Source organism: Schistocerca cancellata, chromosome 9 (genome assembly GCF_023864275.1).
Source record: "Schistocerca cancellata isolate TAMUIC-IGC-003103 chromosome 9, iqSchCanc2.1, whole genome shotgun sequence".
Classification (NCBI taxonomy): domain Eukaryota; kingdom Metazoa; phylum Arthropoda; class Insecta; order Orthoptera; family Acrididae; genus Schistocerca; species Schistocerca cancellata.
Window position 1 is genome coordinate 355,879,520 of NC_064634.1, and position 144,179 is coordinate 356,023,698.

The following is a 144,179-nucleotide window of genomic DNA, read 5'->3' on the forward strand; positions in this document are numbered from 1 at the left end:
CTAACGATCACGACCATTACAGCGTGTATTTAAAGCAAACGTGAGTTTTTATCCCCATAGTGGCACTACTAGCGCCACTTAAGTGGATGGCGCGAAATTTGAATTGACGTCATCTTTCAGATGTAAAAACACGCCTACCAGCTATCGTTTATATCGCACAGCCCCTTCTGCTGCCATTTTTTTCCGTCAGTGTATTTGCAAGGTCAATATTTCCGTTCCGTAAGTATTCTATCCACCAGCTTACAATACTTTTATAGATGTACCCGTCATACACGAAGGATATTTCGCTTTAGTAGGGCACTGAAGAATGCGCCCAGTGTGATCAAAATCCCATCACTTAAAAGTAATTCAGTATCTTCGAGCTACAGCTGGTAGGTTACTAAGACCAGGAATATCGAAAATACTCGCAAAGAAAGGCATGCTGCACGCGTTACCGCAGTATGTATACATAGTCTTCCTGTCTGTAGGTGAGTGGCGAGCAAGCCTTCCCTAAGCTAACTGTGGAGGCAACGAGTCTGGGTGGTGAACTCCTGTCTGCTCGTCTGACGAGATGAGGTTTGTTGCCTCTGGCTTCGTACACATACCCCTCAGTCATCCCGCAAAAAACTGATGACGCCAAAACAAACAGCCGGCACACGTCAGAGCACACGTCAGTCATACACCCCAATCCAAGCAGACCGTCATCGTTATTCTACGCACTTTGGTCAGCGAAAATCTTTGTTTCTTTTCAAAGGTCAAATACAACTGACCAATAATAACATTGACACTGTCCCACTGAAACACAGTCATTTTTAAATAGGCACTATTTCTCGATGGAATACGGAGGCAGTATCTTCTACGAGGGTTATTTCGAAAATCCTGCACATTGCGCATGTGCGATCGTTACTGTAGCGTGATCAAGTTAAAATTCATGACAGTCCTGAGCAAGATTTTAGACGTGACGGACGTATATGTAATTACTGGTTCGCATGGCTGTATAGTTAGTAAGTCAATTTTAAAATGGAAGCTTAAACCGAGTCAGGTTGGATTACAGGTAGTGACCAGCGTTCGTGCATCAAAATCGAATCCCTACGTGGAAAGAACACAACAGAAATTTACAGCGCCTTGAGAGAGATGTGTGAGACTGTGATGTAGTGGACCGTATCACAATGGTCTGCTCCTTTCTGTGAGGATCCCGTAATTACTAAGGGCAGGCCAACAAGTGGAAGACCATCAACAGCAACAGACTACACTTTTCACGTTATTGTTAATGATATTTTCAGAGAAGATCGACGAAAAGCATGTGAGGAATTTACGTATGAGGCCAGAACGTCTGTCACTTCAGTTTACAGAATTGTAACTGAAAAGTTAAAGATGAGAAACGTTCCTGCCAAATGGGGTCCGCATGATCTGAGTGAAGAGCAGAAGGTCGGTCGCAAAAGAACCGCAGAATAATTGCTGCAACGTTATCGAACAAAAGGAAAACAGCTTCTGAAAAGGACTGTTGCACTTGATGAAAGCTGGATACGAGATTTTGAGCCAGAACTGAAGTCTCAGTCACAGTGGAAAAGACCCGACTCCCCACGCCAGAAAAAAATATCCGCAGTCAACAATCAAAGGTGAAACTAATGATATCTGAATGGTGCGAAGAGTGGCAGTTGACCCTAAATAACGAAAAGTGTGAGGTCATACACATGACTGCTAAAAGGAACTCGTTAAACTTCGGTTACAGGATAAATCAGTCTAATCTAAAAGCCGTAAATTCAACTAAATACCTAGGTATTACAATTACGAACAACTTAAATTGGAAGGAACACATAGAAAATGTTGTGCGGAAGGCTAACCAAAGACTGCGTTTTATTGGCAGCACACTTAGAAAATGTAACACACCTACTAAGGAGACTGCCTACATTACGCATGTCCGTCCTCTTTTAAAATACTGCTGCGCGGTGTGGGATCCTTACCAGATAGGACTGACGGAGTACGTCAAAAAAGTTAAAAGAAAGGCAGCACGTTTTGTATTATAACGAAATACGGGAGAGAGTGTCACAGAAATGATACAGGATCTGGGCTGAAGTCATTAAAAGAAAGGCGTTTTTCGTTGCGACGGAATCTTCTCACGAAATTCCAATTACCAACTTTCTCCTCCGAATGCGAAAATATTTTGTTGAGACCGACCTACATAGGGAGGAACGATCACCATGATAAAATAAGGGAAATCAGAGCTCGTTCGGAAAGATATAGGTGTTCATTCTTTCCGCGAGATTGAAATAATAGAGAATTGTGAAAGTGGTCCTATGAACAATCTGCCAGGCACTTGAATGTGATTTGTCAAGTATCCATGTAGATGTAGATGTAGATGTAGATTGTCTTTGGGTATGACCCCTGAATTGCTACAAATTCAGTGCCTCAGGGAACGTCAATAACAGATGTATATTATAAGCTGTTTCTGTAAAATGTCAAAGAAGGCCTGACATGCTTGGAGCCGGTTTCCTCATTTTGCACGATAATGCAATACCGCATATTGCCGTACCAGTGAGAGAAAGAGAGAAACGCTCGACAAATATGTACGGGATATACTTCCCCGCCCACCACACAGCCGAGCGCTGTGGCCGAACGGTTCTAGGCGCTTCAGTCCAGAACCGCGCTGCTGCTACGGTCACAGGTTCGAATCCTGCCTCGGGCATGGATGTGATGTCCTTAGGTTAGTTAGGTTTAAGTAGTTCTAAGTCTAGGGGACTGATGACCTCAGATGTTAAGTACCATAGTGCTTAGAGCCATTTGAACCATTTGAAACCACCACACAGTCCTGACATGAGCCCACCAAACTGTGTCTTGTTTCCCTAACTGAAGGAACTACTCCGTTGAAAATGTTTGATACAACTGATGAAGATTCCAGCGAGGTGACCCGAGTAAACAAGACAGCTCAGCAATGAAGGGTCCCTGTCCGAAATACAGAAGTTGCCAAACCGTTGGGAAGTGTCATAAGCAGAACGGAGATTATGTCGAAGGTGTGTAAAGGTATTTGGTATAATAAATTATTTTATTCACTTCTGTCTTACAGTGTGTAGAATTTTTGGAGTGACCCTCTTATACTCATCTCATAGCGTGCGCAGAGGGAGGTTCAGAAGATGAGGATGGGTGATGTTGCAGCTAGTTAAGCTCTGAGCGCCGGCCGTTGTGGCCGAGCGGTCCTAGGCGCTTCAGTCCGAAACCGCGCTGCTGCTACGGTCGCAGGTTCGAATCCTGCCTCGGGCATGGATGTGTGTGATATCCTTAGGTTAGTTAGATTTAAGTAGTTCTAAGTTGTAGGGGACTGATTACCTCAAATGTTAAGTCCCATATTGCTTAGAGCCATTTTAAGCTGTGAGCTGTGGGCATACCTTAGAGAGGACTAAATGCTTCGACAGTGAAGCCACAAAATGGAATACAACGGGCCCGTTCCAAACTAAAAGCAGGTTTTCAATGTTATGACTGTGTCCCCATGCAACCAACCCGTCTTGAGAAAAGACATTAGTATACGTATTATTAGACACTCTCGTCATACTGCTTCATTTCTTAAAATTTCGTCATTCATTACCTTAAATGTATTTACTATAACGATTAAATCTTTGTGTGTGCTTCTGGATTTCACTATGTTCCTATCATTTTAAACTGAGTGTTTCAGTCTCACAAAGACACTCTAGTTCGACATATTTATTTGTAGTGTATCAGTTTTGAATATTTCGACATGCATAATCTTTTAAATGTTTCTTGTGTGTTTGAAGTTAGGTTCTATTTTAAGGCTAAAATTTCATGAAAAAGCTTTACAGGCCAGTCTGTTGAATGGTTTTGATTAAATGTTCGAACTGGGCACTCCCTCGATTTTTTCATATATAGTTTATATAATTTTGGGCATTAGAAAGTTACTAGACCTGTATGTTTCTTCAAATATTTCTAATTTTTTCCCTCCGTAATTTACTACTCTACATATACTTTATCTATTCTCAATCTTTTTCTCTTTTTAATTTGCTCTAAGCAATTTTGAAGATTTTTTTTCTGTAGAGTCGACTTCAGAAAATTCATCACGCTATTCTTAATCTGAGAGGCTCCCTTTAATCTCTATGGCCACCTAAGGCTTTACAGTACTTGACCCACTGGTCTTCAGCCGTTTGTACCATATTCTTGTTAGTGTGTTTCGAATTTTAATAGGTGAAATTTATTTGTAGGTGTTATGCCGGCTGATCAAAAAGTCAGTATAAATTTGAAAACTGAATAAATCACGGAATAATGTAGACAGAGAGGTACAAATTGACACACATGCTTGGAATGACATGGGGTTTTATTAGAACCACAAAAATACAAAATTTCAAAAAATGTCTGACAGATGGCGCTTCATCTGATCAGAATAGCAATAATTAGCATAACGAAGTAAGTCAAAGCAAAGATGATTATCTTTGCAGAAAATGCTCAATATGTCCACCATCATTCCTCAACAATAGCTGTAGTCGAGGAATAATGTTGTGAACAGCACTGTAAAGCATGTCCGGAGCTATGGTGAGGCATTGGCGTCGGATGTTGTCTTTCAGCATCCCTAGTGATGTCGGTCGATCACGATAGACTTGCGACTTCAGGTAACGCCAAAGCCAATAATCGCACGGACTGAGGTCTGAGGACCTGGGAGGCCAAGCATGACGAAAGTGGCGGCTGAGCACACGATCATCACCAAACGACGCGCGCAAGAGATCTTTCACGCGTCTAGCAGTATGGGGTGGAGCACCATCCTGGATAAACATCGTACGTTGCAGCAGGTGTTTATCAGCCAGGCTGGGGATGATGCGATTCTGTAACATATCGGCGTACCTCTCACCCGTCACGGTAGCAGTCACTGACGTTTTGCTGTCCAGCGCCATCTGTCGGACATTTTGTGAACTTTGTCTTTTCTTTGTTCTAATAAAACCCTATGTCATTCCAAGCATGTGTGTCAATTTTTATCTCTCTATCTACATTATTTCGTGGTTTATTAAGTTTTCAAATTTATACTGACTTTTTGATCACACGATACGTAATAACCATGACATTTTTTACAGTTTCTTCAAATTCTTCATTCCAGATCCTCAAGATATACTCTGCTTCTTATTTTCTTCCTTTTCGCTTTAAATAAATTTTATTAAATGGCTAGTCACTATTGCCTTCCTTTTTAAAGAGCCCTATTTCCGAGACACTATCTACGAATTGTGTAGCAGAGGCAACAGCAGGCAAACAACATCACAAGCAAGACACCTGTCGTAAGCGGATCACTAAACAATGTTGGTTAGCGAATCACTGACACTTGTAACGACACAGAATTTGTACTGTACCACCGAGGACTTTGCCACCGACGCGATAGAGGGTTAAATACAGATACATGGGTGCATCTATGAATAAGTTAATGATTTATCATAATAATAGTTATTGACAGAAGAACTACACTGTTTGCTTTCGCTTTTTTTGCACATACAGGAGATGATCAAGTATTGGAAACACCAAAAACAGAACACATTACCATTGTGTTGGTGGAGAAAGACCATTGGTATCCAAAACAGCTTCCAGTATCTCAGAATGGACAAATACAGGTCCTGTATGGTTTTCAACAGAAGTTCATACCATTCTTCCGACGAAATAGTGATAAGTTTAGGTAACGATAACGAAGGTGGATAGCGATCAGGCACGATTCTCTCCTAAGTTGACTACAAAACCTCAATAATGCTGTGATCAGTTGACTGTGGTGGCCAGGGGAGATACGACAATTCGTTGTTACAAAGCCAGTCATAGGCGATAGGAGATGTTAGAACAGTGGTCCTGTCGCCTGAGAACACAGCACCACCACAGGGGAGCAATCATTGAACATGGGATGGGCCTGATCTGCCAAAATGGTCACGCAATAGTTGGCAGTAATTCGACCTTTCAGAATGTTCGTGGGGCCAATTGAATACCAGTATATGGCTGCCCAAATCATCACAAAACCATCACCATTTTTCGGCCAGTGTGGAACAAGATTCATCCCACCAAAATTACTTTCTTCTATTGCTCCACAGCCCGGGTTTTATGGCTTCGGCACCAAGTTTCCCTGTTACGGGCATCTGCAGCACTGATGCCTGGTTTTGGAATTGCAGCTCGTCCTACAGTTCGCTGCTTATGGAGTTCTCTTCGTGTTGTTTTGATGATGACGGGACTCGCGAGTTCGACATTTAATTCTGCAGTGAGTTTCGCAGCTGTCGTCCTCTTATTTTTCGTCACAGTCCTCTACAACGACCGCCGTCACGATCTCTAAGCTCACAATTTCGTCTGCGTTCTGACTTAGCGTATGTTTTCCCGATTTCCCTGTATGCGGTATACATCTTCGGTACGGCGCCTCTTGAAAACCCCAAACATTTAAGCTAGCTTGGTTACGGAAACACCACATACGACCACTAACAATTTTACTACGTTCGAATTCTCTTAGCTCCGTCATAATCCACCCACAACCGAGCAGAAAGCTGTTCTGACCTCGACTGACACTTGCTACGTACTGAAAACATTGCACACGTGACGTTCGTGGTCAAACACAACAGCGCAACGCGAAGGATTGGCTAGCACCTACCATTATCTTCCAAGCGTACATTTCACGCGGTGTTTCCATATTTCCGTCCATCCCCTGAACGTTGCGGAGATCTCGCGAGCGCGGAAGGTCTTCTTCGTGCGGCACGGAAATTTCACGTCGCCATATTCAGTATACACGTGGTTGACGCCGTCGCTTTCTACATGAAGCCTTAAGTCGTATCGCATCTCCTGCGACAATTTTGATTGTACAACGAAATAAATAACTATTATAAAACATGCTGAATGTTGTTTATGTTGTAAAATTTGTTACTGTGTTCCAGAGGATGTGTGCTCCATCTGGTACAAATCTATCCATGCAAACGTAGTTGACAAAGTATCAAACGAAACGTTAGGCTTACTACAGGTCGTCTGTAATCTATGAAACTTGTAAGATTCTACCAGCTCGCAGGCATAGAGCCACCATATACTCGTTGTGAAGTAGCTGCCAACGCGTAGAGAACAAATCAAGCTCATCGAGAAACCCATCCATTACATGAACAAGTTCCAGCAGCCCCAAGGTTGAGGCCGGAAGGGGTGGCCGAGCGGTTGTAGGCGCTACAGTCTGGAACCGCGCGACCGCTACGGTCGCAGATTCGAATCCTGCATCGGGCGTGGATGTGTGTGACGTCCTTAGGTTAGTTAGGTTTAAGTAGTTCTACGTTCTGGGGGACTGATGACCTCAGAAGTTAAGTGCCATAGTGCTCAGAGCCATTTGAACCCAAAGTTGAGGTCCAGAAGACGTTCCCTCAAGACAACTTCAGCACCTACAGCAAGGAAACAATTGTGGATTTGACGACTTGAGAATAACTCTGCCTCTGCCCTTCCACCTGAGCATGAACAAAATTGGATAGTGTGGAGGTCACGCAGCCGTCTTCGATCTAGAGTTGGAAGATCCAGAGCAATCTGGGTGGCCAAATCATTCACTCGAATTGCCCAGTGTGTCCTTCAAACCGATCGCGAACAATTGTGGCCCGGCCACATGGCGCGCTGTCATCCACATACATTCCACCGTTGTGCGCGAATATGAAGTCCATAAATGGCTGAAAATGGTCTCCAAGTAGCAGGAAATAACTATATCTAGTCAATGGTCGGTTCCGTTGTTCTAGAGGACTCAGTCCATTCCATGTGAACACAGCAAACAGTATTATCAAGTCACTAGCAGCTTCCACAGGACCTTCTTTCAACCTTGTTCCATGGCTTCGTGGGGTCCGAGCCACCCTCGAGCCCTACCATCAGCTCTAACCAACTGAAATCGGGACTCATCATCTGACCAGGTCAAAGTTTTCCGGTTGCTAGGATTCAACGACATTGTCAAGAGCCCAGCAGAAAGGATGTCGTGCAGTTAGCAAAGGCATCGCGTCTGTTGTCTGCTTCCGTAGCCCTTTAACGCCAAATTTTGCCCCACTGTTGAATCTGAAACGTTCGTCGTACGTCCCATATTCGTTGCTGGGGTTATTTTACGCAGTGTTGCTTTTCTGTTAGCACTGATAACTCTTCGCAAGCGGCACTGCTCATGGTCGTTAAGTGGAGAGCGTCGGCTACTGTGTTGTCCATAGTGAGAGGTAACGCCTGAAATTTGGTATTCTCGGCACATTATTGACACTGCGGACCTGGGAATATTGAATTCCCCAACCATTTACGAAATGGAATGCCCCATGCGTCTAACTGTAACTACAATTCTGCGTTCAGAGTCTGTTAATTCCCGTCGTGCGGCCATAATCATGTCGGAAACCTTTTCACGTGAATCGCCTTGGTAGAAATGATAGCTCTGCCAATGCACTACCCTTTTATACCTTGAGTACTCTATACTACCGCCATCTGTATATGTGCTTATCGCTATCCCACGACTTTTGTCGCATAGGTGTACATATGCTCCCTTTTTTAAAAAACTAAGTTACAAACCAATATAAACCACACTATTCGCAGTCACCCGATATGGTAATCAAAAGTGTAGCTTAGTATCGGCTTGGAACGCTGCTCTTTACAGTGTATACCAACAATGACCAGTAATGTCGTGACTGTGTATTAGATTAGGCGACATCGACAACAGTTCACAGTGTGGTTCGGGTCCACGCAGCCAATACACCCTACAAAACAGTTCGCAACACCTGGGAAGGGCAACAGTATCTGTCGTCAAAGTCTTGTGCATACAAATATTGTCAACAACTCAGCTGAACACTCGAAAGCCATTAACAATCACTCTGAGAAAACCTGAGTGGTTACACATATATGCAGTTTCCTAAATGGGATACTGAATATGCAGTACCTGACAAATGCTTCTGAGGTCTATTTGTTTTTCTTTTCTCTGGCGCCCGTTCTGATACTGTTCTCGTGTTCATAGCTCGTACTGGCTTTCTGACAGTGGTCTTTGGAACGTGCCGGAGAAATGAAGCGGGGCAAAGGCGCCGCCTAGAGAGGAACGCGGAAGAGCCAGGCACCGCGCCCATGTCGATGCCGGCTGCTAACATATGCAGGCATTAAATGAGAACCGTCCTACGCACAGTAATCACAGTCCCAGACACGCACTTGTGATTTCTGATTGCAAACAAAATGCGTCACGTCAAGAATGACATGTTGCCAGATACGGCACTGCGTCATTGTCGAACATCGGATTAAGGCGAGTGCGATCCATATATCGACTCTGGGAAGCTAATTTTACAATGTGATTCTGGACTAGGTGATTTTGGACTATTAAGTCATTACCGAACATAATGCTATCCTTCCATACAGAGAGCAGCATTGAAGCCTAGCCTTTCCTCTGGAAAGGTGAGAGGTAACCACCACATCATACGTATCAACAATATAAAAATTTTAATTTTTTTCTGATAAAACTACACCTAACTGAGTGTGTATATACTTCTGATCGACTGTAGCGTGTCAAGGAAGATTGTATCACTATTGTACTATTGGTGAATTTAAAGAACTGAATGCTTCGTTTATGTATATAGATTGCTAATTGTAGAAGAAAGTAAAATAGGTTAACAGTAATTTTATCTCGAAGCTCTTCCATTGCTCTGTCTTTGCATGCAAAAACAAGAATATAGGATTTGGGTCCGGCTCGATGCAAAACATTTTTGTTACTTATTTATTTATTACCAAACTAGTTTCAGCGACAAATATCGCCTGCATCAGCCGGTTCTTTGATTCTAAAACATGCAGAGATAGCATACGTATGAAACATTGTAAAACATGATTACATATGCACTGTTTGGATCCAAATACTGTTTTCTGTTAATAATTGCATACTACCTTATTAACTATACGGCTCAGCATGGTTTACGATTGCTGCCGCTGTTTCCGGCATATCATCTGTTTGGCCATTTTTCTCGGCGTACATACATAAGTTCACATTTTTGTATTTATTTATTAACAGTCTCTCACACGGCTGCAGATGACGTGATGTATGCTGAGAAAAACGGCAACAAAGAATACGCCGAAAGTATGCTGTAAACAGCTTCAACAATCGCAAAACATGTTGTGACGTACTTAAATGAGATATTAGGGAATTATTCACAGAAAACAGTATTTGTAACCAAACAGTACAATTGTAAACATGTTTTACAATGTTTTATAAGTATGCTATTTCAGCGTGTTTTAGAATCAAAAAACCCACTGATTATGGCGATATTCGTCGCTGAAACTAGTTTGGAAATGGATATATGAATAACAAAAGTGTTTTGCATCAAGGCGGACCCACAATCCCATATTGTTGCTAAAATAGGTTATACTCATTACATCTAAAGTGTGATTGACTGATCAACTTCCAATGAATTTATAATGTGTTGAATTCATTGTTGTAAATATCATCCACGTAAGCTGGGGAATCACAGTGTCTTAAACGTTTTGTGTGTAGTTTGGGTGACCTTGACGCCCATATTGGCCGAGGAGAGAAGCGAATTGGTGGTAGAGAGAGACTGGCTTTAAGCAGTGAAGTATCGCAGTCGGTGTTCTGAAGCGTCTAGTTAAAAAATATTCCTTATTGTGCGACTTAATTCTGGTAAAAGGGATAAGTAAATGGTGTGGCAATGATTTGCACTGTTGTAAGTGGTCACAACAAAATATTTCTCTGATGCAAGAATTTCCGGAAATAAATTGTAGCGATGTACTGTAATTGCACCACTGTGACGTCAAGTCAGTGACTCTCTATGCCGTGATGACGAGAGTGAAAAAATTATGTAACGTCATTCGTCACCACAAATTACCACGACCTATCTGGTACAAGGCAAGAAATTTTATGCATTCACATATCTGGAAGTGTATAGAAAGAGTCAGTCACATTAGTCAACGTATCCGAAAAGAGAATTTTCGAAAAATATGCAGGGTGATTCCGTGATGATATTACAAACTTTCAGGGATCATAGGGAGGAATAAATGTATCATTTTGGGTAAAGGACCTCGGTCCTCAAACGACTGACTCGAAAATCATTCTGATACCTCTGACGGTCGACCAAAATCTACTGCAAACTCTTTACTTACCGAGTTTTGAGAGGATTTATGCGACTTAACTTCTAAGGTCATCAGTCGCACTATGCGACTTAACTTCTAAGGTCATCAGTCGCCTATAACTTAGAACTAATTAAACCTAACTAACCTAAGGACATCACACACATCCATGCCCGAGGCAGGATTCGAACCTGCGACCGTAGCGGTCGCGCGGTTCCAGACTGTAGCGCCTTTAACCGCTTGGCCACCACGGCCGGCTGAGAGGATTTAGTGTCGACGAAAACAATAAGATATTGTCTAATAAACATGGGCTCTAAAATGCTTACCTGAGGAACTATGATCACATGTTCAGTAGAACAGATGTGTTTCACAATATATAAGATGAACAAGCGCTCGTTCCCCTTAAGGTATGCAATTTAGATCCCATGTACAGTGGACTTTTTTTCCCTTTCTGTGATCCATAGTACTTCCTTCCAAAATATGGCCATTAAAGATCTTGCGGTAGGTAATATCCACTGTTCAGAGGTGCCAGAATGATTTATTTTTTTTAACTCGGTTGTTTACAGACAGTGGTCCTTTACCTCAACTTGATACATTTACCCTTCTCTACCATTCCTGAAAGTTTGTGACATCATAACTGAATCACCCTGTAGTTTATCAATTCAAAGTAGTTTTCTATTTCAGTAGTACCTGCAAACGATTATTATCCTGTTTCCTGCGTCATGTGTTGTTGAAGAACTGTGATACACTAAAATTTTACGCTCGGAAACAACAGTAATAATATGTAAATATTCATATTAACGAACAATAATGAGAAAATCTTTGTGGAGTCGTCACCTTTCAACTTCCTATGGTTAAAGTCGTTTTGCTGTCTTTTTCAAGTTTATCGTAAATAATTTTTCTTAATTATTTCAAATCCGTTTATCGAACTTAGTAGATACAAAACAATGTAGTGAAATTTTACTGGCATTCACCTTGGTTTCGAGTAACTTTGCAATAATAAAAGAAAAGATTTCAGTCGTGAGTTTCAGTTCATTAAAAAGGTAATGATCAGAATTTGCGCCCTCAGGACTGGTGACGTTATATTTTATATTCAGTATCTATTTCAGATTGAAATTATAACGGTAAGTTAGCTGTTGCCGTCCTACTGACGCTGTGCACAAACGTTGTTTTGTCGGTGGATGTAACTCAGTACTCGAGGTGATAATGCAGGAACGCAGAGCAGTGGATTGCAGTGCATTGTAAATGTATTTTAGATTGGAAGTGTAAGCTTTCCATGTTATTTATATACGTATGAAATACTGAATATGCTAATGGTACAATGTTCACGTTATCTTAAAAAAGCAACACTGTTTTTCTTTGATTGGTGTGATCTTCCATTCTTTAGATGCTTTGGCTTTTGCTGTTTATTCTGAGGGTGTATCGTTGCCTGTCGTTAGTTTTAAGCTGTTGCACATTAAAATAAACTCAGCACAAACAGGCTTATTTTCGCGCTTCATTTATTGCGCCTGATCACAGGTTATGGGCCCCGGTGCATAAGTCTATTTTTCAGCGTATTGGCAGAGATTTGTTTGGTGGTGTCGTTCGTAACAACAAAATTTGACGTTAGCAGCACAGTGTTGGCGTGGCGCAATGGGACAAACAGAATACTTTGCGATAACCAGAGTAGCCAACCTTCAGAAGCAAAAAATATCTTGCTCCTCTGAGCGACTGAATCTCCTTGGATCCACAGACGTCTGCACACCAGTTCAAGTGGGGCATTAGCACTTGACGAACTGACAGTCAAAGGCAATGGATGTTGTTTACCTGTGACAGAGTCGTCAATGAAGCTAACTCCTTTACGTGACAAAAACTCGTTCACACGTGTACAACTTTTTATGCTAGACACTCAAGTTTTCAACACTTTTAGACAAATTTATCGGGTCACTATCAATATTGACTGACGAAAGTTCGCTAGTGTCATTATTGTCAACCACAGTGTGTGTCAAAGTTTCAGTGTTTAGTTGTCTGGAGAGGACAATGGAGCGGTGAGGAAATTCCAAATGAAAGTGATATTCAGAGGAATGGGCGTTTAAGGTATTGTCAACGTCATTGTTATTAAACCACCACAGCAGAAATAAGATGAAGTAAAAACATGGCTGGAAAAGAGTGCAAACGCCCAGGAACTCATTGTGACGCGGATGGAGGTAGCAACGTCAGCTGGCGTGTGGACGAAACCGAAGACTGCATATTAAAAAGAGTCTGCAGTGAGTATTCACCTACCTCAAAAAGTTTTTCTCGTTCCAGTTTGGTGATGACCCGGTTGTTACATTAATGTCGAAAGTAGAAGAAACCAACACAAAATTGAAGCAAGCTGGTGAACCACTTTCAGATAAAGTGATAGTAGCAAATGTGTTAATGTCATTGCCAGAGCGATATAAACATTTCCGTTCAGCATGGGAGTCCATCCCCTTTGAGAAGCAAACGCTTAATGAGTTAAATTCAAGATGTTCATTGACGAAGAGAGAAATGATCAGTCCCATCAGCTGGAGGTATCTTTGGCCAGTGTAAGCAGGCAGCAAAAAATTACCTGCTGTGCTTGTGGTAAGAAGGGCCGTTATGCAACGGACTGTAAAAGTAAAGCGAAGAGAGAACCGTGAAGCTACAGTTATTGTAAGAAAAGAGGTCATTGGAAATCAGATTGCAGACTGTTGGAATCGAAGGAAGGCAGAAAGGCTCAGGATGTAAATGTCTGTATGTATGAATCAAGGAGAAGATTGTTGGGTCATAGATACAGGTGCTAGCGAGCATATGTGCAATAAGAGAGAACCGTTTACGAAACTGGACAGTGTGCAAAGCTCAATGAAAATTACTATTGGTGGCAGTAAACTTCTTGATGTGACTGGGCGTGGTATTGTGGAACTGTATGTGTGGAACGGGGTTAAATTTATCAAATCATTACTTATTAGAGTTTTTTTTGTGCCTGAACTGAAATTCAGTCTGTTTTCTGTAGGAACTGTGTTAGACAAAGATGGGTGTTTAAGTGTCAAACAAGGAACAGTGTGAATACTTGAACAATAAAGGTGAAGTCCGTGCATTATCCAAACGTCTCAACAAAATCTGTCGTATGTTGTTTTCAGTAACCGGAACACAATCAAAACTGTTAATGGCTTCTTAGACGTGTGTGGATGAAAAACACACTGTAGTTGACAGTAATGACACTAGCAAGCTTTCGTCAGTTAGTATTGATATTGACCTGGTCAGTTTGTCTAAAAATGTTGAAAACTTGAGAGTCTTGTATAAGAAATTGTGCCATCAGTGCATTTCACATGTGAAAGAGTTTCTGTCACGTAAGGGAGTGAGCTTCATTGACGACTTTGTCACTTGTGAAGAATATTTGGCAGATAAACTACGTCGCTTGCCTTTCCCTGTCAGTTCGTCAAGAGCTAATGCCCCGCTTGAACTGGTTCGTGCAGACGTCTGCTGACCCATGGAGAAGCATTCGCTTGGAGGAGCAAAATAGTTTTTTCTCTTGAAGATTGACTATTATGGTTATCACAAAGTATTCTTTATGAAACAGAAGAGTGATTTTAAAGGTTTGATTAGGAATTTTATTGGAAAATTTGAGAGAGAAACTGGTCTGAAAATTAACGTTATAAGGAGTGATAACGGACTGGAGTTTACGAATAGTGACGTAGGTACATTTCTGAGTGAAAATGGCATAACACATCAAAGAATTGTTGTCTACACACCACAGAAAAATGGAAAAGCTAAAAGGAACATGCGCACCTTGTTTGGTTCAAGGTGTTCGTTCAATGATTTCAGGAATATCCAAACATATCTGGGCTGAAGCAGTTAACACAGTGGCTTATGTACTACACCGAACTGGTTCAAGTTGTGTAGAAGGTGAAACTTCTATTGAAGCTTTTTATGGCAGAGAATTACCCTTGTCAGATTTGAAAATATTTGGAACTCGTGTGTCTGTCCTTGTACCCAAAGAAAAGAGACTGATACTAGACCCCAAAAACAAGATAGCTTTATTTATGGGTTACGATAATGATGTGAAGGGGTAAAAAATATTTATACTTCCACAAAGGGAATTGAGATGCATCGAGATGTAATTTTCTTGCAAGCAGCAGAATCTGAAAAGGAGAAGAAAACTGACGTTCATGTAGACGAATTCAGATACGATTTGTTGTGATGAAGAGAACATAGATAAAGCTTCAGATGCAGAGGATCAGTAAGAAGAAACAGGGAGTGAGGTTGTGGAAGAAATGAAAGGCAGCCTAGGGAAGAGCAAGAAATCAGTGAAGGCAGTGAACACAGAGACATTTCTTTATAGGATGCACAGGAAGATGTAGTTTTTGGTGACAAGAAGACATACAATCTTAGGCCCAGGAGGAAAATTCAACACCCAAATTACTTGTAGGATTACAAGTTGGGCCTGTTTACAGCAGTGAGAGATGAAGACCGCAGCACCTACGCTGAAGCAATGTCTTGTAGTGAAGCTAAAAGTTGGAAAGATGCCACAGCAAGAGAGCTGCAAGCCCTGGAACAAAACATGTTATTGACACAAAGTGGGCTTTTAGGGGGAAAAGCGATGAAAAAGGTACTCTTATTTCTTATAAAGCTCATTTTGTAGCAAAATGTATCTCGCATAGCTAGTCTTACTGAAAGATATACAGCCCAGCAGCAAAACTAACTTCAGTGAGACTTTTTCTGGTTTTTGTAATGAGAATAACTTTCCCATCTACCAACTGGATGTTTGTAGTGCGTTTCTCTAAGGAGAGACAGCTGGAGACTTTTATGTTAAATTATCTACTGGACGTTGCACTAAAATGAATGGTAAAGTTTGTAAACTTAGAAAGGCTCTGTATAGTTTAAAGAACCAACCCAAAAATTGGAATGTTAAATTTCACACAGTTGTAACTGGATTAGGATTTGTAAGAAGTGATTTTGAGTATTGCTTGAACATAAAGACAGAAAACAGCCATAAAGCATACATACGTGATTACATTGATGACCTGCTGATAGTTAAAGTATACCTTTCAGAAATCACTTACCTCACAAAAATCTTCGTTACTCGAACTACTGCAATACAGCGAGCGCCACTACTGCCAGCTAAATAAAAGATTCAAACTACTGAAGGCACTAACTACTGATAGGGATAGTTAGCAAATGAAAGATATTAATAGAGAACAAACAATGTATTTACCTTAATATTCATAATTGACATCCAGTATTACAAATTATCAAAACTCCGCCATCTCTCTCCCCACATCCACCACTGCTGGCGGCTCACCTCCAACTGTGCAACGCTACGCGCTGTTAACAGCCAACTGCCCCTCTACAATGGCAGACAACAATGCAAACTAGCCACAGACTGCACACAGCACAGCCAGTGATTTTCATACAGAGAGCGCTACGTGGCGGCGGCGTTACCAATATAAGAACCTAAACAGCCTACTTACATAAAGAAAACATAAACAGCCTACTTACATAGCCCCCATGCTCACCACAAAAAATTTTACAAATTTTGTTGGGCAGTGGCCAATACAGATTTGAAAAAATTTTCATAATCGTAATTACAATAACAAAGAAATCAAATGCTCACACTTATTGATACAATGTTGGTCAAAAGCTAAAATTTTCTCACAGTCCATAAAGATAGTCCTGATCATTCATCATAATAGGAATTACAGTTTTGTTTCTCAAAGTCTGATTAGTAAAAGAAATTGTACATAGAAGTAGTGGATTTCCATGCAGTCTTGAAGAAGTAGTGTTGTCCTTCCAACGGAAAGACAGTGCTGACTCTTGACATGCTGACAGGTAATGGGCCACAACAGAGCAAACCCACAGCAGAGTCATTCGACGTTTTGAAGAAGATTGTTAGGTAGGTCGTCACAGAGCAGACCCACTGTAGTCCTGGTAGAGATTACGGTATTGATGGGCCACCAGAGATGCAGACCCACTGTAGTCCTTGTAGATATGGCCAGCAGCCATCTGCTGCGACTGTGCAGGTGCACAATCACCATTGAATAGTCTTGCGGATAATATAGCAAGTCCATAACCACCACTTGTGCACTCACGAAGTTTTTGGAATTGTCTTTAGAACGAGCAATGCTGTTATCCAGTCCCTTGCTGAATTATCAACACACATGCAAACACTAACAGTCCCTACTTCTCACATATTGTCCATATACTATGACCAACAGAAATGTGTGCAGCGAAATGTAACATACAAGTTACTTAATTAGATGAACTGGTGTCAATTACAATATTATAACATAAGAATACAATTACAAAGATACAAAATACACCATTAAAAACATAATAATACAGATAACATTTGTGGTAATATGGGCTTTACAAAAGAATTGAACTAACATATACATCAGTGTCCTATCTAAGCCTGCTTTCTGTATTCTGTTCACATCCTCTGTCAAAAATAGTTTTTCTCCACTGTACAGTATCCTTTTTTTTTTTGCCAGACCATTTGCTGATAGCTTCTCAATGCATTTCTTATAAATTCATCATAGTTAGTTTCTTATGTAGTCTACCCCCTCTTAAGCTAACTTAAATCTACTGAGCTCAGATGCTAAACTAAGGGACGAGGCAATGCAGCAGCATACAACAAATCAACACAAACAGCAATGACAAAAAATGCCAATTTGCAAAGCAAGCAGCAGTAAATCTAAATTAACAGAAAAAATGCAAAATTACAACTAATATGAGCCAATGTGCAGCAACAATAAAAATAAATCAATAGTAAAACTAGCTTAACAGAGTAATACAAAGTGAAATTTAGTAGCACTATGCCTGGCAAACAGCAGCAGAAATAACTTATATCTAAACATGACATACCTCAAGCAGAAAAAAACATTACACTAAAGACAATAATGCAGACAAGGGAAATGCATATTCACATCTTAAAGTCTATGTAATTAAAGTGGTCATCTTAATGTCTATGTAATTAAAATGGTCATCTTAATGTCTATGTAATTAAAGTGGTGCACCACAACAACTTATTGTAAAAAGAAATATTACCATGTACTTGAAAAGAAAATTATGTGTTACTGTTACTAGTTCCTTCTTATTGTTCTTTCCTTTCCAAGTGCTCCTTTTTTTAAAGAATGTGGATCATAAAATAATTATTTAATAGATCTGTTGACAGAAAGTGTTCACATTAGCAAATGCATTTCATTTTATAAAAGCAATGCTGCAAAACAGCTGGAAACCAGATATCAAATGAAATAAGCAACTATGAAAAGCAAAGCATAAAAATATCATTCAGTAGTCATGTGACATTTCATAAGTTAGTAGAAATTCTCTCAACTCTCATAGAAAGACGCTTGTCATAATCAGGTATGCATATGTAAAAATATTTCTTGTCATTTTATTAGGCATTTCAGTAAATATCATAAATTAAGAGCTCCACAGTGTTATCATATGTTTTTAATTTCGACCAAGTCGTTTTTGCGATGCTTTCTAGAAACGAATGTCATTAGCGGAAGTTTAGGCCTCCTTTTTTTTTCTGCCTGTGCTTCCGGAAAGGCACACCCTAATGGCTTGTTCTCCAGGTGTCTGACACAGCTGTGTGCCGACGACGCACGTGCAGGTGGTCACTTAACATTCTTATGGAAATATTTACGACATGTTTCCGCTACAGAGACAGTCTCATATAAAAATATTTCACAGGTCAAGAATTTGCGTTGCAAATGTGTAGTAACAAAATCTTATGAATATAACAGTGTCCAAAAAAATTTTCGCCGGCATTGTGATACATTCACGCATTTACACACACATTTCATAACTCTTAAAGTACGATTCTTGGTTTCCAACATCCTTTTTCACAAGTCAAGAGTCCCTAACTTCTATTCATTATTCATATTCATATAAACACGTAATCACATTCCTCATATATGGTAGCATCATCTTATTGACATAAACGTACCTCAACAGCATAATACACATCGTCGTCGTAAAAATAACATCATAACACCTCAGTCAAATCTCAAAAAAGTCGTAGCTTTCTGCAATAATTTCAAACCATAAAAAATATTCTCTGCTCATTTCAATAGTGTCATCTGCCTCAAACGTACTTTAAAAATCATGATCTCATACCAAATACATCATTCAAATCTCTCATAGTATCACAATGGGTCTGAAGAAATATGAACAGTTCACAAAGTACAGACAAAATACAATTTCGTAAATGTGAAGTTATCCAACGGTGTATCACGTAAACATCTGTCACTGACGTAGTAAAAAACATGTTTATCTCTCAGTTAAATGATCAGATAGCTGTGTAATTTATGTTTTAGATAAATATGGTACCGATATGTAAAGTTGTATAAGCAAATACCATATTAGCTAGGGTTCCTTGTGCTTGCCAAACACATGATACACAAAGTAAGCATGTACCCCCCTGAGGATTATTGTAATTATACCCTCAGGTGTTACAGATTACAGCAATGGAATGAAATGAATTATGGAAAACCTTTGTATCAATGTATTTCAAATATCTTTGAAAATAAATGTTTTTAGTACAAAATTAATCACTCAAATACGTGTCCTGTAGCGCTAAATGTGCATCTTGTTGTAAGATAATCTCTGTGGAAGTGTCGTAGTTATTGTCCTCCAAAGTTCTGCAGAAGTCAATGTACTGACCTCATGATAAACAAAGTGAAATGCTTTGCGTATAGATATCATACTTATTACGCTTATTGCCGTGATGAAGAAAGTACTGTGCTGTAACGTATTGTTGTCCTACGGAAAAGGCTGTCTCCTTGTAGCAATAGCACAAAAGTTACTACTAAAACATGTTTTACTTTATAGAAGAATTCAGAAAAACTGTGCAGATATCAAACAGATACACGGCAAAAGCAACATTGTAAATTGTCACTCATTAGTAGCGTCGTGATAAAATCGTGTAGCTGTCACATAAACTAACCACTGTCTCATCTGGTATCTCACAGAAAGTACCTTAAATCCAGAGTCCACTCTCAAGCAAACCAAAATGTTGCATGAAAATTTCATTAGCAGTGCCGGTATATGTTCCAAGTATGTGAGCCTTATAGTCGTTACATAATCGTGCAACTAACAAGCAAGAATGCACACACACAATAACACTGTGTCGCCTGTTCACAATAACAATGCATTCGTAATTTCTGTTTAAATAAGTTCTCTTGGTTCTTGACTGGATATTTAACTTCAAACATTGTTGCATGTTAACAGTTTCTCAGTGTGACAAATTGTACAAGTAGCGTGAAGTGAAAATTGCAAAGACTTAAAAAGCAGATTATCTGTCAGTAAATGGTTTTACATGAGAAATGTGGTGTAAACCTTTACTCTTCCTAGTACGCAGAGTTCTATGTAAGTAGGCTGTTTATGTTTTCTTTATGTAAGTAGGCTGTTTAGGTTCTTATATTGGTAACGCTGCCGCCACGTAGCGCTCTCTGTATGAAAATCACTGGCTGTGCTGTGTGCAGTCTGTGGCTAGTTTGCATTGTTGTCTGCCATTGTAGAGGGGCAGTTGGCTGTTAACAGCGCGTAGCGTTGCACAGTTGGAGGTGAGCCGCCAGCAGTGGTGGATGTGGGGAGAGAGATGGCGGAGTTTTGATAATTTGTAATACTGGATGTCAATTATGAATATTAAGGTAAATACATTGTTTGTTCTCTATTAATATCTTTCATTTGCTAACTATCCCTATCAGTAGTTAGTGCCTTCAGTAGTTTGAATCTTTTATTTAGCTGGCAGTAGTGGCGCTCGCTGTATTGCAGTAGTTCGAGTAACGAAGATTTTTGTGAGGTAAGTGATTTCTGAAAGGTATAGTTTAATGTTACTCAGGGCCATTCTTTTGCAGGGATTTTTGATAGTCAGATTGCGTTGCGCTAAAATTATTATGTGTCAGGTTAAGCACAGTCTTGTATAAATTGTTCTAAGGGGACGTTTCAATAGCTTCAACTTCCCAGAGTAAAATTGAAAATTTACAGCTATTATTGAGTGATAACTATAAAATGAAAGATTTGGATATGATTAGAAACTACTTGGGAATGAAAATTGTTAATAATTTAGGGGAGGGTACTATTACTATTCGCTAAAGTACGTATCTTGAAAAAGTCTTGAAAGTTTTTGATATGTTTGTATGTAATTGCTTTTCAGCCCCCACGATCACAGTATGTTAAAAAGAAAAAACCTGAAAATGAAGACATTCAGAAAAGGTGCAGAAAATTGATAGGGTCACTGATGTATGCTGTGTTAGGTTCCAGACCAAATATTTGCGTAGTTATATGTAGTCTAAGCGGCACATGTCAATTATGTGCATGTCTGGATGTGTGAAATATTTTAAAACGTGTCTTGCATTACATTACCGGAACCCTAAACCTGAGTCTGTTTTATGCTAGGGATGAAAAGTGTACTGACCCTATAATTGATTTTGTGAACTCTGATTGGGCTTGTGACAGAGTAGACAGAAAGTTCAAAAATGGCTATCTTTTTAAAGTTTTGGTCATAGTGTTTCATGGGCTTCTAGGAAGCAATCCATAGTGCCTCTGACATCAACAGAATCTGAATTTATAGTCTTAAGCATGGCAACCAATGAAGCCAGTTGGCTCAGTTATTTGTATCATATTGTTTCTGACAGTCAAAGAGCTGTTGTGTATTACGAAGACAATATGCCAGTAATAATCCTTTGCAAGATCCCACAATTCCATCATAAACTGAAGCAAATAGATGTGAAAATTTTATTTGTGGGAGAGAAAGTTTTTGCTAAGAAAGTTATGTTAAACCACATTAGCACAAATGACCGACAAGCTGATGTTCTAACAAAGGCACTAGATAAAATAAGATTTTCAAAATTTAGAGCCTCGTTAGGACTTACTTAGAGCTTTTAATTTGTTTTTGTGACACTGATAACTTACACTGAAAGAGGGGGTTAATGTTATCTTAAAGAAGCAACACTGGTTTGTGTCATCTTTCGTTCATTACATGCTTTGGCTTATGCTGCTTCTTCTGTGTGTGGATCGTTGTGTGCCGTTAGATATAAGCTAATGTAACTAAAATAAACTTTGCACAGACAGTCTTATTTTCGCGCTTCATTTACTGCGCCTGATCGCAATATATTCTAGATCAAAAACTTTCTCCTCGTGTAACGCGTGCGTAAGATATCGTATTCAACTGCTGAGCAATGCCGTTTGTTGGTTAGCCCTGTATTATGAAATGCTGAATATAAAATAATGAAAATGGATCTAATTTAAATCCCAAAAGAAACTAATTGTATACTTAGTGAAAACTATTTAACTGAACATCAATACTGAAGTACGTTATGGAAGTTATGTAACATGAAGTGCAATGTCTGACTTGAAATTTCCACAGAATAAAAAGACTGCTCAGCTCGAAAGAAAATAACTGATTAAGATTACTTTACTATTCATTGTAATTAATCTGCTTACTTAGCACAACATCTGAAAATTCTGACTATGTACTGTTTGCCCACAAGAATGCAAAGTGTAATCTACCCTAAAAGAAAAGTAGCAAGTAAAGGAAAATAATATGCTCACTACTAAATTCGTTTTTTTGTTGTCAGAAACAGTCTGTGGCTGCGTATGACACAGGAATAGCGAAAAAGAGCGGTCCTATCACATTCCCCTGGGGGTCTCCTGCTGATGCCCTTGTCTTTGATCAACAGTCGTCATCGAGAACAATGCACTGGGTTCTGTTACAGAGGAAGGCTTCGACCCACTCACATATCAGGGAACCTAATGCATATGCCGATACCTTCGTTAACAGTCTGCAGTGGGGCATCATGTGAAGTGTTTTCTGGGAATCTAGGAATACAGGATACGTCTGTTGCACTTCATCCATGGTTCACAGGATACCATACGAGAAAAGGGCAAGTTGAGGTTCAAGCGAGCGATGCTTTCTGAATTCGTTCTGATTTGTTGACAGAAGCATTTCTGTACAAAGGATATTTATTGTATTCGAAATAAGAATATTTTCAAGAATTCTGCAGCATACCGACGATAAGCATATGTGTCTAATTTTGCGGGTCCGTTCTTTCGCCCTTCTTATACACAGAAGCTCGTTGAATTCGGGGAGCACCCAACCAGCATCTCTCATAGAATGCTGCAGACTACCCCTCGTATTTGAAACTCCATACAAGTTCCTCAGTACAGTCGAGATTCAGTAGAAAGTGGTGTAGGTGACGTACATTATACTCGTCAAGTCTTCCTACTGGAGCTTGCGCTACATAAAATGACCCTTTTTTGGATTACCTTAGTGCATCGTCGCGTAGGATTTCCTGCTACCTGTTCTCTGTGCAGCTCTCGTAGATGAAGTCCCAACTCGCAGATCTTGTAGGACAATGGATTCTTGAGAAGGTGTAAGTAGGCGAACTGTGATTCTAATGACACAGAGGACAGTTATGTCAAAAGAAGCCATAAATCATTGAATAAATGAAATGTATTTGCGGTTCGAATATGCACAACGATCAGCTGTATAATGGCACGATAACAGCGAAGATTTGTGCCAGACCGGGACTCGAACCAAGCTTTCCCGCTTGTCGCACTTCGGCCCGGAGGGCACTCTTCGTTGACGTCACACTGAAGTTTGAGTCTCACAGTCGAACTCGGATAGCCAAATGGTAAGGCGATCTCTCGCGATAAACGGGGAATTCGAGTAAGAGTCCCGTTCCGGCACAAATTTTCATTGCTGTCGTGCCATCATGCAGCTGATGTATGTCCATGTTCGCAACTGCAAATACATTTCATGTATTTCACCACGGCCGTAGTCGCCGCGTGTCAGGAGGAACTTTGCATCGTAATTTGGAATAACACAGGTTCTCCCGCGTCCGTTCACCCTGATTTAGGTTTTCCGTGATTTCCCTAAATTGCTCCAGGCAGATGCCAGGATGGTTCCTTTGAAAGGGCACGGCCGACTTCCTTCCCCGTCCTTCCCTAATATGATGAGACCAATGACCCCCTGTCTGGTCTCCTCCCCCACAGCCACCCAACCCAACCAACAGGTTCCTCTACATCTTTACTGTCGAGTAACATCCGTTCTCAATGCTCACGTTCCCTTCTCTGCTCTCATGATTCACCATCGTGCCATGTCGTCCGGACGCTACCTCTCAATCCAGGATTCCTACTCACTGCCGACTTATTCTGCAGCACTGCTTAACAAGGCGTATTGACTTCGGCTATCTGCCGACTTTCATTAAATGTAAAATTTGGAAAAATAAATATCCCTCGAAACAAAGGACACCCCACAGTGTGGAAGGCAAGAGGCGTGTCGTCTGGGCCGAGGTGCCATTTTAGTAGAAAATTTCTCATGTCAGTAGTAAGTAAAAAACATGTCGTGTGATTAGGGCCTCCCGTCGGGTAGGCCGTTTGCCGGGTGCTCGTCTTTCGATTTGACGCCACTTTGGCGACTTGCGCGTCGACGGGGATGAAATGATGATGATTACAACACAACACCCAGTCCCTGAGCGGAGAAAATCTCCGACCCAGCCGAGAATCGAACCCGGACCCTTAGTACTGACATTCTGTCGTGCTGACCACTTTTTTTTTTAATTTTGTTCATTGGTGATTCTTGTGTTTGGTCGTTGCGGACGTCACATGACATCCGTTCAAGTTCGTTTGTTGATCCTTCCACTCAGTTTTTTTTTTTTTTTTTTTTTTTTTTTATTGCAGAGGCCAACCAGCTCTCTGGCCGAACACGCTGAGCTATCGTGCTAGGAGTTTAATTTGTGATGCGGCTGTAACTCGAACCCTGGTCTGCGGCCGGGAATTTTGCTCGATTCTGTAAGTTGCATTTGTTCGGTACGGATGTCTCATGACACCCGTTCAAGTTCAGTGTTGAGCCGTTGACTCGGTTTTTATTACAGAGGGCAGCTAACCATCTGACCGAACACGCTGAGCTACCGTGCCGGCGACCACTCAGCTACCGGGGGAGGACAGTAGAAGTGATCCTCTACAACCAGTCACGGCACTTCTTCCAGTACGCTAAACACAAAGAAATCGAAGGCCTGTTTGTCACCGGCTGGATACTTCATTGAATCGTTTCTGATATTCTATGGATGATGATGTTTGGTTTGTGAGGCGCTCAACTGCGTGGTTATCAGCGCCCGTACAATTATCCAATCTTTGCTCAGTCCAATTTCGCCACTTTCCTGGATGATGATGAAATGATGAGGACAACACAAACACCCAGTCATCTCGAGACAGGTGAAAATCCCTGACCCCGCCGGGAATCGAACCTGGGACCCCGTGCTCGGGAAGCGAGTGATATTCTAGGTGAGAGTTGATGTGTAGCGAGTGTCCACACGCCCAGCAGGCAAAGGCCTCGTAGCAAATCGCGGACCCAGAAGAGTTCGACACAATGTTCGATGAGCGAAGTGGCCTTGTCAAGGTTTAACTAATGTAAATAAAGTCCGTTTGTTTGAGTCGAAATTTGAGTATGGCGTTTTACTCAGTCAGAATTGGCCTTGGAAGACCCAGCAGTACCTTCGGTACCGACCGACCGTCGTGTCATCCTCAGACCATTGCGTCACTGGGTGCGGATATGGAGGGGCACGTACTCAGCACACCGCTCTCCCCGCCGTTGTCAGTTTTCGTGACCAAAGCCGCTACTTCTCAGGCAAATCCTCAATTGGCATCACAAGTGCTGGGTACGTCCCAATTGCCAACAGCAAAAATTCGCAAAAGACACAAAAGAGAATTTGAAGGATGACGAGAAGATTTTATACCGCATATTAAACAACAGAAGTAAGCAAAAGAGAAAATAATTGGAAAATAATCAACAAAAAAGGAAAATCGGTGTGACTGGAAACAAAAGTTTTGAAAGTATGGAAAGAAAACTTCCAAAACCTATATGAAGGACAGGATGAAATAAATGAATTCATGTAATGAAGTAGAGGAAGGCTAAAGAAACACCATTACACAGGAAATAGAAAGAGGAGATCTGCAGATGCTGGATGTAGCGAAAGCTGTCTTAGAAACGAAAAATGACGAAGTTACAAGAGCAGATAACAACAGATCGGAAAACCAAAGACACAGGGTCTGTCGGCATACAGTAGCTGCTCGGAATAATGAGGACAGTATGGACACAAGGAGAGATTCCTAATCAGTAGGCAAACGCAGTTATTGTCCCCATTTTTGAGAAGGTTCAAAAATGGCTCTGAGCACTATGGGACTTAACATCTATGGTCATCAGTCCCCTAGAACTTAGAACTACTTCAGCCTACCTAACCTAAGGACATCACACAACACCCAGTCATCACGGGGCAGGGAAAATCCCTGACCCCGCCGGGAACTGAACCCGCGAACCCGGTTTTGAGAAGTGTCATAACGCATTTTGTGAGGACTACAGAAGAATAGAATGACTGTGCCATTTCATGAAGATTTATGAAAAGAATTTTAATTTTACATAAAAAAATCAGGAGGAATAAGATTAGGGCATTGAGAAAAACAAGGTTTCAATCTGGAAGATCAACTAGAAATGCGATATTTACGACTGGACAAGTAATGGAAAAGAAATTTGGATCCGGGAAACACATCGTAATTCCATTCTAAGATGCACTGTTAGAAGCGAAGAGAAATGGCCAGGTCTGAATAAATTGGAACTGTCAAAAGGAATGCAACTCAGATACATTTATAACAAATACTTGAATCGTGTTAGAATAGATGGCAAAAAATCAGAATGGTTTAGAATAGATAGAGCGGTTCGATAAAAGGTGTGCTCTCACAAACGCTCCTCAAGATTGTCATGGGCAATATCATAAGGAAAGTTCGCCAAGGGTCAACAGCAGGTGATATAAAAATGATAGCATATATGGATGATGATTTGGGAAAATAATGAGCAGAAATTGGAAGAATAGCTAGATACCTGACAGAGAGTAACTGAAGAAGCAGCTTAACAAGAAGTAGTGAAAATCACCAGGAAGAGTGAAATAAATATAGGACGTAAGTTGAAATGCAAAAATTATTAAAGAAGTAGATACTACCAAATATCTAGGAACCAAGAAAGAAAACATCAAGACTCAAATTTCGGAGTGGATAGAAAATTTGTCAACATCTTGTTATTTTGTATCAGGCCTAATTAGGAACTGGAAAACACCTGCCAAAGCAAAAATCTTTTATGTTTAAGTCATATCATCTATCAGTTTTGAACAATTGATCAGAATGCTGTGCAGGGATAAAGAAACATCTGAGTAGAATACAAGCGACAAAGATACGCTTTCTACAGAGATCCGGGTGAGATGAGAAGGGACAAGATAAAGAGTGAAACATTGGGAAACGGGTTTCAGATCAGTACCCTAAAAGAAACTATAGAGAGAAATAGGACGAAATGGTTTGTCCACTTTAAAATAATTGGGCAAGAAATACTTATAAGAAGAACACTAGAATGGAGAGAATCTGAAAGAAGTCCAATCGGAGGACCACGAGCAAGATGGAGAGACCAGGTGAAGGATAACGTGAACCAAAGAAGACTACAACGGGAGGAAATGTTGAACGATAAAGTGTGGGAGAAAAGAGAAGACTGGAAAAGACTCTGAACGAACTGCATAAGCAGAAACGTTTCAGGGAGAAGAAGGAGAAGAATAGTGTAGCAGTGCGGAGTTTCAATCTGGGTCCCCTAATAAACGGTTCGGAGAAAACCTGTGCAGCAATGCGTCGCCTAATTTGTCTGGCTAATCACACATGGTTAAGAGCGTCTGGATTCTGGCCACGGCCGTGTATGGAGGTACTCTATGAAAGCTCCGAGAACGGAGTAATGGAACGTTTCAGAGATACAGTTTTGTAGCAACTTCAGATAGGACGGTAAGAGTGTGCTTTATCTTCATTTCGTTTCCATTCATCTTGCGATGATTTTTCTTCAGGAAAGTCCATTATTGGTAATCGTGTTTGGCTGAACATCTTTTGAAATTTCCACCTTGAGAAAAACATAATTTCTTTTTTTTCTTCACCCAAATACGTTTCGTTGACGATACATCATCATCAGTGTGTTTCCCTAAATTTTATTTCTATATTTATTTCACCTGGCAAGACAATGGCATTGAGGACTTTTATATCTATCTAGATATCCTTAGTGAGTCAACGTTACGATTTGTACAATACTTTGTGCATCCATCCATTGTGGTTAGCACACTGGACTCGCATTCGGTTCAAACTCGCGTCCTGCAAGCCAGATTTTGGCTTTCGGTGGCTTCTATGAACGCTGCAGAAGAATGCCAGGACGATTCCTTTAAAAGGGAAGGGCCGATTTCCTTCCCATCCGTGAAACAATCCGATCTTCGCTCCGTGTGTAATGATTTGATGTAGACGGGACTGTAAACCCTGATCTTAACTTGATTCTAAACACAAACTCCGCAAGCCACTTAATGATGCATGACGCAGTATATGCCTCGGTACGAACCCTAATTTCTCGTATCTTGTCTTCGTGGTCCTTACTTGAAATTTACGTTGTTGACAGCAGAATCGTATGCAGTCAGCCACAAATGCCGGTTCTCTAAATTTTCTGAATGGTGTTTCGCAAGGAGAACGTAGTCTTTCCTCCAGTGATTGCCACTTGAGTTCAAGGAGCATTTCTGCAAAACTCACGTTTTGATCGAACCTACCGGTAACAAATCTAGGAGCAAGGCTCTAAATTGCTTCAATGTCTTCGTTTAAACCGACCTGGTGGGGATCGCACATATTCGAGTAGTACTCACGAATGGATCGTAATATTGTTCTTTACGAGGTATCCTTTACAGATTTCGTCACGAAAAACGAATAACTGTAAGTGTTTATTTATTAGTGTAATAATTATGACGCGGATCGCATATAAAAACAAAAATGTATTACTGCACGTTAAATCCACCGAAGATGCCTTAATGTAAAATGCCTCTGTAATACAAATAAATATATACTGTGGCAAGAAAATGACGTTTTATAAAACGAGTTTGCTGGCGTGAGTGAAATACAGATGGGTGCTATGTAGAAATTTATCAAAAAAAATGGTTCAAATGGCTCTGAGCACTATGGGACTCAACATCTTAGGTCATAAGTCCCCTAGAACTTAGAACTACTTAAACCTAACTAACCTAAGGACATCACACACACCCATGCCCGAGGCAGGATTCGAACCTGCGACCGTAGCAGTCCCGCGGTTCCGGACTGCAGCTCCAGAACCGCTTTTTTTTTTAACCTCATTTTGTTCTCTTTCGTTCGTTGTATCTGCTCGGGGCGGACGTCTTAAGACACCCGTTTTTGGTTCGTTGTTGATCGGTGAACTCAGTTTTTTTATTACAGAGGGCAGCTAACCCTCTGACCGAACACGCTGAGCTACCGTGCCGGCGATACTTTTTTTTGTTCTATATTGTTCGTTGACTTTGTTCGTGGCGGACGTCCTATGACACTTGGTCTGGTTGTTCGTTGATCTGTTCACTCAGTTTTTTTATTACAGAGGATAGCTAAACCCTCTGACCGAACACGCTGAGCTACCGTGCCGGCGCTAGACCACCGCGGCCGGCAGAAATTTATCGATGCTTGTGGAGATTGGAGCTGCATGACGTTGATAATCTATTCCTGGTTTACCTTTTTCTTTCTCAGTCTCAAACTTGGGCTTTGTCAATTTTGACTGCAACGACCACTTCATATGTCGATCGGAGAACCCATTCCTTCTGAACACTATTCGTAGTTGTTGTGAATGTTCCGCGAAGCTCTCCATGTCTTACAGGGTCCGAGAACTACGTAGCGGAGATTATAGCACTGAATTTTTTTCTAGCGAATTGTGAAGCCTCGAAGCGTGAAGACAGAGATCAGTGACCGTGAGTTTTTCACAAATTCTGTGCATTCTTCTATTAACTAACACGTGGAAGAAAGAGAAATAGCTCTAGTCTCTATCTGATTACCTTTTCGTAGGTGGGGTCCACAATCATATAAAATTTAGTAAAAGATATCGTAGTCACCTTAGCGCTAGGGACAGTTTCGTCCTTTACGACATTTCGAAACTAAAAAATCACCAGTCGATGTATTACATGTCATTCTTCCCACCAATTGAGACAGTTCCTTCCTCAGGTTGATCGGATAGAGCGCTTCGCTGTTTAAGTGGGAAGCACAAAATGTAGATGTCCTGCAGTATTAAGTATGTAGCTGACCGCTTTTCGGCTTACAAGATGATCATCAGTCAATTACTAACGTCATCACACACTTTCGGTGAACAACGTTGAAAAAAAAATTATAAAAGGAGCGTGAGATGCAAAGGCGGAGAAAATCTTTTACAGTGCAACTGCAAATTAAGTGAAAATACACTCCTGGAAATGGAAAAAAGAACACATTGACACCGGTGTGTCAGACCCACCATACTTGCTCCGGACACTGCGAGAGGGCTGTACAAGCAATGATCACATGCACGGCACAGCGGACACACCAGGAACCGCGGTGTTGGCCGTCGAATGGCACTAGCTGCGCAGCATTTGTGCACCGCCGCCGTCAGTGTCAGCCAGTTTGCCGTGGCATACGGAGCTCCATCGCAGTCTTTAACACTGGTAGCATGCCGCGACAGCGTGGACGTGAACCGTATGTGCAGTTGACGGACTTTGAGCGAGGGCGTATAGTGGGCATGCGGGAGGCCGGGTGGACGTACCGCCGAATTGCTCAACACGTGGGGCGTGAGGTCTCCACAGTACATCGATGTTGTCGCCAGTGGTCGGCGGAAGGTGCACGTGCCCGTCGACCTGGGACCGGACCGCAGCGACGCACGGATGCACGCCAAGACCGTAGGATCCTACGCAGTGCCGTAGGGGACCGCACCGCCACTTCCCAACAAATTAGGGACACTGTTGCTCCTGGGGTATCGGCGAGGACCATTCGCAACCGTCTCCATGAAGCTGGGCTACGGTCCCGCACACCGTTAGGCCGTCTTCCGCTCACGCCCCAACATCGTGCAGCCTGCCTGCAGTGGTGTCGCGACAGGCTTGAATGGAGGGACGAATGGAGACCTGTCGTCTTCAGCGATGAGAGTCGCTTCTGCCTTGGTGCCAGTGATGGTCGTATGCGTGTTTGGCGCCGTGCAGGTGAGCGCCACAATCAGGACTGCATACGACCGAGGCACACAGGGCCAACACCCGGCATCATGGTGTGGGGAGCGATCTCCTACACTGGCCGTACACCACTGGTGATCGTCGAGGGGACACTGAATAGTGCACGGTACATCCAAACCGTCATCGAACCCATCGTTCTACCATTCCTAGACCGGCAAGGGAACTTGCTGTTCCAACAAGACAATGCACGTCCGCATGTATCCCGTGCCACCCAACGTGCTCTAGAAGGTGTAAGTCAACTACCCTGGCCAGCAAGATCTCCGGATCTGTCCCCCATTGAGCATGTTTGGGACTGGATGAAGCGTCGTCTCACGCGGTCTGCACGTCCAGCACGAACGCTGGTCCAACTGAGGCGCCAGGTGGAAATGGCATGGCAAGCCGTTCCACAGGACTACATCCAGCATCTCTACGATCGTCTCCATGGGAGAATAGCAGTCTGCATTGCTGCGAAAGGTGGATATACACTGTACTAGTGCCGACATTGTGCATGCTCTGTAGCCTGTGTCTATGTGCCTGTGGTTCTGTCAGTGTGATCATGTGATGTATCTGACCCCAGGAATGTGTTAATAAAGTTTCCCCTTCCTGGGACAAAGAATTCACGGTGTTCTTATTTCAAATTCCAGGAGTGTATTTGAGCTGCTGAGTGGACAAATGAGAAGGAAACATAGTACGACACTTTAAGATCAAACATTGAGTCTCAGAATAAGACGCATGGGGAGAAGGGTAATGTGAGCAAACAGAGATCGTCCTACACTGGCATTTGTAATTGTTATAAGTAGTATAAAAAGGTAGGCTTATACATGTAAGTATAAAGATTACACCAAACGCGTGGTAAAACAGAATATATAACAGTACAACTTAAGCTGCAATCAGAAACTTGTGCTCTACACTACTAGACAATAACTTGAAAGTGATACATAAGCAGAGTAAAATATATCTTTAACTGTTGAAAATAGTTAGAAATACACTATGTGATCAAAAGTATCCGAACACCCCCAAAAACATACGTTTTTCATATTAGGTTCATTGTGCTGCCACCTACTGCCAGGTACTCCATATCAGCGACCTCAGTAGTCATTAGACATCGTGAGGGAGCAGAATGGGGCGCTCCGCGGAACTCACGGACTTCGAACGTGGTCAGGTGATTGGGTGTCACTTATGTCATACGTTTCTACGCGAGCTTTTCACACTCCTAAGCATCGCCGGGTTCACTGTTTCCGATGTGATAGTGAAGTGGAAACGTGTAAGGACTCGTGCAGCACAAAAGCGTACAGGTCGACCTCGTCTGTTGACTGACAGAGGTACGGGGTGGCGACAGAAAGGGCATGTGGCCACCCATTAAAATTAACACGCCAAATCCGGGTAACCATAACAGCAGCTCCTGCAAGTTGGGATAAATGTTTGGAAAGAGGGAGAGAAGAAGAGAATGAAAGAAGAGGGGCGCGTTTCTTCACGGATTCGCTTAGCAGGTGCGAGAGCGTCGCGTATAAGCACATACAGTTCCAGCAACAGACGCTACAAGAGAGGCATTTTTCGTAATGGAGAAATTCGCTGTTGAAATTCCAAGAACGTACGTTCCAAGAAGAATGATACAACATATTACGCCCTCTGACATATACCTAGTGAAACGACTATGTCGGTAACATTTTATAAATCCGGATTCATCTCGAAGCTTATCGACAGTCGATCCTATAGAATGTTATAATCTTCCGAATTCTGGCAAATAATGATCTTTTACCAATGACTTTTGGTATGTGCTTCTTTATGCTCCGAATATATATGGGATGTATCTTAAAAATCTATACAGACACAACAGTCTAAGAAGAACATTTATGATGGCTTTATTATGCGTGGGATTTAAACGGCTATGTAAATACACTCTAAGAAGTACTGTCTGAAAAGTGCTGCACAAATATTTAGTTTGACCATAATAATATTTAACTGTAGTGCAGAGATTGGGAACTTGCTTTAAATATATCTTATAACTACACCATCAACGAGTCAAAGCTGTAATCGGTCAAATCATACGTGCAAATAGCTGGTTGGAAAACTTTGTAGGAATATGAAACGGAACGACCTCATAGGCTCAGTCGAAGATAAAGCAGGTGCAATCTTCGGTTTATCGGTACAGTCTACAAAGGAGATTGCTTACAAACCATTCCTGCGACCCATCCAATAACACTGGGCATGTGCGTGGGATCCGTACCAAAGAAGACTAACAGGAGACGTCGAACTTATACATAGAATGGCAGCACAAATGATCACAAGTGTGTTTGACCCTTGGGAGAGTGTCACATAGATACTGAAGAGACTGAACTGGCAAACATTTAGAAACAGACGCACACCATTCCAAAAAAAAATCTGCTCATAATGTTTAGAGAACCGGCTTTAAATGATGACTCTGAGAATATACACTACTGGCCATTAAAATTGCTACACCAAGAAGAAATGCAGGTAATAAACGGGTATTCATTGGACAAATATATTATACTAGAACTGACATGTGATTATATTTTCACGCAATTTGGGTGCATAGATCCTGAGAAATCAGCACCCATAACAACCACCTCTGGCCGTAATAACGGCCTTGATACGCCTGGGCATTGAGTCAAACAGAGAATAGATGGCGTGTACAGGTACAACTGCTCATGCAGCTTGAATGGCGTGTACATGTACAGCTGCCCATGCAGCTTCAACACGATACCATAGTTCATCAAGAGTAGTGACTGGCGCATTGTGACGAACCAGTTGCTCGGCCACCATTGACCAGACGTTTTCAATTGGTGAGAGATCTGGAGAATGCGCTGGCCAGGGCATCAGTCGAACATTTTCTGTAGCCAGAAAGGCCCGTACAGGACCTGCAACATGCAGTCGTGCATTAACCTGCTGAAATGTAGAATAAAGGGTAGAGCCACGGGTCGTAACATATCTGAAATGTAACGTCCACTGTTCAAAGTGCCGTCAATGCGAACAAGAGGTGACCGAGACGTGTAACCAATGGCACCCCATACCATCACGCCGGATATTACGCCAGTATGGCGATGACGAATACATGCTTCCAATGTGCGTTCACCGCGATGTCGCCAAACACGGATGCGACCATCATGACGCTGTAAACAGAACCCGGATTCATCCGAAAAAATGACGTTTTGCCATTCGTGCACCCAGGTTCGTCGTTGAGTACACCATTGCAGGCGCTCCTGTCTGTGATGCAGCGTCAAGGGTAACCGCAGCCATGGTCTCCGAGCTGCTGCAAACGTCGTCGAACTGTTCGTGCAGATGGTTGTTGTCTTGCAAACGTCCCCATCTGTTGACTCAGGGATCGAGACGTGGCTACACGATCCGTTACAGCCATGCGGATAAGATGCCTGTCATCTCGACTGCTAGTGATACGAGGCCGTTGGGATCTAGCACGGCGTTCCGTATTACCCTTCTGAACCACCGATTCCATCTTCTGCTAACAGTCACTGGATCTCGACCAACGCCAGCAGCAATGTCTCGATACGATAAACCGCAATCGCGTTAGGCTACTATCCGACCTTTATCAAAGTCGGAAACGTGATGGTACGCATTTCTCCTCCTTGCACGAGGCATCACAACAACGTTTCAAAAATGGTTCAAATGGCTCTGAGCACTATGGGACTCAACATCTTAGGTCATAAGTCCCCTAGAACTTAGAACTACTTAAACCTAACTAACCTAAGGACATCACACACACCCATGCCCGAGGCAGGATTCGAACCTGCGACCCTAGCAGTCCCGCGGTTTCGGACTGCAGCGCCAGAACCGCACGGCCACTGCGGCCGGCACAACGTTTCACCAGGCAACGCCGGTCAACTGCTGTTTGTGTATGAGAAATCAGTTGGAAACTTTCCTGATGTCAGCACGTTGTAGATGTCGCCACCGGCGCCAACCTTGTGTGAATACTCTGAAAAGTTAATCATTTGCATATCACAGCATTTTCTTCCTGTCGGTTAAATTTCGCGTCTGTAGCACGTCATCTTCGTTGTGCAGCAATTTTAATGGCCACTAGTGCACTACAGGTCCCTACGTATCACTACCATAGGGATTGTGAGGATAATGTTGGATTACTTACATAACGCATGGAAGCTATAAAGCAGCAATTCTCCATACCTAAAAGGAACGGGAAGAAGCCCTAATAACTGGCACGATGGGAAGTACTCTGTACCATGCACTTCACAGTTGTTTGCTCAGTATGGACGCAGATGTAGAAGTGGATATAATGGGCATTTTTTGTTGCAACAATATAACTGTTTTGTCATAAAGATGGCTTTTTCCCTACGTCAATGCGTAACTGATTTCTTCTATGTTTACAGCGAATGGTGGCTGTAATCTGAACTGGAAGGAAAACGTCGTACGTTCTATCTAAGTATCAGGAAAAGTCCGTGAACAAGGCTCAGCACTGTTTAAAGTGCTGGCCACCTGTGCGCGGACAACAAACAGAGGAAGAGTGCGAATGCCTGTTCCGACAGAACGACCGACAATCAGCTTGACGGCTTGAAACTGGCCGCAGTCCAATATAAAGCTGCGTTCTTGGCAACAACTTGGAGTAGAATGAGTTCTGGATCGATTGTTTCCCTTGCACTCGATGTTTTATCCTGTTTAGCGAAGACTCCATAGAAGTTGCTATTCTTTATTGCAAACATACTTTGAATGACGAAAATACCGCAACCATTAAATGAAATATTTTTTATATTTCCCAATTCCGAACCTTGATTATCAAAACTAACAGCACCATGTGTCGTTATGTTCACCTTTGTCGTAATCTGCGCTAACCAAGACAGTGGAGTTGTTTGTGGGGTCGAGAGAAATGGTTTTGTGGTGAAGCACTGGACGGCCGCTAGTCAAATTCCTGTCCGGTCATCCAGATTTAGATTTCCCACAATTTGACCAAATGGGTTAAGAGGATGTTTTCCTGCCTTATACCTTCCCAATCACAGATCGCCTCGTTGTGTATGGGGCGTCAAAGCCTCATCCCTGTTCTTCCTTTTCGTACTCGGGAGTCGAAAGAACGGATCTATCTCCAGCCATCCAGATATACACTCATGCTCATAAATTAAGGATAATGCTGATACGTGGTGAAACAAAGCTCTGGTGGGCGGTTTGCGGGTTTAAATTACCTCGGGGTATGACCATGCGGTGCATTTGACCTGCGGTCGTCTCACGGTGGCGCTGGCAGCAGTCCACATACGCAGAGGTGTGTTGGTGCATGTCAGAGTACAGTGCACCGAGTAACTGTGCAGACGTTTTCAGACGTGCTAATGGTGACTGTGTGTTGAAAATGGCTCAAAGAACACACATTGATGACATTATGAGGGGTAGAGCACTAGTGTGACTGGAGGCTGGTCAAACACAGCAGATCGTAGCACGGGCAGGTCTCCGGGCGAATGAACCATGCCTGTTCAGTCGTCTATAGACTGTGTGTCTGGAGACAACAGTTCCAGTGGCTGCGGTAACCACAAAGTGTGATCTCAAGGTTATGGCAACGATTCCAGCAGACACAAAACGTGTCCAGACGCTACAGTACGGGACGTCCACAGTGTACAACACCACAAGAAGACGGATACCTCACCATCAGTGCCCGCAGACGGCCACGGAGTACTGTCGGTAGCCTTGCTCGGGACCTTACCGCAGCCACTGGAACTGTTGTCTCCAGACACACAGTCTATAGACGACTGAACAGACATGGTTCATTCGCCCGGAGACCTGCAAGGTGCATTCCACTGACCGCTGGTCACAAGAGAGCCCGTAAAGCCTGGTGTCAAAAACACAGTACATGGTCATTGCAACAGTGGTCCAAGGTTATGTTCACAGGCGAGTGCAGGTATAGTCTGAACAGTGATTCTCGACGGGTTTTCATCTGGCGTGAACCAGCAACAAGATACCAACCCCTTAATGTCCTTGAAAGGGACCTGTATGGAAGTCGTGGTTTGATGGTGTGGGGTGGGATTATGATTGGTGCACGTACACCCCTGCGTGTCTTTGGCAGAGGAACTGTAACAGGTCAGGAGTATCGGGACTTTAATTCGCACCAGTATTTCCGCCTTTTCAGGGTGCAGTGGGTCCCAGCTTCCTCCTGATGGATGATAACGCACAGCCCCACCGAGCTGCCATCGTGGAGGAGTACCTTGAAACAGAAGATATCAGGAGAATGGAGTGGCCTGCCTGTTCTTCAGACCTAAACCCTATCGAGCACGTCTGCGATGCTCTCGGTCGACGTATCGCTTCACGTCTTCAAACCCCTACGACACTTCAGGAACTCCGACTGTTGCAAGAATGGGAGGCTATACCCCAGCAGCTGCTCGACCACCTGATCCAGAGTATCCCAACTCGCTGTGCGGCCTGTGTACGTGTGCATGGTGATCATATCCCATACCCATGTCGGTTCAAATGGTTCAAATGGCTCTGAGCACTATGGGACTTAACAGCTATGGTCATCAGTCCCCTAGAACTTAGAACTACTTAAACCTAACTAACCTAAGGACAGCACACAACACCCAGCCATCACGAGACAGAGAAATCCCTGACCCCGCCGGGAATCGAACCCGGGAACCCGGGCGTGGGAAGCGAGAACGCTACCGCACGACCACGAGATGCGGGCACCCATGTCGGGGCACATGCGCAGGCAACAGTGGCGTTTTGTAGCACATGTGTTTCGGGACGGTTTTCTCAACTTATCACCAATACCGTGTACTTACAGATCTGTGTTGTGTGTGTTCCCTATGTACCTATGCTTTTAGCGCCAGTTTTGTGTAGTGCCACGTTGTGTGGCGCCACATTCTGCAATTATCCTTAATTTATGAGCATGAGTGTAGATTTATCTTAATCCTTTAACATAAATGTGTACATTATCGCTTCGGATAAAAAGTAGCAAAATAGAGAAACGGGGATAGCTGAAAAATACATACAGTGCTGTAAAATCCAGATCTAAGCAAAAAAGTGGAGATTTCCTGGGTGACTCCTTAGCCTGCGTAACTTCCTAGCAGAACGAAACTGTTTGCCTGACCGGTATTTGAAACTGGGAACTTTCCTTTTCGACTGAGCTATCTAAGCGCAACTAAGAGTCCGCCTTCACAGATTCACTTTCATGGCAGAGTAAAGCTGTGAGGGCGGGTCGTGAGTCGTACTTGGAAAGATCAGTAGGTAGGACGGCACAGGTCCCGAGTTCGAGTTTCCGCCCTGCACACAGTTCCAATCTACCAGGAAATTTCAAAGGAGAGTAGGCTAAAAAGTGCAATGAGTGTAAGGAGGTCTATACAACGAAAAAGATTTTTAAGATTATATTACAGAAAGAAAAGAGAAAGTAGGGTAAATTAGGCCGAATCGGGTCTAGAGGTGAACCGGATCAGACATATAAATTTCTTCCTGATCGCCATGAACAAAGTGCTAAGGAAAGTGCTGCCGATCAACGGCGACTGTTGAGACTCGGAGTATCTATTGGAAAGGAGGAGATATCCCCAGATGTGTTCATTGTTTTTCTTAAGTTTGAGGAAGATTACAGTGTTTGTGGTGAGTTCCGAAAATATTCTACTTTGTTATGGATTCAGACAGGGGAGTAACTTGGCTGGAACAAGTTGGTCGTTGCCGGGACCCCGAACTTGAGGGGGGCTGGCATCCGAAAGAAAGAAACGATAAAAAAGAAAAAATTACAACGAAAAAATTGTAAAATCAGTCAGTCAAGGGATATCTTAGCCTCTGAACGAGAGCTGAGACGGTTCTGCAAGCGTGTGGGCTGCAGATTCCTCGACTTGCGCCATAGGGTGGTGGGGTTTCGGGTTCCGCTGGATAGGTCAGGAGTCCACTACACACAGCAGGCGGCCACACGGGTAGCAGGGGTTGTGTGGCGTGGACTGGGCAGTCTTTTTAGATGGCCTCGGGCAAGTACAGAAAGGACAACAGCCTCAAAGGGTGTGGGGCAAAGTCAGGACATGCGGGGACCAAGCAGCAATCGGTATTGTAATTATAAACTGTTGAAGGTGCGTTGGTAAAATACCGGAACTTCAAGCGCTGATAGAAAGCACCGAAGCTGAAATCGTTATAGGTACGGAAAGCTGGCTGAAGCCAGAGATAAATTCTGCCGAAATTTTTACAAAGGCACAGACGGTGTTTAGACAGGATAGATTGCATGCAACCGGTGGTGGCGTGTTTGTCGCTGTTAGTAGTAGTTTATCCTGTATTGAAATAGAAGTGGATAGTTGCTGTGAATTATTATGGGTGGAGGTTATACTCAACAACCGAGCTAGGTAAATAATTGGCTCCTTTTACCGACCTCCCGACTCAGCAGCATTAGTGGCAGAACAACTGAGAGAAAATATGGAATACATTTCATATAAATTTCCTCAGCATGTTATAGTCTTCGGTGGAGATTTCAATTTACCAGATATAGACTAGGACACTCAGATGTTTAGGACGAGTGGTAGGGACACAGCATCGAGTGACATTGTACTGAGTGCACTATCCGAAAATTACCTCGAGCAATTAAACAGAGTACCGACTCCTGAAGATAACATCTTGGACCTACTGATAACAAACAGACCCTAAGTTTTCGACTCTGTAAGCACAGAACAGGGAATCAGTGATCATAAAGCCGTTGCAGCATCCCTGAATATGGAAGTAAATAGGAATATAAAAAAAGGGAGAAAGGTTTATCTGTTTAGCAAGAGTAATAGGAGGCAGATGAAAGACTACCTAACAGCTCAAAACGAAAATTTCTGTTCCGACACTGACAATGCTGAGTGTTTATAGAAAAAGTTCAAGGCAATCGTAAAATGCGTTTTAGACAGGTACGTGCCGAGTAAAATTGTGAGAGACGGGAAAAACCCGCCGTGGTTCAACAACAAAGTTAGGAAACTACTGCGAAAGCAAAGAGAGCTTTACTGCAAATTTAAACGCAGCCAAAACCTATCAGACAAACAGAAGCTAAACGACGTCAAAGTTAGCGTAAGGAGGGCTATGCGTGAAGCGTTCAGTAAATTCGAAAGTAAAATCCTATGCACCGACTTGATAGAAAATCCTAGGAAGTTCTGGTCTTACGTTAAATCAGTAAGTGGATCGAAACAGCATATCCAGACACTCTGGGATGATAATGGCATTGAAACAGAGGATGACACGCGTAAAGCTGAAATCCTAACCACCTTTTTCCAAAGCAGTTTCACAGAGGAAGGCCCCACTGCAGTTCCTTCTCCAAATCCTCGTACGAACGAAAAAATGGCTGACATCTAAATAAGTATCCAAGGAATAGAAAAGCAACTGAAATCACTCAACAGAGGAAATTCCACTGGACCTAACGGGATACCAATTCGATTCTACACAGAGTACGCGAAAGAACTTGCCCCCCTTCTAACAGCCGTGTACCGTAAGTCTCTAGAGGAACGGAAGGTTCCAAATAATTGGAAAAGAACACAGGTAGCTCCAGTTTTCAAGAAGGGTTGTCGAGCAGATGCGCAAAACTATAGACCTATATCTCTGACATCGATCTGTTGTAGAGTTTTAGAACATGTTTTTTGCTCGTGTATCATGTCATTTCTGGAAACCCAGAATCTACTCTGTAGGAATCAACATGGATTCCGGAAACAGCGATCGTGTGAGACCCAACTCGCTTTATTTGTTCATGAGATCCAGAAAATATTAGATACAGGCTCCCAGGTAGATGCCATTTTCCTTGACTTCCGGAAGGCTTTCGATACAGATCCGCACTGTCGCCTGGTAAACAAAGTAAGAGACTACGGAATATCAGACCAGATGTGTGGCTGGATTGAAGAGATTTTAGCAAACAGAACACGGCATGTTGTTCTCAATGGAGAGACGTCTACAGACGTTAAAGTAACCTCTGGCGTGCCACAGGGGAGTGTTATGGGACCATTGCTTTTCACAATATATATAAATGACCTAGTAGATAGTGTCGGAAGTTCCATGCGGCTTTTCGTGGATGCTGCTGTAGTATACAGAGAAGTTGCAGCATTAGAAAATTGCAGTGAAATGCAGGAACATCTGCAGCGGATAGGCGCTTGGTGCAGGGAGTGACAACTGACCCTTAACGTAGACAAATGTAATGTATTGCGACTACGTAGAAAGAAGGATCCTTTATTGTATGATTATATGATAGCGGAACAAACACTGGTAGCAGTTACTTTTATAAAATATCTGGGAGTATGCGTACGGAACGATTTGAAGTGAAATGATCATATAAAATTAATTGTTGGTAAGGCGGGTGCCAGGTTGAGATTCATTGGGAGAGTCCTTAGAAAATGTAGTCCATCAACAAAGGAGGTGGCTTACAAAACACTTGTTCGACCTATACTTGAGTATTGGTCATCAGTGTGGGATCCGTACCAGGTCGGGTTGACAGAGGAGATAGAGAAGATCCAAAGAAGAGCGGCGGGTTTCGTCACAGGGTTATTCGGTAAGCGTGATAGCGTTACGGAGATGTTCAGCAAACTCAAGTAGCAGACTCTGCAAGAGAGGCGCTCTGCATCGCGGTGTAGCTTGCTGTCCAGGTTTCGAGAGTGTGCATTTCTGGATGAGGTATCGAATATATTGCTTCCCCCTACTTATACCTCCAGAGGAGATCACGAATGTAAAATTAGGGAGATTCGAGCGCGCACGGAGGCTTTCTGGCAGTCGTTCTTCCCGCGAACCATACGCGACTGGAACAGGAAAGGGAGGTAATGACAGTGGCATGTAAAGTGCCCTCCGCCACACACCTTTGGGTGGCTTGCGGAGTAAAATGTAGAAGTAGATCTTAAACTATATTAAAATAATCACAGCTGGTTTTGGAAATAATTCTGGCGTAAACAGATGCAAATCATGTAGTCCACGCTGTGTTCACAGTGGTTCAAATGGCTCTGAGCACTATGGGACTCAACAGCTGAGGTCATCAGTCCCCTAGAACTTAGAACTACTTAAACCTAACCAACCTAAGGACATCACACACATCCATGCCCGAGGCAGGATTCGAACCTGCGACCGTAGCAGCAGCGCGGTTCCGGACTGCAAGCGTGTGGGCTGCAGATTCCTCGACTTGAGCCATAGGGTGGCCATCTAACGCTTGCTGAAGCACCTAGAACCGCTCGGCCACCGTGGCCGGCACGCTGTGTTCGATGAATCTAAGTATTCGTAAACAACAGTAGATGTAATACGTGGAGATAATGTTCACAAAAATGTTATATGTAATTGAAGTTTAAATAGTGTTAATCCTTTGATATGTTCACTGATGATACTTTTTGCACTCAGCATTGAAATCAAAGGCTGATGGCGATCGAAAACAGCTGAATATCAGTCCGAATACATACAATCCTTTCATTTCTATCGAAATAACTACTCCTGTCAGCCACTGCTCTGAATCTTACAGTGAACGATTAATACTTTATACGCCAGGTCACACAATGGTGTAAGAAGCCATGTACAAATAATATTGCCACAAATTACTCATCACCGAAATGAAACGCATCGTTAAACAATGACGGTGGTGGTGTTAGGCCTATTGCGCACAGAATCATTTTATCACCAAAGCTGGCAGCGAGAAGAATCAACATGTTAGCAGCTCGAACTCCAGCAGCTCTACCATTTCAGTATTTGGGAGGCGAGAAAGCAAGAAAATATGATAGCAATGTACTGGCATTGAGGATACGAACTGCACAGATACAAAGACAAAAGCGGTCTCTCCTTATTTATTGGTAAGCGAAAACATTCCACTTTTCATTTTATTCCGTTTACAAGACACCTATAATTTAAAAGACAAATTACTTTAATGACTAAAACACAACTTAATATTCAAAGTTCTTATAAATATGTATTATTTCTTACAAAATGTCCATTGAAAAGTGTATTTCAAGACACAATGCCGACACACTCAACTTGCCGAACAGTTTCATACGAGAGACTACAGATATCACTTGGCACATAAAATGTAGGGTAAGGTATAATTTGTAGTACTTATTTTTCTTGTAATTACAAGATCTATGAAATTCACGCTTCTCCAACACAAACAGCCGCAGAGAATCCTTGAGAAACAGTCTAGATGACTGGTTCCCAAAATCAGATTATCCTGAATATAACTGCAGTGTCGAAGATCTCCATATTCAGAACATATAAATGGTTGGGAGAATTTTGTTATGTGTCCGCAGAAAGGTGCAAACGATTTGACATCTGTGTTTTGGGTGTGAGGTATTTATGGAACTAAAAATGTTTGCTGATGACTTACCTTCTGACTGCTATCGCTGTCTCATGTTCTTACTGCATTTCACAGGTTTCTTAAGATTTTGCTAACTATAGGCGGACATATTCATTCTTCGGTGATAACCTCGTCTTTGAACGCCTCTAATCCATAAAAGTACTCACACACAGGCACACACACAAACATACCCATGTTGCTCTCCAGTCGCCTCGTCTCGAACTGTTACTAAGTAACGGCGTGGGGAGCTGCTGAGACGCCTGTATTGTTGACAACTGCGTCACGTCGCGATATGTTCGCCGTTTACTTCAGAGGATAAGCGGAAAATAACCGCCATACAATTAAATAAACTATACAACGATAATGGCAAGGGCGCAACTATGTCGAGACGACCGGGGTATTGTCCATACGGTGTCCTGGAAAGAAAAAAAATAGGGAAAAAATAAGGAAAAATTAAAATGGGAAGGAAAAGTGGAAAACAACTTACGTTAAACTAACGTAAGGGCATAGAATTAGCCTCTTTAGCATTTGCTGACGACATGGCACTGATCGCCCAAGACATTACCAATGCACAGAAACAGCTAGAATTATTACAAGAACAGGCAGAAAAAATAGGATTAGAAATTTCATTTGAAAAAACAAAATTTATGACTGACATCAAAGATGCAACTTCTGATCTCAAAATTGGTAATAACTACATCTCTCGAGCAAAAGAATTTAAATATTTAGGTGAATGGATTGCAGAAAATTGTAATGAAAAGAAATCTGTCAGATCAAGAGCCCAGAAAATGGAGACGGCGTTTCAGTAAAGAAAAAACGTTTACAACAAAAAGAGTCTCTCGTGGAATTGCAAAATGCGACACGACACAACAGTAATTAAGCCCGAAGCTCTCTAAGCATCTGAGACAGTAAATTTTGAACACAGAACACTAAAAGGGGAATTAGTAGTGAAAGAACGTAAAATAATGAGGAAAATCCTAGGACCAAGAACTAAAGACGGTGTGCATTATCCAAAACCCAGTGCAGAAATATATAAAAATATCTCCAAAATAAAGGACACTATGCGCATGAGAAGAATCCAATTCATGGGGCATTAGGTTAACGCACAAAATCCATACATTTTTAAAGAGCAAAACTACGAGACCGAACTGGTACGAACAGACGGAAAAAGACCTGAGTGAATTAGGGTCTCCAGATGACAGAAATGAAATCAGAAAAATCACAAACACACGGGGTTTTGAGGAAGAAGGGAGAAAAACTAACCGACATACGTGGCCTGCGCAACGAAAACTAACCCATTCGTTGCATATGAGGAATACTGGGCGAAAAGGAATGCCAACAAATGTTGATTACGCGTGGTTCTAAGTGAGCCATCCGCGAAGAATAAGAAAATAGTGTTTTGGTAATCACACTGCCATAAAGATAATCGAATTATTTACTGCCCTTACTAAGGTAGAAAAACAGTCTGCTTAGGATTCGAACGTTCGTTAATTGAATCTATAGAACGACAGGGACTAGCTGTGAGCCATGATGGAACTTCCTTCATGAGTGGCATACACAGTGTCATGCAGAAAACAATCAAGTCACACTATAGATTTAGCCCTTAGTGGCATCGTAGAGGCTAAGCGGCTGATCAAGAAACAATTGAGAACATCAATTTTTCTGATGCCTGGTGATAGGATTCTAACTCGTTCCGTGAGTACTTCCAATGTAATGCAAAAGACTCCGAATCCAACGCGTTGGGCTGATAGTTAAGAAACCATCTGTACTGTTAACTAGAGATTCATAGATGTTCCTAAGACCACAGTGAACAAAATTCGCAAGTTCAGCAGCAGGTGTTGAAAACATACACTTTTCCTTTTAGGATTCAGTGTAAACCACTAGAAAGAATTAACATACCACTGAGAGTCTGGGCGTTGCAGCTACACGTTAAATCTTAGAAATGGCGCTGTCAGAGGTAAAGGAAGGATGGTCAGGGTTTAACATCATGTCGGTGACGAGGTCAGTCCGTCTCCTTAGCTGAGTGGTCAGCGCGTCTGGCTGCCGTGCAGCTGACCCGAGTTCCATTCCCAGCCGGGTTGTTGTCGTCATCATCATTTCGTCATCATCGACATCCAGATCGACCAATGAGGCGTCGACTGAAAAGACTTGCATCTCGGCGAGCGATCTTTCCCAGGTGCGGACTCGCTGCCATCAGTGCCATAGGTTCCATTTCATTCCGATGACGAGATCATTGGAAAAGTGTAAATTCGGGTAGGAAAAGGATATATGAGGAAATCGGCTGTGTCTTTTTCAAAGGAACCACCCCAGCGTTTTCCTCAAGTTACTTGGAAGAAAACAACGCAAAACCTAGAGAGTTGGGTTTCCTTTGTTTTAGGTGCAATACTCGTTATAGAAAAAAAAAATTTGATCACACAAGACGAGCGAGTGCGATGCTCGTTCTTTTAGATAAAAGGTCCTTAATATAACTGGTCGTTAAATCTGGCCACTGTGCACAACAATAACGCTGTCACAGTGAAAACAATAAACTTAGCTGTGTGCCAGGTTATATTTATTATTAGTGGGTCGCCTAATGATGGAAGAGCTGTAGGAAAATATAAGGGATCTTGGAATTAAGTCAAGACTCAGATTAATAGATATTTATTTGCTCCAATGGCTGACAAAAATTGCTAGAAAAATTAACAAATAACAAATCACGTCCCACACACAATGATTTACACTACTGGCCATTAAAATTACTACACCACGAAGATGACGTGCTACAGTCGCGAAATTTAACCGACAGGAAGAAGATGCTGTGTTAGGCAAATGATTAGCTTTTCAGAGTATATAAACAAGGTTGGCGCCAGTGGCGACACCTACAACGTGCTGACATGAGGAAAGTTTCCAACCGATTTCTCATACACAAACAGCAGTTAACCAGCGTTGCCTGGTGAAACGTTGTTGTGATGCCTCGTGTAAGGAGGAGAAATGCGTACCATCACGTTTCCGACTTTGATAAAGGTCGGATTGTAGCCTATCGCGATTGCAGTTTATCGTATCGCGACTTTGCTGCTCGCGTTGGTCGAGATCCAATGACTGTTAGCAGAATATGGAATCGGTGGGTTCAGAAGGGTAATACGGAACGCCGTGCTGGATCCCAACGGCCTCGTATCACTAGCAGTCGAGATGACAGGCATCTTATCCTCATGGCTGTAACGGATAGTGCAGCCACGTTTCGATCCCTGAGTCAACAGACGGGGACGTTTGCAAGACAACAACAATCTGCACCAACAGTTCGACGACGTTTGCAGCAGCTTGGACTATCAGCTCGGAGACCTTGGCTGCGGTTACCCTTGACGCTGCATCACAGACAGGAGCGCCTGCGATGGTGTACTCAACGACGAACCAGGGTGCACTAATGGCAAAACGTCATTTTTTCGGATGAATCCAGGTTCTGTTTACAGCATGACGATGGTCGCATCCGTGTTTGGCGACATCGCTGTGAACGCACATTGGAAGCGTGTATTCTTCATCGCCATACTGGCGTAACATCCGGCGTGACGGTATGGCGTGCCACGGGTTAAACGTCTCGGTCACCTCTTGTTCGCATTGACGGCACTTTGAACAGTGGACGTTACATTTCAGATGTGTTACGACCCGTGGCTCTACCCTTCATTCGATCGCTGTTAAACCCTACATTTCAGCAGGATAATGCTCGACCGCATGTTGCAGGTCCTGTACGGACCTTTCTGGATACAGAAAATGTTCGACTACTGACCTGGCCAGCACATTCTCCAGATCTCTCACCCATTGAAAACGTCTGGTCAATGGTGGCCGAGTAACTGGCTCGTCACAATACGCCAGTCACTACTCTTGATGAACTGTGGTATCGTGTTGAAGCTGCATGGGCAGCAGTACCTGTACACGGCATCCAAACTCTGTTTGACTCAATGCCCAGGCGTATCAAGGCCGTTATTACGGCCAGAGGTGGTTGTTCTGGGTACTGATTTCTCAGGATCTATGCACCCAAATTTCGTGAAAATGTAATCACATGTCAGTTCTAGTATAATATACTTGTCTAATGAATACTCGTTCATTATCTGCATTTCTTCTTGGTGTAGCAAATTTTAATGGCCAGTAGTGTATATCTGCAGGCCAGCAGATAGTGTATATCTGCACAGAAGAACGGGGTTCTTAAGACATTGGTTCATAGAGCAAGTATTCTGTCAGACCAAGATAGTCTACTAACCGAAATAGAGCATCTTAAAACAGTGTTCTGCATAAATGGATATACTACCAAACAAATTGTAATGGCCCTCCAACCAGTGACTACACCGCAGGTTCCAGAAGCAGAGCAAGATGAAGCAAAGAAGCTGGCGTATCTGCCCTATGCTGTTTCTATTTCTGCCAGAATCAGTAGGACCCTCGGTAACCACAACATCAAGTGTGTTTTCTGTCCATCCAGCAATATCAGGAGAGTGGTGGGAAATGTTAAAGACGACCTGGGTTTACGGAAACCAGGCATTTACAATATACCTTGTCAATTTGGCATGTCTTACATTGGCCATACGACAAGAACAGTGGATACCAGGCTCAAGGAACATCAAAGGTACATCCGATTAAGATAGGTGTCGAAATTAGCCATTGCTGAACACTGTCTAGAACTAGATAATGCCAAGAATTATGTTGAAACCAAGATTCTAGCACAGACTCCCAGATTTTGGGGCAGTGTTATAAGAGAATTGATACAGACATCGCTGGAAAGTCGTAGGTTCTACTGCGGTGACATGAAGTGGCCTATAGCTTCGGTGGAGCGAACTGCCAGCGTGTTGGCTTGCACTTGCCTATATAGCCGGGGCGCGGAGGAATTCGTGCCGATCCAGTTCCGCACACATGTCACGGCGTAGGAAATAGGCCCTTGGCATGGAGAACCTCTGATGAAGCTTGTCCCGCCGTTAGTCGTCATGGTTATGACACGCAGTCTGGGGAGGCAACGCCTTTTGCATATGCAACCTCGTGATGCTTCAATGTCTGAGGGGTTGCCGGTAATGTCGGTAACATGGCACAAACCGGATGAAACATCCATTTTACAGTAATGGGGACCAAACAGTAGCGTTAGTACACAATGTACCCCCTTTGGCGACAACGCAGGCAGACGATCATAAAGGTGTCAAACAGCATCCTGCGATAGATTATCCCAAGCGTCTTGTCCCTTTCGTTGCAATTCGGCAATGGTTCTTACAGGTTCTGGAGAACATGTAAGTTCTCGCTTCATCACGTTCCATACGTGTCCAGTTGGCGAGAGGCCTGCAGATACGGTTGGGCTGGGTAGTTGTACATCACGACCACAACTATGGCCACGTGAGGCAACACTCAGCCTATGAGTTAGAAGATGACTGAAGAAAGACAAACATGTGTTTTTTAACATTTATAGATTGTCAGTGTTGGCTCGAGTACACTCTTTCAAATTCTGAGAGTACCAGGGATAAGATACAGGGAGAAAAAGGTTATTTACAACTCGCACAGAAAATCGGCTGCAGTTATAAGAGTCTATGGACATGAAACGCAACCAGTAGTTGAGAAATAAGGGAGACAAGGTTGTGTACCATCCTCGATATTATTCAGTTTGTATATTGAGCAAGCAGTGAAGGAAACCAAATATCAAAAGAGAATTAAAGTTCAGGGAAAAGAAATATAAACTTTGGTATTTGCTGATGGCACTGTAATTCCGTCAGAGAGGGCAAAAATTTCGAAGACCATTTCGGCACATTTAAGTGTCTTGAAGGAACAGTAAGGGTAATAGAATTAAATCATTTGAGACTTCATTGGTGTCACTTAAATGTGTCGAAATGGTCTCTTTTGACAACAATGGTCATTGGCGAGCAGCATGGATGTCTGTTACGATTTTTGATGAAAAATGGTTCTGCATCGGTGATAGGTGGCGCTAATGGCTGTGTGTTGGTTAGGAGGACACCAGCTGAGGCCCTGCAACCAACCTGACTGTGTGCTAGACACGCTGGACCTATACCTGGAGTTATTGGCTGGGTTGCGATTTGGGATGACAGCAGAAGCACTCTAGTGGTGATCCGATGTACCCTGACTGAAGACTCAGTCTTGTGATTCGACCCGTAGTGCTGCTGTCCTAGTGAGTATTTTCCAACAGGATAACGCTCGCCCACACATCGCTGTTATAAATCAATATGCTCCACAGAGTTTTGACATGTTGCCCTGACCTCCTCGATCATATCGATATCATCGACAAAAAGCATTGACCGTCATTGTATTGACCAACCAAGTGCAACAGGCGTGGAGCTCCATCCCACAAACTGACATCCCACACCAGTCCAGCACAACGCATGCACGTCTGCATGCTTGCAGTTCTGTCAGTTACGCCGGTTATTTATGTACGTTACGCCGGTTATTTATGCACCAGCAGTTCGCGTTTGTAGCGGCTTGTCTTGCGTACATTAAACTGTGATATTGCAATGTTAATCACTTAAATATGTTACCTAGACAAATGTATTCGAGAATTTTCATTACCGTGCATTAATTACATTTTCGTGTTGCTATTTTTCCCGTCATTGTACATAGGTGGAAGTAATATATTGGCTGACGCTTCTGAGGACGTACTCCCTTGATATTTTAATAATAGACCATACCGTGATGCAGAACGCGTCTCTGGCGGGGTCTGCCACTGAAGTTGGTTTAGTATTTCCGTGACGTGTTCTCATTTACTACAAATTGTACAACTCTGCTTCCGCCGTTTGCCGATAGGTGGCGACAACGGTAAGTAGCGGTCAAAAGAAACAGATAGCAGACGTCAGGCAGTTAGCACGGACTTCGGTCAACATAACCTCATTCAAACATTAGTCGATTTGTGTCTGCATCATAAAGTTGTTCTTGATTGAAAATGCCAGTTTACGAGCCTAATTCTCGTCATTTGCAGGAGGTGTTACTGTTTTGTTTCAGTATGAAGAAAACAGCGGCTGAGTCTGATCGAATGCCCTCAATTACGTATGGTAAGGACGCTATTAGTGAAAGAACGTGTCTTGAGTGGTTTCAACGCTTCAAGAACGGTGATTTTAACGTCGTAGACCGGCATAGTGGTGGAACAGAGAATGTTTTCGAAGATGCAGAATTGGAGACATTGCTGACTGAATACTCGCGTCAAACTCAAGAAGAATTGGCACGATTAGTGGGAGTGACACAGCAAGCCATTTAAAAACATCTCAAGGCTATGGGCATGATTCAGAAAGAAGGAACTTGGGTCCCGTGTAAGCTGAAACCAAGAAACGTTGAACGGCGTTTGTGTGTTTGTGGACAGTTGCTTCAGAGGCAAAAAGAGAAGGGATTTCTGCATCGCATTGTGACCGGAGACAAAAAATGGGTTCATTACGATAACCCTAAACGGAAAAAAGTCATGGGGATATCCCGGCCATGCTTCCACGACAACAGCGAAACCGAATATTCACGGCTCCAAGATCATGCTCTGCATTTGGTGGGACCAGCTCGGCATTGTGTACTATGAGGCGTTAAAAACAAGTGAAAGAATCACAAGCGCTCGTTATCGAATGCAGTTATTGCGTTCGAGCAGAGCATTAAAAGGCAAACGGCCGCAATACAGCGAGATGCACGATAAAGTGATTTTGCAGCACGACAACGCTCGACCCCAAATTGCAAAACTGGTCAAAACGTATTTGGAAACGTTAAAATGGGAAGTCCTACCCCACCCGTCGTATTCTCCAGACATTGCTCCCTCTGACCATCGTCTGTTTAGATCAATGGCGCATGGCGTGGCTGACCAACACTTCCGATCTCATGAAGAAGTCACAAATTGGGTCGATTCGTGGATCGACTCAAAAGATGAACAATTTTTTCGACGCAGAATTCGTACACTGCCCGAAAGATGGAAGAAAGTAGTGGCCAGCGATCGAAAATACTTTAAATGATACATGTGTAACCATTTTGTTTCATGAAAGCCTCAAATGTTGGGAGAAAAAGGGCGGAAGCAAAGTTGTACACCTTGTAAATGACTCTGCAAAGAAACGTGCTTCCCTTCTTTGGATCTTCTCTAATTCCTCTATCAGTCTTATATGGGGCGGATCCCAGATTGAACTTACTTTGCTGATGGACTACATTTCCTGCGAATTCTTGCAATGAATCTCAGTCTGGTATCTGCATTGCCCACATTTAATTTTATGTGGTCATTCCACTTCAGATCGCTCCGTATGCAAACTTCTAGATATCTTATGTGATATTTTCAGTGATTGTTCTGCAACTGTGTAGTCATACAGTAAAGAGTCTTTCCGTCTATGTATTCGTGATATGTTACATTTATTTATGTTGAGGGTCAATTGCCACTCCCTTAACCAATCGTTGAACCTCTGCACGTCTTCCTCCATTTCGCTACAATTTTCTAGCGTTTTGTCCGTCCGCGAAAAGCCTCATGGAATTTCCGACGTTACCCACTAGATCATTTTCATCTATTCTGATAAGTAATTGTTCTATAATACTTTGTTGCGTCGCCCCCGAAGCTACTTTTTCATCTGAAGACATGCTGTGCTCGTATTTTGTTCACTAGGCGGAAGTGAGGAACTGTAAAGATCACCTTCCGGCAGTCAAGGAGCACACATTTTCTCTGTAAGTCTATATCTCCTGCTTTAAGGGTCTCGTTAACCAACAGAGCAAGCTGGGTTTCACATGATCGTTATTTTCGTAACCGATGTTGATCATTACAGAGGAGATTTTCGGCATCCAGAAGTGTCGTAATACACGAGCATAAAGCATGTTCCAAAATTCCACAACAGATCGTCGTCTGAGATAGGGATGTGTAGTTTTATACGTTTGTTCAACGACTCTTCTTGAAAATGGGAATGACCTGGACTTCCTTTCAATCATCGGCACCATTCTGCTCTTTTAGAGACTACTGCACGCTGCTCATAGAAGAGAGAGAAGTTCTTACGCATGTGTACAGGATCTAATTGGACTCCCGTCCGTTGGCGTTTCCTCTGCTGAGCGACTTCAGTTGCTTTATATCCCGTCATTTTGTCGTCCGTGCGTCGATTCAGTGGAATTTGTTTTAGAAGAAGACCTTTAGTATTTCGACCTTTTATGTGTTATCCTCTGTGTCTGGATGTATGACTTCAGTCCGTTTACTGATTTAACACATGACCAAAACCTGTTACGATTTTCTGTAAAGTCGGTAGCTAGAATTTTGATTTCGAACTGGTCGAACGCTTCACGCCTAGGTCCCTTTAAGCTAATTTCGGCTTTTTTGTACGTCTGCGAGGCTTTGGCTACGTAATCGCTTCGCAGTGGAGCACTCTTTACTTTCGAAGCAATTTTCTAACACGATTGTCGAACCACGGTTGATCTTTCCCATACGTCACAATTTTACTTAGTGCGTACCTGTCTAAAGTTTACTGTACGATGCTCTTGAACTTCATCCGTTGATGCTTAACACTGACAGTGCTGGAGATGAAATTTTTGTGTTGGCCCGTCAGGTAACTGAAATCTGCCTCTTGTTGCTCTTGTATTCCTGTTTACAGCCGTATTCAGTCATGCTGTAATGACCTTACGATCACTGATTCCCCGCTCTAAGCCAACGGAGTAGAAAAATTGGGATCTGTTTGTCACTAGCATGTCTAACAAGGGTACATTCCTAAGTATCAATAAACGATATTGATGAAACTTGACTGGTGGGTAGAACGGGCAAAATAATGCAATATGTATTTTTTTATCTGTGTCCGATTTCACTTTTAAGGGACAAAATGCACGCCGAAGGGTAATTTGGCATATTAGGTTTGAGGGAAAAATCTTCGGAACTATGATACATAATAAAATGCTTCTCATATAAAAGATTACATGCAATTAATGTTCTTCAAAACTGTATAGACCAATTTTACAATAATATCAAATTGAGCAAAATACACCACCACCTTTAATTAATTTTGAAAAACGAAAATTTTTTACAACGTACTCGTAAAATAAAGAATCTTTCAAGCTACCTACATACATATGTAATAAAGCTGGTTTCTGAAATACCGTTTCTGGAAAATAAGCTGTAAACAAAATGCTGTCAAAGTATTTTCTACATACCTAATCGAAGTATCTAAACATTCATTATTGGTCTAGTTATTTACTTTACTTATATTTGTATAAAGTTTTAAATTGTTGTCTTACGTTATATACTTTGGTTGTCTTTTAGTTTAGCGTTTCACGCAAATGTTTTGTTGACAGAAAATAATAAAGAAGTCATTATTATCATACAAAATCATTACAATAATATAATCTGAAAATAAATTTTAAAAAAATAACGCTTTTTTACACAATGACATAAAATGAACGAAATTTCTTCACATAATGCACACGACAGAGTGCACAATATAAAACGAAATTCAGCAGGAATTCAAGTTGTCGCAGCTGATCCCCCAAATATCTTGATTTGTATCAGCCACATTTCAGTGCCTTGGTAAGCCTTGACGAAAAGTATTGATTATGTGCTGGTGACTACAGCTTAATTACATCTACATCTACATACATACTCCGCAATCCACCAAACGGTGCGTGGTGGAGGGTACCTCGTACCACAATAGCATCTTCTCTCCCTGTTCCACTCCCAAACAGAACGAGGGAAAAATGACTGCCTATATGCCTCTGTACGAGCCCTAATCTCTCTTATCTTTGTGGTCTTTCCGCGAAATATGAGTTGGCGGCAGTAAAACTGTACTGCAGTCAGCCTAAAATGCTAGTTCTCTAAATTTCCTCAGTAGCGCTTCACGAAAAGAACGCCTCCTTTCCTCCAGAAACTCCCACCCGAGTTCCTGAAGCATTTCCGTAACACTCGCGTGATGATCAAACCTACTAGTGACAAATCTAGCAGCCCGCCTCTGAATTGCTTCTATGTCCTCCCTCAATCCGACTTGATAGGGATCCCAAACGCTCGAGCAGTACTCAAGAATAGGTCGTATTAGTATTTTATAAGCGGTCTCCTTTACAGATAAATAACATCTTCCCAAAGTTCTACCAATGAATCGAAGACGACTATCCGCCTTCCCCACAACTGCCATTACATGCTTGTCCCACTTCATATCGCTCTGCAATGTTACGCCCAAATATTTAATCGACGTGACTGTGTCAAGCGCTACACTACTAATGGAGTATTGAAACATTACAGAATTCTTTTCCCTATTCATCTGCATTAATTTACATCTATCTATATTTAGAGTTAGCTGCCATTCTTTAGACCAATCACAAATCCTGTCCAAGTCATCTTGTATCCTCCTACAGTCACTCAACGACGACACCTTCCCGTACACCACAGCATCATCAGCAAACAGCCGCACATTGCTATCCATACTATACAAAAGATCATTTATGTACACTCCTGGAAATTGAAATAAGAACACCGTGAATCATTGTCCCAGGAAGGGGAAACTTTATTGACACATTCCTGGGGTCAGATACATCACATGATCACACTGACAGAACCACAGGCACATAGACACAGGCAACAGAGCATGCACAATGTCGGCACTAGTACAGTGTATATCCACCTTTCGCAGCAATGCAGGCTGCTATTCTCCCATGGAGACGATCGTAGAGATGCTGGATGTAGTCCTGTGGAACGGCTTGCCATGCCATTTCCACCTGGCGCCTCAGTTGGACCAGCGTTCGTGGTGGACGTGCAGACCGCGTGAGACGACGCTTCTTCCAGTCCCAAACATGCTCAATGGGGGACAGATCCGGAGATCTTGCTGGCCAGGGTAGTTGACTTACACCTTCTAGAGCACGTTGGGTGGCACGGGATACATGCGGACGTGCATTGTCCTGTTGGAACAGCAAGTTCCCTTGCCGGTCTAGGAATGGTAGAACGATGGGTTCGATGACGGTTTGGATGTACCGTGCACTATTCAGTGTCCCCTCGACGATCACCAGTGGTGTACGGCCAGTGTAGGAGATCGCTCCCCACACCATGATGCCGGGTGTTGGCCCTGTGTGCCTCGGTCGTATGCAGTCCTGATTGTGGCGCTCACCTGCACGGCGCCAAACACGCATACGACCATCATTGGCACCAAGGCAGAAGCGACTCTCATCGCTGAAGACGACACGTCTCCATTCGTCCCTCCATTCACGCCTGTCGCGACACCACTGGAGGCGAGCTGCACGATGTTGGGGCGTGAGCGGAAGACGGCCTAACGATGTGCGGGACCGTAGCCCAGCTTCATGGAGACGGTTGCGAATGGTCCTCGCCGATACCCCAGGAGCAACAGTGTCCCTAATTTGCTGGGAAGTGGCGGTGCGGTCCCCTACGGCACTGCGTAGGATCCTACGGTCTTGGCGTGCATCCGTGCGTCGCTGCGGTCCGGTCCCAGGTCGACGGGCACGTGCACCTTCCGCCGACCACTGGCGACAACATCGATGTACTGTGGAGACCTCACGCCCCACGTGTTGAGCAATTCGGCATTACGTCCACCCGGCCTCCCGCATGCCCACTATACGCCCTCGCTCAAAGTCCGTCAACTGCACATACGGTTCACGTCCACGCTGTCGCGGCATGCTACCAGTGTTAAAGACTGCGAGGGAGCTCCGTATGCCACGGCAAACTGGCTGACACTGACGGCAGCGGTGCACAAATGCTGCGCAGCTAGCGCCATTCGACGGCCAACACCGCGGTTCCTGGTGTGTCCGCTGTGCCGTGCGTGTGATCATTGCTTGTACAGCCCTCTCGCAGTGTCCGGAGCAAGTATGGTGGGTCTGACACACCGGTGTCAATGTGTTCTTTTTTCCATTTCCAGGAGTGTAGACAGAAAACAACAGCGGATCTACCACACTTCCCTGGGGCACTCCAGATGATACCCTCACCTCCGATGAACACTCACCATCGAGGACAACGTACTGGGTTCTATTACTTAAGAAGTCTTTGAGCCACTCACGTACTTGGGAACCAATCCCATATGCTCGTACCTTAGTTAGGAGTCTGCAGTGGGGCACCGAGTCAAACGTTTTCCGGAGGTCAAGGAATATGGTATCCGTCTGATACCCTTCATCCACGGTTCGCAAGATATCATGTGAAAAAAAGGGCGAGTTGCGTTTCGCAGGAGCGATGCTTTCTAAAGCCGTGCTGATGCATGGACTGCAACTTCTCTGGCTCAAGGAAAATCATTATATTCGAACTGAGAATATGTTCGAGAATCCTGCAACAAACCGATGTTAAGGATATTGGTCTGTAATTTTGAGGATCCGTCCTTCTACCCTTCTTATATACAGGCGTCACCTGCGCCTTTTTCCAGTCGCTCGGGACTTTACGTTGGGCAAGAGATTCGCGTTAAATGCAAGCTAAGTAAGGAGCCAATGCACTAGAGTACTCTCTGTAAAACCGAATTGGAATCCCATCAGGACCTGGCGATTTATTTATTTTCAACCCATTCAGCTGCTTCACAACTCCAGGGATGTCTATCACTATGTCCTCCATACGGGAACCTGTACGAGACTTAAACGGCGGTATGTTTGTACGATCCTCCTGCGTGAAAGATTTCTCAAGTGCTAAATTTAAAATTTCAGCTTTCGTTTTGCTGTCTTCCATTTCCAGGCCAGACTGATCAGTGAGTGACTGGATGGAAGCCTTCGACCCGCTTGCCGATTTTACGTAAGACTAGAATTTCCTTAGGTTTTCATCAAGATCTTTTGCTAAGGTATGACGGTGGTAGTGGTTGTATGCTTCGCTCATCGCTCTTTTTACAGCAGCACGAATCTCTACTAACTTTTGCCTGTCCTCATTCTCTCGATCTTTCTTGTACCACGAGTGCAACTGTCTTTGCTTCCTGAGCATTCGCCGAATTGCGCTGTTAAACCACAGTGGGTCTTTTCCGTCCGTAACCCGCTTTTTCGGCACATACTTCTCCAATGCGTGATTTACAATGTGTTTAAAATTTGCCCATAATTCTTCCACGTCCATCGCACCGAAAGTAAAAGAAGTCGATTCATTTACAAAGTGGGATGCTAACAAGTGCTTATCTGCTCTTTCTAGTAAGAATACTCTCCTAGCCTTCTCGACCGACTTTTTAACTTTCGTAAGCATAGTCGTAATGACAACATCATGATCACTAATCCCTGTCTCAACACCGACACCGTCGATGAGGTCTGGTCTGTTCGTGGCTACCAGATCTAAAATATTTCCATTACGCGTTGGCTGTCGATTTAGCTGCTCAAGACAGTTTTCGGATAACGTGTTCAAAAGTAATTCACACGACGGCTTGACTGTACCACCTGTAATGAATTATATTGTTTCTCAAATTGAGACTGACATCAGAATCATTAAACAGAACTAGAACTGAATATCTTCTCACAAGGTTCTTCCAACATCGAAAGGTGTATACGGACCACGTCTGTACTTGTGCCGTCGAGTACTTTGAGACCATCAGACGAACAAGTTTCTTGTCCTCGGGTATGGTGGCCCCGCTACAGAATGTAACGGTGGTCCTCCGTCGGAAGCTTCATGTGGTCGCGCGTGTAGCACGGCGCCGTCGTCCAAGAGAGCCGTGAAGCTAAAGATACTGGTATAGCTTGACTGCCCCTATTTATACTCGGCAGTGCGCATATGTTTTGCGAATGCGCCTTTTCAAGTCACGCACTGACACACGTTAGGTTAGCGCCAGTGCGCTGGTTTCGTCGGCGGTCTGCGGCAAGAGCTACTCGCGCACGCCGTTTCGGCAGCTCTTGCGCCCATGTCGGCCCGACATACTCTGCGGTTTGATGTTGCACGAAGCTAGTATGAACAAGCCCGCACCTGATTTACGGGTGCGGCTACAATCCACTGCCTCAATTTCACAGTAAAACTACTTTATGCAGAGACGCCGCTACACTTTCCAAAAATGGTATTTCAGAAACCAGATTTATTACGCATGAGCTTGAAAGCTTCTTTAATTTGTGTGGTAACAAACGATTTCATTTTTCAAAATTAATTAGTGGTGGCTGCGTATTTTCACAATTTCAAATTATTACAAAGTTCGATTGTACGTTTTCAAGAATGTAAATTACTTTTGTACGAGAAACATTTTTTTATATATCGTCGTTTCGAAGACATTCCCTCCAAACCCAATAGCCCAAATTACCTTTAGCGGTGAGTTTTACCCTTAAAAGTGAAATTGGGCAGGAACAAAAAAATAATTATTACATCACTTTGCCACCCTCTACACACACAACAAATTTCGTAAAGGTCGTTTATTGAGACTTGGGAATGCTCCCTTGGTTCTCTGATTAACCGCTCCAAGTAACTCTCGTTTAAAGCACTAAGTATCAAATTTTCATTCGATTCTCTATTCCTACTATCCGTCCAGATCACTTGTGTCTCCCTGCACATAGCTGGCAAGTTGACATCTCCACTTTAAATTACAACACGACCCGAAAATTTACGCGAAATATTCTCCAAGTTTCCCGTCAGATGTTCCGTCGCTACTTTTGTTGAAACATAAGGACTATAAAAGTCTCATACGACCATGTTTCACCCCCTTTAACGCTTATCTACATCCAAATTATTTCGCATTCTGAATTTACGAGGGTTATTCGGAAAGTAAAGAACGATCGGTCGCGAAATGGAAACCACAGTGAAAATCCGATGAAGTTTTGCAGGTGTGTCGGGCAGTGTCTCTAGTATGCCCGTCGATAGCATTACGTCGTTCTTTTCAGTTCGGAGCACAAAGGAAGCACATAAAGATACCTAGAACAATAGTGTCTCCCGGCAAGTACGAGAGCCTGGTCAGAAATTTCGCCTGAACCTATGCAGCCAACATTACATAGCTGTCGTGCGTTATCTTCTTCAAGACAATTCTCAGCCGCATTCTGCAGGGGCAATGAAGATGCTCCCGCATCGTTTTCAATTGGAAATGTTTGATTACCCGCAATACAGACCGTAATAGTCTCGCTCTGAGTTTCATCTCTGCTCACATGAATCGCTGGCTATGAAGACAACATTTTGGCACAGACAACGAGCTTTACGCCAGTGTAGAGAATTGACGGAAAATACTGGCGGCTGCCTTCTATAACGACGGTATTGGAAGGTTGGTACAACGCTACGACAAACGTCTAAGTTGTATCGGCGACTATGGAGATACGTAGCTGGAAGATGTAGCTAAATGTTGCAAATAAAACAGTTTTCATTTTCACTGTGGATCCGATTCCATTTCGCGACCTATCGTTCCTTATTTTCCGAACAGCCCTCGTTTATCAGTTTCACTATACATTACCTTACTTTTTATTGGTATAAACCCACCTCCATCACCAGCGTTCAACCTATCCTTGCGATATACATTCCAGTAGGAGTTTAGAATTCCATTCCTAGTTGAATGGGTGTAAGTTGATCAACAGTTGCACTGGGCCGGGTGCAACAGCTTCGCGGGCCTACTGCAACATGATTATTATTAATGAAGTACAAGATCCACGCAGTGAACACCAAGTGAAAAAGCTACTCCTTACGTTTCAGATATAGACTGCCATAAAAAAAATGGGAAGGAATTGTTAATTAGGACTCAGGGGCAAGATGTAGTCTAATTGACAATCGATTTATTGATCTTAAACATGACAAGACAACAAAATTATTAAATAAACATCACACAAACATTTTCATTTAACAAACGCCTTACCAACAGGGGATCTATGGTGGACAAAGTGATTTGCTGGGGATCGACACGTGACACTAACCAGAACACTACTCGCTCTGTCTGACTTCATACACGAGAATCCAGGTTATGGCATCAAACTACGCCACCACCAAGCATCTATATTCTACCACACAAAAAAAAGAAAGATAAATATGGTTCGAAAGAACAGGGTGCTGAGAAATAGATATTATAGTCCTACGTCGCAGCAGCGAATACTTTACCATCCTACTGGTCAAAGCGGCACACCACGATGCTTCGGCGACTGAAGTGATGGACGGCGGAATCTGTTATTAAATGCGCGTTCTCGAAAAATGCAAGACCGGGTCTCACGTTCGGTTAATTCAGATCGCAGGTACTTCCCTAAAAGCCTCTGAAATCCCGATGGATTCCAGTGTGCAGGTGGATGCATTTGCTGGTCTGCCAAACCAATTTGACTCCGTGCCATGACTGTGCAAGTTGGAATACGTCAAATGTTTAGACGACCGACTTAAGACAAATAAGTATACACACACGTCACTCGTTGTGACCGTGATGATACAAGCAGTACCTCTGACGGTTCAGAAGGTGACTGGCACACGCTCTAAGTCGCAACCTATCAAGGGACACAAGTCTCACCGTTTAGGTAGAGACCTACAGTTCTTTACTAGCGAAGCGCCAGTACAAGAGACTTGTACAAGAGTGCCTTTCCTCTTTTCTCCATATTTCCTCCTCAGCTCTGTTCCAAAAGCACATTTCTCTTTTTTGACTTCCCCCACTTACACACAAGCCAATCATGAGCTGGAGCCTGGCATTCTAAACTCGGAGAATGGTCTTTGCACTGCAAACCGATATGACCAATCAGAGACTTTAAAGTTAATGGGCAGAAAACGGTAAAAAATTCACCTTTGCAGCCTCTTCCCACGCGTTTGCCGTGTCTTTTGCTAACACGATACAGGGTGAAAGCACAGCCCTCTGTAAACAGCTTGTTATCTCCCCTGTTGCATCCATTTCAAAGTTTGCAAAGAACGGCCATAAACTTGCATTGACAGAACATGTTTTGAAACCAAGTCCGGACGTCTGGGCGCCAGTTTTCCTGTCCCACGGACATTTGCAGAACTTTTGGCGGCTTGCTCGCTAACAAGGCCTACAATTCGCTGTCGGCGACTTTTCGGCGCTAGGCCGTATACCTAGACGTCTGCCCCCTGTCTGGTGCCAAAGCTAACGTGTTTTGCACAATGCAACCGCTGCACGTGGCCGTCTGGAAATGTCTCTTCATCGTTCCCCAGACAAAACGCGCGTTGTCAGCCCACCAATGCCATGCTTTTACTGCAGTCGTTTAAGTCGGTACCCTGTTCCTTTGAACGCAGGTAAAGTTTAGCGTACTTCTTTCCCTAGAGCACACAAACAAGACCATAAAGTGCTGCCCACCATTTCATCACCATGTATGAAGTCAAATCGCCATAGATCGTATTTCCTACACCGAATCAGAAGTGAGAGTGCCGTGCAATCTCTCACTACCTCTACCAGTAACGCAACGCAGTTTTGTAAACGACTCTATGGCTACGCCACAGGGTTGTCACAGCTCTCTAGGCGGCTACTATTTTTACTTGCAACCGTTAGAGCTTCGCAGTTGAAAACTGGTAATAGCACTGCGAGCTGTCAGGAATTCTCTTAGGTTCCCCAGACAAAACGCGCGTTGTCTGCCCACCAACGCCATGCTTTTACTGCAGTCGTTTAAGTCGGTACCCTGTTCCTTTGAACGCAGGTAAAGTTTAGCGTATTTCTTTCCCTAGAGCACACAAACAAGACCATAAAGTGCTGCCCACCATTTCATCACCATGTATGAAGTCAAATCGCCATAGATCGTATTTCCTACACCGAATCAGAAGTGAGAGTGCCGTGCAATCTCTCACTACCTCTACCAGTAACGCAACGCAGTTTTGTAAACGACTCTATGGCTACGCCACAGGGTTGTCACAGCTCTCTAGGCGGCTACTATTTTTACTTGCAACCGTTAGAGCTTCGCAGTTGAAAACTGGCAATAGCACTGCGAGCTGTCAGGAATTCTCTTAGATCGTCTCGACTATAGTTCCAGGACTGTGAATTTCAAAAATTTCCCGGTGAATTAAATGTTCAAATAAATCTCGAGCTAGGCAGTCTTTGGTGGCTCATGTGAACATGACTGGCAAATGCCCAGTGGAAATATCTTGCAATGAATTAAACGACGAATTGCTGCAAGTCGTAAATTCGTACGAAGACTCCTGCTGTTAACTAATACCATACTAACATTTTTCTTTCTCCTATGTGCCATGACGAATGCTATTCTGCCTGGGCTCAGAACGCGTCTTTTCGGGCCTGTGAAGGGATTTCTCTATTCTATAAAGCACAACGAGGCTGTTCACTAAAGACTAACAGAAAAATAGTCTCGTTTGATGGCAGTAAGGACTTGTTTTCCACTTAGTGTAATGAATTACTGCTGTCTTGAAATATGGGTAAGTGTAAGACAACGCCAATAACAAAGAGAAACAATCCGATAACATCTAAATATAAGATCAGTGGTGAAATATTTCAATCGAGTCACATCGTGTAAGTATTTATGGGTAATACTGAGGAGTGATCTGTAGTCAGATGATCAGCCGGCCGGGGTGGCCGAGCAGTTCTAGGCGCTACAGTCTGGAACCGCGCGACCGCTACGGTCGCAGGTTCGAATCCTGCCTCGGGCTCGGATGTTTGTGATGTTATTAGGTTAGTTAGGTTTAAGTAGTTCTAAGTTCTAGGGGACTGATGACCTCAGAAGGTAAGTCCCATAGTGCTCAGAGCCATTTGAACCATTTTTCAGATGAACAGATAAAATCAGTAGTGAGAAACGTGAACACTAGACTAAAATTTGTTGGGATTGTTTTTGGAAAGTGTGGAGCATGTGTACATGAAGAGACATACAAAACGCTAGTGCGACCAGTTCTACTGTTTCGTTGTTTGGAGTCCTTAACAAGTAGGTAAGACAACAGACAACGGACGAATTCAAAGGCACGCTGCTAGGGTCGCGGCAGACCGAAAGGAAGGAAAACTGGGTTTAACATCCCATCGGCATCGAGGTCATTACAGACGGAGCACAGGCTCGGAGGGGGAAGGTGATCGAACGTGGCCTTTCAAAGGAAACATCCCGGAATTTGCCTAGAGAGATTCAGGGAAATCATGGAAAACCCAAATCTGGATCGCAGAACATGGTTTTGAACAGCCGTCCTCCCGAATGCGAATCCACTGTTCTATACACTGCACCACCTCGCACGATATAACACGCCGGTACAGCCGACGAGAGAGTGTAACAGAAATGGTCGGGGAAGTTTATATGAGAATCCTTGGAAGAAGGACGACGTACCGTGTGGTTATAATTAAAGTACAGCTACCCACGAAGGTGCAGTGTGGGTTGGAATTATCATATGGCAGCGAAACTTAACAGATATGCTAATGCGTTAATGAGGAACCGATTTACGCTGGAAAAAACATTAGTACCAACTGTGGCCACCATGTGCATTTCTGGTGCTGTATACTGTTTGTGATGTGTTATTTCTTTCGACACATCGAAATTAAACACATAACCAGTCTGTAGTTCCATACACTTCTTTATTACAAACACGTGCACTTAATGAAATTAACAGTAACAACGATTATAATAAATGGTACCTGCCCTACCGAACCCCCAGCAGGACTCAGATTAAAACATTAATGCATTTAAGTCCGATAGATACAGATCTTTCAAATTTTACTCAAGCAATTTTCACTACTTAAAACAATGTCCATAAAATCATCCTTAATTAAATTTAACTTACATAACTGAATCACACTCATCTTTTAAACATGCTTCATGACTTACATAGAGACTGACTTTCACATAACTCATATCAAATTCTAGAATTACTCCCAACAACTAAGACATCTTCCATGGACTGATCTTAAGCAATTCTAACAAATTAAAAGTATTATCAGATTAATACACTCAACTAGGCGGGACACTAACAACGTATCCATTGACACCGATCCAGGTCCTTAAATCTCCCTCTTCTACCGTGATACCCCGATCGGAGTTTGCTCGCCTCGACCACTGCCAATTATCTGAAACATAAACGCATCAGCGGCAGACAACATTCTGGCGCATCAAATACACAAAACATATCTGCCCAGCTGGTTATAAATAGACCTTTAATTATACATGGCACAAAATGAAGCCAAGCATAACTAACCTGCATGACCACTTGCCCAGTAACGACTCTTAAATTTTGATTAGCCAATTCTCTAGAACAAACAAATAAAATAATAACATAGAATAGGGAAATAGAGAAAATTATTACGGCCCGCTCTCGAACGTCAGGCGCAGGCTTACGCCACTACTTGGTATGACCTCTAGCTACGCATTAAGCACGGCTTCATGTCTACTTGTTGTGCCCTTAAATGCCGTCAACATATCAGGCGGCCAGACCGAATACAGTGACAAGTAACTGAAAAAATCAAGACAGTTTTCAGGGCACTCGGGTATTCAATTGACATGAACAGAACCCACCAAGGAACGATTCGACGACTCCAGTTCATTCACACTGAGCAACATGTAACAGACGCGAAGGAAACCTGTTCTTCAAATCTCAAGGAAATCCCAATCACCGTCGGCAGCGGATCTGCATTCCAACGGCTAAACACGCCACAGCAGCTGGCCACGCTCCTCCATCGTACCTACTCGGCCACTCGCCACGCTGCATACATCAACAGCGCCACACGCCACTGTCGCTCACACAGCTGATACCCGAACTCCAGCCCAGCAGAGCGCGCGTGCCGCAGTTAAATAGCCATCCGCCAAAGATGCGAAGAAGACAAGCAGGCGTCGAAAATCGACTCACAACGATTGGGATGGCACCAGCAGCGCAACAGCTCAGTTTGTATGACGGTATGGCATCTACGCTGTCATTTTGCAAGCCATAACGTGAGTGAAGAATGTGGCTATTGAGGAGAGAGACCGTTCGCTGTTGGTGGAACTGTTTTATGTGAATGGCATCAGCTAGAGTGCTGCAATCAGAGAGTGCCGCCGACAGCAACGGCTGAAGAGAGACACGATGCTGTTAAATAGTTTAAAGAAGGTTACAATGAAATTCAAAGCACGGGTGAGCTCGGTGTCGCACCTGGAAGAGGAAGGCATCCCAGTGGAAGTTATTGGCGGGGCTCTGTGCCGTTGATGTGACTGACCATGCAGCACATGCCCCAGTAGTTCTAGTGCCCGCGCAGTGTCCCAAGATTTGTCCATTCCATGGTTAATAGATGGTTCTGAAACGTCCCCTTAGAAAAATTATACAAGACTGTGCTTAAACTGATACACAATACTTTTAGCGCAACGCAATCTGACTTTCAATAATCCCTACAAAAGAATGGCCCTGACTAACATTAACCTATACCTTTCACAAATCACTTACCTCACAAAAATCTTCATTACTCAAGCTACAGCAATACAGCGAGCGCCACTACTGCCAGCTAAATAACAGATTCAAACTACGGAAGGCACTAACTACTAGTAGGCATAGTTAGCAAATGAAAGATTTTAATAGAGAACAAACAATGTATTTACCTTAATAGTCATCAAAAGTCATAATATATGCAGCAGTTCATGACATCCAGTCATACAAATTTCAAAACTCCGCCATTTCTCTCCCCACATCCACCACTGCTGGCGGCTCACCTCCTACTGCGCAACGCTACGCGCTGTTCACGTCCAGCTGCCCAACACTACAATGGCAGACAACAATGCAAACTAGCCACAGACTGCACACAGCACAGCCAGTGATTTTCGTACAGAGCGCTAAGTAACGTTGCCAATAAGAAAACATAAACAGCCTACTTACAGTTCAAACGCCTCTGGGCACTATGGGACTTAACATCTGAGGTCATCTGTCCCCTAGAACTTAGAACTATTTAAACCTAACTAACCTAAGGACATCACACACAGCCATGCCCGAGGCAGGATTCGAACCTGCGACCGTAGCGGTCGCGCTGTTCCATATTGAACCGCCTAGAACCGCTCGGCCACACTGTCCGGCCTATGGTCAACAGAATGGAAACTTTTGCGGTCTGTATTACACTGGTAACCAGACAAGATCCACACGGTACAGCAACTCAAACCTCATGATCCGCAGCAACGCTCAGAATTTGCTCTTCGGTTTCTGATACGGACTGGATTTGATGACATGTGTCTGGGCATTATTCTATGGAGTAATTGGCCACATTTTGCACTATGGTGTCCAGTTAATACACAGAATTGCTGAAATATGGGTGCTGTTAAACGGCGTGTTGTCTACGAAAAGCAACTGCACTCGTCATGTGTGACTGTGAGGTGGGGATTCACGAGCACCTTTATTCCCGGTCCGTTCTTCTTTGAATAGAATACACCCAGGGGGCCTGTCAGGTGTACCGTGACGCCTGCACGTTATCGAGATCTTCTCGTGCAGCATGTGATTCCCGCTCTGGAAGCGCGCGACTGTGTGGAAACCACTGTTTTCAACAAGATAAGGCCTGATCCATTCTCTCACTTGCCATAATTGCTCATCCAGTGAAACATCAGCTTAACGTAAAATTCCACGAACTTTTTATCTCCAAAGGTTTTCCAGATGCATGGCCTGCAACATCACCTGACCTGAAACCACGTATCTTTTGGCTCTGTGAATATGTCATAGAACACAGAACCGTAGTAAAGCTAGCTTTGAAAAGCGCTCCGCAGCGCGTAGCGTGAAGCAATCGCCCTCCGTTTTTCTGGCGGTGACGCCGTTGTCGCAATTGAAGGCTTCGGTGTCTCCCTCTAGCGGGAAAGGGAAAAGATGGGCTGTTCGCGTGGATTTAAGAAGTAGCTGGATGGGCTCTCGTGGAGAGTTGACAGTCGAGGCATCAAGAAGCGACTTCTCTGCCGGTGCAAAAGGGACAGCGCGCAGACCGCGGCATCAGCGTAAGCGACGCGAGCAGCGGCTCCGTGGTATGGGGCGTTAACTGCTCGTCGCGGAAGGAATCTTCCTGAGCGTGGGTCCGCAAGGGGCCTAATCTGCAGTTCGGCCGTATGCTGTCGACCGGCGAGGAGGTTCTGAAAATCGGCGCGCCTTCCTCCGTCCCTTGAAACGGCTGGCAGCGGGGTGCTCGGCAGAGCATTTGGAGGTGCTGCGTTGGTTCAGTCCTCGGAGTCGTAACGCATCAGAAGTTGAGTATTGATTGTTAACAGATTTTATGAAGTTTAACTGAATTCAATTTACTTATTCTTGTTAATTATACCAGCCGTATGTTTTGGGGGTTTCCCGCCATTCATTCTTGTCTGCCCACCCGCGCTAAGATGGTAATATTAGAAAGGGGGCGAGTCAGAGTAAATCTGTGGTTCGGATTCCTTCTTTCCCCTCCCAGCTTACCTACGGGTTTATTCGACTGGCAGCCTCTGCCATGTCTGTGAAAGTCTAAGGCACCAATGACTGTACTGTTTAAAATGCAAGGCACTAAGGCCTGATCCATTCTCTCACTTGCCATAATTAGTATTACTAGACTCACGTGTAAAAGGTACTCTAAGTAAGAAGAAAAATTCCTTTTACCTCGTGGTAAGGACTAGTCAATTGCATAACAATTTCCTGCTCATCTGGAAGCTCTAACTTACATAAATTTGTGTTTATGTATATTTGGCTATAATTAATCAACGTTGTTAATGCATGCCGTAATGGATTTTTATTGTTTCTAGTCAGAAAAAACTGTTGTGTGTTTTTCCAATTCAATACCTTTTAAGGCTTTTACTCAACGTGCTTATGTGTTTTATACAGGTAGTTGGTTCTTAGTGTGTTTACTTGCCATGCAAAAGTTCGCCATTTCATTACGGGTAGAAATTGTTGCCTTGAAAGGAAAATGTTGTAAAAGTTCGCAAGTCCTACCTGGCGAGCGTGTGTGTTTGCCGTAAATCAACTGGCAGAAATTTGTAAAATTTGTTTTTTTTATATATTTTGTTAATTTTATTAACTGTGAGTGTCCCCCCGTGTGCATGACTCATGGGTTTTGGTTTTTCTATTTTGAGAACTTTTGTAAACAGCATTGTCTTTATATGATGCAGACAAGTTAGATTCTGTGCCATTTAATGAATGGAGTTAAATTTACCTGTAATTTAGCTGAGCTTGAAATATTATACAGCCTCGCGTTGTGTACATTAAATTGCTTGCCTGTACTTGCCTTTAACTGGCGCGAAAATTTTTATAATAATTTAATAGTTTAAAGGTCCTTTCCTATCGTAAATTGTGACTTATTTGTTAAATGATTGTTGGTTTTTTCTTTAAAATATCGTAAAGTCTTGCACCAAATTTGAATAAAAAGTGTTACTGAAAATTGTGTGTAATTTCACCAGTTATTCCTTGGCACCTACTTCCACGTAACATTTTGTGTATTGATTGAGATTAATAACCTTTCGTGAACCAGTAGTAATTTTACTAGGGATACGTTCGTTCTCTGCCTGATCTGAAAGTCAACATACAGAACACGTTACTCAGCTTACGCCGAAACTACTGCGAGCAACTATTGATCACGTCGTTTTACGGATGCAGTATCTCATCGATGCCTCCGGTGTAGCGGTTAATAGTAAAATCAACATTATGCCTTTCTCACTTGTTTGTCCTTTTCTGCCTACGTCCCGTTCCTCGTCCATTACATATGGAAACAATTCTATACGTCTTTCTTGAATTCATAGCGCCAGATTTGCACCTAGTGGTGAAAATAGAAATCATTTTTTTCCAGCGTAAATCGGTTCAACATCAAAATATCTACCAAGTTTCGCTGCCATACGACAATTACAGCTAACACTGGAGCTCTGTTCAGTAGCTGCACTTAAATTGTAACTAATTGGCGGTTCTCGCAAAACCCTGTTGGGCACATATTGTACCCGAGAATGGCTGCTACCAACGTGCATCTCGCATAGGATCAAAGATAAGAGAGATTATGGCACATAGAGAACCGTGTACCTGTAGGTAGTCATTTTTTCCCTCGCTCAATTCGCGAAAGGAATAGGAAAGAAAATGAATAATATAGGCATGAGATTTCCTTCCTCTTGTGCTGTACAGTCGCTTCCGGAATATTTATGTAGATGAAGAAACATCTTTATTAAGTGTGAAAGGCTGCTGTGAAAATGTAAAAATTTCGGTACAATTAACTATGTTAATATAGCAAGCTCCGTAATCAAGCGAAAATAGCCTGGTGTAATTTCTGCTTTTTAGCGCGTTTGTTTTGTGCTGAAGTCCAAGAAAATGAGTGTTGTTCATTTCACCGGTGGAAACAAAGAGAGTAGAGAGGACAAATAATCTGCTGAAGGCAGCTAATGAGACAACGCAGACGTACGTCACATGCTAATTGTGTCTTCACCGCTCAGTGACTCAGCTGCCCAGAAGTACAATGGGAGCAGAGCAGATGTGACTACAAAGATAAAGGACACGCGCCACATGAGTGGTTAAAACTAGTGTACGTAGACATTCAGGCATATCAGAATACATTTTCATGAATCACATGTACATCTGTATAGCTTTAAGAGTTTTGTTACTTCTTGATTTTAATCAAGCCAGCCATGGAGCACGCTAACGGTCATTTCTTTGGTTACTTTTTCCTTTCAGTCCAGCATTTTTTATTTTTTTTTTTTTTGCTTCGTTCTCCTGACGATACTTATCTTGCTTTTTATCACATTCCTTCCGGCTCGAAATTCCTTGACTTCTTTGATGGTCTTCCTGTGAAATTCCCATTTGTCTGTTACCGACACAATTTACATCAAATCGTTACATTTTTTAAATCCAGTTTTCCGTCAAGGATTCTCTTATGTCAACTCTCCTTTGAAAATCGTTTAACAAAATCTAGCAAGCAGACTGACATTTTGATTTTATCATTTTTGTGGTATATTTCCTAGTTCCGTGATAATTTATATTATCGTTCTACTTTCCCTGGCCCAAATTAGTTTCCTGTGAACTTTTCTTGCAGATGTTTCTTCCTTGGTGTTACGCAATGAATCACGTACAAACTTTCTAATTTTGTTAGGGTGACGTTATGGTTGAGTTTCGCATTTATTAACCCCGATATTGTGTTGTAGATATTTCCGCGTACTGGATATATATACCTATTTTATTCCCGTTACCTCTGGTATTATGTATGGTTGATATTATCGCTTACCCTAAATACTTAAATCACTGAACTCTTCTAATTGCTCCACACGTTGGTTTCACAGTTTGTTTTGGGTATGTTTTGTCTGTGTAACTATTTATGTCTTTTCGTGTAATATTTGCAATCCCTTCTCATCGCGTGTTTTTGTCAGCACCCTGGCAATTCGTGCCCTCTGCTAGTATCACTATCGTATTATTAATAAACACCTGATAGTCAAGACTTGTTGCATGTCTTCCTAATGTCTCATTTCTCACTTGCAGTTCTAGCAACTCTCAGTCGTCCAATCTCTGACCAGTTTCTTCTTGTCTGACACCTGTTTCAGTAACAGTGTTACTGGCAGAGTACGCATGAACTATACTTCTGATGTCACGTTAGGAATGGTTTTCTTAGTTAAATTCCTTTATCATTAACCTGAATTGCTCTAATGCATTGATTATAATTGTTTTATTTGTCTACAATTTCATGAAATCAATGAATTTGATCACTTGTGTCGGGTGCATGTAACTGAATGTTTGTCCACTGCAGCATTTTGTTTTTCTGAGTGATTTTTTTTGATTTTTGCTCCATTCTCTCTTCTAACGCTTTACCTATATTTTTGTCGCTGGCAGAAGGAGTAACCTCTGTAGCTCCTGATATGCAAGAGTGAATTACTGCTGTGCACCTGCTATTGTCTATGGGGACAAAATCTTTTAAGTTTTATTGCGATTTCGGTGAAGGCAGCTGACCATGTCACAGCGTATTAAATATCTAATTTGACGGAAGGTAAACGTTCTTGTGAGTGTTGTGGAGCCACACGGTTGTCTCTGTCATTATTATCATCAGCCGATGTTGGCTTAAGATATCCCGTAGACTTCTGCACGCATTGACGTCTTACAAGGGAATGGTCAGACTTGTCATGCCGAAACATGTATTGATTTTTTTAGCACTGTTATTTAACTGTGCAGAAGGTCCGTTTGCAAAATTGTAGCTGCTGACATGAACTGGAAGTCCCTAAAAAAAAATCACGAACATGGCTGTGTTTCCTGCTTGGCGCTTGCAGTGACGGCTGGCCACCCCTGGAAATGGCGAGTCGCGACGTTGTGCGCATGGTCGAGAAGAGCGGCCGTCTTACCGCGGCGTTCACTAAAGAGGAATATCGCTGCAAGGTTTTGGTGGAAAGGGGGAACGAATATTCGTTTCTGTGGCATGCACGTCCTTTTAATTTCTGGTACGTATTTCGAAACATACCGTCCTGAAACTAGTTAGAGATATGAAAGATGTTCTGTACATGTTCATCTATACTCCGCAAGCCACTTTACGGTGAACATTCAATCTCCCCTCACAAGTGATGGCGAACCCTGTAAATGTTTTGCTGCTTGCCATAGAGATATACCACAGACGCCAAATGAAGCAATCAACAAAAACACGCGTGAAGACTATGTGTTGTGCGACATGGTTGTTAAACTTCTAGACGAGCATGTAAATGGCGTAGACATGTGGCTAGAAACAACTGGAACACTCGATATTGCCGACTGTGACTCTACAGACGGCGAAGACACCGACGAAAGTAGCACTCGTGAAGACTCTTCGAGTGATAGTGCCGCGTACCATCATCAATTATCTCCGAAAGTAACACCAGCAACTACAATTACCTTATCAGACAAAGAAAAAGCGGTGACGTATTGGTTGAACGAAAGTGGTAAGAAACGCCTACGTGTCAGTACTGTTCAAAATAAGTATCGCTTTGTCCGTTCTGAACGTGAATTGTATAGATGGAAAAAGCAAGTCGCTCGACGACGTAATAGTCGACTGGAAATTGCGACGGAGATAACTGCGCGTCTTTTTGAGTTATTTACCGATGCCAGACAACAGTCATTTGGTGTGAGCAATACAACTTTGAGTGACTGGGCGTTAGAGATTGCCAACGCGATAGGCGCTAAATAATTTACAGCTTCTCAAAGTTGGATTAGTCGCTTCAAAAGATCACATAAAATTGTGGCAAGAAAAATAACAAAATTTGTATCGAGAAACAGGTCGGAAAATGAAGTGACACAAATCGAAATGATATAAGCTTTTCTTACGAATGCAAAAAATAAGATCGCTAGTTTTAGCGAATCATACATGTACAATGCAGATCAGACAGGTTTTCAAAAAGAAATGCATGCGAAAAGAACACTGTCATTCAAACGGGAAAAACATATTAAGGCGATTGCACAGTCCACGACTGCACTCACCCATTCATACACTATAATGCCCATAATTAGTCTGGATGGTTCATTGCTGCCTAAAATTTATGTGTGTCTTCAAGAACCAACTGGACGTTTTGGACCACGTGTCAAAAGAACAATGTTCTACGCAAACAGTCTTGTAGTAGACGCATCGAAGTCTGGAAAAATGGCAAACGAAAATGTTACACTTTTCATACGTCATGCTTTTCTTCCGTTCTGCGGGAACAAATCTCTTCTCCTTCTAGATTCGTGGTCAGGTCATAAAAGGTCTGATTCATTAAAAGCTGTATTTCGAGCCCACCCTGACAAAGAAGTAGAGATGCTTCAGACTCCACCCGGCACGACCAACGTAATTCAACCTGTAGACAGAGAATTTTTCCGCCAGTGGAAGGCACTTTACAGAAAACTAACAGAGAAAATTATTGTGTGCTGATCACTGCAATTTCCTGTCTATCTCCGTGACAATATTCTCAAGCTGCAATCAGTAGTACATTATCAATTTTGCTCCCCACGATTTCAGAATTTGATTAAATATGCGTGGCACTCCTCGAAATATGCTGATATTAGGCCTGATTCATTCCTAACACCAGCCCAGTTTTGTCTACGGACATCTAACAACGTCTGTGATTCACAGGGCTGTCATATGTCGTCTTTACTTGTTATGTTCTTGGTGCACAAAAAAGCTATGTTTTGATCAATGTATCAATGTTTCGCATTTTTGCGGTAATTACAAGAAATAAAATTTGGACGTGTTCTAAACCGTATATTTATTTGTGTCTATTTCATAGCTATTTGGAAAGAATGTCGTAGATAACATATCAGCCATATTTGTCAACGAATGTTTAATTATCATACGACCGTTTTCACTGGGGGAATCAGCTCTCTCACCGCTGTGGCAAGAGAGCGGCGCGTAGCTAACGCCACCTTGTCCCTAGATGGCGTTAGTATAACGTAGCGAGAGAGGTCAGGGTTGTACAAGAGGCAGTTATAAGCGTGGAAACCATGCGACAATAATGTCTCACTTCATAACATTGTTTACAGACTTACAGGTCATGTCAGCAGCTAAAATTCTGCATACAGACTTCTTGCAAGGTTAACTCACAGTGGTAAAAAAAGCAACACAGGTTTCGACATGACAAGTCTGACCATTCCCTTGTTAGACTATATTCATTCATGCTGCAATTGCTAGCCTGCTGTCCATCCATTTTTCGTTAGTTCATCGTTTCGATTTTATACTTATCATTTGGAATCTAGCAAAGAACTCACTTGGTAATCCGTCATTCCCTTGGTATTTTTCCTTCCTTTACACCGAGGTCACTAAAATCAGAGGACAGCGATACGCCCATATATACAGGGCTATTACAAATGATTGAAGCGATTTCATAAATTCACTGTAGCTCCATTCATTGACATATGGTCACGACACACTACAGATACATAGAAAAACTCATAAAGTTTTGTTCTGCCGCCAGAGTGCTCGATAGCGCAGTGAGACAAAATGGCGACAGGAGCCGAGAAAGCGTATGTCGTGCTTGAAATGCACTCACATCAGTCAGTCACAACAGTGCAACGACACCTCAGGACGAAGTTCAACAAAGATCCACCAACTGCTACCTCCATTCGGCGATGGTATGCGCAGTTTAAAGCTTCTGGATGCCTCTGTAAGGGGAAATCAACGTGTCGGCCTGCAGTGAGCGAAGAAACGATTGAACGCGTGCGGGCAAGTTTCACGCATAGCCCGCGGAAGTCGACGAATAAAGCAAGCAGGGAGCTAAACGTACCACAGGATGGTGCTCCACCGCACTTCCATCATGATGTTCGGCATTTCTTAAACAGGAGATTGGAAAACCGATGGCTCGGTCGTGGTGGAGATCATGATCAGCAATTCATGTCATGGCCTCCACGCTCTCCCGACTTAATCCCATGCGATTTCTTTCTGTGGGGTTATGTGAAAGATTCAGTGTTTAAACCTCCTCTACCAAGAAACGTGCCAGAACTGCGAGCTCGCATCAACGATGCTTTCGAACTCATTGATGGGGACATGCTGCGCCGAGTGTGGAAGGAACTTGATTATCGGCTTGATGTCTGCCGAATTACTAAAGGGGCACATATCGAACATTTGTGAATGCCTAACAAAACTTTTTGAGTTTTTGTATGTGTGTGCAAAGCATTGTGAAAATATCTCAAATAATAAAGTTATTGTAGAGCTGTGAAATCGCTTCAATCATTTGTAACAACCCTGTAGATAGCGGCAGTGCCGCGAACACAAGATGTAAAAGGGAAGTACATTGACGGGGATGTCATTTGCACTCAGGAAATTCATGTGAAAAATTTCCGACGCGATTACGGCTGCACGACGGGAATTAACAGGCTTTGAACACGAAATGGTAGTTACAGCTAGACGCATGGGATATTCCATTTCGTAAATCATTAGGGAATTCAATATCCCGAGATCTACGTTGTTAAGACTGTGCCGAGAATACCAAATTACAGGCATTACCTCTTACCACGGACAACGCATTGTCCGACAGCCTTCATTTTAACTACAGGGAGTAGCCGGCCGGAGTGGCCGAGTGGTTCTAGGAGCTACAGTGTGGAACCGCGCGACCGCTACGTTCGCAGGTTCGAATCCTGCCTCGGGCATGGATGTGTGTGATAGGTTAGTTAGGTTTAAGTATTTCTAAGTTCAAGGGGCATCTGATGACCTCAGATGTTAAGTCCCGTAGTGCTCAGAGCCATGTGAACCATTTGAACTACCGGGAGCAGCGGAGTTTTAGTTGTCACGTCTAATAGACAAGCAGCACTGCGTGAAATAACCGCAGAAATCAACGAGGGGCGTACGATAAACGCATGCATTAGGACAGTGCGGCGAAATTTGGCGTTTATGGGCTATGGCGACAGACTGCCGACGCGAATGCCTTTGCTAGCAGCACGACAATGCCTGCAACGCTTCTCTTGGGCTCGTGACTATTTCCGTTGGATCCTAGACGACTGCAAAACCGTGCCCTGGTCAGATGAGCACAGATTTCAGTTGGTAAGAGTTGATGGTACAGTTCTAGCCACTGAACTAAGCTGTCAACAATGCAAGCTGGTGGTGGCTTCATAGTTGTGTGGGCTGTGTTTAACGTGGAATGGACTAGGTCCTCTAGACCAACTGAACTGATCGCTGCTCTGAAATGGTTATGTTCGGCTACTTTGAGTCTATCTGCAGCTATTCATGGACTTCATGTTCTCAACCAACGATGGAATTTTTATGGATGAATTGCTTCATATCACCGGGTAACAATTGTTAGCGACTGGTTTGAAGAGCATTCTGGACAATTCGAGCGAATGATTTGGCCATTTCCCAGCACGAATAGGTCATTTCATGAGAGAATTCTGCGTCGACAACACTTTCGCAATTATGGGTGACCATAGATACAGCATGTTCAAAATTTCTGTAGGGAACTTCAAACTTCTTTTCGAGTTCATGCCACGTCGAGCAAAGAGGATTCGTCAGAATATTACGTATGAGGTATTCCAGGACTTACGGCACCTCAGTGTACACCTGTTTTACCTCAGTGTAAATGGACTCATCTCCCCACATAGCGCGCACATGCGCAGTTACGAAAAGAACAGAAAGTTGGGCTATTGCCGGAGTGGCCGAGCGGTTCTAGGCGCTACAGTCTGGAGCCGAGCGACCGCTACGGTCGCAGGTTCGAATCCTGCCTCGGGCATGGATGTGTGTGATGTCCTTAGGTTAGTTAGGTTCAAGTAGTTCTAAGTTCTAGGGGACTGATGACCTCAGAAGTTAAGTTCCATAGTGCTCAGAGCCATTTTTTTGTTGGGCTATTGTAATGCTCTCAACAGTATTTTCGAAACAACAGAACGAAGTTGTATAAAAATTAAATATGCCAGAGGACGTACAGCACGAGATTGCCATCAGGGTCTGCGAAAGGTTTGCGGGAAAGCCACACTGCCTTACAGAACAATGGCAAAGTAGGTAAAGGCTTTCAACGTGGGACGCGAAAATGTGGCTCGTATTTGTCAGTCTGGTTGTCCGCGAGTTAGTAAAGAAAAAGTGTCTGCTCTCACAGAGTCACTGGAATATGATCAAGGCCAATTGGTTCGAGAGATAGCCCCAGACACAGGATCTGCGTATACAAACGTGCTTCACATTCTTAAAAAAACGGTTGAGCATGAGGGAAACTACATCACGGTGGTTCCTCTATGGTTTGATAAAAAGGCAGAAATGGCTGTAATACGACGCTGTAAGTACCGACTTCGAATGGTACGCAAACAAAGTAGAGGCTTTCATATGCCGTGCTGGATGAGACACGGGCCAAGCGTACGAGTCACACCTTAATGCCGGCCAAACGAATGGTGTCTTTATGGACCACCACGACAACTGAAAATTCGTCGGAATCCCAATAAAATGAAAGTTTTTGTGATATTTGTGTACGACAGTGATGCTGCTATCCTGACGCATACCGTTCCCAAACGGCAGACTGTTCATATAGTGTATTATAGTTCATTTTTGGAACACTACCTACGGCCTGCTTTAAAAAACAAGCACCGACCCATATTTTTGCATGACAGTATCGAGTGAATCGATCAATGGGACTGGGAAGTGCTATAATCCAACACACTCTCCGGACACAATCCCTTGTGAGCCTGACTTGATGACTAACATGAAGGAAGTCCGTGGCATTCGCTTGAGATTTGCTACAGAGATTCGTAGGGAAACAAACTGCTCCATTCCGTTCACGAACACAAATGGCGCTGCTAAAGGTCCCCTACAATTTACACTTCCCTGGAAACCGGTTATACACAACGCCGGTGATTATTTTGAAGGACTAAAATTTTGAAACAATTATGAGTTGTAAAAGAATAGCTGCCACTACTAAAGTTCTAATTCTTTTATATCGTATATTTTATGTGTGTCCATTGGTTCTTCTACAAGCACTTGCGTAATCAAATTTCCTCGTAATAGGGTTTCTATTACACTACATCTGACTACACTGTCTTTACAGAGCTTGACCTCGTTGGCACTATCACATGTGGTGAGTATTTTAATATTGTAATACTGTATCTGCGTCATCGATGATGGAGCTCAGAAAAACCTCTTTCCATCACACACCACGGCTACCGTCCGAAAAGAAACTGTTAAAATAAGTTCAATGTTGGCAACATTGTAAGAAGAAACTAAAGCCGTTACATTCCCCGAGGACAAGCAGCGGTACTGTATGACTTAGTTATTATGATGGTATCCGCTTGCGTAAAGTATTCCAGATGTGAAGTAGTCCCACATTCCGATCTCCCAATGTAAACTACTCAGGATGTTGTCATCAGGAAAAACAAAATTGGCGTTCTACAGCTCGGAGTATCCAATGTTGTATTCCTTAATCACATGGGTAGGTTTAATAATATAATGGATAGTGTGAAGTTAGTTATAGTGAGAATAAGTGAAGTGCGAGGGGAGGGCGACATGGATGTCTGGTCAGGTAAGTATAGTGCTATCAACGCAAAATCAGATAGGAGTAATGCAGGAATATGTGTGATTTTGGACAAGAATAATATAGAAATGCGTGTGAGCTGCTATGACCAGCCGGCCGGAGTGGCCGTGCGGTTCTAGGCGCTACAGTCTGGAATCGCGTGACCTCTACGGTCGCAGGTTCGAGTCCTGCCTCGGGCACGGATGTGTGTGATGTCCTTAGGTTAGTTAGGTTTAAGTAGTTCTAAGTTCTAGGGGACTGATGACCACAGCAGTTAAGTCCCATAGTGCTCAGAGCCATTTTTTTGCTATGACCAGCTTAGCGAAAACATTATCGTAACCAAACGGTCATGAAGCAAAACCCACAATACTCACACAAGTTTACATGCTTATTAGCTCCGCAGATGATGGAGAGATTGAAAGAATGTGTGACGATGTAAAGTAACTTACAGGGTGTTTCAAAAATGACCGGTATATTTGAAACGGCAATAAAAACTAAACGAGCAGCGATAGAAATACACCGTTTGTTGCAATATGCTTCGGACAACAGTACATTTTCAGGCAGACAAACTTTCGAAATTACAGTAGTTACAATTTTCAACAACAGATGGCGCTGCGGTCTGGGAAACTCTATAGTACGATATTTTCCACATATCCACCATGCGTAGCAATAATGTGGCGTAGTCTCTGAATGAAATTACCCGAAACCTTTGACAACGTGTCTGGCGGAATGGCTTCACATGCAGATGAGATGTACTGCTTCAGCTGTTCAATTGTTTCTGGATTCTGGCGGTACACCTGGTCTTTCAAGTGTCCCCACAGAAAGAAGTCACAGGGGTTCATGTCGGGCGAATAGGGAGGCCAATCCACGCCGCCTCCTGTATGTTTCGGATAGCCCAAAGCAATCACACGATCATCGAAATATTCATTCAGGAAATTAAAGACGTCGGCCGTGCGATGTGGCCGGGCACCATCTTGCATAAACCACGAGGTGTTCGCAGTGTCGTCTAAGGCAGTTTGTACCGCCACAAATTCACGAAGAATGTCCAGATAGCGTGATGCAGTAATCATTTCGGATCTGAAAAATGGGCCAATGATTCCTTTGGAAGACATGGCGGCCCAGACCAGTACTTTTTGAGGATGCAAGGACGATGGGACTGCAACATGGGGCTTTTCGGTTCCCCATATGCGCCAGTTCTGTTTATTGACGAAGCCGTCCAGGTAAAAATAAGCTTCGTCAGTAAACCAAATGCTGCCCACATGCATATCGCCGTCATCAATCCTGTGCACTATATCGTTAGCGAATGTCTCTCGTGCAGCAATGGTAGCGGCGCTGAGGGGTTGCCGCATTTGAATTTTGTATGGAAAGAGGTGTAAACTCTGGCGCATGAGACGATACGTGGACGTTGGCGTCATTTGGACCGCAGCTGCAACACGGCGAACGGAAACCCGAGGCCGCTGTTGGATCACTAGCTGCGCGTTGCCCTCTGTGGTTGCCGTACGCGGTCGACCTACCTTTCCAGCACGTTCATCCGTCACGTTCCCAGTCCGTTGAAATTTTTCAAACAGATCCTTTATTGTATCGCTTTTCGGTCCTTTGGTTACATTAAACCTCCGTTGAAAACTTCGTCTTGTTGCAACAACACTGTGTTCTAGGCGGTGGAATTCCAACACCAGGAAAATCCTCTGTTCTAAGGAATAAACCATGTTGTCTACAGCACACTTGCACGTTGTGAACAGCACACGCTTACAGCAGAAAGACGACGTACAGAATGGCGTTGTCTTCTATATCTTTCACATCACTTGCAGCGCCATCTGTTGTTGAAAATTGTAACTACTGTAATTTCGAAAGTTTGTCCGCCTGAAAATGTACTGTTGTCCCAAGCATATTGCAACAAACGGTGTATTTCTATCGCTGCTCGTTTAGTTTTTATTGCCGTTTCAAATATACCGGTCATTTTTGAAACTCCCTGTATGCAGGTCGTTAAGGGAGGCGAAAATTTAATTGTGATGGGCGGCTGCAATTCAGTTGTAGATAAAGAGAGGGGAAAATAGTGAGAGACAATGGACTCGCTTTCTTTGTTCATGAGACCCAGAAAATATTAGATACAGGCTCCCACGAAGATGCCATTTTCCTTGACTTCCGGAAGGCGTTCGATACAGTGTCGCACTGTCACCTGATAAACAAAGTAAGAGCCTACGGAACACCATACCAGCTGTGTGGCTGGATTGAAGAGTTTTTAGCAAACAGAACACAGCATGTTGTTCTCAATGGAGAGACGTCTACAGACGTTAAATTAACCTCTGGCATGCCACAGGGGAGTGTTATGGGACCATTGCTTTTCACAATATATATATATATATATATATATATATATATATATATATATATATATATATATATATATATATATATATGACCTAGTAGATAGTGTCGGAAGTTCCATGCGGCTTTTCGCGGATGATGCTGTAGTATACAGAGAAGTTACAGCATTAGAAAATTGCAGCGAAATGCAGGACGATCTGCAGCGCATGGGCACTTAGTGCAGGGAGTGGCAGCTGACTCTTAACATAGACAAATGTAATGTATTGCGAATACATAGAAAGAAGGATCCTTTTTTGTACGATCATATGATAGCGAAAAAAACACTGGTTGCAGTTACTTAGTTACTTCTGTAAAATATCTGGGAGTATGCGTACGGAACGATTTGAAGTGGAATGATCATATAAAATTAATTGTTGGTAATGCGGGTGCCAGGTTGAGATTCATTGGGAGAGTCTTAGAAAATGTAGTCCATCAACAAAGGAGATGGCTTACAAAACACTCGTTCTACCTATACTTGATTATTGCTCATCAGTGTGGGATCTGTACCAGGTCGGGTTGACAGAGGAGATAGAGAAGATCCAAAGAAGAGCGGCGCGTTTTGTCACAGGATTATTTGGTAAGCGTGATAGCGTTACGGAGATGTTTAGCAAGATCAAGTGGCAGACTCTGCAAGAGAGGCGCTCTGCATCGCGGTGTATCTTGCTGTCCAGGTTTCGAGAGGGTGCGTTTCTGGATGAGGTATCGAATATATTGCTTCCCCCTACTTATACCTCCCGAGGAGATCACGAATGTAAAATTAGAGGGATTCGAGCGCGTACGGAGGCTTTCCGGCAGTCTTTCGTCCCGCGAACCATACGCGACTGGAACAGGAAAGGGAGGTAATGACAGTGGCACGTAAAGTGCCCTCCGTCACACACCGTTGGGTGGCTTGCGGAGTATAAACGTAGATGTAGATGTAGATGTAGAGTGGGGCAAGGAATGAAAGGGGAAGCCGCTTTGCAGAATTCTGCAGAGAGCACAATCTAGCCTTTGCCAACATTTAGTTTAAAAATAATGAAAGAGGAGATCTGGAGACACTGGAAGATTTCAGATACATTATATAGAGTGTCTCAGGCGGAATGTTCAATATTCAGGGATACGACAGGAACTATTACTCGATGCAAAAAAGTCTAGTATACATGGACTCTAAGATGCGTTCCTTGAGAGCTATGAACATTTCTTCACCTTCAATAGTGTGAAACAACTCTCTTCTGCTGCAATTCCTTTGCTTTCGGAGAAGGCAGTACGAACCATCTTCCCATGCACAGTCATTGTACTAGTTGGACCGCAGGTAGGAGTTTGGAACTCACGAGTGAGTCCTTCTTCTGATTTCAGGTTGCTGTTTTTTTTTTTTTCTCCTACAACCATTCTCCGCAATTCTGTACGATCCCTGTCTGTCAGTATATGAGGTTTGCCTAGTCCTAGATTAGCTGTGATTGTTCCTGCGCATTTGCTCTTGACAGCAACATCACCAACAGTTGACTTGAGCAGCTTTAGAAGAGTTGAAATGTGCCTGATCGGTTTGTCACTCAGTTGACGTTCACGTTCCAAATCTCTCCTGACAGAACCTCTGTGCTCTTACTGATTCTCTACTGGTTACACAACATCCCCTCCCCTTCCTCTTATACTGACGGGTGCCCCTCTCTTGACACCAAGTAGTCAATTCCGCGTTACATAGGGCTGTCCGAATATTTTTGATCATATAGTGTACATTCGTAAATTAGCGACGGAAGTCTGGTTGGTACCAATTCTACACCAGTCAAAGCGCTCCAAACCGACCAGTTATCTCCTTTAAGGAGGTGACTCATATTTCGTCCTGTGAGTTCAGCTGTAGGCTGTACAGGCGGCCGAGGGAGGCGGACCACTGGTGCTCAGCGCAGCAGGTGTTCCTGCTGCGCTGAGCTAGACGTGAGCGAGATAGTGCACAGCTTTCACGATCACGACACACCGCGGCGCTAATGAGGCTGACTTGCGACCAGGCGGCGTCTGGTTGTCCCTATCAGTCTCCCAAGGTTCAAGGGCGCCCTACGGGCTGCCCACGGGAGCAGCGACAGCGCCGCACCTCGCCGGCAGTGTCGTGCTGCGAGCTCGACGTGGGCGCGCAACCGCGTGTCGGCTTAGCCGCTGTAAATTCACTGACAAGGCTGCAATCCAGCTACACGTCAGCCGTGCTTTGAATAATGTCTAACGGGACTTTGACTGAATTAAAACTTCCAGAGTGTTCTGTTCTTTGTATTTTACTCCTTCAACTTTGTAAGATATCATTTCGTGGCTGCGCTCGTTCCTTAGTGCTGATGACTATTGTGAACGCCAGTGCCGATTTTCCGTTTTCCAGCGGACGGGGACTGTTCTCTATTCTGGAGATAATGGACCAGGATTCCATTAACCCTTGTAAATGTCTGATGCTCTGGGCCGACTGATTTCCACAGGGTGGACCGTATTTGCTAGTACCCTTTGCGAAAGAAGTCGTCACAGGAAGCGGCAAAGTACAGCAAGTACTATCAGTTTTGGCAGTAAAGGGAGAGTGGAAGTCGCCCACGTTCTCGTCTGGAGCCTAATTGGACGAAAAGCCTGGTAAAATAATTTTGTGGAGCGGTCTGGAGCTTGCGAAATCGAGAGTCAACCAACAACCCTCTTGAGGGTGCAGAAGTGGTATGGTAGCCCCTTTTTGCGGCGGATCTGAGTTCCCAAACGTGTTGCGTTATGTAGTCGGGAGTGATTCTCAGTGATGAACAAACTTCTTCTCCTGCGGAAAACCGAGAGAATTGTCTAGTGCATTCTTTGAACTCGGTTTTACGAGCTAAATGGTTTTGTGGTTTATGTGAGCAAAGGTGTAACATGGTGAGCGAGTGCTTGCTCAGTGGGCACAAGCCTCGTATTAGAACACAGAGACATCGTCTAGACTGAAGCAAGGTTACTAAATAATAAGGTTGGGCAGTAAGCGCTCTGCTCTGCCATTGGCTGGCCTAGTGACGTCAGCGTGGAAGCAAGCGCTCACAAGCAGACGACACGGCATGCGCGTTTACGTCAAGTTTTTGGCGGAAGATTTTGTTTATACCAGAAATGAGATGTCTAAACTGCTTTTCTGCTGCTAAAATATTACAGTTAAAACTCATGAGTTATATTCTGTCGCAGCTTATGGCTCACACATCGGTAAAATGTCAGATCACAACCACACTGACACACACTTGAAATTCGAAACCTCGGCTCAAATAAATCAGAAATTATTCATTTAATCGCATTGAAATGAATTTACTTAAGAGCTCGAAGTTGCACACACTTGTTTGTAAGAACAGCATTCCTTCTTTCTAAAGCCGCTATAGTATTCATCAAAGTAACTTTATCTGTGTCTGAAAAAAAAACTGTCATCTGTACATGTGCTCTTATTATGATGTTTCTTATTTGGTGACAGCTTTTCCAGAGTTTCCAGAGATTTCTTATGTAGTTCTCGTTTCTTATACCGTTTGGTTCTGTCTTCTGTTGCGGGTGACACATTGACAGTCGCACTACTGCACGGAAAATTGCGCGAAGGAACTGCATCTGGCTTGAGCATTCTTTTTCGGGACAAATTAAGCAATTCGACTGTAAATCCCTTAAGTAATCTGTTTCTGAGAAATGGCGAGAACATATTCTTGCATGCGCAACATTTACACTGTCTTTCCTACAACATTTCGACAACCATAGTTTTTGTAATGTTTCATTACGCGGGAAACTGTGATACATTACGTCAGTTCCCTTTGTGCTCCAGTTGCAGGAAAAACAGCCCGTTACAGCACAGCCTGGCATTGTAAAAATTAATTTTCTCACTCACTTGTAGATTCTCCAATAAGAATTTCACAGGATGAACCATAAACTATAGAGCTGGCGAACACAATGTTGATTCCGCTGTCCACTATCGCTAACTATTTCAGTTCCGAATCAAATATCAATTACAGCAAAAACCGTTAACACTCCCGAATTCCGAATGTTTCCGCTGTTGACTGAGTACCTCAGAAGAAAGAACTCAATCAAAATACTCCTTCAAACACAAAACAACACAAGAAAAACAATCACACACAATTCGAACTGTTTGGCACAGATGCTTCCACCATGACGTCATGCGCACAACTGAGAAAACACGTTGCTTTCTGCGCATAGCTTTCTGCGCCCCCCTGGACTGAAGTAGATTTTCACAACAATGCGGCGGATTGGGCAATGGTCTTATCTAAGGCAATGGAATCGATTTGATCCAGTGGTAGCTTCTAACGTAGTATTTTTGTGTGTGTTCTTCTCTCGTCTGACTTTAGACTGTTATCCCGTTTTGTTTAAGAAAGAACTAGAAACCAGTTGGAGACGGGGGTAGTGACCGTTTACGGGGCTTGTACTCCAATCCAGTGGCCATATCAAACAGTCTTTCTAAAGCAGCAGGATTCCTACAGGCCACTGACTAGTGATATAGAAGTAGCGACATTTTATTAAGACTAATGGTACATACGTCTCTGTGCTGAGCATTGATACAGGTCAGCCAACATACGGTTCCAAGAAAGTCTGCAGAGAAATACTTCGCGTAATTAGTCTCACTGCTAAGTGAGTGTGAATCCTGACCGCAGACGCCAGTGTGTCTTCGCCGGACGCTACTGTACGTCAGGTCACGGATGAGAGGGCGTATTTCAATGTCTTCTTTCCAACTCGTCCTACTCATTTAGTGTTTTTTATTTAACGAACTTTCTCGCACTGTAGAAAGCTTAATGAAACAATTCTTACGCCATCTGAAGAGGTGCCCACTGCATCAAAACTAAACTTCCACACAGTCTAAAAACATGTTGTAAATGTATTCGAACAAGCCGTTGATAATGGAAATTTATGTGGAGCTGTTACTTTCGGAAACTTACGGCGGCCTCATGCTCATAACGTCTATAATTTAAAAAAAAAAGCACCGTCCGAACAGGCCTTGAAGACCCAACCTTACCGACCGACCGCCATGTCATCCTCAGCCTCTAGGCGTCACGGAGGGGCATGTGGTCAGCACACCGCTCTCCTGACCGTTGTCAGTTTCCATGATCGGTGTCGCTACTTCTCAATCAAGTAGCTCCTCAATTGGCCTCAGAAGGGCTGAATGCACCCCTCTTGCCAGCAACACTCGGCAGACCCAGACGGGTCCGCCGCTCGTGGTCTCGCGGTAGCGTTCTCGCTTCCCGAGCACGAGGTCCCGGGTTCGATTCCCGGCGGGGTCAGGGATTTTCACCTGCCTCGAGATGACTGGGTGTTTGTGTTGTCCTCATCATTTCATCATCATCCAGGAAAGTGGCGAAATTGGACTGAGCAAAGATTGGGTAATTGTACGGGCGCTGATAACCACGCAGTTGAGCGCCCCACAAACCAAACATCATCATCATCATCAGACCCAGACGGGGACCCATCCAAGTGCTAACCAAGCCCGACAGCGGCAATAACTGGTACGATGGGGTGCACCCTCTGACATGGACCTCACGGTGGTTTGCAGGGTATAGATGTAGATGTAGGTCTTCAGATCTGTCCCTGACGCAACACGTGTGGGACCAGCTCAGACGTCAGTGCCAGCATCCAGGATACCAAGGACCAGTTACAGCAGCTGTCGGCCAGCTTGCGTCAGGAATGGATACAACGAACTTATGCCACCCTCCCTAACCGAATCAATACGGTAAATCAGACCAGAAGGAGTGCAAACTCATACTGATAAGTGGGCTTATATTGCTAAGCTCTTTGGGAGTTCAAATGGTTCAAATGGCTGTGAGCACTATTGGACTTAACATCTGAGGTCACCAGTCCCCTAGAATTAGAACTACTTAAACCTAACCAACCTAAGGACATCACCCACATCCATGCCCGAGGCAGGATTCGAAGCTGCGACCGTAGCAGTCGCGCTGTTCCGGACTGGAGCGCCTAGAACCGCTCGGCCACAACGGCCGGCTTCTCTGGATGTCTGACTAGATTTTGTAACCAGTGAAATTACGTCACGTACTCCGTCGAACCAAGAAGTCTCATTCTGATTCCTCCTTACCTTTTGGTTCCTTCACGTTTTTTGTGAGTTCCTGACCTAACAACCATCCTATCTACCTGTCCTATTGCTCCCCAAAGTTTTTGATGACTTGAAACGGCCTGAATGGCTATTTCTGATGTCAGTATGATGTAAGTTTCTCTACTTTTCACGTCTACTTGTTTGTCATCTCAATCGGAAAACCACCACATAAATAATTATCTCTAGCGGGACATGCTACAATTAATACACGGTGTATCAGCAAACATTAACAACTATATCCGTACGCAGCGATTCGCTCTATCACTTCTCCCAATAGCAAATGATGCGTGGGTAACACACAGTACGAGCTCGAATCTCTACAGTTTTATTGGACATAGGTTCCGCTCTTCATGCAAAACGCTATTTTCTCTTGTTGCCCAAACATGTTTTAACACCTCTGTGCCATCATCAGTGGTTTTTTTTTTCTGTTGAACAACTGTAAAAGCGAACATATAGGGTGATCAAAAAATCAGTATAAATTTTAAAACTTAATAAACCACGGAATAATGTAGATAGAAAGGTAAAAATTGACACACATGCTTGTAATGACATGGGGTTTTATTAGAACCAAAAAAACAAAAAATGGTTCAAATGGCTCTGAGCACTATGGGACTTAACATCTATGGTCATCAGTCCCCTAGAACTAGAACTACCTAAACCTAACTAACCTAAGGTCATCACACAACACACAGTCATCACGAGGCACAGAAAATCCCTGACCCCGCCGGGAATCGAACCCGGGAACCCGGGCGCGGGAAGCGAGAACGCTACCGCACGACCACGAGCTGCGGACCGAAAAAAAAATGTTCACAAAATGTCCGACAGATGATGGTGGACAGCAAAACTGCTACCGTAATGGGTGAGGGCTACGCCGATATGTTACAGAATCGCATCATCCCCAGCCTGGCTGATAAACACCTGCTGGAACGTACGATGTTTATCCAGGATGGCGCTCCACCCCATATTGCTAGACGCGTGAAAGATCTCTTGCGCACGTCGTTTGGTGATGATCGTGTGCTCAGCCGCCACTTTCGTCATGCTTGGCCTCCCAGGTCCCCAGACCTCAATCCGTGCGATTATCGGCTTTGGGGTTACCTGAAGTCGCAAGTGTATCGTGCTCGACCGACATCTCTAGGGATGCTGAAAGACAACAACCGACGCCAATGCCTCACCATAACTCCGGACATGCTTTACAGTGCTGTTCACAACATTATTCCTCGACTGCAGCTATAGTTGAGGAATGGTGGTGGACATATTGAGCATTTCCTGTAAAAAACATCATCTTTGCTTTGTCTTACTTTGTTATGCTAATTATTGCTATTTTGATCAGATGAAGCGCCATCTGTCGGACATTTTTTAACGTTTATATATTTTTGGTCTAATAAAACCTCATGTCATTCCAAGCATGTGTGTCACTTTGTACCTCTCTATCTACATTATTCCGTGATTTATTCAGTTTTCAAATTTATACTGACTTTTGATCACCCGGCATTTTAGGTTGTAACTGATCTAACAAAATGAGGCATAAACACAGTGTTTGTTCGTTTTCGTCCTTACCTTGATTTTATGTTATATGGTTTTGCAGGACCATCTGTATAGTGCCCTGCACTGATAGATTGTCAGCTGCAAACCGAACGATGTAAATATGAATTTTATCAACGAGTTAACATATCCCCTGATTTTTAAAAATGTTATTTTGGTGAGGCAAAATGTTTTGTGTATGTATTTGTTATTACGTTTTTTTGTGACTGATTCTCCTTCTTTCTCGTTCCGAGGGCACTGCCCACGCATATTAAATGTACTTTGCGTATTTTTGGTTTCGTAATTGCCTTTTCACTTCGCAAAATGCGGTGTACACGAAGTTATTGTGTTAAAACGAAAGAGGTACAATGGGCGAGGACGTCCTCATAAGTCACATATTTCTGTAGTCAGTTCAAAGCGCACTTGAGGTGGTGTTAAAGAGAGACGAAACTGGACCTTGGACGACTGGAAACGAGTCATTTGGAGTGATGAATCATTCTACAGTGTGAAACAGGACTCCACCCACAAACTTTCAGTGGTGGTAGCGTGGACCAAACCAAGGATAAAATATATAGTAAACATGGGCTGTAAACATGAATACATTAGGAGTTATGAGCACTTTTCATCTTCAATAACGTGAAACACGTCTCTTCTGCAGCAAGCTCTTTGCCTTCCATATTTCCGAAGGACGTAGTACAGACCAAAATAAGAAAAAAAAAACGTTTGGTAAACATGGACTCTACAATTTAACTTTAAGAGTTGTTAGCACTTGACCGATAGGGCCCATGTTTACTCGACACTGTTTTCTTGTTTTGTTCTACACTACCATCAGAATATGGAAAGCAAAGAGGTTTCAGTAGAAAAGACCAGTCTCACAGTAGAGAATATGGAGAAGTGCTCATAGCTCTTAACGCACGTGTTTTAGAACCAGTGTTTACTAGGCTCTTTTTCCTTGTTTTCATCCATATTTCCTTCTCTGAAAGTTTGTCGGTGAAATTCTTGTTCACGTTTTATACCCTATATCTACATCTACATCTACATCCATACTCCGCAAGCCACCTTACGGTGTAGTCGGAGGATACCTTGAGTACCTCTATTGGTTCTCCCTTCTATTCAAGTCTCGTATTGTTCGTGGAAAGAAAGATTGTCGGTATGCCTCTGTGTGGGTTCTAATCTCTCTGATTTTATCCTCATGGTCGCTTCGCGAGATATACGTAGGAGGGAGCAATATACTGCTTGACTCCTCGGTGAAGGTATGTTCTCGAAACTTCAACAAAAGCCCGTACCGAGCTACTGAGCGTCTCTCTTGCAGAGTCTTCCACTGGAGTTTATCTGTCATCTCCGTAGCGCTTTCGCGATTACTAAATGATCCTGTAACGAAGCGCGCTGCTCTCCGTTGGATCTTCTCTATCTCTTCTATCAACCCTATCTGGTACAGATCCCACACTGGTGACCAGTATTCAAGCAGTCGTCGAACAAGTCTACTGTAACCTACTTCTTTTGTTTTCGGACCGCATTTTCTTAGGATTCTTCCAATGAAACTCAGTCTGCCATCTGCTTTACCGACGATCAACTTTAAATGGCTCTGAGCACTATGGGACTTAACAGCGATGGTCATCAGTCCCCCAGAACTTAGAACTACTTAAACTTAACTAACCGAAGGACAGCACACAACACCCAGCCATCACGAGGCAGAGAAAATCCCTGACCCCGCCGGGAATCGAACCCGGGAACCCGGGCGTGGGAAGCGAGAACGCTACCGCACGACCACGAGACGCGGGCGATCAACTTTATATGATCATTCCATTTTAAATCACTCCTAATACCTACTCCCAGATAATTTGTGTAATTAACTGCTTCCAGTTGCTGACCTCCTATACTGTAGCTAAATGATAAAGGATCTTTCTTTCTATGTATTCGCAGCACATTACACTTGTCTACATTGAGATTCAATTGCCATTCCCTGCACTATGCGTTAATTCGTTGCAATTTTCCATTGTTGCAACCTCTCGATATACTACAGCATCATCCGCAAAAAGCCTCAGTGAACTTCCGATGTTATCCACAAGGTCATTTATATATATTGTGAATAGTAAAGGTCCTACGACACTCCCCTGCGGCACACCTGAAATCACTCTTACTTCGGAAGACGGGATGGCCGGACGCGGGTTTGAACCCTCGTACTCCCGAATACGAGGCCGTTGTGCTAACCACTGCGCCACCTCGCTCGGTCTCAACGAAGGGTAGAGGTTTGATGGGCAGAGGAAAAAAAAGTGCCAAGGCAAGAGCCAAGGGAAAAATCTCTGCGATGGTCTGGTCGGGTAGTAAGTGCAGTAGCGGATTGCTTGCTATTTGCGACAGATCATGGAAGAGTTAGGTAAGTTAGTAGGGAATATGATGCAGGTAGATACCTGGGACGCTGCGATGCGTTGTCACTGCAGCTGGCTAGCGGGGTTATCTCCTGGGCCAGCGTGAGCATCTCTATAACAACTGAACTCCTCATCGGCTACTGTCCTACAGGTCATATCACGGATGCACAGTGTCGAAGGGTATCGTAGGACGTTTGTTTGTGCGTTAGTGTACGAATTTATTGGGTTCACTGCTGTTGCATGTTGGTCGGCTGTGATAGCGGCTGGCATGTCCAATCAGTATTGCTGATGTGCAAGGGCTCGCCGATGTTGTCATTAGTGAGTGTACGTTAGCACGCTTCAATCCTCTCAGATCCAGCAGCGGGAGAGGTCTCCCATATCGCGTGTACCAAAGATCGCAACCAGTGTATCCATTGATTTTAAGTGACCTCAGGTTCCAATTAAGGTTCCGTTTACAAATAAAAAAACAAATCTTAAGTTCAGAGAGAGCAGGGAAAGAGGAGGACAAAAAGAGAGAGGAAGAGGAGATGGAGAGGGGTAGGGAGGAGGAAGAGATTGGGGGGAGAGAGAGAGAGAGAGAGAGAGAGAGAGAGAGAGTGGAGGTGAGTGGGGGTGGAATAGGACATTAAGACATACATCCAACTCCCATGCAAATTTAGCAATTGCGAAGCGTTGCCAGGTTCGCTACCATTTTATAAGTGCACATTGTTTTTGAGAAAAAGCTGTTCAATATCTTGAATGTTTCGCTAAAAATACGTAAGACTGCAAACTTTTGAAAGTAGGAATTTGCTGCTTGTATACATAAGGACTGCCTCGTTTTCTCTAACGGTATCGCCAAGGAGAGGAAATCGGAAGTAGAGCCCATTGCTGGGTGTAAAATACGAAAGCACCCACTTGTCCTCGTTGCCCAGTTCCGGCAACTAGCCGTTCCTGTTGCGCACTACGTTTCCTTACCCCTTATCGGAGAGGACTTTCCTCGTTAGTCAAGCCAGCGAACCAATTTACGCCTCACGCGTGGTCGGCAGACTCTTTTCTGCATTCAGAAGCACGGCGTAAGGAATTTTAATGAATGTCAGAGGGCGGTAACGGCCGATTCTGCGGAAGTTACTTTCTCCTAGAAGTAAATATTCAGCCGTGAGCGTAAAGGATTGGTGATCGTGAAGGGCACATGTACTAATGGTGCACCTGGCCGTTCTTGGTCATTGTTACCAAGAAGGTACGGGAGTTGTAGTAATACATTGCATCTGTATTCTAGAAGCTATTTGTGGGTGCTGGTGTGTAGGCAGCGAACAGTCAACATCAAAAGTGCACTGACGGCTATTAAAATTGAAAATGATGAAAACAGGATGGAACAAATGTCAGGTTGGCATGAAATGTACTAGTACATGTTTGTATATCCTAATGATCAGCGTTTCAGAGCCACCACACAGAATAGTTAAGACATTATCTGATGAAAAAAATCCAGTGCCATTAATATGGGGTGTATCTACCCTTCGCCTTTATGACGGCTTGTACCCTGCTAAGGACACTTTGGGTAAGGTGTCTGAATATCTTTTGAGGACTGACAGTCCGTTCTCTCTCAAGAGCCGAAACCAAAGTAGGTAGTTATGTTGGACTCCGAGATATTGACGAGAAGTCGAAGTTCTCAGTCATTCCACAGGTGTTCCATTCTGTTCTCATCGGGACCCTGGGAAAAAAATGGTTCAAATGGTTCTAAGTACTACGGGATTTAACATCTGAGGTCATCAGTCCCCTAGAACTTAGAACTACTTAATCCTGACTAACCTAAGGACATCACACACATCCATGCCCAAGGCAGGATTCGAACCTGCGACCGCAGCAGCAGAGCAGTTCCGGACTGAAGCGTCTACAACTGCTCGGCCACAGCCGCCGGCTGGGGCCATGGGAAAACCACTCAATTTGAGAAATGATATTACCCACAAATCATTACTCTACAGATGATGCTTTATGAAAAGACGCATTGTCATTCCGATAAAGCAGTCCTTGTCTCCCAAATGTTCTTTTGCTGTACCCAGAACACGGTGATGCATAATGTGTTCACATCTTTCCAGCTATAGGTGGAAGCATAAGCGACCAACGACACTGATAGCTAGGGCCTAACCGCTATCACCACAGCAGTTGGCTCTACTTCCGATTTCCTCTCCTTGGCGTTGCCGTTAGAGAAAACGAGGAAGTCGTTATGTATACAAGCAGCAATTTCGTACTTTCAAAAAGTTGCAGCCTTACGTACACTCCTGGAAATGGAAAAAAGAACACATTGACACCGGTGTGTCAGACCCACCATACTTGCTCCGGACACTGCGAGAGGGCTGTACAAGCAATGATCACACGCACGGCACAGCGGACACACCAGGAACCGCGGTGTTGGCCGTCGAATGGCGCTAGCTGCGCAGCATTTGTGCACCGCCGCCGTCAGTGTCAGCCAGTTTGCCGTGGCATACGGAGCTCCATCGCAGTCTTTAACACTGGTAGCATGCCGCGACAGCGTGGACGTGAACCGTATGTGCAGTTGACGGACTTTGAGCGAGGGCGTATAGTGGGCATGCGGGAGGCCGGGTGGACGTACCGCCGAATTGCTCAACACGTGGGGCGTGAGGTCTCCACAGTACATCGATGTTGTCGCCAGTGGTCGGCGGAAGGTGCACGTGCCCGTCGACCTGGGATCGGACCGCAGCGACGCACGGATGCACGCCAAGACCGTAGGATCCTACGCAGTGCCGTAGGGGACCGCACCGCCACTTCCCAGCAAATTAGGGACACTGTTGCTCCTGGGATATCGGCGAGGACCATTCGCAACCGTCTCCATGAAGCTGGGCTACGGTCCCGCACACCGTTAGGCCGTCTTCCGCTCACGCCCCAACATCGTGCAGCCCGCCTCCAGTGGTGTCGCGACAGGCGTGAATGGAGGGACGAATGGAGACGTGTCGTCTTCGGCGATGAGAGTCGCTTCTGCCTTGGTGCCAATAATGGTCGTATGCGTGTTTGGCGCAGTGCAGGTGAGCGCCACAATCAGGACTGCATACGACCGAGACACACAGGGCCAACACCCGGCTTCATGTTGTGGGGAGCGATCTCCTACACTGGCCGTACACCACTAGTGATCGTCGAGGGGACACTGAATAGTGCACGGTACATCCAAACCGTCATCGAACCCATCGTTCTACCATTCCTAGACCGGCAAGGGAACTTGCTGTTCCAACAGGACAATGCACGTCCGCATGTATCCCGTGCCACCCAATGTGCTCTAGAAGGTGTAAGTCAACTACACTGGCCAGCAAGATCTCCGGATCTGTCCCCCATTGAGCATGTTTGGGACTGGATGAAGCGTCGTCTCGCGCGGTCTGCACGTCCAGCACGAACGCTGGTCCAACTGAGGCGCCAGGTGGAAATGGCATGGCAAGCCGTTCCACAGGACTACATCCAGCATCTCTACGATCGTCTCCATGGGAGAATAGCAGCCTGCATTGCTGCGAATGTACTGTACTAGTGCCGACATTGTGCATGCTCTGTTGCCTGTGTCTATGTGCCTGTGGTTCTGTCAGTGTGATCATGTGATGTATCTGACCCCAGGAATGTGTCAATAAAGTTTCCCCTTCCTGGGACAATGAATTCACGGTGTTCTTATTTCAATTTCCAGGAGTGTATTTTTAGCGAAACATTCAAGATACTGAACTGCTTTTTCTCAAAAACAATGTGCACTTACAAAATAGTAGCGAACCTGGCAATGCTTCGTAGTTGCTAAATTTTCATGGGAGCTGGATGTTCGTCTTAATGTCCTATTCCCTCCCCTCCCCCCACTCTCCATCTCTCTCTCTCTCTCTCTCTCTCTCTCTCTCTCTCTCTCTCTTCCCCACTCTTTTTGTGCTTTCCCTCCTCTCTCTGAGCTTAAGCTTTGATTTTTTAATTGCAAACGGAATCTTAATTGGGACATGAAGTTGCTTAAAATCAATAGATACACTGGTTGCGATCGTTGGTACACGGGATATGGGAGACCTCTCCTACTGCTGGATCTGGGAGGACTGAAGCTTCAGTGACCGTATTTCAAATTGTGTTAATTTACAAAGTGGTTGCATTACAAAGTTTCGGAGGATTCAGATTCTATAGTAGTATTTTAATCATAAGCCTATAAGCCATAAATACAATTTATCTATTTTCTCTTAAAGCAAGTTTCTAGGAAGGAAACGAAACAGTGTATAGTTTGTTGATGTAGGTTGATTCCTACAAAGACGAAGACAGCAACCAGCCACTAGTAATACTGAGATTTATTGAAGTAAATAGCGCCGTAACTGGTTTCGAACTGACAAGTTCATCATCAGACGGCTGTTCGCAAGATTTACAAGATGCACTTTACATAACTGTCAGTTTTCGATTTTATTCTCCCACTGTAGCGAAATATTATTGGTGTGCTGACGCCGTCGAAAATTCCGCGTAATTTTGTTGCGAAGTTGCAGGATTGTATTTTTGAAATATCGTCAGTTTTAGACAAAATAACATAGTTTGTTGTTTAACATTATATGAAAGGTCGGGAGACAAGATTTTCCACGAGAAAAAACCGGACATTTGTAAAAAATTGAGATAAAAAACAAGGACTAAACGGGACACTAGATAAAAAGAAAATAATCTGCATATATGACTGCACCGCTTTAATAAAATAAATAAAAACTGAAGCTTATACACATAAAAAGGCATATATTTTAACAAGACACTTCAAATATTCTTGTAATGGCACTACACCATAATTCATTGTTTTCCCCAAAATATTAAGATATTGGTAGAATTATTTCTAACAAATGAACATAATGTAGACATTGAAAATTCGTTGAATGTTTAGCTAGTGTATCAGAAACGCTGCTACTAGTTTTTTCCTTATCAGAAGACCTAATATGTTTCAACAGCTTGAATTGGTTAATAGTAGATTGTAGAACTCCTTGCAGGAAAGGTCCTGATACTGAGTCTTAACTATTACAATTGCTTCAATAGTTTCAGTGATAAAACTGTTTTTCTAATCAATCCAAAGGGAATTTACAATTGAAAATACCCTTTCCACAACAGCATTTGTGCCTGGTACAGCGAGAGCAAATCTCACAAGCGTCTCTATACTCTTACATGAAGTACTTGTACTTTTAAGTGTGTGGAATAAATCACGCCTTCCATTATCTGTTTCCAAATTAGTTTTTTTCCCATTTCTCAAGTTTTTTGGACACAATGCTGTTCACACATTCTTCCTCATCAAACAATACATCTTCCTCTATCTGAAATGTTGCATCTGAATCTATTGTCTTACGAATTTTCAAACTATTTAAAAATTCAGCCCAAGAAACAGAATTTTAAAGAATGAAACGCCGGACCAAGACTCGAACTCGGGACCTTTGCCTTTCGCGGGCAACTTCTTTTATATCTCATCTTGATCGTTACTGTTCGTTGTATTTGTTCTGGGCAGATGTCCTTGTTCAAGTTCATCGTTGAACCATTAACTCAGTTCTTTTATTACAGAGCGCAGCAAACCCTAAGCTACCCTGCCGGCGATCAACTGAGCTACCCAAGTACGACTCAACAGCCGTCCTCACGGTTTTACTTCCGCCAGTGACTCATCTCCTAGCTTCTCGGTCCGGCACACACTTTTAATCTGCCAGGAAGTTTCATATCAGCGCACACCAAGTTGCAGAATGAAAGGACAATAAAACGGTAAGGTTACTGCTGATTACGAAAGACGAGAAATTTGGCGTCCCATTGAATCTACGATTTCTGGAAACATCCCCCAGGCTGTGGCTAAGCCATGTTCCCGCGATATCTTTTCTTCCAGAAGTGCCAGTCTTGCAAGGTTCGCGGGAGAGAGCTTCTGTGAAGTTCGGAAGGTAGGAGACGAGGTACTGGCGGAAGTAGAGCTGTGAGGACGGGTCGTGAGTCGTGCTTGGGTAGCTCAGTTGTCGCCACGGTAGCTCAGCGTGTTTAGTCCGAGAGGTGGCTCCTCTCTGTAATAAAAAAAATATTTAAAAAACCAGAGTGAAGGGATTAGTCACGAACTACAACGAATGTCACGTGACGTCCGCTACGACCAAATACAACGAACAATTACGAGCAAAAAAAAAAAAAAAGTTGGTAGAGCACTTGCCCGTGAAAGGCAAATGTCCCGAATTCGAGTCTCAGTCCAGCACACAGTTTTAATATGACATGAAATTTCAGAATTTTTCAGTGTTATCCAATGAAATGATTTCAGTGATTGGAATGGAGAAGTCCATTTTTTTAAATAAGGCACAAAAGTCTCATAAAATAAATTGGTAATCGTCTCGTACTTTGACTGAGTGAAAATACCTTACTTTTCCAGTTTAATTAAAATTGAAGAAATAATTGAAGTTTGAAATTTACTAAATTTCCTGTTAATGATTTTTTCTTGAAGTAGCTCTCATTCCTCAGCTGAAATCGTAGTTCTTCCAACTTTATGGACTGAATTTTGAAAACATTTTAAATTGTCTTTGTGTGAAATGAAGTCAAAGGAGTGACTGTGGGTTCCCAAAAAACTGTTTCATCAATGTAAGACACCTATTCTGAGGCATAAAACTCCGTGGAGTCGCCCGGAGCAATATCGCTGCCCTCTCTGAACCTGCAGTTAGTCTGCTCTGATCGATGTTTGCGACAACATGCTGTGTACCTTGTAGCACAATAAAATATATTTGTGTGGAATTGTGCGACCTCTCAGTTGTTATTATACGTAACTACTACCCCAAGTACCTTACTTCCTACACTTTCGGGTTCCCGGGTTCGATTCCCGGCGGGGTCAGGGATTTTCTCTGCCTCGTGATGACTGGGTGTTGTGTGATGTCCTTAGGCTAGTTAGGTTTAAGTAGTTTCAAAATGGTTCAAATGGCTCTGAGCACTATGGGACTTAACTGCTGTGGTCATCAGTCCCCTAGAACTTAGAACTACTTAAACCTAACTAACCTAAGGACATCACACACATCCATGCCCGAGGCAGGATTCGAACCTGCGACCGTAGCGGTCATGCGATTCCAGACTGTAGCGCCTCGAACCGCACGGCCAGCGACATGTTTATCTTCCTCTGTTTGTAGTTTATCTCTGCTTACAAAGGAAATTATGCAGATAGAAGTTCTCGCAGAAACTGCCAATATGTGCTTCTTTTTCTTTGTGTTGAGTTGTATCGGCACCTCCTCATGTTCAATGAAAAAAAAACTGAACGACACAACGCACGTTCTAGCTTCGTACTCGTGGTTTCCTTCAAGAAAGAGAACTTTTCTTTCATTGTTTACGAGAACGAACACTTTCTTTTCCCCTTATTAACGTCCACGAGCTGGTTTCACACACAGCAAGCAACATACAATGGAGCGCACTAAAGTAAGCTTCCCGAACCCAATGCTGAAACTGACGCCTACTGCTCATTGTTGTCTGTGATAATCCGAAGACTTCGTGTCGGTTGCACTTTCTCCTAATTTATGTCATCAACAGCTAATTCGTAACTACAAATACAATGAACATTGATAGCCCTATAAGTTCTCTAACGATGGCTTGTTACATCCCTCCGTCATTTCTCCAGTAGTAAATAATCAATACGATTTGCGAAGCTCACGCTTAAGTCACTAGCACTGAACATGATGACAGAAAATGTTTTGTTTACGCCTCTCCTCATCCTTTGACCAAAATAATGCTTCCTTATTCCATCTTTCCGTTCAGGACAAAGCAAGACTCAAGAAAATGTTAAAAAACTATATCTGTGACACTAAATTGACGTAAAAAAAAACAAGTACACAAAATAAAGGACAATAAAACAGTAAGGTTACTGCTTCCAGAATGAGATTTTCACTCTGCAGCGGAGTGTGCGCTGATATGAAACTTCCTGGCAGATTAAAACTGTGTGCCGGACCGAGACTCGAACTCGGGACCTTTACAGAAGGTGCAAGGTTCGCAGAAGAGCTTCTGTAAAGTTTGGAAGGTAGGAGACGAGGTACTGGCGGAAGTAAATCTGTGAGGACGGGACGTGAGTCGTGCTTGGGTAGCTCAGTGGTAGAGCAGTTGCCCGCGAAAGGCAAAAGTCCCGAGTTCGAGTCTCGGTCCGGCACACAGTTTAAATTTGCCAAGAAGTTTCAAGGTTACTGCTGATTACGAAAGACGGGAAATTTGGCGTTCCGTTGAATCTGTGATTTCCTGAAACATGTGGGATAATGGGATGCGGAACAAAAAAACGTGTGTCATCCTTAAATAAAAATTTGAAAATTGTGGTAAGCTCCTACGGGTCCAAACTGCTGAGGTCATCGGTCTCTAGGCTTCGCACTACTTAATCTAACTTTAACTTACACTAAGGACAACACACACACACACACACACACACACACATATATATATATATATATATATATATATATATATATATATATCCATGCCCGAGGGAGTAGCTTCGCAAAGGGCGGAAGGACAACACACACCGCACGACTACCCCGCGCGGCCCTCGAATAAAGCGAAAGAATATACCAGTAAATGAGAGAAATGTTCCCAGTATAGCTAAAAATGACTACGAGAAAGAAAACGAAAACGCAGTTTTATCAGCAAACAATGGAACAACATATTAAAAGAAAACTTGTACAGTGTTGTTTAAAATAATATTCAGAAATTCCGAAATTTGTGCTGACAACTGTTCCTCATTATATATTATCCATTTATTTATCTATAAACACAGAGCTATCCAGGACTAATTACACATAATTTATGAGGTGATTCTAACACATGGAAGTAAACCGAAAAAGTCCTCTGAACATGTGCCCGATTTTCGAACGTTGAGAAACATGAGTGGGTTGACTACTACAAACATCCACAAATGATTACGAAGACAAATGTAAATGTTACCGGAATGCTTTGTAGGTGCTGTAGTGGACAGAATAATAATGATGGGACAGATGGCCGAACCACGCTGTAAGAGATATTCATGTTCAATAAGTCCCACACACCATCTCAGTGGTCTTATCAAAGCGTTGGAGGGTGCGTTGGGTCACACATCGAGCACTTTTTTTTTTCTTTATTGATTTTCAATTCCCCCCGAAGGGGGTGGGCTGGCAGCAGCTTAGTACGCTGCTCTACAGCCTACAGACTTTTTTTAAAAATGGAAGAAGAAAAGAAACAAGAAAAACAGGCGATAAAACGGTGACTTAAAGTGTAAAATGGCGGAAAAATGCGGAAAGTTAAAACAGAAAGCAAAGGGGTTGGCAGTGTTAATAAGATACACAGGAATCAGACAAGTAACATAGTAGACACACAATTAAAAAACATGTCGACAGTCTGGTTTCTGTTCGCAAGAGATAAAAAATCACATCCAGCGACAGTATGATGGCCATTCGCTACACTTCCCAAAGGACACAACACGGAACACTCACTGTAAAACACTGCACGAAAATGGCGGCACAAAGATGACACTCCCGAGCCAAAGGCAGATGGGGGGGGGGGACCTGGAGGAGGGGGAAAAACAAGGAGGGAAGAGAGGAAAAAGCGAAAGGGGGGCGGAACCAAGGAGGGAGAGGACTCATAAGGGGGGAGAGGGACAGGGCAGATGCGAGAGGGAATGAGAAGAGGCAGAGGAGGGAAATGCAAAAGGACTCAGGGGATAGAAGGGGGCAGGGAGAGGGGAGGAGGGGAAAAAAGAGGATGGAAGGGGGGGCAGAGGGAGCCCAGGAAAAGGACAGAGGAAAGGAGGGGGAGTGAGGATCAGAGTTGATAGGAGGGATAAATGGAGGGAGAGAGGGCATCATCTGGGAGGGGGAGTTGATGGAAGCCACCTAGGGAAAGGAGATGAAGGGTGTGGAGATGGAGGGTAGGGGGGACACAACAGTGAAGACATGGCATGGGGTGGGGATGGGAGAGGAGCAACCAGGGCGTGAGGGGGATCGAGGCGGCAGGAGGTGTAGAGTATGCGGATATGTTCGAGGAATATGAGCAGATGAGGGAAAGGAATGAGGTCATAGAAGATCCGCATGGGGGACGGGAGGCGTATACGGAAGACGAGGCGGAGTGCATGACACTCAAGGATCTGGAGCGACTTATAGAATTTGGGGGGGGGGGGGCAGATAACTAGGTGGGACTGGCATAACAGAGGATTGTAGGTGTGGAGGATGGTAGAGGGGTGCAACCCCCATGTCTGGCCAGAGAGGAGTTTGAGGAGTCAGAGGCGGTTGTGGGCTTTGGATTGGATGGAGCGGAGATGAGGGATCCGGGTGAGGTGGCGGTCAATGGGGAGGCCAAGGTAGACACATCGAACACCATCTATGGTGGGCTTTAATGTGGGCAACAGCATCAGTGATGTGAGCAACATGTAGCATACACATCCCCCTTTAACCAGCGCCGTAAAGGACGTGTTCAGTTAAATAACACTCAAGCACGACACATACACGGTCTCACGACTGATCACTGATCCAACCCACTATTACCCACAGGATAGACTTGTAGCTGTTGCCTCGTGCGACGTCACAGTGCTGCCATCTCTAGCAGAACCGCCACACCTCTTGTAGGATCGATTAGTCATCTGTCCCACCATTATTCTGTCCGCCATAGTGCCTACACAGCATTTCGGTAAGTAGTATTCACATCCATATCCATTCACATATGTGTGTAGTCTTCAACCTGCTCCAGTTCCGCAACGACAGAAAATCAGACACTTGTTGATAAGACATTCTCGGCTTATTTTCACATGTAGAATCACCTTAAAAATTATGTGACGTTCCTCCTGAATCATTCCCCCCCCCCCCCCCCCAAAATTCCACAAGTCCCTCTATATCCTCTAGTACCATGCACTCCACTGCACTTCAACTTCCATCCCCCACGCATCTTCTATGACCTGATTCCTTTCCCCAATCTGCTCCTTTCCCTCGAATATATACCTCTATAACTCCCACAGACATGATCCCCCCCTTCCCCTGGTAGCTCCTCTCCTCTCAAACCCCAACCTGCTGCCGCGCCTTCATTGTTGTTTCCCCCCTACCCTCCACCTCTACACCCTTCATCACCTTTCCCAAGGTGGCTTCTGACAACTCCCCATCCTAGATGATGCCCTCTCTCCCTTCATTTATCCCTCCTATCAACTCTGATCTTCACCTCTCCTTCCCTACCTCTGTCCTTTTCCCAGGCTCCCTCTTCCCCTCCCCCCCTCCCATTCTGTTTTTTCCACAGAACGGCAGAATGAAGCTCTGTTGGAAAATCCAGTGGAGAATATGATAATTACATTAAATGACAACATGGATAGTGATAATAACACTTCAAAAATCTGTCATAGCGACTTGATACCAGAGGTTTTCTATTATCCCGAAGAAATGGAGCACAGGCGGACTCAACTACTCCAGTTTACGTCTGCAAGTACGTACATAACAAAATTATATCGTCGTAAGTTTTGAAATTTTAATAAGAATTGGCAGTTATAAGAGTCGAGGGACATGAAAGGGAAGCAGTGGTTGGGAAGGGAGTGAGACGGGGTTGTAGTCTCTCCCCGATGTTATTCAATCTGTATATTGAGCAAGCAGTGAAGGAAACAAAAGAAAAATTCGGAGTAGGTATTAAAATCCATGGAGAAGTAATAAAAACTTTGAGGTTCGCCGATGACGTTGTAATTCTGTCAGAGACAGCAAAGGACTTGGAAGAGCAGTTGAACACTTAAAGTAGTAAAGGAATTTTGCTATTTGCGGAGCAAAATAACTGATGATGGTCGAAGTAGAGAGGATATAAAACGTAGACTGGCAATGGCAAGGAAAGTGTTTCTGAAGGAGAGAAATTTGTTAACATCGAGTATAGATTTAAGTGTCAGGAAGTCATTTCTGAAAGTATTTGTATGGAGTGTAGCCATGTATGGAAGTGAAACATGGACAATAAATAGTTTGGACAAGAAGAGAATAGAAGCTTTTGAAATGTGGTGCTACAGAAGAATGCTGAAGATTAGATGGGTACATCACATAACCAATGAGGAAGTATTGAACAGGATTGGGGAGAAGAGAAGTTTGTGGCACAACTTGACTAGAAGAAGGGATCGGTTGGTAGGACATGTGTTGAGGCATCAAGGGATCACCAATTTAGTATTGGAAGGCAGCGTGGAGGGTAAAAATCGTAGAGGGAGACCAAGACATGAATACACTAAGCAGATTCAGAAGGATGTAGGTTGCAGTAGGTACTGGGAGATGAAGAAGCTTGCACAGGACAGAGTAGCAGGGAGAGCTGCATAAAACCAGTCTCAGGAATGAAGACCACAACAACAACAATAAGAATGCCTTAATAACATCTAATTCCAAAGGGAGTTCACCTCAGGAACTCGGCTGTATCACACAATGCAAATATTATTGTTAACAATTAACTGCTGTAATACAGTGGCCCTGTTATTTATTTCGCTAATGTTCTTTCTAAACAATAGAAATTGCCCTAGTTAATATACGTTTTCCCACCGTGAGGAACAAGCTTCGTCCTATTTCTTGTTGTGTTAGAATTAAGTTGGCGGATCACAAAAATTAATGACAGGTTCATTAGAAAGCTGAAGCGATGTGTTTCTCGAATGGAAACCGTACGGGCACCAAATTAGTAGTTGCACGAGCCGATCATTGTGCGTCATATTTAACTCAAAGTACCTCGCATTACGAATCTCGAACAGAGTTCTGGTTTCATTTACATGAAAAAATTATGTATCCTTAAAATTTAATTCGCATAATGTATTCAAGTATGTTTGGTAACAAAAATGTTTCCCGCAAGTCGAAAATTCGGTGACGTACTGAGAAAATTCATTCTTGTAAACTGCACATGTATCGTCTCAATAATATGTTGCCGCAGATGAAAATAAAACCGAAATGTACTGTAACTCTTCCGAACACATGGATGTAATTTCCTTATTAGTATTATAAAGTGAATAGTTTGCCAGTATGAGCGAGTTGAATGAAATGTAATATTCCTCGTATGTCCAGTGCGGGACGTGGCAAGAAATGTCGAGCCTGCAGTAATTTTGTATAGACCACAGGTTTCTCGTTTCAGGATCCTTAGCGCGAATAGCCCGATCTAAATGGTCCCACAGATTCTCGGTTCGATTTAAATCCTGGGAGTTTGGTGGCCAGGGTTGGATGGTAAACTCATCCGGGGCTCTTTGAATCACGCATGAACACTGCGAGCTGTGTGATAGGTTACATTGTCTTGCTGGCAGATGCCATCTTGCCGGGTAAGAATAAACATCATGTGAGCGTGTACATGGTCCCCAAGGATAGATGCATACTTGTGTTGATCCATCGTGCCTTCCAGAATGACGAGATCACCAAGGAAATGCCCCCTGGCGTGGACCGTTCCGATGATTGTTGCTGGGTGTTTACTTTCAGACGTTGCACCCCCTCCACGCCGACGGCCATCTGCCCGATGGAGCATAAAACGTGATTCATCTGATAGGCCACCTGTCACCTCTCGGTGGGCGTCCCGTTGCAGTACTTGCGTACAAATTCCAGCCTTCGTTGCCGATGAACTACGATCAGCACAGGTGCATGAACCAGGCCTGCAACGGAGGCCGATTTGTAACGTCGTTCGCTAAACAGTCGTTGAGGAGACACTGTTCGTAGCCCCTTGGTTCATATGGGCGGTCAGTTGCTCAACATCAGTTGCTCAACACTCGCCCGTCTGTTCGCCCGTACACATCTCCGCAGCCAATGTTACCCGTGTCATCTTCACCCTGTGGTGTACAACAGTCGCCTCGGTGTCAGTTTTTGACAGCGCCATGCACGGTTTACTAACTTAGCCGTTCCTGAAATGTTTCCACCATTGGACAGAAAGCCCTTTGCGATCTCAGATAAATCGCTCCTTTTCCACAGTAGGAAAACAAAGCACTGTTTTCCGGCCACAGGCCAACATCCCCCCCCCCCCCGCCCCCCTTCGCGACGCGCTTTATACAGGGTGGTCCATTGATCGTGACTGGGCCAAATATCTCACGAAATAAGCGTCAAACGAAAAAACTACAAAGAACGAAACTTGTCTAGCTTGAAGGGCGAAACCAGATGGCGCTATGGTTGGTCCGCTAGATGGCGCTGCCATAAGTCAAACGGATATCAACAACGTTTTTTTTAAATAGGAACCCCCCATTTTTATTACATATTCGTGTAGTACGTAAAGAAATATGAATGTTTTAGTTGGACCACTTTTTTCGCTTTGTGATAGATGACGCTGTAATAGTCACAAACATATGGCTCACAATTTTAGACGAACAGTTGGCAACAGGTAGGTTGTTTAAATTAAAATACAAAAAGTAGGTACGTTGGAACATTTTATTTCGGTTGTTCCAATGTGATACATGTACCTTTGTGAACTTATCATTTCTGAGAACGCATGCTGTTACAGCGTGATTACCTGTAAATAACACATTAAGCAATAAATGCTCAAAATGATGTCCGTCAACCTCAAAAAATGGATTTGGCAATACGTGTAACGACATTCCTCTCAACAGCGAGTAGTTCGCCTTCCGTAATGTTCGCACATGCATTGGCAATGCGCTGACGCATGTTGGCAGGCGTTGTCGGTGGATCACGATAGCAAACATCCTTCAACTTTCCCCACAGAAAGAAATCCGGGGACGTCAGATCCGGTGTACGTGCAGTCCGTGGTATGGTGGTTCGACGACTAATCCACCTGTCATGAAATATGCTATTCAATACCGCTTCAACCGCACGCGAGCTATGTGCCGGACATCCATCATGTTGAAAGTATATCGCCATTCTGTCATGCAGCGAAACATCTTGTAGTAACGTCGGTAGAACATTACGTAGAAAATCAGCATACATTGCACCATTTAGATAAAATGGGGCCAATTATCCTTCCTCCCATAATACCGCACCAGACATTAACCCGCCAAGGTCGCTGATGTTCCGCTTGTCGCAGCCATCGTGGATTTTCCGTTGCCCAATAGAGCATATTATGCCGGTTTACGTTACAGCTGTTGGTGAATGACGCTTCGTCGCTAAATAGAACGCGTGCAAAAAATCTGACATGGTCCCGTAATTTCTCTTGTGCCCAGTGGTAGAACTGTACACGACGTTCAAAGTCTTTGCCATGCAGTTCCTGGTGCATAAAAATATGGTACGGGTGCAATCGATGTTGACGTAGCTTTCGCAACACCGACGTTTTTGAGATTTCCGATTCTCGCGCAATTTGTCTCCTACCGATGTGCGGATTAGCCACGACAGCAACGAAAACACTTATTTGGGCATCATCATTTGTTGCATGTTGTGGTTGACGTTTCACATGTGGCTGAACACTTCCTGTTCCCTTAAATAACGTAACTATCCGGCGGACGGTCCGGACACTTGGATGATGTCGTCCAGGATACCGAGAAGCATACATAGCACACACCTGTTGGGCATTTTGATCACAATAGCCATACATCAACACGATATCGACCTTTTCCGCAATTGGTAAACGGTCCATTTTAACACGGGTAATGTATCACGAAGCAAATACCGTCCGCACTGGCGGAATGTTACGTGATACCACGTACTTATACGTTTGTGACTATTACAGCGCCATCTATCACAAAGTGAAAAAAGTGGTCCAACTAAAACATTCATATTTCCTGACATACTACACGAATATGTAATAAAAATGGTAGTTCCTATTTTTTAAAAAAGGCAGTTGATATCCGTTTGACGTATGGCAGCGCCACGGTGGATTAGCCGAGCGGTCTCAACCGCCGCAGTCATGGAGTGTGCGGCTGATCCCGACGGAGGTTCGAGTCCTCCCTCGGCATGGGTGTGTGTGTTTGTCCTTAGGATAATTTAGCTTATGTAGTGTATAAGCTGAGGGGCTGATGACCTTAGCAGTTAGGTCCCATAAGATTTCACACACACCTATGGCAGCGCCATCTAGCGGGCCAACCATAGCGCCATCTGGTTTCCCCCTTCAAACTAGACGAGTATCGTTCTTTGTAGTTTTTTCGTTTGATGCTTATTTCGTGAGATATTTGGTCCGGTCGCTATCAATGGACCACCCTGTATACCATCCACTGCTAGTGCTGCCACCTGTCTTCTGCTATGAGTGATTATATGCACGTTGACGTCGAACATAGAGGGGGTCGTCAGAATGTGATTGGACCGAGTATTACGGTTCTGAAAAACGTAAAGTCACAGTAAGTCTCGCTTTACGTGTATCATAGGAGTGTTGTATCAAATGATGGAAGACAAATGGAAAACAGAAAAGGACAGGATCACTTATGTTTTAAAAGAAGCAGGGACACTCGAGAATCAAGTATACTTAACTTGTGTTCTGCCTTACGGTAGGTCTGGTCATGGGGGAGCCTCGTCAGAGAGGTCCACGGCAAGAGCGTCTTGGAAAGTGGTTCCAGTGGTGACTTCCCGTTACCTGCCACAGACGATTATGAAATGATAGTGAGGACAACACAACACCCAGTGCGTGAGCGGAGAAAATCTCTGACCCAGCCGGAAATCGAGCCCGGGCCCCTTGGCGTGACAAGCCTTCGCGCTGACTACTCAGCTATCGGGACGGACAATCAAGTATAGCACTGTGGCTAATAATAGGGAGGAGGTGTAGAATAAAAACGAATCACGTTCCATTTGTAGATTTAAAGTGGGGCTTTGGTAATGCGCAATGAATTAAAAAGCAATCGTTTTTTGTTTTATTTTTCAATGTTTGTTCTTTTAGACATACATGCATTGGTGACGATCTATAGTTGCATCAGTATTAAATAATTTATTCGTAAGAGCGAATTATTTCGACATCCATACCTAATACAGCAGATGTCAAAAGAACTCGCAGTTGCGAATAAATTTCGGAAGTCTTTTGGCTTGCTTTCGTGGCTGCAGCAGCTTGTCTGTTGTGGAGACGGCAGTCCAAAATAAAATACATTCCATGCGATCGAAACAAGAAACATATAACATAGGACACACCCAACGCTCCACTTCACATTCTCCTTCCGTTTTTGTCCCTCCTCGTTTTCCACTGCGCTGACCTTTGGGCTCTGCCTGTGGTACAACAGAGCCCCATAATCGTACTCATCATTCCACATACGTCTTCACTACGATTATTTTCGTGCATCACCGTTACACCATTTCATCATTCATTCACTATATCATCAGTGATTATTTTTTAACTGTAATATAAAATGATACAAAAAGTTTAAAAAATTCATCAAATTGTCCACCAATGAGATTTTTAAAAAAATTAGTGTCATCTGTTTTTATGTAAAAATCGTAAATATTGTCCACCAACGCGTATTCTAAGAGTCATTTATGGTCATCTGTTTCTTTTTTTTGTGTGTGTGTGTGTGTTTCAAATCATTTTTCCAAGTTGCAGAACTTTTGACTGAAAAGCGGTTTCATCCCTGCGAACTCCCCCTTCGTGAAATATTGCAATAACAATAAGGAAGAAAACTGTCATTCCCAGACGACGGTGTGGCTGAGTGGTTCTAGGCGCTTCAGTCTGGAACCGCACGACCGCAACGGTCGCAGGTTCGAATCCTGCCTCGGGCATGGATGGGTGTGATCTCCTTAGGTTAATTAGGTTTAAGTAGTTTTAAGTTCTAGGGCACTGATGACCTCAGATGTTAAGTCCCATAGTGCTCAGAGCCATTTTGAAAGATTTTTTTCTCATTCCCATATCTGCCATCCCACTACAGCCGTGCCCAAAGGCTCCGTCCTGTCTCCTCTCTTTCTACATCTACATCCATACTCCGCAAGCCACCTGACGGTGTGTGGCGGAGGGTACCTTCAGTACCTATATCGGTTCTCCCTTCTACTCCAGTCTCGTATTGTTCGTGGAAAGAAGGATTGTCGGTATGCCTCTGTGTGGGCTCTAATCTCTCTGATTTTATCCTCATCGTCTCTTCGCGAGATATACGTAGGAGGGAGCAATATACTGCTTGACTCTTCGGTGAAGGTATGTTCTCGAAACTTCAATAAAAGCCCGTACCGAGCTACTGAGCGTCTCTCCTGCAGAGTCTTCCACTGGAGTTTATCTATCATCTCCGTAACGCTTTCGCGATTACTAAATGATCCTGTAACGAAGCGCGCTGCTCTCCGTTGGATCTTCTCTATGTCTTGTATCAACCCTATCTGGTACGGATCCCACACTGCTGAGCAGTATTCAAGCAGTGGGCGAACAAGCGTACTGTAACCTACTTCCATTGTTTTCGGATTGCATTTCCATAGAATTCTTCCAATGAATCTCAGTCTGGCATCTGCTTTACCGACGATCAACATTATATGATCATTCCATTTTAAATCACTCCTAATGCGTACTCCCAGATAATTTATGGTATTAACTGCTTCCAGTTGCTGACCTGCTATTTTGTAGCTAAATGATAAAGGATCTATCTTTCTGTATATTCGCAGCACATTACACTTGTCTACATTGAGATTCAATTGCCATTCCCTGCACCATGCGTCAATTCGCTGCAGATCCTCTTGCATTTCAGTACAATTTTCCATTGTTACAACCTCTCGGTACACCGCAGCATCATCTGCAAAAAGCCTCAGTGAACTTCCGATGTCATCCACCAGGTCATTTATGTATATTGTGAATAGCAACGGTCCTATGACACTCCCCTGCGGCACACTGAAATCACTCTTTCTTCGGAAGACTTCTCTCCATTGAGAATAACATGCTGCGTCCTGTTATCTAAGAACTCCTCAATCCAATCACACAATTGGTCTGATAGTCCATATGCTCTTACTTTGTTCATTAAACGACTGTGGGGGACTGTATCGAACGCCTTGCGGAAGTCAAGAAACACGGCATCTACCTGTGAACCCGTGTCTATGGCCCTCTGAGTCTCGTGGACGAATAGCGCGAGCTGGGTTTCACATGACCGTCTTTTTCGAAACCCATGCTGATTCCTACAGAGTAGATTTCTAGTCTCCAGGAAAGTCATTATACTCGAACACAATACGTGTTCCAAAATTCTACAACTGATCGACGTTAGAGATATAGGTCTATAGTTCTGCACATCTGTTCGACGTCCCTTCTTGAAAACGGGGATGACCTGTGCCCTTTTCCAATCCTTTGGAACGCTACGCTCTTCTAGAGACCTACGGTACACCGCTGCAAGAAGCGGGGCAAGTTCCTTCGCGTACTCTGTGTAAAATTGAACTGGTATCCCATCAGGTCCAGAGGCCTTTCCTCCATTACCATGTCTGAGCCTGCTTTAACCGTGACCTTCACCCAAATCATTTCACATTTCGGATCTCCGTCAATTTCCTTCGATACTATTGCACTTCTTATCGCTATAAACACGCCTCCCCTTCACTGTTCAGCCTGTCTCTGCGGTATACATTCCAATCTGAGTTTAGGATTTCATTACTGTTTACGTCTGGTTTCAGCCAACTTTCTGTCCCTAGTACTATATGGGCGTTGTGACCGTTTATTAATGAGAGCAGTTCTGGGACCTTTCTATAGACGCTCCTGCAGTTTACTATTAGCACATTAATATTGTTATTCCCTGTTGCATTTTGCCTACTCCTACCTTGCCGCGTCTCAGGAGGCGTCTTGTCGGGCCTAGGGAGGGGATTCTCTAACCTAAAAAACCCCCATGTGCACTCCACACGTACTCCGCTACCCTTGTAGCCGCTTCCGGCGTGTAGTGCACGACTGACCTATTCAGGGGGACCCTACATTTCTCCACCCTATATCGGAGGTCTAGAAATTTGCACCCCAGATCTCCGCAGAATCGTCTGAGCCTCTGGTTTAAGCCTTCCACTCGGCTCCAAACCAGAGGACCGCGATCGGTTCTGGGAACGATACTACAAATAGCTCAGATTCCACCCCGCGAGCGAGGCTTTCCGCCTTCACCAACTCCGCCAACCGCGGAGTGAACTGAGGATGACCTCTGAACCCACACGGCAGGAGTCATTGGTGCCGACATGAGCAACAATTTGCAGTCGGGTGCACCCAGTGCTCTCTATCGCCGCCAGTAGGGACTCCTCCACATCTCGGATGAGACCCCCCGGCAAGCAGACAGAGTGAACACTGGCCTTCTTCCCCGACCTTTCATCCCCTCAACACTGCTGAGATGTCCAAAACACCTCCTCGAGTCCACCTCATTAAGAATGCTGATGACACTGTTTTCCTAGCCATATGCCCTATATTCCAGGAATCCCAATGATCCCTACAAACCCACTTGAGTCAGTTTACCTGCTGGTCCAATTAACAGCTCCTAGAGATCAACTTTTCCAAAATCCGAGTAATTATTATAGGAAGAACCACGTGCAGCTTCTGCTTCCATTCACATGTGTCCTACCCAGTTAATTAATAAACTAAAGTATCTTGAACAAGCCCTCGACCGACAACTGACATGGAAAGCTCACCTACTAACCATCCAGCAAAAAGCCCACAATATAGCCAAATTACTAACTGTTCGAATTTGGAGACTACATCCCTCTACTGTCCTCCATAACTATAAAACCTCGATCCGACCCATCCTCTTCTATTCAAATTTTGCGTGGTATCTGCACCACCGAAGTCCTACCAGTCCCTCTAGATTCTCGAACCTGAAGCTCTCTGCCTTGCTTTCTGCATCTGTTATCTGTTTTACCTTCCCCATTGCGGATCACATAAAAAGTCCCACACCAACTTACAAACATGGAACACCTCCGCATATCATATCCACAAATTAGATTACAATAACTCCATTGCTTTCCCTCTGATCACCAAGCCTGATATGCGCTCGCACCTTACAAAACACCTCCCACCGTCCGTAACCTAAACACACTCCATATCCTATCCTAACACAGTTTCCATCGACTCCCCCTCCCAAGCAATGATATCCACCCCGATATTTATCCATCCTACCAACCATAATCCCCTCCACATCAAGGTTCCCCGCTCTCCCTCCCGTCTCCATCTCTACCCATCCCTTTCCCTTCTGAATCCACGATCCTGTCCACCCACCAAAATCCCCCTTCCTTTCCTTCTTACCACTATCCACTCTAACACCCACCTCCATTTCCGTAGATATCACCCACTGATCTGTACATTTACACTCACACCCTTCTTTCCTATGTTGTTGTTGTTTGTTTGTTGTTGTCTTCAGTCCTGAGACTGGTTTGATGCAGCTCTCCATGCTACTCTATCCTGTGCAAGCTTCTTCATCTCCCAGTACCTACTGCAACCTACATCCTTCTGAATCTGCTTAGTGTATTCATCTCTTGGTCTCCCCCTACGATTTTTACCCTCCACGCTGCCTTCCAATACTAAATTGGTGATCCCTTGATGCCTCAGAACATGTTCTACCAACCGATCCCTTCTTCTGGTCAAGTTGTGCCACAAACTTCTCTTCTCCCCAATCCTATTCAATACTTCCTCATTAGTTATGTGATCTGCCCATCTAATCTTCAGCATTCTTCTGTAGCACCACATTTCAAAAGCTTCTATTCTCTTCTTGTCCAAACTATTTACCGTCCATGTTTCACTTCCATACATGGCTACACTCCATATAAATACTTTCAGAAATGACTTCCTGACACTTAAATCTATACTCGATGTTAACAAATTTCTCTTCTTCAGAAACGCTTTTCATCTTATATTTACAGCCCACAACCAATTTTTCCCGGTGTAGTTATTTCGGGTTTGTAGTGAAAACCCAGGTTCCTTTTTAATAAAGGTCCCCGGCCTTCTCAGAGAGTTATAAACATCAATTTTTTTCTGTTTACCTTTACCTGTTGTCCTTTTTTACTTGAATTTTAAAAAACAAAGAAAAACCATTGTATTTTCTATAAAAAGCATAATAGAATGATCTACTTGCTTTAACAACTTTATTTATACTGTAAAGGGTACTGGCTGTAAAGCGGGATATTTTATCGCAGGTAGACCACCGCCCACCCGCGTATAGCAAAGGGGATGAAATAACAATAAAGAAAAAAGTATCTGGATTTCTCTATGGTGGTTATCTAAATACTTTCACTTGGGGCGCTAGGTACCCACTTCGCCATGCTTGTGCAGCGTGATTTATTGTTCAAATGTGCGTGAAATCTTAACTGCTAAGGTCAACAGTCCCTAAGCTTACACACTACTTAACCTAAATTTATCCTAAGAACGAACACACACACCCATGCCCGAGGGAGGACTCGAACCTCCGCCGGGACCAGCCGCTTGATTTATTGAAACATATACCCTACAATATGATAAATTGTAGTACAAAGACTCGTACAAGAACAAAATAACAACGTCTCAGCTGTGACACTTTTCCCAAGCAAGCGAAATGCTGTTGCGATTATCTGTTCAAAGGCTTAAGTCAAGTTCATTCCAGATATCGAATATGAATCGATCCGTGCACAACAGTGCACAGTACCAGTATAATTTAAAAACCCGCGCGCGAAAATGCCATTGTTCAGGGTGTCATATCTCAGGTTCCGTTGATCATAAAGATAAGGGGTCGTGTGTTTTGGGTACACCGTGGCCTAGCGACTATTTCTTTACCTATCTGAAGAACAGGTATCCTGCAGCTACCCTACAGTACTGGGTCAAAATTTAAACATAACACACTTTCTCCAGCCCAGGCAAATTGAGCAAATCGGTTGGTTCTTTCGCATTTGGCGCCGTCTTGGATGGACATTAGGCTGCTTATAAAAGCACCATTTTTTCATGTGTGATTCCTCAGAAGACTCCAAAAAACAATGATTTTCGGGTACGAAAAGTGCCAATTGTGGGTATTATTCATGGTGTATCATAGAAAGTTTTACCGTACGTCCGTAAAATAATATTCTCGGGGAAGTTCGAAACTTTTTTCGATATCATTATCCGTTATAGAGATCCAGAAGTTCAAGGTTTCTGATCCTCGGCTTCAAGAATCTGTCCTAGCGACGAGAGGGATACCAGAGTTTTTCACGTATTATCCCGAAGAAGTGGACCACAGGCGGACTCAGCTACATATTTAGCATGTCCAGTTTACGTCTGCAAGTACGTACATAACAAAATTATATCGTCGTAAGTTTTGAAATTTTAATAAGAAGGCCTTAATAGCATCTAATTCCATAGGAAGTTCATCTCAGGAGAGGGCTGTATCACACAAAACAAATATTACTGTTAACAATTAACTGCTGTAATACAGAGGCCCTGTTATTTATTTCGCTTATGTTCTTTCTAAACAATAACAATTGGCCTAGTTAATATACGTTTTCCCATTGTGAGAAACAAGCTTCATCCTATTTCTTGTTGTATTAGAATGAAGCAGGCGGATCAGAAAAAGTAATAACAGTTTCATTACAAAGCTTAAGCCATGTGTTTCTCGGGTGGAAACCGTACGGACGCCCAATTAGTAGTTGACACAGGAGTGGATCATTGTACGTCATATTTAATTCAGATTATCTCGCGTTACAGATCTCCGACAGAGTTCTGGTTTCAAACACGTGAAAATACGATGTATCCTTAAAATTTAATTCAAATAATGTATTCACATAACTTCGATAGCAAAAAGGTTTCCCGCATGTCGAAAATTCTGTGAGGTCGTGAGAAAATGCATTTTCGTAAACTGCACATAGATCGTCTTAATAATTTATTGCCGCATATGAAACTAAAATCAAAACGTACTGTAACTCTTCCAGAACATATTGATGCTATTTCCACACTTATAAAGTACATAGTTTGCCAGTATGAGCGAGTTGAATGAAATGTAATATTCCTCGTATGTCCAGTGCGGGACGTGGCAAGAAATGTCGAGCCTGCAGTAATTTTGTATAGACCACAGGTTTCTCGTTTCGGGATCCTCAGCGCGAACAGTCCGATCTAAATGGTCCCACAGATTCTCGGTTCGATTTAAATCCTGGGAGTTTGGTGGCCAGGGGCGTACGGTTAACTCATCCGGGGCTCTTCGAATCAAGCATGAACACTGCGAGCCGTGTGATACGTTACATTGTCCTGCTGGCATAAGCCATCGTACCGGGTAAAAATAACCGGTATGTGTGGGTTGACATCGTTATCCGTTACAGAGATCCAGAGGTTCAAGGTTTCTGATCCGTGGCGCGTCGTTTCGCCTTCCAACTGTCGATAGCTTCTAGCTGGCGTCTCACCAGGTGACGAGTATTACTTCCCTGTGCGGTTATCACTGCCCCAGTTAGGCTTCGAAAGCAGCCGCTGAAGCGGCGTCAGGGTCCTTCTAATGGCGCAGTGAAGGCAATTCACTTGGAGTCCTCGTGCAGTGTGGAGCCGGGGCAAGCGCCAGTGCTTGGAGTAACAGACACACGGTGCACATCGGCACGGCGTCTTTTGCGGGTCGCCATTCACTCTTTTTCGCCAGAACTGGGTAGAAGACAAAGGGTTTGGTTCGCCTCTGCCGTGCGTGTCTGGTTGTTCAGCTCTATGTACCGATTTCCCGATCCGCAAGATGTTCGATGAGATGTTACTATTTGACTATGCACACACACACTCACTGGTCATACCGGACTCGAGAGTCCATTACGGCAGCAACGTATTTTCGCCATCTGTCCCTGTCTTGGGCTATTTCCTTCCATTCACCTTCAATACCTATGCTCTTCAAATCAGCCTTCGCATTGTCCTCCCATCTACGCCTCGGTCTCCCCACTGGACGTTTTCCCTCTAGGTGCCCTACCAGTACTCTGCGCGCTGCCCTGCCCTCATCCATTCGAGCTACGTGACCCGTCCATCGCAGCCTACGTGATTTAATAATACTGATTATGTCAGGGCTTGAACAGAGTTCGTGAACCTCTTCGTTATGCAGTTTTTGCCACTCTCCGCTAATGTCATTCTGTTTTGCTCCGAAAATTTTCATCAAAATTTTGTTTTAAAATACTCGAAACGGCTTTTCATTTTGCACAGTGAGAGACAAAGCCTCACACCCATACTGCATAACTGGTAGAATAATAGTTTTTTGTATTCTGATATTTAAATTCCTAGACAATATCCGTGATGAAAGTAATCTATTCAGTGAGAAGTAGCACGCATTTCCCACCCGTAATCTCTTCTTCAGTTCGGATTCAATCTCATTTCTCGAAGTGATGTCCAGATACTTAAATGTGTTCATTTTTTCAAACTGCATGTCTCCAACTCTTAACATATCCTGATCTACTGCTGTTGGCATTCTAGTAGTAACCAGGTATTTAGTTTTGTCTTCACTTATCCTTAGACCTACATCTTCACTAGCCTTGATTAACGCATTCGCATTTGCTGTTGCAGATTCTTTCCTATCGCTAATGATGTTTATGTCATCTGCACATCCTAATATCTTAATATTTCCATTTAACTCCACACTCTCTGAATTATCTGCTGCCATTCGTACAATATATTCTAGGATTAAATTAAAAAGTAGCGGAGACAGAGCATCTCCCTGCTTAAGTCCGTTCTTTATTACAAATTCTTCTGACTCCAATTTCCCCACGCGGACTCTACCTTTTGTGTGTTTGAAACTTGCTTCTGTAAGTCTAACATACTTCTTTGGTATTGCAAGTTCCAAAAGAATTCTGAACAATTTTGATTGCAATACTGAATCATATGCTTTTGTAAAATCTATGAAAAGATCATGTACTGGTTTATTGTATTCCCATTTCTTTTCCAAAATTTGACGTAGGGTGAATATTTGGTCTATAGTTGATCTGTTCCTCCGAAAGCCAGCTTGGTAATCCCCCACAATTTCATCTGCATATGGTGTAAGCCTGCTTAGCAGAATATTCGAGGAAATTTTGGAACATACTGGTAATGGTGATATCCCTCTATAATTACTACAATCCATTTTTCCGCCCTTCTTAAAAATTGGGATCAGAATCGACTCCTGCCACTCTTCAGGTATCATCTCTGAGTTCCATACTTATCACTTTGTGGACTACTTCCACCAATTTCGGTCCCCCATTTTTAACTAGTTCTGCAGTTATACAATTTGATCCTGGTGTTTTATGGTTTTTCAATTTGTTGATTGCATCTCTTACTTCCTTTAACGTTGCCTCAGGTATCTGGGTTCTGCTGTATGTATTTCGTACGCCTGCTCATTTCCTGCTTCCTGGTGTACATTTAATAGATGCTCAAAATACGCCTTCCATTTACTTAATATAGCACTGGGGTCTGTCAGTATTCCCCCAGCATCCCCTCGAAGTGCATTTGTTCTAGCCTTGAACCCCTTCCTATACCCATTTATGTCTAGGTAAAGTTCCCTAATGTTTTTTGTTTTATTGTTTGTTTCCATTTTTTTTAATTTGATAGTTCAAATAATCCCTCTTCTTTGCCCGTAGCCTACGACCAACTTCCCTTCTCATGTTCAAGAACTCCTCTCGTTTTCTATCTCCCATTCTATCCCAATCTAATCGCGCTTTTCTCCTTTCCTCTACCAATTTCTTGCATTCCTCATCAAACCACGGTTTCCTCCTCTTCTTCTTAATTGTACCTATTGTGACCTTCGCTGCCTCTTTGATATTATTCCCCACAGTAATGCACTATTTATTTACATCCTCGTCTTGATTTTCGTGTGTCCTGAGAGCATGAAACCTATTTGAAATTTCTATCATGTACCTTCTTCTAAAGCTTTCATCATTTAGCTTGTCAGTGTCGAAACTAACAAGTTCTGCATTGTGACACCTTGATGTTGCTGTAGATAGCCGTTGGTGAACTTTGGCAACTACAAGAAAATGATCAGAATCGCAGTCTGCTCCCCTGAAAGTCCTAACATTTTCTATACTAGTTTGCCATCTCCGATCTACAAGAACATGATCAATTTGGTTTCGGGTGCACCATCCGGAGAGACCCAAGTTGCTTTATAAATGTCCTTCCTTTTGAAATATGTGCTCTCAACAATCATGTCTTTTGAAACAGCAACATTAACCACCCTTGTGGCATTATCATTCGAAATGTTATGCAAACTTTCTTTCCCAATTATAGGCCGGAATGCTTCCTCCTTCCCTATCTTCGCATTAAAATCACCTATGATTAATTTTGTATCGTACGAGGAGAACTCATCCCACAGTTGATCTAGTTCTTCATAAAAGCCGTCTTTAACAACCTATTCAGTGTCCTCAGTTGGTGCGTGTACATTAATTACTACGAGTCTATTCCACCTGCCGGACAACACTATAAGTGATAGTCGGTCACTAATGAACCTTATATCTCTGATTGCGTGAAGCACTTTTCTCTGTACTGCGAAACCTGTTCCGAAACTGTGAGCTTCCGCACCTCCATAGAAAAATGTATAGTTACCCACTTTATGCTACCCTTCCCCTGCCACCAAGTTTCTTGAATAGCTGTAATGTCTACGGCGTATCTATCTAAATCGTCTAATAATGTCTGAAACGTGCCTGGCCTGTTCAAAATTTAACGTTCCATGTTCCCAACATGAAAGTGTCTTTCGGCCTGAATCTCTTCGAAGTAGTTTCCGCCCGGAGATCCGAATGGGAACCTAGTTTACCTCCGGAATATTTTACTTCAAAGGGACCCATGCGCATTAATGTTGCTGATTCTTGACGAATAGATTTGATAGTAAGAGAAGAAGAAACAGGGATGGTTCATCACGCCATCGCCTGCTCCCCACCGGCTGTCCGCGACTGCTTATTTTTTGTATTCGCAGCTACCCTTCATATTTGAAGGCCGTATCCCCTATCCGCATCCTGGGGACGCGCTGTGCGTGGTTGTATTGGGGCCCACGAGGCTGTGACTCGTCATTCACACCTTTGATATTTGACTCTATGTGATTCTAGGACTAATCTGTTGCCCTGTCTACTCTGTATGTTTTTGGAAGTGTTGATCTGCTGGCCAGCGTTCTCTCTGAAAGATTGCCATGGTTAATGTTTTTATGGCTCTGTAATGTGACCAGCTTTCACACGTAATTATATCAAGGGACTGTGAATTACATGATTTTTTAAAAATTTTGTGTTTGTTTTTAAATTGTTTTTTTGCGAGAGAACAAACTTACTGAATTCTGATATTTGTTTTCACTATGTTTTAGAAGGTGGTGTGCTCTCTCGCCCTTTATGTGCGCTACGAGCTCCAGCTAATGGTAAGACCTTACCGAGTTGTTATTTATACTCCTTCCTGAAAGAATTTACAGCTCCCTTTGAGTAGTTCTGTTTTACACCTTACACTTTTAGCGATGCTTTTTTCCTAGATTTTATAAGAGCAATCGTGGGTAAACAATAACTTAGCTCAGAGAGACATTAATGTTGAGTGTTTGTTAACACCACCCACTACGTTGCCGCGACAGCGTTCCGTGTCGGCGGCTTCTTGGTGCGTGGGCCAGGCTTGCTTGTGGCCGTGTCGACGGGTGTCGACCACTCCCTAGCGCGGCTTGTTGTTTCTTTACAGCCGTGCGTCCTGACTGTATGTGCTCAAGTTGGGTATCTTGTGTTACCTCACTTGCACTGCAAATGAAATTTTGCTGTCGGCCAAGAGGCCTTTGATTAACTGGCTTGGTAAAGGAAATTTTCCCTTTAATGTTACTGTCTTGCTTAAAGCGTATTGTAGCCTTGTTCTAAATTTTATTGTACATTGTTCGGTGCAAACCTTTGGGTAAGCCGTAAAGGGGAATTGTTACGTCTTGTTAACTTGTTAGTATTGTAAGTAGGCTGTTTAGGTTTTTATGTTGGTAACGTCACCTAGCGCTCTGTATGAAAATCACCGACTGTGCCGTGTGCAGTCTGTGGCTGGTTAGCATTGTTGGAATAGTCGCTATTGTAGTGTTGGGCAGTCGGATGTTAACAGCGCGTAGCGTTGCGCAGTTAGAGGTGAGCCGCCAGCAGTGGTGGATGTGGGGAGAGAGATGGCGGAGTTTTGAGAGCGGATGATCTGGACGTGTGTCCATCAGAGACAGTAAATTTGTATGACTGGATGGTATGAACTGATATATATATTATAACTTTTGATCACTATTAAGGTAAATACATTGTTTGTTCTCTATCAAAATCTTTCATTTGCTGACTATGCCTAACAGTAGTTAGTGCTTTCAGTAGTTAGAATCTTTTATTTAGCTGGCAGTAGTGGCGCTCGCTGTATTGCAGTAGTTCAAGTAACGAAGATTTTTGTGAGATAAGTGATTCATAAAAGGTATAGGTTATTGTTAGTCAGGGCCATTCTTTTGTACGGATTATTGAAAGTCAGATTGCGTTGCGCTAAAAATATTGTGTGTCAATTTAGTGATGATCAGAATAAGTAAAGAGAGAAATTTATTTATTTAGCGTATGGCAAGTACAAATCACGTATGAAAAATCTAAAAGTACATAACACACAAAACAGTTACAATATCACAAACAAACATCTAGGTTAGAAATATAATCGATTGCACTGTTAGTCACATCCATGAAGTCCCTTGTTGGCCCAGGGTAGGCCCTCATAGGGCATTCTACCACGATATGGTGAATTGTCTGCCTGTCGGCGCCGCAGTCGCACTGTGGTGATGGCACTATGCTCCATTTGTACAAGGAGTCCGCACAGCGGCCATGGCTCGTCCTGATCCTGTTAAGGGTAGACCAGATTTTGCGGGGCAAGTCAAAGCCCCGAGGTCTGTTAGATGTTCCCAATAAGGTGTTAACCTGAGGCGGTGTCTTTTCCTCCCATTCTTCTCTCCAGCGGTCCTCAAGAATAAAAGCGTTCTTTACCAGATCTTTGGCACTTGCGAGAGGGGGGTGTCTGGATTTCAATCTATTTTGCTCAATTCCATTACTCAGGGTGTGGATAGGAAGATCTGGGCTATTTTGGATTTTTCGACACTCCCTGACAAGTGCGTGTTCTAAGAGAGAAATGTCTGAGTACGTTCAGTTCTGCTCAGCTATTTGAAACTCAAATAACGTAAGAAGTTTGTCAGCACAGTAATTCACTGATTTTTCTAAGGGGACCATTTGTCATTTGGGGGTGTCCTTAATGTCTTGCATTTTAGATTGCTTGAAGAAGTTTTTTAATTATTTGTATGGCTGGTTTATTTAAGTTTTTTAAAAGGCCAATACTGTTAAACTCTTATATTCTCGCATCTTGTTTAAGGCCGTTATTATTGTAATTCAGTGTCTTGGCATTCACTGTTTTGAACGCCTTCAAGTCTGTTAAATTGAACATTGCAAATTAATTTGCAATTTTCCTGTCTTTTTCGTAAAGGAGTACCTGCTGTAACTAAAAAAGTAAATGTTTGTTGTCAAAAGGGCAAATGATAGTTAAAGGAACCTAGTCGTTCCATGTCATTTCCCTGATCCTGGCGATTCCCGATATTAAAAACCCGTTTCAGCCATTATTGCACCGTCGGCCGCAATTAACTAAATAACTAACCGCAGGAAACGGCTCCAATTTTAGCTGTACATTCTTTGAGCATTCGTCAAGAAACGCCATTTTCCTGTTTTCTAAAATATATCTGAAAAACAACGCTTTTTGTTTATGGAAAGTGTTAGTTGTGGGGACAGTCTCTTAAGATGACATTCTCGAAAAACCTTGGAACATGTTTCGGTATCACTACCCGTTACTTAACTGCAAAGAGACGTTGGGTAAAAGGATTTGGAACGTTCTGTATTAAAAAAGCTCGAATACGATTGCGCGCCTAAGCTTTGGTGAGGAAGACGGCGTGAGGACTGAGGCAGCTTCTTCCATACTTTTCTGTGAAAGTCTTTTAAAGAGGGACGTATTCGCCTTTTTCGTGCTCGAAACAAGCGTCTTTCCGCTTGCTTTGTTAAATGGCTACGTAGCGCAAGTACAAAACCCACAAGACTTTTGAAAGAGACCTGTCGGCACAAGCGATGCTATGACATCCCAAATTACCAGGATGTTTATGGGCAAACCTTACGTCGTACTATAGTCTCGTAGCATTGGAAATAATCTCTGTTGGCAACAAAAACCTGTTCTACACATCTAAAGCCTTATTCCATACATGTTTTTACTCTGGTTAAGCTTGTTGGTGGTCAACTCAAACGTAAAGCATTAAGGACAGTTTTCTGTCCTTCTAAAAGCGATTGAACTAGTCGCAAATTCACGTTCTTTTCACGCTACTGTGTACACTATCTCATCAATTTGGACACCTACTGTATTGTATTGTATGGAACTGGGGACCTAGAAACGATGGAGAGGCGTCGTCCCCGCCGTAGCCCTCACAAGGGAATGGTCAGACTTGTCATGTCGAAACCTGTGTTGCTTTTTTTACCACTGTGAGTTAACATTGCAAGAAGTCTGTATGCAGAATTTTAACTGCTGACATGACCTGGAAGTCTGTAAACAATTTTATGAAGTAAGACATTATTGACAAACTGCCTATTGGCGTCTGTCTCGGGTTCTTCGGCCGACGTTCATCTAATGATTTTTCTGACGTTTCGCCAGCACGAGTGGCTGGCATTGTCAAAGCTTCACCCTCCATTGCCGGTGGTGAACTGGAGGCGAGCTCGCGGCCGCAGACTATATGTACCTGGCGCGCCAACGTCCGAGGGCTTCTCCGCGGTCATTTCCGGTGCGGTTCTCCTCTTGCTACCTGCGACGGTCGTTCGCTGCAGTACGGGAAGCCAGGATCCGTTTACCTTAAGGTTTTCCTCTTTCTTGTTGATACTGTTCGCGTGTTTTTGTATTTCTACAGCTTCTCTGAACAAGCGCGTGTGATAGGGCTTCTCTACAGCCAGAACTTCCGTGTCGGCGAATTTTATTACGTGGTCGGTCCCATTCAGTGCGTGCTCTGCCACGGCCGATTTCTCCACCTGCCCCAACCTGCTATGTCGCTTGTGCTCTTTGATCCTAGTGTTAATTGATCGTCCAGTCATTCCGACATAAACTTTTCCGCATGTGCATGGTATACGGTATATTCCCGACATTGCAAGTGGGTCTCTTTTCTCCTTCGCCGATCTAAGACACTCTTTGATCTTCCTTGTCGGTTTGAAAATCGTCTTTACGCCATGTTTGCGCAATGTACGGCCGATTCTGTCCGTCACTCTGGGAATGTATGGCAGAAAGGCCGTACCCGACATTTCTTTTTCTGGTTCCTTACTTCGCCGAGTGTTGGGCTCTGTTACACTTCTAATGTAATTTGTGGAGTACCCATTGCTCCTCAGAACAGTTTCCAGGTGTTGCATTTCTCGTTTGAGGTGTTGCGGCTCACATATTCGTCCTGCTCTCGTTACGAGCGTACTAATCATGCCTCTTTTCTGGCTCGGGTGGTGGTTTGACAGTTTGTGCAGGTATCGGTCCGTGTGTGTCGGTTTTCGATACACACTGTGTCCCAGGTTTTCGCCTTCCCTTGTGACCAGCACATCTAGAAATGGCAGTTTCTTGTCCTTTTCTACTTCCATGGTAAATGTTATGTTGGCATGGAGGCTGTTCAAGTGTCTTAGGAACTCACTGAGCTGTTCTTCACCATGGCTCCACACCACGAAAGTATCATCGACGTACCTGTACCACACCTTAGGTTTGCAAGTCGCCGAGTCCAGTGCCTGTGCTTCGAATTGTTCCATGAAGAAGTTGGCCACCACTGGACTGAGAGGACTACCCAGTGCAGAAATCGGCCGTGGCAGAGCACGCACTGAATGGGACCGACCACGTAATAAAATTCGCCGACACGGAAGTTCTAGCTGTAGAGAAGCACTATCACACGCGCTTGTTCAGAGAAGCTGTAGAAATACAAAAACACGCGAACAGTTTCAACAAGAAAGAGGAAAGCCTTAAGGTAAACGGATCCTGGCTTCCCGTACTGCAGCGAACGACCGTCGCAGGTAGCAAGAGGAGAACCGCACCGGAAATGACCGCGGAGAAGCCCTCAGACGTTGGCGCGCCAGGTACATATAGTCTGAGGCCGCGAGCTCGCCTCCAGTTCACCACCGGCAATGGAGGGTGAAGCTTTGACAATGCCAGCCACTCGTGCTGGCGAAACGTCAGAAAAATCATTAGATGAACGTCGGCCGAAGAACCCGAGACAGAAGCCAATAGGCAGTTTGTCAACAAGTGGCCACGAAAGCCTTAACAATTTTGTAAGACATTATTGTCGCATGATTTCCACGCTTATAACTGCCTTTTGTACAACCCTGACCTCTCTCGCTGCGTTATACCAACGCCATCTAGGGACAAGGTGGCGTTAGCTGCGCGCCGCTCTCTTGTCACAGCAGTGAGACAGCTGATTCCCACAGTGAAAGCGATCGTATTATAATTAAACATTCGTTGACAAATATGGCTAATATGTTATCTACAACATTCTCTCCAAATAGCTATGAAATAGACACAAATAAATATACGGCTTAAAACACGTCCAAATTTTATTTCTTGTAATTACCGCAAAAATGCGAAATATTGATACAATGTTCAAAACATAGGTTTTTTGTGCACCAAGAACGTACAAGCAAAGACGACATAAGACAGCCCTGCGAATCACAGACGTTGTTAGATGTCCGTAAACAAAACTGGGCTGGTGTTAGGAATGAATGAGGCCTAGTATCAGTATATTTCGAGGAGTGCCACGCATATTTAATCAAATTCTGAAACCGTGGGGAGGAAAATTGATAATGTACTACTGATTGCAGCTTGAGAATATTGTCACGGTGATAGACAGGAAATTGCAGTGATCTGCACACAATAATTTTCTCTGTTAGTTTTCTGTAAAATGCCTTCCACTGACGAAAAAATTCTCTGTCTTAAGATTGAATTACGTTCGTCGTGCCGGGTGGAATCTGAAGTATCTCTACTTCTTTGTCAGAGTGGGCTCGAAATACAGCTTTTAATGAATCAGATCTTTTATGACCTGACCACGAATCTAGAAGGAGAAGAGATTTGTTCCCGCAGAACGGAAGAAAAGCATGACGCGTGAAAAGTGTAACGTTTTCATTTCCCATTTTTCCAGACTTCGATGCGTCTACCACAAGATTGTTTCGTAGAACATTGTCCTTTTAACACGTGACCCAAAACCTCCAGTTGGTTCTTGAAGACACACATATAGCTTAGGCAGCAATGAACCATCCCGACTAATTATGGGCATTATAGTGTATGAATGGGTGAGTGCAGACGTGGACTGCGCAATCGCCTCAATACGTTTTTTTCCCTATGAATAACAGTGTTCTTTTCGCACGCATTTCTTTTTGAAAACCTGACTGATCTGCATTGTACACGTACGATTCACTAAAACTAGCGATCTTATTTTTTGCATTCGTAAGAAAAGCTTCTATCATTTCGATTTGTGTCACTTCATTTTTCCGACCTGTTTCTCGATACAAATTTTGTTATTTTTCTTGCCACACTTTTATGTGATCTTTTGAAGCGACTAATCCAACTTTGAGAAGCTGTAAATTCTTAGGGCCTATCGCGTTGGCAATCTCTAACGCCCAGTCACGCAAAGTTGTATCCCTGACACTAAATGACTGTTGTCTGGCATCTGTAAATATCTCAAAAAGTCGCGCATTTATCTCTGTCGCAATTTCCAGTCGACTCTTACGTCGTCCAGCGATTTCCTTTTTCCATCTATACAATTCACGTTTAGAACGGACAAAGCGATAGTTATTTTGAACAGTACTGACACGTAGGCGTTTCTTACCACTTTCGTTCAACCAATACGTCACAGCTTTTTCTTTGTCTGATAAGGTAATTGTAGTTGCTGGTGTTACTTTCGGAGATAATTGATGATGGTACGTGGCACTATCACTCGAAGAGTCTTCATGAGTGCAACTTTCGTCGGTGTCTTCGCCGTCTGTAGATTCACAGTCTGTGATATCGAGTGTTTCAGTTGTTTCTAGCCACATGCTCGTCTAGAAGTTTAACAACCATGTCGCACAACACATAGTCTTCACGCGTGTTTTCTGTTGATTGCTTCATTTGGCGTCTGTAGTATATCTCCATGGCAAGCAGCAAAACATTTACAGGGTCCACCATCACCTGTGAGGGGAGATTGAATGTTCACCGTGAAGTGGCTTGCGGAGTATAGATGAACATGTACTGAACATCGTTCACATCTCTAACCAGTTTCAGGACGGTATGTTTCGAAACACGTACCAGAAATTAAAAGGACGTGCATGCCACAGAAACGAATACTCGTTTCCCCTTTCCACCAAAACCGTGCAGCGATATTCCTCTTTAGTGAACGCCACGATAAGACGGCCGCACTTCCCGACCATGCGCATAAGGCTACCGACTCGCCATGTCCAGGGGTGGTCAGCCGTCACTGCAAGCGCCAAGCAGGAAACACAGCCATGTTCGTGATTTTTTTTTAGGTGACTTCCAGTTCATGTCAGCAGCTACAATTCTGCATACGGACCTTTTGCACAGTTAAATAACAGTGCTAAAAAAAGCAATGCATGTTTCGGCATGACAAGTCTGACCATTCCCTCGTCAGTGGTGCACAACCCCACAACAGGCTACAACAGTCCACTCACTCCACCGCCGCCTCACACTGAACCCAGGGTTATTGTGCAGTTTGGCCCCCAGTGGACCCCCCGGGAACGTCTCACACCAGGCGAGTGTAGCCCCAATGTTTGCGTGGTAGAGTAATTATGGTGTACGCGTATGTGGAGACGGTGTTTGCGCAGCAATCGCCGATGTAGTGTAACGGAGGTGGAATAAGGGAAACAAGCCCGCATTCGCCGAGGCAGATGGAAAACCGTCTTTAAAACCATCCACAGACTGGCCGGCACACCGGACCTCGACACTAATCAATCGGTCGGATTCGTGCCGGGGACAGGCACGCCTTCACGCCCGGAAAGAAGGGCGTTAGACCGCACGGCTAACCGGGCGGGCTGGACACCTGTTAGTGGACATTAATATGAGGCATGTCCACCTTGCACCTACATACGGCTTGGCTTCTGCTGGGGACACTCTCCGTGAGGTATCTAAAAATCTGTACAGGAATTGTAGACCATTCTTCCTCAGGGTCAGAAAGCAAAGAAGGCCGAGGTCTGGAGCGAAACCGACGTTCTAATTCTTCCCAAAAGGACTTTAGTAGGGGACTGGAGTCTGGGCAGGACAGATCATTTCATGAATGTTACTGTCCACAAACCATTGCCTCACAGATGCTGTTTCATTACAGAGTGCAAGACCATGCTGGCGCAACACACCATAGTGTAACACCAGCTGCTCTGTACGTCACTGTTGGCACTACACACGACGGCAGGTAACGTTCTCCAGGCATTCGCCAAACCAAAACACTTCCATCTGATTGCCTCAGGGTATAGCGTGATTCATCACTCAATATCGTTTGTTTTCACTCACCCAGTATCCTATGGTGACGCTCTTCATACAACCTCAAGTATCGCTTCACAACTGTGTGCCTCGACGATTTTACTCTAATATTTTTAAATCCTCATGCACAATGATTGTGCTAGCTGGACTGCTGGCAGCACTTTGGAACTCACAAATGATTCCTTCTGCTTATTTCGTGCGATCTCTTACAACCATTCTCTGCAGTGGATGGTCCCAGCCCGTCACTAGATGAGATCCGACTGCTTTGTTTAGCTGTGACTATTCCTTAACATTTCGACTTCTTAATCACATCACCAACAGTCCACATTAGTGGCTTTATAATATTGAAATGTCCCTAATCTATATGTTATTCAGGTGACGTTCAATGCCACATTCGAAATCACTGAGCTCTCCCCACCAACGCATCCTACTGTTACTGCTTCACTACTTACAATACAGGGTGTACCAACAAGAATCATCCGATATGGCACATCCACGAGGTACTACAATAGAGTAATCAGACTGATTTTTTTCTTTGCAAGATGTGGCAACCCTGCAGGCTTGCGTGGGCGCAATATCTTTGACCCTGGTCTATAAGCTGCTTCTAGTCCAAGTGGCACATCGATGCAACTGCTCAGTCTTTAGGTGTGCTGTAATAAGTTGACATGTGTTTGTGTCTCTCGTCACGGAATTTGAACCGCATAATATTGCGCAACGGTATGCCATTTCTTTTGGCGTGAATTGGGTGAAAACGCGACAACTTACGGTAAGCTTCAGAAGGCTTCTGGAGAGGAGATTATGTCAATAGCTCAAGTTTTTCGTTGGCATAAAATGTTTAGTGAAGGAAGAACGAATGGCGTTGATGAAGACCGCAGTGGACGACCATCAACCTCATGAGCGGATGTCAACTTGGCCAGGGTGCGTCAACTCGAACGATCTGATCGAAGATTATCCGTGAAAATGATTGCAGAAGAACTGAACATCAATCGAGAAACGGTTCGTCTAATAATAACTGAAGATCTTGGTATGAGAAAGATTTGTGCAAAACTTACCCCCAAAAATCTCACACCACAACAGCGAGAAACATGGAAAAATGTGACAGCCGATCTGTTAGAGCAAACTTAATCTAGAATTGTTGAGCCGTGTTATCACTGGTGACGAAAGTTGATTTTTTCAGTAGGATCGAGAGACAAAATGCCATAGTTCGCAATGGTGCTCAAAGCGACCACCCAGACCAAAAAAAGCTCGAATGTCAAAGTCAAAAGTGAAATTCATGCTTGTGTGCTTCTTTGACTTCAAGGGAATTGTTCATAAAGAGTGGGTGCCTCCTGGATAAACAGTTAACCAATATTACTACAAAGAAATTTTAGAAAGACTTCCTAAAAGAGTTTTTCGTGTCCGTGCCAACACTGCTGATAATTGGATTGTGCATCACGATAATGCGCCATCCCATACTGCTCTGTCAGTACAGCAATTTTTAACCTCAAAACAAATTTCAGTACTACCACAGCCACCTTATTCACCAGATATCGCTCCGTGCGACTTTTTCTATTTCCAAGAGTCAAAGCGGCGGTCAAGGGACACCATTTTCAAACAACACAAGATGTCCAAAAAGCTGTGACGAGGGTCTTGGGGGATATTACAGGAGATGAGTTCCAGAAATGTTACCATCAATGGCAGAAGCGCTAGAAAAAGAGTGTGTTATTAGAAGGGAACTACTCTGAAGGAGACAACACTAAACTTCACTAAAACGGTAAGCAACATTTTTTTCGCATCAGTCTGATTACTTTACTGTCGCACCTCGTATATTTCTGAGAATAATAAACATATACAACGAATTTTGCTTTTTGATGAACGGGAAACCCAAAAAGCTTTTTTTCCATACCTTTTCATAGGTGTTCAATATGCCTTCCTTGAGATGTGCGGCACATGTCAATGTGGTATTCAAATTGTTCCCACACTGCAGCGAGCATGTCTTGAATGATAGCTTCTATAGCTGCCGTTATGTGATGTCTCAGTTCATTCATTGTTGTTGGTAGGCTAATCTTTTATAACCCTCACAAGAAATAACTACATACAGTCAGGTCCGGTGACCTTCGTGGCCAGTGATGTAAGACTGAATCATTTGGTCCTGCGCGACCGATCCATCGTTCAGTAATCATTTGATTTAAAAATTCCCTAAATTCCAGATGCCAGTGTGGCGGTGCCCTATCCTGTTAGTAAATGAAGTCGTTCGAATCAGTCTCTGGTTGTTGGGAAAGAAAGTTCTCAAGCATCTCGAGATATGTGCTTCCTGTGACAATGTTCTCTGCAAAGGAAAATGGACCATACACCTTTTACCGTAAAACTGCACAAAACACATTAAATTTTGGAGAGTCCCTCTCATGTTGTACAATTTCATGTGGTTGTTCCGTGCCCCATATTCTCACATTATGTCGGTTCACTTTTCCGTTTAAATGGAATGTTGCCTCGTCACTAAACGCTAAACTTGCCAGAAAACTGTCATGCTCCATCTTACCAAGAACGAAATTAGAGAACTGCTCAGGTTGTTGCTAGTCACCTTCACAAAGAACTTGCAGTAGCTGAATTTTGTATGGTTTAATTTGTAAACGTCGACGCAACACACACCAGACGGACGTTGGTGGCGTGTTGAGATGTCGTGCTGTACAGCTAACGGATTTCTGCAGACTCCTTGTGAAACTACGGCGGATTCGTTCGATGATGTCTGTGTCAGACACTCGGGGACGGCCCGGCGATTTGCCTTTACACAAACAACCTGTTTCTTGGAATTGTTCATGCCATTGGCCAATGCTCTGTGTCGTAAGAGGATCCACGCCATATCTAGTGCGACATATCTACACTCCTGGAAATTGAAATAAGAACACCGTGAATTCATTGTCCCTGGAAGGGGAAACTTTGTTGACACATTCCTGGGGTCAGAAACATCACATGATCACACTGACAGAACCACACGCACATAGACACAGGCAACAGAGCATGCACAATGTCGGCACTAGTACAGTGTATATCCACCTTTCGCAGCAATGCAGGCTGCTATTCTCCCATGGAGACGATCGTAGAGATGCTGGATGTAGTCCTGTGGAACGGCTTGCCATGCCATTTCCACCTGGCGCCTCAGTTGGACCAGCGTTCGTGCTGGACGTGCAGACCGCGTGAGACGACGCTTCAAAAAATGGCTCTGAGCACTATGGGACTCAACTGCTGTGGTCATAAGTCCCCTAGAACTCAGAACTACTTAAACCTAACTAACCTAAGGACAGCACACAACACCCAGCCATCACGAGGCAGAGAAAATCCCTGACCCCGCCGGGAATCGAACCCGGGAACCCGGGCGTGGGAAGCGAGAACGCTACCGCACGACCACGAGATGCGGGCGACGACGCTTCATCCAGTCCCAAACATGCTCAATGGGGGACAGATCCGGAGATCTTGCTGGCCAGGGTAGTTAACTTACACCTTCTAGAGCACGTTGGGTGGCACGGGATACATGCGGACGTGCATTGTCCTGTTGGAACAGCAAGTTCCCTTGCCGGTCTAGGAATGGTAGAACGATGGGTTCGATGACGGTTTGGATGTACCGTGCACTATTCAGTGTCCCCTCGACGATCACCAGTGGTGTACGGCCAGTGTAGGAGATCGCTCCCCACACCATGATGCCAGGTGTTGGCCCTGTGTGCCTCGGTCGTATGCAGTCCTGATTGTGGCGCTCACCTGCACGGCGCCAAACACGCATACGACCATCATTGGCACCAAGGCAGAAGCGACTCTCATCGCTGAAGACGACACGTCTCCATTCGTCCCTCCATTCACGCCTGTCGCGACACCACTGGAGGCGGGCTGCACGATGTTGGGGCGTGAGCGGAAGACGGCCTAACGGTGTGCGGGACCGTAGCCCAGCTTCATGGAGACGGTTGCGAATGGTCCTCGCCGATACCCCAGGAGCAACAGTGTCCCTAATTTGCTGGGAAGTGGCGGTGCGGTCCCCTACGGCACTGCGTAGGATCCTACGGTCTTGGCGTGCATCCGTGCGTCGCTGCGGTCCGGTCCCAGGTCGACGGGCACGTGCACCTTCCGCCGACCACTGGCGACAACATCGATGTACTGTGGAGACCTCACGCCCCACGTGTTGAGCAATTCGGCGGTACGTCCACCCGGCCTCCCGCATGCCCACTATACGCCCTCGCTCAAAGTCCGTCAACTGCACATACGGTTCACTTCCACGCTGTCGCGGCATGCTACCAGTGTTAAAGACTGCGATGGAGCTCCGTATGCCACGGCAAACTGGCTGACACTGACGGCGGCGGTGCACAAATGCTGCGCAGCTAGCGCCATTCGACGGCCAACACCGCGGTTCCTGGTGTGTCCGCTGTGCCGTGCGTGTGATCATTGCTTGTACAGCCCTCTCGCAGTGTCCGGAGCAAGTATGGTGGGTCTGACACACCAGTGTCAATGTGTTCTTTTTTCCATTTCCAGGAGTGTAGTACGAAAGTCACGCTGAACAGTTACAACCGACCCCCACTGCGCTAAACGTACAACACAAAACGCATTCTGTTGTGCCGACACCGTTTCGACTAGAACCGAAGTGGGCGCACAGTGCTCCTACGTAGCGGGAACCATCTAAAACTCGAGAGTTTGCTCTTTCCAACAGTACGTTGTTCGCGCACGTATTTCAGTTAACATAATAGCTACGATTTTTTTTAATCGTATGATTCTTTTTGTTACACCTTGTACTACACTCCTCGGCTCCTTTTGTACTGGCAGGTTCCCTTCAGTCACTCCTGACATCTAGTCACCAATTCTGCGTTATGCCTGTGCTCAGGTAGTATACTTGCATGAACATCACGTGACTTTATAGCCACCAGCATTCGCAGTTTGTTTCGAAAATTAAAGCGTCGCTACACTGCACTTTGAGTCGAACGTTAGTATTCGCACGTTTTGCAGTGTGGAATGAAGCTGTGGTATCACACTGGACATTCATACTGAGAGATCGAGGTTCAAAGCTCCGTCCAAACGCCCATATGAAGGGTTCCCGCGATTGCCCAAAACCGCTTGAAGCATATACGTTGGTACGTAGGCGGTACCTTTGGAAAGGACACTTTCACATCCAACTCAACTGAAACTTGTAGTCCGTCCCTCATGACCTTGTCGTCGCCGGCCCTTGTGGCCGAGCGATTCTAGGCGCTTCAGTCCGTAACCGCGCTGCTGCTACGGTCGCAGATTCGAATCCTGCTTCGGGCATGGATGTGTATGATGCTCTTAGGTTAATTAGGTTTAAGTAGTTCTAAGTCTAGGGGATTGATGACCTCGGATGTTAAGTCCCATCGTCCTTAGAGCCATCTGAACCACTTTGAACCTCGTCGTCAATGTCACATTAGACCCTAATCTTCCTTCCTGCCTTCCACAACAGAATAATTCCGCTTAGTGCTTTTTTCGCTACGTGGCACTTCTCGACACGTCTGCACATGTTCATGTACACATTTTTAACAGGAACGTTGTCTTTTAGTCATGTTCCACCCACCGCGAGTTCAGACATTCCGACATTTATATGCTGTTTTCCTTTTAATCTGTTATCTAGATACAAGAACAAATCAAATGTTGCACATGACTTGGCATGAATATAGCACATAATATTTTAACGTAATTTCAAATGTGTTAATATATCTGAGCGTTATGGTGTCTAAGGGGAAAGAATCTACATAAAAATCTACATGAACAATATTTTTAAAAGGCAAAAAAGTCTGTATACACCATTCGCCATATGGGGTACAGATATATGTTCAACTGGAACCCGAAGGCACATGCCACTTATCTGCTACACTATGCTGCATTGCTGAATCACAAATTTTGTAATTTATAATTCTGAACTACACTACTAAACAAAACTACACTACACAGCTCTCCTCTACGCTACACTACAGTACAGTACCCCACTGTGGTTCTCATTTGGCTGGATAGTTAGCCCGCTGCGTGCGGAGATACAACTCGGGATTGACAGGGATTGTGCTGCTATGTCTCCCAAGATGTAGAGAGATTGGGAGATGGCTGTCAGGGTCTCAGTAAATCCTCCCTGGTCCTCTCCGAGGCTCGTCTCCTCGCTGTTTCATGAAAGTTGTTGCAGGTGGATGTTCTCAAGTGGTGCGTCTCGTTGTCATGGTGTATGGCCCCTTCTTGCTTATCTCTCAGCCATGTAGGCTTGCAGTTCATTAGCTGATATTTTAGCTGTCAATGAGTTCAGTTTTTGCCATAGTTCCTCATTCCTTATTGCGTTATAGGCTGTCTAGGGATAATCAATACGTCCTCAGTCCCGGGTTCGAATCCCAGCACTGTTTAAATTTTCATTAATAATCAACATTGGCGTCCGAAGAATTCCAGGATTAGAAGTCACCCCCATACTGCCAACAGCCTTGTCAAAAGGGCAGAGGAGTGGACAGAGGTTCAGGGAACTCTCTTGTCCTAGAGGTGGAAAACTGCCTCTAACGTTGGAAGAATCAGCAATGCTCAAAGGCTTGAGGATGCAAAACTCAATTGGAATTACTGCATTAAAGACATGTAACGTGTTTCCACAGGACATGTGGCCTGTAATTGAAAAAGTGTCATGATGATCTCTCCATTGGCAAAAGATCCCGGAATAGTCGCCCACTCGGATCTCCGGGAGGGGACTACCAAGGGAGCGGTGACCATAAGAAAAAGACTGAATAATCAGCGAAAGGATAAAGTTCTACGAGTGGGGGCGTGAAATGCCAGACTCTTGAACGTGGTAGGGAAACTAGAAAGTCTGGAAAGGGAAATGCGAAGGCTTAATCTAGATATAGTAGGGGTCAGCGAAGTGAAATGGAAAGGATTTCTAGTCAGATGAGTATAGGGTAATGTCAACAGCAGAAGAAAATGGTATAATGGGAGTAAGATTCATTATGAACAGGACGGTAGGACAGAGAGTGTGTTACTGTGAACAGTTCAGTGATAGGGTTCTTATCAGAATCGACAGCAAACGAACACCGATAACGATAGCTCAGGTATACATGCCAACGTCGCAAGCTGAAGATGAAGAGATAGAGAAAATATATGAGGATATTGAAAGTGTAACACAGTATGTAAAGGGAGATGAAAATCTAATAGTATGAGGTGCTGGAATGCAGTTCTAGGGGAAGGAGCAGGTTCCAGAACAGTATGGGCTTGGGACAAGAAATGAGAGAGGAGAAAGACTAATTCAGTTCTGTAATAAAGTTCAGCTAGTAATGGCGAATACTCTTCTCAAGAATCACAAGAGGAGGAGATATACTTGGAAAATGCCGGATGATACTGGAAGATTTCAGTTAGATTACATCATGGTCAGACAGGTATTCCGAAATCAGATACTGGGTTGTAAGGCGTACCCAGGAACAGATATAGACACAGATCACAATATAGTAATGATGAAGAGTAGGCTGAAGTTTAAGAGATTAGTCAGGAAGAATCAATACGCAAGGAAGTGGGATACGGAAGTATTAAGGAATGACGAGATACGGTTGAACTTGTCTAAGGCTATAGATACAGCAATAACGAACAGCGCAGTAGAAGTACAGCTGAAGACAAATGGGCGTCTCTAAAAAAAAGGCCATCACAGAAGTTGGAAATAAAAACATAGGTACAAAGAAGGTAACTGTGAAGAAACCATGGGTAACAGAAGAAATGCTTAGCTGATTGATGAAAGGAGGAAGTACAAAAATGTTCCAGGAAACTCAGGAATACAGTAATACAAGTCGCTGAGGAATGAAATAAATAGGAAGTGGGGGGAAGCTAAGACGAAATAGCTGCGTGAAAAATGTGAAGAAATCGAAAAAGAAATGATTGTCGGAAGGATAGACTCAGCACACAGGAAAATCAAAACAACCTTCGGTGACATTAAAAGCAAGGGTGATAGCATTAGGAGTGCAACTGGGATTCCACTGTTAAATGCAGAGGTGAGAACGGACAGGTGGAAAGAATACATTAAAAGCCTCTATGGGGGGGAAGATTTGTCTGATAGAAAAATAAACAGGAGTCGATTTAGAAGAGATAGGGGATCCAGTATTAGGATCAGAATTTAAAAGAGCTTTGGATGACTTAAGAGTGATTAAGGCAGAACGGATAGATAACATTCAATCAGAATTTCTAAAATCATCGGGGGAAATGGGAACAAAACGACTATTCACGTTGGTGTGTAGACTATATGAGTCCGACGACATACCATCTGGCATCATCCACACAATTCCGAAGACGGCAAGAGCTCGTAAGTGCGAGAATTATCGCACAGTTATCATAACAGCTAAGTTGCTGGCAAGAATAATTTACAGAAGGTAAGAAAATTGAGGATGTGCTAGATGACGATCAGTTTGGCTTTAGAAAAGGTAACGTCAAGAGAGATGCAGCTCTAACGTTGCGGTTGATAATGGAAGCAAGATTACAGAAAAATCGAGATACCTTCATAGGTTTTGTCAGCCTGGAAAAAGCGTTCGAAAATGTAAAATGATGCAAGATGTTCGAAATTCTGAGAAAAATAGGGGTAAGCTATAGGGAGAGACGGGTAATATACAATAATTACAAGTACCAAGAGCGAATAATAAGAGTGGATGACCAAAAACAAAAAACTCGGATTAAAAAGGGTTTAAGACAGGAATACAGTTTTTCGCCGCTACTGTTCAATCTGTACATCGAAGAAGCAATGATGGAAATAAAAGAAAGGTTTGGGAGTGAAATTAAAATTTAGGTGAAAGGATACCAATGATACGATTCGCTGATGACATTGCTATCCTAAGTGAAAGTGAGGAAGAATTACATGATCTGCTGAATGGAATGCACAATCTAATGAGTACAGAATGTGGACTGAGAGTAAATCGAAGAAATACGGAAGTAATGTGAAGTAGGAGAAATGAGAACATCAGGGTTGATGTCACGAAGTAGATGAAGTTAAGGAATTCTGCTACCGAGGCAGTAAAATAACCAATGACGGACGGAGTAAGGAGGACATCAAAAGTAGACTAGCAATGGCAAAAAGAGCATTCCTGGCCAAGAGAAGTCTACTAATATCAAGCATAGTCCTTAATTTGAGGGAGAAATTTCTGAGAATGTACGTTTGGTGTACAGCGTTGTATGGTAGTGAAACATGGACTGTGAGAAAACCGGAACCGAAGAGAATCGAGGCATCTGATGTGTGGTGCTACAGACGAATCTTGAAAATTAGGTGGACAGATATGGTTTTGCGCAGAATCAGAGAAAGGAACATGTGGAAAAAACTGATAGGGAGAAGGGACAGGATGACAGGACGTCTGTTAAGACATAGGGAGTGACTTCCATGGTACTGTAGAGGGCAAAAGCTGTAGAGGAAGACAGAGATTGGAATGCATCCAGAAAATAATTGAGGACGTAGGTTGAAAGTGCTACTCTGAGATGAAGAGGTTAGCACAGGAGAGGAATTCGTGGCGGGCCGCATCAAACCAGTCAGAAGACTGATGACCCAAAAAGGGAAAAAAAATATTACCAAAGACGACACAACTTTTATTTCTATTGTTTAAAACACCAATTTATTCTCGAAGAGAGTAAGTCGCTGATGCACTCATTTTTTTCCAACAGCCATGACATCTAATTTGTGCTGCAGTAGAAAATGTTGATAAAGGAAAAAAAGAAATTAATCGACATAATAACCCAAACGGAAATAAATAAGCCTGTAGTATTTTTTGCGCAAAATCTGGACACTGCTGCTGAATCCTAAAAGAAACGTCAGAGAAGACCGGTTTGCAAATTTCTTTTGAAAACGCAGAATATACACGAAAACTGATGCAATGTATTTAATGTGGACAATGAGAACAATTGTGGTTACATAGAAAGAACCCAGAACTTCAGGTACCACGGTGAGATTGTCATCTGCAACATCACCGAGAAGTCAGCAGTTGCAAGAACCACAAAAGTGGAGACTGCTTTCAGGCTATGACAGAATACATTCAGATTCAGATCACTGTCTTATAATACCAAATTCAGATATTGCGGTGCCATAGTTAAACTTGAATGTATAAATGCAGCCGGCCGGAGTTTCCGAGCGGATCTAGGCGCTTCAGTCCGGAACCGCGCTGCTGTTACAGTTGCAGGTTCGAATCCTGCCTCGGGCATGGATGTGTGTGATGTCCTTAGGTTAGTTAGCTTTAAATAGTTCTAAGTTCTAGGGGACGGATGACGTCAGAAGTTAAGTCCCATAGTGCTCAGAGCCCTTTGAATCATTTTTATAAATGCAAAAGAGAAAATTGTTAGAAAGAGGCTCTCAAGACGTAGAGATCGTGGGGTCGAGAACAATAATAGTAGGTGCATCTAAATTTTACTTAAGAACAAGCAAAGTCTTATATGAAAAGTTTTAAGAAAACTCACAATAAAAAAAGGCTGGTATTCTATTGACACAACAAACGTTTCAAACCAGAAATTGTTGCAAATTAGGTATAGACTTATCAGAAAGTAAGCCGCAAGTCCCACTGTTGTGAGAGGTACGTCAGAATCTAGAGGAGTGTGGCAGCAGTAAGTAAGACGTAGGAATTAAGAAAAATTCAGAGGAAAGAATATGGGTGGGGAGGTGGGGGGAGTGAATCCATCCTACGAGAAAGTAAGTCGAACAAGGAGACTATTCTCGCAAGACGTGAGAGCAAGAGTGAGATAACGAGCAGATAATCAAAGCACAGTCTCGAAAAGGTAACGTTTTAGATCTCCTAGCAACAAACAGGCCTGAATTTATGGAGTAGTTAACACAGAGGAAGGTATCAGTCATCATAAGGCTGTGATAGCAACTATGACTATGTGTTGTTAAGAAAGGAATGTTAAGAAAGTTAGGAAAATATTTTTGCTTAGCAGGAGTGACGAGACACAATTTGCAGAGTATCTGAGGAGTCAACATAAATATTCAGTGTTGGGGACGAAGATGTGGAGCACAAATGGAAAAAGTTCAAAAGCATCGTTCAATATGCCTTAGACAAGCATGTTTGAGCAAGATCATAAGGTATGGGAAAGAGCCACTGTGGTTTAATAACCGTATCAGAAAACTGGTACCTAAACAAAGAGAGCTTCGTCGCAGATGTAAGAGAAGTCAAAACCTGGCTGACAAACAAAAGCTGAACGAAGCTAAAATGAGCATAAGAGAAATGAGACAAGCATGCAGTGACTTTGAAAGTAAAATTTTGTCACTGAGTAAAAACCCTAAGAGGTTTTGGTCTTGCGTAAAATCAATGTTCCGAAATAACCTATTCAGTCAATCAGTTACCATACTGGCACCGAAACGGAAGATAAGAGAGAAACGCCGAGATACTTAATTCGGTCTGCCGAAATTGCTTCACCGCGGAAGATCGTAGCTCGGTCCCTCCTTCCAATCATCGTACGAACATCGAAATGGCAGATATTGAAATAACCGATCATAAAATAGAAAGCAACTACAGTCGGTTAGTTATAGAAAAGCAGCAGGACCAGGCGAGATACCTGTAATAATCTAAAAATATTACGCGAAAGAACTTGCCCCCGATCTAGAAGGAGTTCATCGTAGATCGCTGGAACAACGAAGGGTACCTGCCGACTGGAAAAAAGCGAAGGTCATTCACGTTTTCAACATGGGTCGTAGAATAGGTACACTTAATTATAGCCCTATGTCGTTGACGTCGTTCTGTTGTAGAATTAGAGAACGAAAATCTCCTCTATAAAAATCAACATGGGTTCTGCAAAGAGCGATCTTGCGAAACTCAGTTCGCTCTGTTCCTCCATGAGATCCACAGTGCTGAAGGCAATGGTGCTCGGGTTAATCTTGTGTTTCTCGAGTTGAGAGAGGCATCTGACACCGTCCTGCACATCCGGCTAGTGAAAAAAATACGAGATTACCGTGTATCGGGCTAGATTTTCAACTGTATTCAATACTTTCTTACACACAGAACTCGAAACGTCGCTCTTAAAAGAACAAAATCGATAGAGGAAAAGGCAGTTTCCGGAGTACCCCAAGGAAGTGTGGTGGGACCGTTGGTGTTTACGATGTATACAGGGTGGTCCATTGATCGTGACCGGGCCAAATATCTCACGAAATAAGCGTCAAACGAAAAAACTACGAAGAACGAAACTTGTCTAACTTGAAGGGGGAAACCAGAGGGCGCTATGGTTGGCCCGCTAGATGGCGCTGCCGTAGGTCAAACGGATATCAACTGCGTTTTTTTAAATAGGAACCCTCACTTTTTATTACATATTCGTGTAGTACGTAAAGAAATATGAATGTTTTGGTTGGACCACTTTTTTCGCTTTGTGATAGATGGCGCTGTAATAGTCACAAACATATGGCTCACAATTTTAGACGAACAGTTGGTAACAGGTAGGTGTTTTTAATTAAAATACAGAACGTAGGTACGTTTGCACATTTTATTTCGGTTGTTCCAATGTGATACATGTACCTTTGTGAACTTATCATTTCTGAGAACGCATGCAATTACAGCGTTCCACTTGTCGCAGCCATCGTGGATTTTCCGTTGCCTAATAGTGCATATTATGCCGGTTTACGTTACCACTGTTGGTGCATGACGCTTCGTCGCTAAATAGAACGCGTGCAAAAAATTTGTCATCGTCCCGTAATTTCTCTTGTGCCCAGTGTCAGAACTGTACACGACGTTCAAAGTCGTCGCCATGCAATTCCTGGTGGATAGAAACATGGTACGGGTGCAATCGATGTTGATGTAGAATTCTCAACACCGACGTTTGTGAGATTCCCGATTCTCGCGCAATTTGTTTGCTACTGATGTGCGGATTAGCCGCGACAGCAGCTAAAACACCTACTTGAGCATCATAATTTGTTGCACGTCGTGGTTAAAGTTTCACATGTGGCTGAACACTTCCTGTTTCCTTAAATAACGTAACTATCCGGTGAACGGTCCGGACACTTGGATGATGTCTTCCAGGATACCGAGCAACATACATAGCACACGCCCGTTGGGCATTTTGATCACAATAGCCATACATCAACACGATATCGACCTTTTCCGCAATTGGTAAACGGTCCATTTTAAGACGGGTACCTTACCAGGTAGGGCCGACAGAAGAGATAGAGAAGAGCCAATGAAGAACGGGATAATTTGGTCGCCTCGATAGCGTTGCAGAGATGTTCAACAAACGTCAGTGGCAGGCGCTACAAGAGAGGCGTTGTGCATCACAGGGAGGTTTACTACAGAAATTTCGAGAGTGCACTTTTCTGGAAGAGCCAATAACGTACAACTATCTCCCACATACATCTCGCAAAATGACCACGACAAGGAAATTCTAGAAATTAGAGCTAATGCAGTGGGTTACCGACAATCGTTCTTCCTACGCGCCCATCACCAGTGGAGCAGGGAAGGAGAAATCAGTTAGTAGTACCAGATGTATCCTCCGTCACACACCGATAGGTGGCTTGTGGAGTGTGATGTAGATGTAGAGCGGTGGAGGAAAAAAAATTTAAAAACTGAAGACGTCGATAGACGTCTGAAACAATTTTTTTTAAAGAAGTTAAATGTTTAGCGGATGAATCACTACTGTATGGTTAACAGTTACTATATGGTTAACAGTTACTACACTCCTGGAAATGGAAAAAAGAACACATTGACACCGGTGTGTCAGACCCACCATACTTGCTCCGGACACTGCGAGAGGGCTGTACAAGCAATGATCACACGCACGGCACAGCGGACACACCAGGAACCGCGGTGTTGGCCGTCGAATGGCGCTAGCTGCGCAGCATTTGTGCACCGCCGCCGTCAGTGTCAGCCAGTTTGCCGTGGCATACGGAGCTCCATCGCAGTCTTTAACATTGGTAGCATGCCGCGACAGCGTGGACGTGAACCGTATGTGCAGTTGACGGACTTTGAGCGAGGGCGTATAGTGGGCATGCGGGAGGCCGGGTGGACGTACCGCCGAATTGCTCAACACGTGGGGCGTGAGGTCTCCACAGTACATCGATGTTGTCGCCAGTGGTCGGCGGAAGGTGCACGTGCCCGTCGACCTGGGACCGGACCGCAGCGACGCACGGATGCACGCCAAGACCGTAGGATCCTACGCAGTGCCGTAGGGGACCGCACCGCCACTTCCCAGCAAATTAGGGACACTGTTGCTCCTGGGGTATCGGCGAGGACCATTCGCAACCGTCTCCATGAAGCTGGGCTACGGCCCCGCACACCGTTAGGCCGTCTTCCGCTCACGCCCCAACATCGTGCAGCCCGCCTCCAGTGGTGTCGCGACAGGCGTGAATGGAGGGACGAATGGAGACGTGTCGTCTTCAGCGATGAGAGTCGCTTCTGCCTTGGTGCCAATGATGGTCGTATGCGTGTTTGGCGCCGTGCATGTGAGCGCCACAATCAGGACTGCATACGACCGAGGCACACAGGGCCAACACCCGGCATCATGGTGTGGGGAGCGATCTCCTACACTGGCCGTACACCACTGGTGATCGTCGAGGGGACACTGAATAGTGCACGGTACATCCAAACCGTCATCGAACCCATCGTTCTACCATTCCTAGACCGGCAAGGGAACTTGCTGTTCCAACAGGACAATGCACGTCCGCATGTATCCCGTGCCACCCAACGTGCTCTAGAAGGTGTAAGTCAACTACCCTGGCCAGCAAGATCTCCGGATCTGTCCCCCATTGAGCATGTTTGGGACTGGATGAAGCGTCGTCTCACGCGGTCTGCACGTCCAGCACGAACGCTGGTCCAAGTGAGGCGCCAGGTGGAAATGGCATGGCAAGCCGTTCCACAGGACTACATCCAGCATCTCTACGATCGTCTCCATGGGAGAATAGCAGCCTGCATTGCTGCGAAAGGTGGATATACACTGTACTAGTGCCGACATTGTGCATGCTCTGTTGCCTGTGTCTATGTGCCTGTGGTTCTGTCATTGTGATCATGTGATGTATCTGACCCCAGGAATGTGTCAATAAAGTTTCCCCTTCCTGGGACAATGAATTCACGGTGTTCTTATTTCAATTTCCAGGAGTGTATATATGACTGGAGGAACGTCAGACTTTTCAGAAATTTTAAATATGAAACAACAATCTTCAATCGTTTTATACTTTAAAATCCATCAGTCACATAGAGAACATTTGCTACTGAAAACTGTTCGTTGTATTTTCTCGAAGAGTAAAATAATTTTTAAATCCAACTAAGAGCATCACGTATACCCAACCTTCAAAAAAAAAAAAGAAAAAACAACTTTGGCAACTTCAGTACTTCCTATACAAGGCTCTGTACAAGTGTCTAGGAGAGCTAGGGTACGAATCCGCTATCCGGCCATCCCATAGCTTCCAGAACAGCACTTGACATGCGTACAGCGACAATTCGTTTAACAAGTTATGAGCGACTTAGCTCCCTATCCGTGACCAACCTGATCTTATACTGCGTTTATAACGATCTCAACATCCAAGGATCGAAAAAGATAAACTTCCCTTACTTCCGGAATACATTGTAAATTTATAATTGATAATTTTATCCAGTGAATAAATCATTGTTTGGTAGCAGAGTTAATAAGTCCAAGCTTCCCCTACTTTACCTTTTTTTAACACGAGGGATGTCATAAAAGCTTGTTTACTGTAGCACTGTGATTAAACCTTGCTCTAGATCCTCAAGTAGTTAACCTCTGAGCCTGTAGTTATCAATACAAACCGTAAACTATGAGAATTAGTGGATACACGTATCTACGGTAGTTGCACTGTTTTTCGTTCAGTTTCTACGGCCGGGCATAAATTAGCTAAACATATAACAGACTTAATGGACGCAAATTAACTGAATATATAACAGACTTAATGGACGCTAAACGCTAGTACCAGCTATTCGAGCGAGTGTTTTCGCTTCGTAGTCACCGTAGCCACCGGGAGAACCAGGTGGGAATTTTATTTGCAAACACTGCCCAGAAAAGCAAATACCGAACAGGTGGTTGGGCGTCGTCTCGGCCGGCCTCGTTCACAGGAAACACCTTGTTAAAACAGCCTCAGAAACAACAACACTGTCGGTCTCTTCCTCGTTACGCCCTTCCGCAGAATAATATCACGGTCGCGACACAGGGAAGGGCCTCATTTAAATATCCGGATCAAAAACTGCAATAAATTGAATATATTATTGCACAGCGGTCGTTTCACTACGCCTACGATACTCATTTGCACTGCACGTTTTAAGAAGTTTTGCGTCTGATACTCAGCAGGACGACAGCATGTAGCAGGAAAGCATGTTATTTATTTCGTTCACCTTGCTGTTTCGTATCGTAGATATAATGTGTTTTGCATTCTTCATACTAGAGCGTGATACAGGAAGTAGTTCCCGTTAATCTCCCACAATATCTCCTTGCACTATTCGAGGGTAAACTCAGTTGAAAAAAATCAATTTGCGGCCGTGATATTTGGTGTTAGTCCTTCTCCATATGTTCATGCTTTACTGCGACTGATGACCGGACGGAGACCTTTGTTGTAGAATTTAGCATATTGGCTGTTCAAGGAACGTTCCGCCTCAAAAATTGTAAATGCCCATCATGCAATGGTTTCGTCATCCGTGAAAAGAAGAAAACGTCATTGGGTGCCATGTCAGGAGACAAAATCTGATAGCCCAAGAAAGAAGTATGAGTGATTAACAAGGAAATATTATCACCAAGTTGACCTCATGTTGTTGCTGATATGCTCCTCTGACCCAAAGACTGGTTTGATGCAGCTCTCAGTGCTACTCTATCTTGTACGATTCTCCTCATCTCCAAATAACTACTGCAACCTATACCTTTCTGTATTTGCTTACTATATTCAAATGGTTCAAATGCCTCTAATCACTAAGGAACTTAACATCTGAGGTCATCAGTCCACTAGACTTAGAACTACTTAAACCTAACTAACCTAAGGACATCACACACATCCATGCCCGGGGCAGGATTCGAACCTGCGACCGTAGCAGCCGCGCGGTTTCGAACTGAAGCGCCTAGAACCGCTTTTCCAAAGCGGCCGGCTTACTATATTGGTTCAAATGGTTCAAATGGCTCTGAGCACTATGCGACTTAACTTCTGAGGTCATCAGTCGCCTAGAACTTAGAACTAATTAAACCTAACTAACCTAAGGACATCACACACATCCATGCCCGAGGCAGGATTCGAACCTGCGACCGTAGCAGTCCCGCGGTTCCGGACTGCGCGCCTAGAACCACTAGACGCTTACTATATTCATCATTCAGTCTCCCCCTCTGATTTTACCCCCCCTCCCCCCTCATCTCCCTCCAATACTAAACCGGTGGTGTGTCCTATCAACCGATCCCTTCTTTTGGTCAGGTTGTGCCACATATTTCTTGTCTCCCCTATCCCATTCAGTATTTTCTCATTAGTTAAGTGATCGACCCATCGAAACTCCAGCGTTGTTCTGTAGCACCATATTTCGAAAGCTTCTACTTTCTCCTTATCTAAACCGTTTATCGTCCATATTTCACTTTCATACATGACTAGTCTCCAAACAAACACTTTGAACAAAGGTTTCCAGAGACTTAAATCTATACTCGATGTTAACAGATTTCTCTTCTTCAGAAATGTTTTTCTAGCCATTACCAGTCGACATTTTATATCCTCTCTATTTCGGCCATCATCAGTTAAATAGCATACCTCATTTATTACTTGAAGTGTCTCGTTTCCTAGTTTAATTTATGTAGCATCACCTGATTTAATTTCACTACATTCCATCATCCTTGTTTTGCCTTTGTTGATGTTCATCTTATATCCTCCTTTCAAGATACTGTCTACTCCGTTCAACTGCTCTTCCAAGTCTTTTGCTGTCTCTGACAGAGTTACAATGTCAGACCGCATCTCGTGGTCGTGCGGTAGCGTTCTCGCTTCCCACGCCCGGGTTCCCGGGTTCGATCCCCGGCGGGGTCAGGGATTTTCTCTGCCTCGTGATGGCTGGGTGTTGTGTGCTGTCCTTAGGTTAGTTAGGTTTAAGTAGTTCTAAGTTCTAGGGGATTTATGACCACAGCAGTTGAGTCCCATAGTGCTCAGAGCCATTTGAACCATTTAGTTACAATGTCATCGGCAAACCTCAAAG